Source organism: Gopherus evgoodei, chromosome 4 (assembly GCF_007399415.2).
Source record: "Gopherus evgoodei ecotype Sinaloan lineage chromosome 4, rGopEvg1_v1.p, whole genome shotgun sequence".
NCBI classification, from domain to species: domain Eukaryota; kingdom Metazoa; phylum Chordata; order Testudines; family Testudinidae; genus Gopherus; species Gopherus evgoodei.
The window spans coordinates 128,086,208-128,229,282 of NC_044325.1; the positions used below are offsets into that span (position 1 = coordinate 128,086,208).

Below are 143,075 nucleotides of genomic sequence, written 5' to 3' on the forward strand. Positions count from 1 at the left end.
TTGCTGCAGGGGTCAGAGCACCAGGGGCATCAGAGAGAGACCATGGCTTCTCCCACCAACACCACCACGAACCCCTGTCCCCAGGACCCTAGGCCCTGCCCTCAGCTCCCTACCGGGGACTCGCCCTCCCCTCGCCACTCCAGCCGGTTGGGGAACAGGTAGAAGTATCGCCGCTGCCATGGCGTCAGGAAGGGGTTGCCCATCTTGGACATGTAGCCGTGCATGATGCAGTCCTTGCCCAGGGCGTAGTCTGTGCCAAGGAGAGACAGAGAGAGAGTCAGATATCAGCACCAGCCAGCTGTCAACACACAGGGAAGTGCCTGCAGGGGGCGCTGTGGGAAGCAGGGCAGGAATGCTGGCTGTGGGGGCACTTCCAGCTACTCCACCCTCAGCCTCCCCCAGTGGGGCACACTATAGGGAGGAGGGTTGGCTGTAGGGAAGGTGGGGAGCGGTAGTGAGTGCGGCTGGCCATGTGGGAAAGCTCCCAGCAGCCAGGGGACACTGTAGGGAGCAGGGTAGGCCCTGCTGGAGGATGGATCTCCCAGCAGGGGGCACCGTGGGGAGTGAGCTCCCCCACTCACCCTCCTCGTGGCCCAGCTGCTTGTTCTTGGCCTTCTTGCGGGTCTCCAGCTTGTCGGTCTCCGCATTGACGGCGTCGAAGACAGTCTCCGTCACCTCCTGCTGCCAGCGCTCCGAGATGGTGAGCGGAAAGTTGCGGTACAGCTCTTGGTCGCTGTCCAACAGCTGGGGACAGACAGAAAGACAGTAGGTGGGCAGGTAGCTGGGGGCTCCCCAAACCTGGGTGGCTGGGTATCCCCCACACCCTCTCCTAGCATCAAGCTCTCTGGGGGAAAGGCTTGTGGGGGGGGGGCAGTTTGTGGGAAGGTGAAGGGGCCTCCTCTCCCTCCACAATAGGTAACTGAGGCTCAGAGAGAGAGTGAAGGGCCAGGTGGGAGGCAATGTTCCCCCTCTAATTTTTCCCACGCATGTGCAGAATGAATATTGGTGCACATAACAAAATTCATGTGGTGGGGCTGGGGCAGCGGATTGAGGTGCGAGGGAGGGGAGGAGAGGGCTCGGGATGAGGGGCCAGGACTGGGGCAGAGGGTTGGGGTGCAGAAAGGCTCCGGCTGGGGGTACACACTCTAGGGTGGGGTCAAGGATGAGAGGTTTGGGGTGCAGGTTGCCCGTGGCTACGGCAGGGAGAGATGACTCTCCTCAGCTCTCTCTTCCTGCAGCAGCATCTAGGCTGTGTGGGGAGAGGTGCCTCTCCCCCAGCCGCAGCAGGTCTGGGCTCGTGCTGGGAGAGGGGATGGGAGCCCGCATGGCCCGGCCCCACCCTTTCCAGCCGGGGGAGCTGTGATAATCTGCGTGAGGTCCCTCTGGTACCTTAATGCCTTTTGTGTCCTCTTCATCGAAAGATCCGATGTCGAAGGCGTCGGCCGCGTTCACCTCCCCACGTGGCGGGATCAGGGGTGGTGGGTACTGCGGGGTCAGGAGAGGCATTAGAGAACTTGGGGGGACAGGACAGCAGCACCCGCCATATGCCCTTGTCCCTCTCCTTTCCCAGCCGCTCTCCCTACCCACCCCACTTACCTTCTGTAGGAAAACCATCTGCCAGTCCAGGCTCTGGAAGAAGGGATCTTCCTTCACCTCTTGTGCCCTGGGGAGGAAGACCAGGGACGAGGTGGGTCAGCAGAGCTGCCTGAGGGTCCCTCTGGCCCCCCATATGAGGGGCAAAGGATGCTGCAACCTATGCTGGAGCCAAGGGGTCCAATTCTAGCAGGGGAAGGACTGGAACATGGGGGTAGAGGCAGGGAGAGATGGGGCTTCCACGCCAGCAGGGGGAGCTCTGGAGCTACCTGTTCTAATAACACAGTGACTGTATTTCTGTAGGTCCTATGCAAACAGCGCCACTCAGGCTGAGGGATGGGTCTCTTCCATTTGGGGGATGGTAGACCAATGCACCCATCCTTCCTGGGCTGGCTCCTGCCACATGCCTGCTGGGTCCCCAGGATGTGGCAAAGCACCCCTGCTCCCCAGTCATGGACTCACCCATGCCCCATGCAGCCCAGCCTCCGGTTGACGTCTCTTTGAAGCAGTCCTTCCAGCAGGGAGCGCAGCTGAGGTGAGAAGGAGTCAGGCAACTCTACAGGCTGTGGGGGAGGGGAGAGGAGAGGATTATCTTATGGAGTGGGGCCAATCTAATGGGGACAGACCCTTCCTGGGGCTGGAGGGACACCGCAGTTCCAAAACCAGCCAGCAGGGGGCAGCTGTGTGCACACGTGTGCACACACACACACAAAATCCAAGCCAGCAGGGGGCAGTCTCATCCACACAGCCACACTGGAGCTCCACTTTGCTCAGGGGCTGAAGGGCGGGGCCGGGCTCGGGTCCCTGGAGTGGGGTGTGTATGGTTGGGCTAGGCAGGGCACTGGCTGACGACCAGAGGGATGAGCGGCAGGTACAAGAGGCTCAGAGCTGAAGAGCAGAGCTGTTCCTGGCCCGGAGCGACAGAACACTGGCTTGTGCAGATGGGTCAGGGCCCTTTCTCCATGCAGCCCTGAGGAGGGCAGAGATCCTGTCTGCATCTTATCCTCTCGCCAGAGCTTCCCCACTCACCATGGTCAGGGTCATGCGGTCAATCTCATGCTTGTCCTTGGTCTTGTGCTGCCGGAAGGGGCTGTGCCTGCGATGGGAGGGGAGAGGGTGGTCAGATGCTGCCCAGCCACACCCCTGCCCCACGGGTGCCTCTGTCCCACATGCACCTCCTCCTTCCCCCAAGATCGCTTGCTCACTCACCCCCTCAGCAGCTTGAAGAGCATGCAGCCCAGGGAGAACCAGTCAGCACTGCTGTCATACGCCACACCCTTCTGCAGCACCTCTGGTGCCATGTACCCATGTGTGCCACTGTGGGAGCATGAGGGGGCAGAGACAGACAGACAGACAGACAGAGAAGGGGGTCAGAGTGCAACAGAGTCATGGCCAGCCCAAGAACTGCAGTGCCATACTCTCCCTGCAGGAGGCGCCAAAGAGCCATCACTGAACCACTACAAACCCAACCTCTCCCAGCAGGAGGCGCTGCAGGGGGCAGGGCAGGAGCACTGGCTGTGAAGCAAGCTCCAAGCTACTCCAGCCCCAGCCTCTCCCAGCTTGGGGCACTATAGGGAGTGGGCAGGGGGCACTAACTATGAAGGGAGCTCCTGGACACTCACACACTGGCATGAGGCTTCTTCTTGGAGAAATCACAGGCCAGTCCCAGGTCCGAGATCCTGACGTGACCGAACTCATCCAGCAGGATGTTTGCGGGCTGCAGAGAGAGGAGACCAGCCCCATGAGCTGGGGTGATGGGACGGGGAGACCCAGGTTGGGGATGGAGGGGAAATGCAGCATCTGAAATGCTCTGCAAATGGAAGGGAAGCCAGCAGGTGGGAGCTGGGCAAAGCCAGTCCCTCACTCCTGCCATTCTTCCCTTAACTTCACCAACCATGGAGGTGGGGTCCTGGAATGGGGGCTCTGCTCTCACCCTGAGATCTCCAAGCACCACCCCCCATAGGGGCTGAGCAGGTAGGAAACCCAGGAGGGAGCAGGCAAGGTTACCCTGAGGCCCTAGCATGGAGGAACCCCCGTGGTGGAAGGGGTGGGACTCCGGGACAGGGCAGGTTTACCTTAAGGTCCAGGTGTGGGAGAATGGGAGGTACCAGTGGTGGGAGGAGGAGGGTGTGATGCTGGCAAACCAGGTGCCGGCTCTTGCCAAAGCTTTAGGCCTCAGCCGAGCACAGATATATTCATTGTTGGAAATCTGTCCAGCTCACCTGTGTGTCAGTATGGGTCAGACAGGTGCCGGGCTTATAAAAATGTATTTAGACTTCATGAAATGCTTGTATGTTGCTACATGTATTAATCCTGCTTATAACGTCTGTATCCCACGTTGTCAGGTGAAACGTAAGTGTTTGCTGTAGAGCTATAAAATTTTTGCTCTGAACCATGTAACTCACCAGACAAGAACAAAACTTTGTGTAGTGCAAAATGCTAAATCACTATGAAAGGCCCATCAGGAAGGGCTATCAAAACTAAATGGCTCACTTTGGGACATCACAATACAAAGACTGCTACTTGCCCCTGTACAAGCTATGTGCAAAAGGCTCATCCTATCAGCCTGAATTCTGGAAGAAGAAAATAAAGATAGCAGACATGAACATTTTTGATCTCTTTGCTGTTTGGCCTTTCACAGGACTGGAGCTAGGAAACAGAAGCAGAGATCCCCAGGGTCAATCTGGGTTAGCCCGATGTGATGAACTGGGAATGTTCTTAATGTTTTCTCTGAATACTGTGTTGGTGCCTCAGTGTCCCCATGGCAGTTCTTAAGTATCTGGCAGAGCAAAGGGCCAGTGCACCTAAATGCCTGACACTCTTGTCTCCTAGCAACTGGTGGCCTGGGCCCCTCCTCTGCAAAGGTGCCAGCTGAAGGTGTTGGAGACAAAGGGATCAGGTGACCTCCTGGCCCGGGAAAGGAGCTGAGCAGAGAGGAGGGGCTGAGGGAGGGGTTGTTAGTCTGGAGCTGGCTGGGGTCAAGGGTGGAGGGCAGACCTGGGGGTCTGGCTCACTGCCCCCCAGAATGGACCCAGCCGAGGGGTCCGGTTCTCTGTACCTACAAGCTCTGTTTTAGACCCTGTTCCTGTCATCGAATAAACCTCTGTTTTACTGGCTGGCTGAGAGTCACGTCTGACTGCAAAGTGGGGGTGCAGAACCCGGTGGCTTCCCCAGGACCCCGTTGGGGTGGACTCGCTGTGGGAAGTGCACGGAGGGGCAGAGGATGCTGAATGCTCCAAGGAGAGACCCAGAAGGTGAAGCTGTGTGAGCGTTTTGCCCTGAACAAGTCTGCTCCAAGGGAGAGGAGGCTCCCCAAAGTCCTGACTGGCTTGGTGGGGAGCAGTTCCAGAGCATCGCCCGGTGACTCCGTGACACCCTAAAAGACATTCAGAGCTCACAGATTACTACATCTCTGTTAGCTTTTGGAACCACAGACTGCAACTCATTGATGTATACATGTCTGCCTGCTTTAATCTGTAAGTAACTTGCTCATTTCTTTTTCCTAGTTAATAAATCCTTAGTTCATTTACTATAGGACTGGCTACAGGTGGTGTCTTTGGTGTGAGATCTGAGGTACAGATTGACTTGGGGGAAGTGTCTGATCTCTCGGGACTAGAAGCAACCTGAATATTTTGTGAGCTTTGGTGTATAGCAATGAACCATCACTAAGTCCAGCTGGCATGGAGGCAACATAGACTGGGATGCCCAAAGGGACTGGCTGTGACTCTATGGTAAGACTGGTATAGTGCTTTAGGAGTTCACAGTTGTTTACGGGATTGGTGAAACGTAATTATAGAACATCCCCACCCCCCATGGGTCTCTGCCCTGAGATCGTGAACTCTGTCAGTGTGACAGAGGTCCTGGTGTAGGAGGATGGACAACCAAGGTGGGAGGAGGAAGGGTTACCTTGAGATCCCAGTGTGGGAAGAGGGGACACCCATGGTGGGATGGGGCAGGGCTCCAGGAAGGGATGGGATTACCTTGAGGTCCTGGTGTGGGAGGGTGGGAGACACCCCTCCATGGTGGAGGGGGGGGGCTACCTTGAGGTCCCGGTACACCACAAAACGGTTGTGCATGTGCTCCAGGCCCAGGATGATCTCGGCAGCGTAGAAGCGCATCTCGGCCTCGGAAAAGACCCCGTGCTGAGACAGGTGGTAATGCAAATCGCCCCCTGCATGAGAGACAGCCAACATCCTGGTCAACACAAGGCCCTGCCCCACAGGAAAGACAGTGTGGGCCATGCAGGGGATGGCAGTGTTGCCTAGTGGCTAGAACACCAGGCTACGAGCTATAACTCCTGGGTTCAATCCCCAGCCCTACCACAAGCTCCTTGGGCAAATCACATCCCCGCTTCATGCCCCGGTTCCCCTCCCACTCTTTGCCTGTGTGGTCAGCAAGCCCTTTGGGCATGCACTATCTCACTAAGCGAGTGCAGCACCAGACAGTGGCGCCTAGCTTGAGACTGGGCGTATTATTAATTGTAAGGGGAGGCAGTGTGGAGGCTGGGGGGTTCCCCAAAAATAGCAGAGGGTTCTCACCATTCATCAGGTCCAGAATGAAGCTGAGTTTGTCAGGGGTATGGAAGGCGTAGGACATACACACGATGAAGGGGCAGTCCTGGTGTGAAAGGGCGAGATGAGTCACCCACCAAAAGAGGGAACCCCAGAATCTGCACCACCACAGGCTCCCCTCCCCCACAATGTGATCCACCCCCCCACATGCTCCATCCCTCCTCCACACTTCTCCCTACATGCTGCCCCCTACATGCCCCCTTGCACCGCCCTCCCATAGATTCCCCCTCCCTCCACATTACCCCACGTGCTGCCCCCACCCCTCTTCAATCCTCTCTGTGTGTGCTCCCACCCCTTACGTGTTGCCCTCTCAAACTCTCTGTCCCCCCCATGTGCTTCCGACCACTCACCTGCACCTTCCTTGCTCTGAGCACACTCACTCCTGCCCTCCCCTGTGCTAACTTCCTCCACTGCTGTCCCCAGACCCAGGTCCCTCCTTTACCTTAGATCAGGCTTGCCCTGTTCTGACGCACCCCCCACCCCGTGTATGCCCTGTGGCAAGGCTGGCATGGTCAGGCAGGCCCCATGGCTGCAGTGCCTGGAATGTGGAGAGCTGTTCTCACCCCGGTGCTGACGAGAGACAGCATGATGCGCTCATTTAGGGCCAGAGTCTCCCCCTGCTTCATCTTAATGCGCTTCTTGTCCAGACATTTCATGGCATACCTGCCCCAAGAGAGAGAAAATAATCCCTGCTGCTATCCCCAAAGCAAATCTCCATACTCCTCATCCGTCCGCCCCTGCCTCCCACAGCAAATTCCCTCACCCCAGTATCCTTCCGCCTCCCATGGCAAATCTCCATGCCTGTTGCCCCTGGTATCCCTCCACCTCCCACAGCAAATCCCAACATCCTTCACCCTGGTATCCCTCCACCTCCTGTGACTATGGCAATCCCTTCCCCCCCCCCCACCCCAAATAAAACAACAACCCTGCCTTTCCCATGGTCATGGCAACTTCAGTAATGACAAGTATTTTTTCATCTCTCCTACTTCCACAGTACCTGCCTTCTCATTGAAGGTATTCCTCAGCCTGTCATGGGCAGGGCAACACCAGCACCACTGGTATCCTCCCTTGCCCCCAGAACCACCACAACTCTCCCTCGCTCTCACAGCTCCAGCCCCCTCAGCTCCAGCATTCCCCATCCCAGCAGATATTACTCTCCCGAAACCCAACCGATATCCCTCCAGCTCCTGACTATAATACCCCTCCCCATCAGAGATCCCTGTCTCCCCTGGCTATAATACACACGCACTCCCCAGATTCCCAGCAGATAACCCTCTGCCTCCTGGCTATAATATCCCCAACCCCAATGCCTAGACAATCCTAGCAGATATCCTTCCACCTCCCAAGTATAATACCACTCCTGCCCCGCCCCCACCAATTCCTAGCAGATATCCCTCCACCTCCCAGCTATAATACTCCACCCCCAGGGGAATCCCAGAAGATATCCTGCGCAGTTCATCTCCCCAGGGGCCTCACCCCCGGTGTTGGCTAATTACATTTTGCCCGTGTCCGCTTTCCGGCAACCGTACACCTCTCCGAAGCCGCCGCGGCCGATGATCCGGTGCACGCTGAAGTCATTCATGGTCAGCTGGACCCACGGCAAGGGGAGAGCGGGGAGGAATCCAGACATTAATTGTATTGTACTGTCACAAATTCATGGCACATCACACAGTGCAGCATGGGCTCTCAGAGCACCCCATGCCTAGGCAGGGAGCGAGAGGCTGGGCTTGGCATTAAGGTCTCAGACTTAGAACTCCTTGATTCAGTTCCCATTTCTGCCACTGACTCCCTGGGTGATGTGGAGCAAGTCACTCTCTCCCCCACACCCCATTTGTGCCTCAGTTTCCCCAGATACAAAGCAGGGAGAATAATCCGTCCTATGTCTGGATTGTATATTTGGGGGGGGGGGAGCGGGGGGCAGGCCCAGGTTTTCTCTGTGTGTGCATGTATGCAGAGCACCCAGCACAATGACAACTATTCATCAGAACAATAGCACCTGTTCCCTGGCCATTCCCACCGATGCAAGCACTTTCATTGTAGAATTGAGGGGAAACCTTCCCTCTGCCTGTCATGGGCAGGGCAACACCAGCACCACTAGTATCCTCCCTTGCCCCCGGAACCACCACAACTCTCCCTCGCTGTCACAGCTCCAGCCCCCTCAGCTCCAGCACTCCCCATCCCAGCAGATATTACCCCCCCCCGAAACCCAACCAATATCCCTCCAGCTCCTGACTATGATACCCCTCCCCATCAGAGATCCCTGTCTCTCCGTAAGCCCTGGGGGAGGGGAAGGGGCACCTTGGATTTCAACCTGCATCTGAATTTTGGGGCTCACACAAGACAAACCACGGAGCCCCAGCTCGCAGTGTGGCAGGGCTGAGGAGACCCCTTGCCCTCAGGGCCAGGCAGAGAATAGGAGGGTGTGGGACAGATCCCAGGGTGGGGTGATGTTAAAGGAGGGCACTGGGAATAGTCTTAAAGGTGACACCCCCCAAACTCATCCCTTCACCCTGGGACACCTTCCTCTCCTATGTGTTTAAGGCCCCTGCCCCACAGCTACTGCTCCCCCCCAGTCTCCCCCACAATGAGCATAGCCCCAGGGGGTAGGATGATTTGATAGCAGTAGGGTTAGGTTGGGACCCCAGGGCTCCATAGGGAGCTGGGCAGTGGGGATCGCTGTGCCGGGCAAGGGGATGCAGTTCCAGACAAGCCTACCTCCCAAATACAAACCGCCAACCCTCCCAGGCCAAGCCTCCCAAGATGGACTACAGCCCCCTCCCTTGCTCAGGCCAGGCTCCCCCAGATAGAACCTGCCACTCTATAAATACATGGTGTGCCCACACTCAATACTGAGTGCAGTTCTGGTCACCCCAACCCAAAAATTGTAAGTTAGAACCGGAAAAAGCTCAAAGAAGGGCAACAAAAATGATGAGAGGTCTGGAAGAGCTTCCATAAGAGGAGAAATTAAAATGACTGGGACTGTTCAGCTTAGAAAAGATACGACTAAGAAGGGACATGCTGGTGGCCTATTAAATCATGACTGGTGTGGAGAAAGCAAATAAGGAAGTGTTATTTACCCCTTCATATAAGACAAGAACCAGTGGTCACCCAGTGAAATTACTAGGCAGCAGGTTTTAAAAAACATAAGGAAGTGCTTCACACAACGCACAGCCTGTGGAACTCTTTGCCAGGATCCCCTGCTCTGGGTGTCCCTGAACCTCTGTTTGCCAGAACCTGGGACTGGATGACAGAGGATGGCTCACTGGAAAACTGCCCTGTTCTGTTAATTCTCTCTGAAGTACCTGGCACTGGCCACTGTCTGCAGACATAATAATGGGCTAGATGACCACTTGTCTGACCCAGTGTGGCCGTTCTTATGCCCTGGGAGACACTCACATGGATGTTCAGCTCCACGTTCTTCCACTGGCAGAAGCGGGTGAATTTGTCGCTACAACAAAACAGAAAGAGGTGAAAAAACTATAGAGGCCCCCACAGAGAGACCTACCCATGGGCCTGCAGAGACCCCATCACCCCAGCCACACAGAGACTGCCCCCACATAGCCCTGCAGCAAGACCACCCATCCCTCTCACCCAGAGAGACCCCCATAGGCCTACAGAAAGACACGCCATACCTCCTCCCAGAGAGACCCCTGCAGAGAGAGGTTGCTCATCCCCCCAACCAGAGAAACTCCCTCAGTCCTATGCAGAGACCTTCCCATTCCCCGCCTGCCTGGTCCCTGCAGAAAGAGAACCTCCAGACCCCAACAGAGATGCCCCCAGCCAGCCCCCACAGCACGCGGCTCCTCTTACCTCTCGATGAATTTCTGGAAGATGGCCCCATGCAGGTTCTGGCAGATCTCCTCAATGTACGGCTGGGGAGACATGGGGGTCAGGCAGGGAAGAAAGGAATCAGCAGGGAACACCACCCACCCCCACCGGGATGGGCCATGCCAGGAAATTCCTTTCCCCTATCCTACCCGTACTGGGGCCTGCTCCCCCAGGGGAAGTGGGATGGGCCACTCTTTTCTTGGGGACTGTCAACCCCCCTGCTCTCCCCTGCATCAGAGCTTTTTAGTATCTCTCCCTCCCCCAGCCGCCAGGGCAGCCCCACCCCCCTTACCCATCCCCAACAGCAACCCCCTCCCACACAGCATAAGGAAAGGGTAGGAGACCAGGCTAGAGGGGCTCACTGCTTTGATCTGGTGCAGCTGGGGAGGAAATATTGCGCTAGGTGGACCCATGGGACTGATTGATGCAGTGCTATCCTAGAGGGGCCCAAAGGGCTGACTCGGCACCGAAGGGGGGAATCCAGTGCCAGAGCGGCCTGTGGGCCTGCTCCAGCACTGTAGGGGGGATCTGGAGATAGAAGGGCCCATGGGGCTGGCTCAGCACCAAAGGGGCCCTGGGGCTAGAGGGGCTGGCCTGGCACCTCAGGGGCCTGTGGGGCTGTCCCTGTGGGGTTGGTAGGGAGATGGGGGGTGGGGACACACACCTGGAATAGGTCTGGTGGCACCTGCTTCTTGCTGAGCCGGCTCTGCACATGCTCTGTGGCACTCTTGGAGAAGGGCTGTGGAGAAAGCAGTGGAGAAATGAAAACCTGTATGGCCCTCACAACCCCTCTTGGGTGGTCAGGGCAGGTCTGTGGGCTGGATTACCCCCACCCCCACCCCACGGTAGCCCACAGGGCAGGGCTAGGGCACCAGGGGAGACCCTGGACTGTATGAACAAGGAGAAATCCAACTCTCATGCCAGGATGGGAGGGCTGGGGGAGCAATGTAGGGTCCCTATCCGGGACAGGGTCTGTGACTGCTTCAGGATGACCTGTGAGGCAGAGTTCCTGAAGGTCTTGGGAGTCCCTTCTGGAGATTTCTGGGGTCCCCCTGGGCAGGGTCTGTATTCTCCCTCAGGCAAGGTCTGTGGTGGTTTTTGTGGTGTCCCCACCGGGCAAGGTCTATGGCAGTTTCTGGGTCCCCCCTGGGGTGGCGCACTCACATGGGAGCAGGACAGCAGCTCCTTCATGATGTACTGGTCAAAAATCTGGCGGCTCTTGGCGGCTCGATCCTCCTCCGAGTCCAGCTTCTCATATTTCTTAATCTGGGAGGCAGGGGGCGCAGTGTCACCGTGGGGCAGGCTGCAAAGCCATGGCTTGGAGCCTCCAACACCCCAGAGGGCAGGGGAGCCTTCCAGCAGCCACCCTAACACCCCACAGGATGGGAATTTACCCCTTCCCTTCCCTACTATGTGGGGACAGGGAAACCCCAAGGCCTCACCTCTTCATAGAACTCCACGAGTGGCTTGGCCTCCTCCACCTGATTCAGGCAGAAATCCCGGAACAGCAGGTACCCTGGGAAACAGGGAGAGAGTCAGGGCCCCAGAGCCCTGAACCTAGCCCCTAATCTCCAGAGCCAGCCAGCCAGCCCCACATCCTGGGGCTGGATAGTAGCCAGCGCCCTCTAGAGGCAAAGGCCCCAAGTCCCATTCCCTGCACTCCTGAGTCATGTAATCCCTCCTGATTCCCTCAGATCCAGCTCCTGTCTATACCAGTGGTAGCAACAGTGGGCTATTTTCTGCCCAGCACCCCTAGCGTGGTCACCACCAGAGAGGGCTGATTCCCCACAATGGGACAGTAGCATCAGGCCTCTCCCCAGAGCCAGGCTGGGCCACAAGGCTCTCCAGGTGGCTCCATCCTAGCCCTGGGGGCCCTGCGGTTAAACGGCTCCAGGTGCTGCCAGCTCCCACCCCGCTGGGTAGGCTGCAGTTCACAGGGTTAGTTGGGCAAGAGGCCAGGCAGTGTGGAGCAGGCAGGGGAGCGCAGGGGAGGAGGCAGGGGAGCGTGTGGCGTATTGGCGCGGAAACCACAAACGCCAGCGTGGGCGGGGAAGGAAGTGACAGGGGCTTCCTGCTGGAGGCCGTTAGCTACCAATGGCAGAAAGGGGAAGTGTCCCACCACGCCAGCCAGGAGGCCCGGGGAGAAAAACCACTGGGGACCCCCAGCCGCTTAGAAGCCCCTGCCTGACTAGTGGATCCTGACCCCTATCTCCAAGCCCCCTGGCAATCTCCATTTTTGACCTTCCCCCATGGATCCCCACCCACCAGAGACCCAATCCCCCTCACAAACCCAGCCCACTGGGGACTCCTCCCCCCTCCCAATCCTGACGCCACCACCCAAGAGATCGCAACCCACCACGTACTCTCCACTCCCAGGAAGCCCCAACTGACTAGGAGGACTCTGGATTCCAAACCCCCATCCAACCCCACTCCAGCCCCCAACACCAACTCCAAACCCAAACCCACTGGGGAACACCAGCCTCCTCTCAGCCCCCACCAAAACATGACATCCTCAACCCCCACCCCGTCACACAGCTCTACCCATCCAACAAACCCACCCCCCGATCCCAAACCCACCCTTCTCCCGGCTCACTACCTGATTGGGGTCACCACCTGACCCTTCCCTCCAACCCCCACCCTGGGATTCTCCCCCCCAACTGGAAAATTTCACCAAGTGCCCCCCCTTTTCCAGTCCATGCCTCCTGCACCAGCCAGAGACCCAGGAGAGGGATCTGGGCCTGGGCCTGGGCGATGGGAACTGCCCAAGCCACACAAAGAGGAAGGAGAATTTCCTCTTGCGCTTCAGCACTCTCCATCCGTGTTCACAGCCTGCCTCTTGCCTTCTCCCGAGCTGGAGCTGTGGAGCAAGGAGCACGGCCAGCCTTGGGGATAGGTGTGAGCACAGTGCCTCCACAGCTCTAGTGGTGCCCTTCAGTCCCAAGCCGCAGCCCCCATTAGTCCAGTGCTGGGCTCTCTCCAACAGTTCTGCTGTTGTCCCTCAATCCTAACCCTCCCAGACACACAGTTACACCAAGGGCCTGCCTGGGGAGAGGGGGATGTGCATGGGTGTATCTGTATGCGTGTCTGTGCATCCTCTGCAGCACTTCACCCCCACTCCCTCCACTCACCGATCTTCTGAAAAAAGATCTTGTCAAAGGTCACTTCGCCCCGGTCCTCCAGGTATTTCTGCATGACGCTGCGGATGCTGGCAAGAGACGCAGCACACAGGAGATTAATTGGGATACTCACCCCTCACTCCTGTTCCCTCCCCCAGCAGAAACCACCTGAGCCCATTTGGATTTTGGATCTACATGCCTGGGGGTGTCAGAACAGGCATCTCCTCACCGCAGCCTCACGCTTTCCCATGTTGGGGTTCTTAATATATGCTTTCCCCCCTGAACTGAACCTTCTTTGATGTTCCAATATTTATTAGTTTGTTAAATTCCAGCTCCCTTTAAGACTCTTCCCTCCCTTCAGTAGCTGCCTCCAGCTATAGTTTCACCAAGTTTTTTAGGTGAAAATTTCCTTGTTTGTTTAAACAACAGCCACATGGCACCATCAGTCACTCACTAGCACATCCATTAAGTAGTCATCAAAGGCCCTAGTTGAGACCAGAGCCCCATCGTGCCAGGCACAGTACACTCTTGAAATAAATGCCCTCCACCCTTAGGATCTCCCAATTCAGCTACATAGGACAAAGGCCAGGAACAGAAACTGAGTCACAGAGACAGGAAGGGACTCGCCCAAGGTCACCCAGCCCCACCCACCAGCCCCCGCTGCCTCTTGATGCTGACATGTGAACTGGCTGCATCACGGTTTGTTTTTGAGCAGTGCCGGAACTGGGTCCAGATCTCCAGCATAACTCCATTGTTTTCCATCTGTCTCGTGCTCATCTGGCCCCCATCACTGCTCCAGGTGAGAGCCTCATGATCTTTAATGGATTTAGTGTCCCAATGCCCGTGGGAGGGAGGGAAGTGCTGGTAGCCTCATGTTCCAGATGGGGACACTAAAGCAGAGAGCAGCTGAGTGACGTGCCCAAGATCACACAGGGAGGAGGAAGGAATTGAAAGCAGGTCTCCTGCCTCGCAGCTTAACACCTGAGCCACTCTCTCTTTTAGCGGCATGGCCACTGAGTCAGGCCAGGTTCCTTGAGTTCAACATGAGGCCCAGCCCAGCCAAGCCAGAGCTGCAGGCTGTGTAATGTCCTTTAATCCAGCTGGTCCCTGCAGGGCTTGGGCCAGAGACCTCTGCCATGGCTGGGTGAGAGTGGCCGGAGTCCTGTGGGGCTCAGCAGCTCTGCCCTGAAGTCTTAAAGCCCACCAGGATCCAGCTGGTGCTTCTACGATGCTTGACCAGGCCACCAAAATCTCATCTTAGAGAACATCCCACCTGCCCAGCGTATCCATGGGCAGCTCCCCAAGGGGCATGAACGCCATTGCAAGACAGCAGCTGGCACCCGGCAGACCTGAGCAGGAAGACACCAGGCCTTGTGGCACAAGGAACATCTCAGACCACAAGAAAAGTCAAGTCTGGTGTCTTGGAGATGGAGGGAGGCTGCTGCCTCCATTCCCACCCACAGGACGGGGTGGAGGTTTGCAACATCCTCCTCCTGGATCTGCACAAATAGGGCCTGACAGTGCTCAGGGCAAACAGAAGAACTTAAGCTGTGCAGGACTCCTGGGTTCTCTGGGAGGGGTGTGGGGTCCAGTCATTAGAGCTGGGGAGGGGGGGCTCAGAGCAGGACTACTTTATTCCCTTCAACCTCTGGGAGGAGAGTGGGGTCTAGTGGTTAGAGTACAGTGGGCTGGGATTCTATTCCTGGCTCTGTGGCAGACACTCTGTGAGACTGTCATCTCTTGGTGCCTGAATTCTCCATTGGTACAGCAGGGATGACTACCCTGGCATGGTCTGCCAGGTCTATGCAGACTGAGCTCTTTAGAGCAGGGGCTCTCTCACCAAATGTCCATGCAGCGCCTGGCACAGCATGGCCCTGGCTGCAGCTGAGGCCTCCTAATGGCTACTGAAAGGGAGATAAAAGTGAAAGCTCTGGTGCAGAACTGCCCACTAGGAGGCTCCTTGCACCTCCCCACGAAGCAGCCAGACGTGAGCATTGTTGGAGATGGGATACTGGGCTAGATGGACCCCTGCTCTGGACATGCCCGTATGGCTACAGGCCTTTCTGAAGGTCCCTGCTGACCTGTGAATCCCTGCCCGTGAAGGTGCCATCCTCCCCTGGCCCTGCCAAGGGCAGCAGCACTCTGACCTTTTAACAGACCATGGGCCAAAGAACTAAGGCCAGGTGCTTGCACTGGCCAGGCCTTTTGTGCTGGGGCAGCCAAGGGCTCCTTTGGCCTGGGGTGGCGGGTGGTGTGAGGTGGCGTGTATCTCTGCTGGGTTTTTGAGGGTGTGGCCAGAGCTGGTGTCAAGGCCCTGTGAGGTACTGGAGCAGCCCTGAGGCTACTGTTGATGACACCAAAGAGAATGGAAACCTGGTCCCAACACTGATCAGCCCCAATCAACTGCACTGCTGCCCTCTGGCCTCGTCCCCTTACTGGACATCCAAGGGGACTCGGCCCCTCATCTTTCCAGCTTCCCAGGTCTCAGGGTCTTGGGAAAATTCACCAAACCCTGGAACTGAAAACTCTCCCCTATCCTGCAGGCTAATGGGAAGATGGGAGGAACCTTCCCCAAGGCTGGGCCAGGGGGCAGAGGTTCCCTCGATGATAGAGGAGGACCTCAGCCTTGGCACAATGGGGGGGGCGTCCCTGGGAGCCACATTTCAGTTCTGGCCCCAGTCTGATCCTTAAAGACTCGCTCTGTCAAGACATTTCAATACCTCCCTGCAGCAGGAGCTCCGGGCTTGATGTGTCATTCACAGTTATTGCCAATCTCCCAGCAGATCTCCCCTCAATCCCAACCCAGAAACCTGGGAGAGACCAGCCCAGCCCTGGCCTCTCCCGCATAGCTCTGCCGCTGCCCCTCCATCCCACCTCGCAGCCCCTCTGCTATCCCAGCTTTGGGCTCCTCCCTGAGCTCCGTCAATGTCCTTCAGTCCCAGCCTACTGCCCCCTGCTACCCTTGCCCTGGGCTCCCCGCCCAGACGCACCAGGCAGTGCCCTGCTGCATGCCCGTGGCTGCTGTGAGCAATGCCAGCATGGCGCAGGGTTCTGTTTCCCTGATTGGCTGTGGCTCCAGGATTTTCGTCTCTAGCCTCTCCAAATCAATCTGGAGGGGCAGGCAAAAAAGAGGAACCTCTCTGGCAGGGTCCTATGGGGGGGAGGAGTGTCTGGGGGGCAGGAGGCTCGACTCTCCCCCCACCCCACCCAGCACCTCTGTGGCCAGTGTGAGCCCAAACCTAAAGGGGGTGAGGGAGCAGGGTAGGGTAACTGGGCAGGTGTAGATGTGTGGGGGGATGTCACACAGAAGCCCCTGCACCCCCTTCTCCACTCCACAGCCAGATTGGACGTGAGGCAGCACAGCCCTCTCAACCAAATTCCTGGTCCCCATGGGGTCACAGCTGGTTCGGCATGGTGGGACCCATCATGCCCCTCCCCCTCACACCCCTGCTAGTCCCTGGCCCCTGTGCCATCCCCTAAGAGTCCAGGCACGAGGCAGCAGCTGGCAGTGACTTTCCCACAGGCCTGGCTGGTGGGATGCAGGGGAAGGAGGGCTGGGCTGGCCTGGCCCGGCCCAGGTGTGAGCCACCAGAGGCTTCCAGGGAAAACACAAGAGGAGGGCACTGTGGGGATCAAAGGGAAGGGGCCCCTAGCCCCTAATTCACCCCTCATTCACCCAGCCCCCCCATCCACTTTACAAATCCAAAGTTACCTCCACATAGAAGACACCCCCCCCCCGCACATCTCCCCCAGAGATCCATTCCCCACCCCACCCCTTAAAGCTCCCCGGTGCACAAAGATGGTCAGCCCCCAACACCTCCCCAGGTCCATTCCCCACAGTAAGGGCACTATGCATCACTGGGACTGCCGTCCCATGTAGGGGTAGGGCAGCGCAGGGAGCCAGCGCCCTGCAGTGCCAAGACTCAGCAGCAGTCTCTGCCCACAGCCCTCCCCAGAGGGGGCATCTGGGTAAAGCCTAGCTGTAACTCCTCTCCAGGACAGGGGGGGCCCTAGGCTACCATCCCAGACATCTTATCACAGCTACGGAAAACGCCTCTGCTCCCCACACCCCCCAGCACACAGGCCTGGCCCCTCCCCACCCCCACTGCACCCCGGGACACAGGCCTGGCCCCTCCCTGCCCCTACTGCACCCCAGCACAGAGGCCCAGTCCTCACAAGGCCTACCCTGCTCCCACACAGTAACATGGGGCAGCGTAGTTGGGGTGGGGGAATCTTCAGCTAAGTAAGGGTCTGGGGTCAGACAGGACTGGCTTTAGGGAGCAGGGCAGGGGGCCCCATCCAGCCGCAGCCCCCCATGGGCCCAGCACAGAGAAATCTAGAGTCCAGGCAGCCTCTGGTGCTTCTAGGGACTCCTAGCTAAAAAGGGTCTCCCTACCATCCCCATGGGCACCTGCCCACTTTGGAGAAGCTGGAGACAGGGGACTGGAGCTTGGCTAGCCCTAGGGCCTGCTCCCCCCAGGCCATGGGAGCAGAGGGAGCTCAGCAGGCGGGGGATGGATGCTCTCACACATGTGCTCATGAGGGTGGAAACTCACAGCTTCACACCAGTAGCCTAGGCCTGTGTGACTGCCAGGCAGTACCAGGCCCCTGCCCGCCACACAGACCAAGCCCCGTGCTGCCCCAGCTTCCCCTCTGCTCCCAAGTGTCACTTCTGGCCAAGTCAACCCCCCACCCAACCTGGGCCTTAACTGTCATTGCTCTGTGCTCAGTGAGGAGCCCTGACTCTGAGCTCCCCTCTGCCTCGCCCTGCAGCCCCAGACAGGCAGCGCAAGGCCAGGGTCTTTGCTGGAAGGGAAGGGGGTGAAGAGTAGGGACTGGTGGGGATGGGGGCCTCCATGGGTCCTGCTTTGTGCTGGGGCAGAGGGCTGTCCTATCTACAGCCCATGAGAACAGGAAATCAGCCGAAGAGGGGCTCAGCCCTAGGCTCTTCACTCTGCAGCTCTCCCCTCCCACCCCAGAGCCAGCTGCATTTCGATGACTTTCTCTGCCCCATTCTCCCTGAAGCCAGGTTGATGCCTGGCATTGGCAAAGGCCAAAAAAGGTGCCACACATGCTATCGTACGTCTGTTGCGCCACAGGCTACCCTGATCCCCAAGCACTTGTTAAGTGCCACTAGCTCGTTAAATAGCATGGATATTGCACATGGGGTTGGAAGTAGGGTGCTGGGCACAGATGATCCTTAGCACAGATTGCATCTCGAACCCTGCTGCGTGTCTCTCACAACCATTAGACAGGCGCTAGTGCAGCCCTGCTGCACCGTTGTGTCTAATGCATGCCCGCATGTAGTCAGCTGTGCGGATCAGCCCATGGCAGATACAGTGCATCCGATCTGCCAGGATCATGTTGGGCACACAGGGGCTGTTCTTCAGAGCCTCCCAAGCACAGGGAGATCACAGCCCTGGTGCTGGGAACCGACAGATACAAAGGGGAGGGAGTGGTGGTGTTGGGAAGGGTCTCTGGATTTTAAAGGGGGTGGGGAGGGTGTCAACTCAGACCCTCCTCTCCCATCTCCCAGGTGTTGGACAGCAAGACATAGGAGCCTGGAAGAAAACAGAATAATGGAAAACTATCCAGGCTACAGGGGGGAAAACAATCAGGAAGACACAACCTGGACAGGGCAGAGTGTGCCAGTCTCCCCCAGTAACACACAGCTCCCCCCAACACACACTCACAGAACCATGCCACTTCGCTGCCCCCATGCCCAACCCGGGGCACCCACTCTGCTCGGGTCAAGACACCTTGCAGGGAGCTATGGGGGTGGGGGTCCATTTCCAACCAAAGGGCCAGCAAGGCCCAGCCGGGCTGCCCCACACCTGCCCCCAGCTCACCTGGGCTCAGGTAACAGGATCTTCTTGCTGGCCCGGGCTGCAGGGGTGGATTTGCTTTTCTCCATAGCCATCAAGTAGCTCACATCCGCTAGCACCGCTTCCAAGTCGGCCATCTTGCCAGGCAATCTTCTCTCTTCTCCTCCCCTGCCCCTTGTTTTTTAAATACCTTAAGAGATTATTAATTTTTTGAGTCTCCGTCCTCAACGGCCGACCGAGCTCCCTCTCTGCCCCTCTAGATGCCGGAGGGGTTGGGGTGGGAAAAAGAGGGGGGGGGTGTTGTTCCCCCACCCCTTTCACCAACAGATCCACATGATGCCTTTCAGCTACAGCCCCTTCCACTTCTTCCTTATTTCAGATCGGCTTCACCTCCTCTGCTAGCGGCTCCCCTTCCTCTCTGAGGCGCTGTGCGTGTTTGCAGGAGAGGCGGGCCTGCCTTGCAGTGGATGCGGCTAAGGGTTTATTTGTCTCCGACTCCCTTGACAACTGCTTCGGTTTTTGAGTTGTGTGTCTGTGTGTGGATCTGCTGGTGCAAGCAACGGGCAGGGCCAGCCGAGGGGAGTGCCAGGAAAGGGGCACGAGCGTTGGAGGGGAAGAAAAAAAACCTGTGCCAAAGCCACCGCAAAAATAACAATCCGATAAAATGTCAGGTTACTAGGTCATTAAAAGAGAGAGAGGCAGGATCGACAGGTTCCGCAATGCTTCCTCCTGCCCTGCCTGGTCGCCACACTGGCTACAGCACAGGCTAGCTTAGGTCTCTCTCCGGCTGCAGCTTAAAGCAACAGTGCCCTGAAAAAGGGAGGCAAAAGATTGAACGCTGCCCTCTGGAGGTTTTGTGTTAGCCCTTCGCCCACCCACACTGCGTTTTAGGCTCGGGTGATCGCAGTGCGTGCAATGGGGGCAGGTTGGCTGAAGCAAGGTTCCAGCATGCCTGTGTGTCAGGTGTCACCCATGCACAACCGAAGTGCCTCTCCGGTCCCCTGCATGCACCTGGCGCCAATCGGCCTGCACACCTGCGGGATAGTAGGAGGGAGCTTACAGTAGCATCTAAAGGCCCTCAAGAAAGCAACAGGGACCCGTCCTTTTTGGGGAGGAGTGCCTCATAAAAACCTGCAAAGCCCATATACTCTGTCCTCCTTTGAGTCCCCCTTGGCTGTGATGCCTGCAACAAACAAACAAACAAACAAATTGGCAAGTGAGCAGCTGTCAGCCCATGAGCCCCCTTTCTTGAGCACCTGCCCTTGTTATCTCAGCTCATACCCTGAAATTGTAAGTGCATTGGGGTAGGGAGTGAGAGTCATTGTGTGAATGTACAGTGCCCAGAATCACTGCTCTGTTTGAGAGGCCAGAGTTACTCACCCAGGGACACGGTAGATTCCTCCATTGCTTGGGGTCTTTAAACTGAGATTGGTCCTCTTTCCAAAAGATCTAGCTCAAGCACCAGTTCTGGTATTGATGCATGAAGCAGTGCGGGGAGTGCTCTGGCCTGGGTTATGCAGGACGTGAAACTAGATGATCTCAGTGGTCTTTTCTGGCTTTAAAAATCTATGAATCTATAATATATACAACTGCCACCACTATGCTATAAACGTAAATAGTTCTAGGCATTGTACTCATGTGAAATGGAAAGCTGGAATCTACCCGTCAAATTGCTACAATCTAAGGATAAAGGCACAGCTGGTCAACCTTCTATTTGGAAACATCAAGCTTTTAAACCATATACATTTTATTCTTACATACAAAATGTGTCTGGTCATTGAATTAAAACATGTAGATTATATAAACTGATCTCAGTTCAAACAGGTTCTCAGGTAGGTGAGACAAAAGATTTGGACTGTGTTTGTTAATACTAAGTTTTATCCCTTAACAAAAAAATTAATTAAAATTCCTGGCTTTGATTTCACCTCTCCATGGCATGTGTTTAAAAGCGGGAGCAGCCCGAAGTGAAATTGACTAGGGTAATAATGAAATTGACCAGCCTAGTTGCACAGGCTAAGCTGCAAAGAACAAACAGGGTGCATGATGAAAAGCATCCCATCACTTGGCAGAATGGTGACACTTCTCTCCAAAGACATCAGTCAGACTAGCGCACAGCCCATTGGTTAGGGCATGCTGCTGCCAGGTGGGCAACCGAAGTGCAGAGCCCTTCTCCACATCAGGAAGAAGCAGGAATTGAACCTGTATCTCCCATATCCTGGAGAGGGTGTACTAAATACTGGGCTAAAAAGTGTCCAAGGAGACCTCTGGTGCCTTTGCCTACACTGTCTAGGAGTTGGAGCTAGACAAATCCAGACAGGAAAGTAAGGTGTAAATGTTTAACAGTGAGGGTAATGAACCATTGGAAAAACGCATGGAGGGCTGTGGTGGATTGTCCATCACCAGCATTTTTAATATCAAGATGGAATGTTTTTCTTTGCTTTAGTTCAAACAGGAATTACTTCCAGAAAGTTCTCTGGCCTATGTTATGCAAGGGGTCAGACTAGGTGATCACCATGTCCCTTTCTGACATCAGGCCTGGTCAGCATTAAGAAGTTAGATCGGTGTAACTATGTCACTCAGGGGTGTGCGAAATCCACCCCCCTGTATGACGCAGTTAAACCGACCTCGCCCCTGGTGTAGACAGCACTAGGTCGACAGGAGAATTGTCCTGGTGACCTAGTTCCCATCTTTGGTGGGTGTGGAGTACCGATGCTAGCCAGAGGACCCCTCCCATCAATGTAGGTAGCATCATCACTGAAGCACTGCAGTGATGCAGTTGCAGCATTTTAGGTGTAGACAAGCTCTTAGTAGCTCTGCTTTGTAAAGATAAGTGTTTTAACATCATCCATGATGTTAACCACAAGTGTTCAAAACTCATGAGTCAGTCTTTGTAAAACCATGATTGTTAAAACTAACAAAACTTGGGTTCTAATTTGCCTGCTAGCTAGGCTGCACTTGGGTCACATTTTCCAGCTTTTCTACACAGCCATCTGGGTCAGAAACTTTCAGGGATGGCAGAACCAGGGACAGGGGTGCAGGGTGTGTGTGTCAGGGTTAGTGCCCCCAGGATGGAAATATTGGGCACGGGAAATCTATGTTTCAACCCTCACAACATCTCACTAGGGTGAGAGCAAAGTAGGACCCATCTATGTTCCACACACTCACAAGAGGGCAGAGATGAGAGTGGGAGCTGGAGGAGAGGCTGCTGGAGCAGCTGCTGGCCCCCCTTCCAGTGCATAAGATCAGGTAGAGGCATCTGGCCTGGGGGAGGTGCAGGAAACATGTGCACCAGTTGCTAGGGTGCAGGACAGGACAAGGCTTTAGTAACTGAGTGAGGAACAGGGGGCATTGACCCATTGGGTGCTAGCCACCAAAGAATTGCCATGGGAACTGCAGCAGGAACTACTGGATGCCCCTTCCCAGTCTGGAGCCAGCTGCCCCTCCACCAATCCACTCTCCAGTCTCTATAGCCCCCGTCATTCTCCCTGCTACCCCTTAGCACCCCCAGTCACAGGGAGTTTCCACCCCACTCCTGAAACTTCCATTTGAACAAAGCTGGGGTTGTCAGGTAAATCCCATGACTCCCAGAGCTGGGGTTGTAGGGAAAACACCAGATACTGCAAGAATTGGCAATGCCCTCTCATCCTCCATTTTGCAGCTTGAACAAAAATCTCACGCAGCCAAGCATAAAGGTTTGTGTCAAATCGGAGAATTTCACTGGGGCTGGTTGAAAGTTTTCCATCAAAAATATTTTTCAGTGGCAAATTGAATTTTCAAGTAAATGACGCTTTTAGTGAAATGTGTAATCTAATTTTTCTGTGGAAAGCAGCATTTTCATCCAAAAACCCAGTGCCTGAAAAGGGAAATATTTTGATTTTGAAAGGCCACTGTGATGCCTCATGGGAGGTGTAGTTTGCTTTTCTCATGTCCTCATTTTCCTCTATGGTATGAGATCCCTAGGCAGGGATCCCTGGGCAAACAACATGTCCCAGGATGCACCATGGCTAAAGACTCCCATGATACACCACAGTCCCCTCTCCAAGCAGGCAGGACTGTGGTGCATCATGGGAGATGTAGTCCAACCACACAATCTGGCTCAGAAAAATGGGAGCACAAGGCACTCAAACTGTAACTCCCACAAGGCCCAGGGACAGTATTTCCTAATTGATTTTTATTTTTTAGTTTGTCACAATTATCCAAAGTAAAAAAATAAAAATCAAAACCCAAAACAGGGTGTGTGCCTGCCTTGTAGTGCCCACTGCCAGCCAAGTGTGGTGCTGCCTCCCTCAGTTTCCTCTTCCATGGTGTTTTCTGTCTCTCCTGGAGTGTCACATGGCTCAGCCTTGTAAAAGTCAGGACCAGCTCATGATTGGTGGGGGTAGTTGATCCAGCTACCCAGCAGAATCCAGCTGCCTGTGACACCCACATTTTTTGACCAGCTCACACTGTGAGGACTTTTATTTTCAAACTGAGTCTCCACTTGTACAAGTGCCACACACTCTCCTGGCAAAAACAGAGGGTTCCTTCTTGGCTTTGGCAAGTTGCTGCTGGCGCTGGAAGCTTGGGTCTGTTGGGCAGCTACCCCTGATCACCCGTGGGCTGAGCTGGAATCAAACTGGCGGCCAAGAGGGGATCGTTGCATTTTCCCCACAGACTGCATATTTCCTGAAGCTTTAAAAGGCTGGATCAGCTTTGCCTGCACTCATTCAGTAGCATTTGCCCTCGTGTCTGCAATGCCACAGGAATGGAGCAATGATCAACTGGGTCCTAAGAGTTTATGCCACCCATGACTGCCACCTCAGGAACAGAAGCACCTTCATTTCTGCCGCCTCTTCTGCAGTCTCCCAGGAGCCACCTCCAAGCACCAGCTGGGTGTTCTACTCCCAGATCAGATGTGGAAGATGCTGCAGGTTTCTTAAGCCATTAGCCCTTCAGCTGGAAGAGGATGAAGTTAGAAACCTTACAGTGAAAATGCTGGTAAGAGAGCTCTTTGGTGCAGCCCCCAGAGCCCTAAGCATAGTGGGGCATCTAGGCAAGATGCCATACAGACTGAATCTCATTGAATCAAAAGGGAGCATTAGGAACCAATGAAAACTCCTCAAATCTACTGCTCTCGGCAGTGCAAAAGAAGAATCTACCAGTTTTATCCCTTGCCCTCCAAAGGCTCATTGCAAAAGTTTGAACTACACGGGACTAATTAGGCTGGTCTATTTTAAAGGTTTGCAGCCAACTCTGTGTTAGCCCCACCCAGCAGTCGAACAATTTGCAGAAGCTTGTACAGGTGAAGATGGCTGCTAAAAGCTTCCAGTGAAAATTGTCCTCTTAAAACAACTAGCTCAGACTTTCTCCTGTTGCGTTTCAATCCAGCCACTGCTGCACCAAGATTGTGTGATCGATGTCGACTAAGATACATTTCTAGGCTCCAGCCCGAGCTGAGAGAAAAATAAAAAAGGAAACATATATCACAGGTGAGATGAAATGCTCAACTGGACGTCTGCAGATGCTGCAAGTTTTATTCATTGTAAATGGGACTGGGAGGAGAAGCGATGGCTTTGTTTAAAGGATCTTTTCATCAACAGCCTCTGGCTGTTGGTTCCATGGATGGAGAATCCGAGGCCCATAGGAGAAGGGTTGATAAAAACTCCTAGAGCGCTGTGAGCTCAGATCCTGGGTGATACCTGCTGGCTAGACATAAGAAAAGGAACTCTGGCAGCTGGCTGGCTTTCTACCAGGTGATATGATCTTCCTTAAAGGATGTTGCCACTGGCAGTGAAGTGGGACAGGCCTGGGAACTAGGCTAGGGAGACAGATCTTGAAGGCAGATGAGAAATTCCAGGAGAGCTCTTGTGCCGGCCCACAGCTGTGACTTTACCAACAATTGCCCTCAGGGATTTTATGCGCTGGGGCAGTTGTGTGCCACGGGGGGCACTGCACCACAGCCTGCCACCCTGCTTGAGCTTGAGCTTCTGTCTGAGCATGGCCTTGGGGAAATGAAAGAATTGAGGGGCAGGGGCCAAAATCCACCTATCTAAATCTGGCCGTCCCTCCATGCTCCCATCCAGACACCCAAATTCCAGCTCTCCCCCTCCACAAAAGTCTATAGATCCAGGCCACCCGGGCTGCTCAAAGCAATCTGCTACTCTTGGTAAAACTTCAGCCTGCTGCCCCCTTTGGCATTCATGGCAGACACCCAGCGCCTCCCCCTGCTGCCACCTCCACCCTGGAACGCTATGCAACTGGGGCTGTAGGGGGCCACAGGGCCGAGAGATGGACCCTGCAGGATGGGAACCCCAGGCACTGGCAGGGGTAGCTCCCAGACCACAGGGTTCTGGTTAACAGGCAGCATGGCTCCCCCACCACAAAACCACCTGGGTTGGGGGTGCTGATCCCCCTCGCATGGGGGCAATAGGCTACTACCCACTGGATGGGGGGGTCTGGGCATCTCATCCCCCCACTCCCTGAGCCCAGCCCCCACCCATGGGTCTCCTGGCCTAGCCTGCCCCCCTTAACACCTTACACACCCAGCCCAGCCCCACTGCATTCAGTACTGCCTGCCAAGTCTCAATCCCAGTTCCTCTCGCACCTTCATCCCAGCTCCTGCATTCTGTGCCCTCAGTCCAGCCTAGCCCCCACACTCTGCATCCCTAGCCCAGACCCCCACACACACACTGCACCTCCTAGCCCAGCCCCATGCAACTCCCACTCAGTCCTCGACACCACTATCCCATCCCTCTGCACTGTGAATACCCAAGCCCCCTTCCTGACACCCACACTCCATTTGCCTAGTCTAACCACCCTACACCTTTAGCCCCCACTCACCCAGCCCATCCCCACACCTGGTCTCCCACATGTTGCACTCCCAGTTCATCCCAGCCTGCCCTCCCCCACCCACTCCCCGCATGCTTTACACTTTCACCTCACACCTGGCTCCCCCTACTCACACCCTGAGCCCACACCCCCTGCCTGGCATCCTGCCATTGGATGAACTCTCGCTGCCAGGCTCCTTGGGTGCATGGGTAATTGATGTAGTGGTGGCCAGGGCAGGGGACTGCCCACCCAGCAGGGTGTGCAGTGGAGTGGCAGGCCAAGTGCCTACATGGGGACAGATGGGCCACTGTGCTTGTGGCCAAAGCCCAGGCAGCGGTTACGGTGGCACTAGGCACAGCCCCGGCCATGATCCTACCCCTGCTAATGGTGGTGGTCGTAGGGTGTGGAAAATGCTGACCAATTTTCGAGTTCAGGCCCCAGGTGTTTCAGGGAAAGAGGTCCTTTGCCACCAATTGTGCTGCGTTTCTTCTTTCAGACAGTGGCCTTTCTGCACAGACACATGTGAGATTGCAGCCCCAATGAGTGTCAGATACTTTTTGAATGCCCCCGCCTGCCACCGAGCTGTAAGAGCTGGGGTGTTAAGAGGTTCCCCAACCACCTTGGTTCTTTCTGCTGAATGCTGGAGATCCAAAGACATCAGGAACCCCAGGAAGGTCCTGACATTGGGGTGAAAACAGAACAGGGCTCTGGGGAGCACTGACCAAAGCACATAAAGCCCAGAGCCTCAAAAAAGGTTTAGGTGCCCATCTCTGGCTGATTTCCCATCAATGGGAGTTAGGTGTCTAACCACATTTGAGTATCTTGGCTTAAGTGACCTAGAAACTTAAGTCCTTGTCAAAGTCAGGCTGCTAAGTGATGCCGGTGCATTGGCCAATGTCCCTTTGAGGCTGAATCTAAGGCATTTTAGCAAGTGGGGGCAGCAGAGTTATTCCCCTCCACCCCCTGCTGACCTCCCAATGCTACCAGACAAGGACCCTCCTGAAGACCATGATCTTCCTTTGCCCTTTGCATACACAGCCTCACCTCCCCCATACAAGCCCCAGGGTTTGCAATGGCAGATGAGGGAGCTGGTGCAGATGGAGCCCATTTCTGGAGGATGGTGCTGAACAAGTTTATATATGTATGGCACCCATGCATTCCCTGGCAGCAGTAGGATGCTGTCACTGCTACTAGGCACCTGTGGAACACACATGGTACTGCAGAGATACCACCATGAGCTGGGATCACTGGTGGATGGAAAGAAGGGTGTTTTGGGTGAGTGAGTGAATGCAAGCAAAAATCTGTGTCTTTTAGGATGAGGAATCCAGAATCAGAATGTGGAACCTTGCAAGTTCAGGGGTTTGCTCAAGAACACACTCTGGCTCCACTGGAAGTTACTGCTCTGGAGGCAGGATCCCTGCAAGATGGTGTCTGGCCTGGCTTGAAAATCTGGGGAGGTGCAAATGGCACCTACTGAGGGGAAGGCATCTCTCTCAGGAGCAGCTTTCCCCTCTGTGCTGCTGGCATCTCCTCTCCAGCACTGACCCTGAATGAGGAACCCAGTTCTGCTCTGAGCAGGGTGGGGGGAAGGTTCCCCAAGAAATGGCAGGCAAGAGGGCAGGGGACATATCTGGATCATGTTTCCAGACTGAACTCGATAGTCTGTGGAGGCCCCACACGTCAAGGAAACAGACCAGAGAACTTCCAAAAAGGAGATGAAGGACAGGGATTGCAGACTGGGACGGTGGTCCTGGACAACCTGTCAGATCGAAGGATGGGCCAGCAGGAGAACCAGGAGGCCAGAGCATCTCCCCTCTGTCTCCTCTACAGTTGGTGCAGCAAACAAGGCTGGAGGGGGCTGACTCAAGGTGCAAAGGAGCCAGAATTAGGGTTTTATTTCTGGAACCAAGAAGATTGCCAGGAGGGTTCCTTCTCTTCCAGCTGGAGAGCAGGCAGTGGATCTGGGTAACTCTTACTGAAATCAATGGGAGTTTTGCCTTAGACTTCAATGGGGTCCTACCCTCTTCTACCTTCTTCAGAACATCATCAGCTCTGCCCCCATGCAAACCTTCACCGAAGGGAGATAGGCCAACTGGCCCACTCCCTGGGTACAGCAGGAGGCTTCGAGTGGTGCAGCATAGTGCCAGACACCACATCTCTGCATGTGTGTATGCTGCAAGATCCAGAACTTGGTGGGCAAATGTGCACCCATCCACAGCCCTTGGGGTGGTGAATAACACCCCTGGGCAGAAGATCTGTTTGATAGATGGTGCAATTCCCTCAAAGGCAATAAGGTTGCACCCTCAAGAGTCTGATGGGTGCCGAGCATTTGCTAGGACGATGCATGAACCAGGCTGATGACCTGGGGCAGGATCTCAAAGCCTGATGGCTGGAGTCCAATCTTCCATCTAAGGGCAACTGTGTTTGTTGTATGCCCAGCACAGCCAGAGGTCTCTGGCTTTCCTTAGAAGCAACTGTGGGCGATTTTCCCCTGAACTAAACCACCTCAGCCCTTATGACCCCAATCCAACAAGGCATTTAAGCACGTCCTTAACTTTAAGGACATTGGAACCCCATTGCTTTAAAGTTAAGCATGTTATCTGCATTGTGGTAGCACTTAGGAGACCCAGCAATGGAGCAGGATCCCACTATGCTAGGTGCTGCACAAACCCACACACATGCACACAACTCGTTTGTATGCTTCAACTTTTGGCAGGCTGGAGAAATGGTGTCGTTTGGAAAGGAAAAGTAAAGATTCCCACAAAGACCATTGGCAGATGTCTGTGCCTTTGCATGGTGTAGATCAGAATGATAAACACAAATATGTGTGATGACATGGCTCATCAATGTGGGATTATTTTTGCCAACCCCACCCCCAATAGTAGCGTTTTATCCAGTGCCGAGGAAACAAAACTCTACATGAGGATGTTTCCATTGAGAAAGACAGACTATGTATCCAACCAGACAAACTGGGGATGAGCTAGCTGGAGGGCTATGCCTGCCACTGGAGCTGAAGCAAGGCCCATGCTCAGGCTGTGCTGGATGTCACCAGGAGCTTTTCGGGGAAAGCAGTTCTTTTCAGTGTAAGTGTACGTCTACACTACCTGCCGATCTGGCAGGTAGTGATCAATCTATCAGGGATCGATTTATCATGTCTAGTGTAGTGTGATAAAATCGATCCCCGATCACTCTGCCATCGACTCCAGAACTTCACCGTGGTGAGAGGCGGAAGCAGAGTCAACGGGGGAGTGGCAGCGGCTGACTTGTCGCTGTCCTCACAGCCAGGGTAAATAGACCTAAGATACGCCGACTTCAGCTACTCTTGTAGCTGAAGTCGGGTATCTTAGGTCGATCCCCCCTAAGAGTGGCTTATTGGAGATTAGTTTAAACTGGTTCCTTATTGACTTAAACTAACCTGATTGGAGCCTGGTTAAGCCAAAGGGAAAGCCTCTCCCTGCAGGAATTAGCCCTGGTTTAAATTGACACCATATGTTAAAAGTCTGCAATTTTCTTCTGAAACCAAGTTCTAACTCTCAGGGGAGAGGGATTCCCAAGGCGCTAAAAGCCTGTTCAGTTTTAAGGCTTCCACCAGGTCCCAATTACCTCTACGCAGAGGACTCAGTGCCCTCAAGGAATCCTGTCACCCTTCTAACATTTCCTCTCCTAGTCTCAGATTCCAAGGCCAGAAGGGACCATTAGATCTTTCAGTGTGACACCCTGCAAAGTACAGGTCAGAGACAATCACCCAGTTACTCCTGTAATGACCCCAATAACTCGGGCTTGACTCCAGTGGAATTCACCATCATGTTCATTGTTGCAGTCATCTCCAGGTTGCTTTTTAAGCTGTAGCATTGCTCAGTCACCTGGGAATTTGGGCAGTCCAGTCCCGTTGGGAACCGTCAGTACCAGACATGTTGCTGTCTGGCATCCAGAGATTTTGATTCTTTAGATCACTTCTAGGATGGGGCTTTTACTCTTCATAATCACCTGTCTGATATGGCCAACTCACCTTCGCCACTTTTTGAGACATGACTCCTGAGTGGCAGGGGACAGCTGGGCAGCACATTGAATGACCTCATCTGCCTTTGGAGTCCTTCGCTCTTTCTTCTGAGGTCAGTGCACATTTCAAAGGGTCTCCAGAAGTTGGGGAGGTCTCCAGGGCCCAGCTTCTTAAAGGTATTTAGGAACTTAACTCCTATTCATTGCAGCAGAAGTTAGCAGCCTAAATTCCCTCCAAGATCTGGGCTTAAATGGCTCAGCTCCATTAAAGGCAAAGCAAGGAGCAAAGGAAAGAGCAGTGCATGCTGTGGATAGAATGGCAGGTCGTGACATCTCCTGCTAGGCCTGCCAAGACCCCATTGCTAGAGTTGGGTTGATAGCCAAAGGTTTGAAGGTGGTTTGGGGTGATCTACTTGACACACTTTATAGGGACCGGAATTAATTCCAAGCCCCTCAGCTGAACATCCACAAATCAGGCTTCTTTAAAAGGGCACCCAGAAGAGTCACTTGGGCAAATCTCAGCCAGAAGGTAGGTGATAGGAGAATCCTGTGGCAGATAGAGACCCCAGGAATAAGGGCAGGGGAAAGGAACGTGTCAGGAACTGGGTTGTGGGGCAAACTAGGGAAGGTGGAGGAGAAATTAAAGGCAGCCTTGACTTTACAGGGCAGAGAAAGTGAAAGGAAAAACTTTCCCTCCCTGCCCTTCCCCACTCTGCAGTGGGAGGGATCTAAAGGAGGAACCAGGGCTAGAGCCTGGCAGAATGTGAAGCTGAGGAGGTTGCATGAGTGAAGAATACCAGGGGAGCAGCTCCTGCAGGGCATAGGCCACATGAAAGGGTGCGGGCAGCAAGACATGGCAGGGAGCGGGGAGGAGGAACATGGCCTGGGTTTCTGAGACAGTCACTTTGAGCAGGGAAAAGCAGGAGCATGAGGGGCTGTGGCAGAGCTGCTGTGGGACAGGGAAGAGTCTGCACTCCTCCAAAGGGACCATGTAGGAGGGGTGGGGAGATGGCATCCAAGAGGAAACTGGCAACCCCATAGGTGAATCTCCAATGGCCTGAAATTGTGCTGCATCGTGTGCAATTAGGCCACTAGCAGAAGCCGGAAGCCCAGCAGGGGTGGCCTGTTCCTGTCTGGCTGCCCCTGGGTTTAACTCCTTCACCTGCTGTTAGCTAGGTGGAAGAAGTTTCCCCCATTCACCAGTGAGTGGAGTTGTGAGAGTTCTCAAATGGGATTATGCACCCAGCCCCTTTTCTCATTGCCAGAGTTACACTGCCATCACCTGGCCATTTTTTGAAAGAGCAGCACCCATGCAGGAACCCTGTCAATTTCACTCTGATCAATTTCCTTATACCTATACCTTACCTATAAAGTGGAAAAAGGGCTACCCCCATTGATAGAGCAAATGTCTCTGCAGGGAAAGGTCTGAGTGATATCAGTTTCATCAAGTGGATCCACTTTCAGTGGAGAGGTGGCTAGTTGTTTACAGCTGTCTCCTCTCTTCAAATTGATGCACATCTTATCTGTGTTTCTAGCAAGATGTCTCTATACTCCTGACGTGCTGAGAATCTTATTTCCCCGCTGGTTTGCACAGGGCCAGGAAGGACAGCTCCATTTCTGTCATTCAGATAGCTTCACAGAATTCCCAATAGGTCTTTTACTCCCCAGCTTCTATTCCCAGGTTGCAATCAGCAGTCAAATAGTCAACGAGAGTTTGCATTTAGCACACTTGATTCTAAGGGGGGTGATCTGGAGCCCACACCAGGTGGCAGGGAAATACGATGAGTCACCATGATCGAGGCACAGACAACAACTTCCCCTGCAAAAGAATAAGGAGCAAGACGCTGAGTTCAAGTTACTGAGAGAGCGAGAGAGCAGATGACCCCTTGGATTGGCACTGGATACTGCCCTAGTGGATGACACTGACCAAAGGCAATGTTTTCAGAAGTGGCAAGTGACTGAGGACCCTGTCTCCTTTTCCAAGGTGATTTAGACACCTCATACTCTAAAATACCATTGACTTTAAAAAGCATTCATTTGTCACTTGTCATCGCTGGGCCCAGGGCTGCCCAGAGGGGGAGCAAGTGGGGCAATTTTCCCCAGGTCCCGTGTTCTGCAGGGGCCCCCACGAGAATGCTCCAGCCCCACCTTCCCCCATCCCCCAGCGCGCCGCATCCGGGAGTGGCCCTGGACAGAACTAAAGCAGCATGGCTCCAGTGGGGCCTGAGCTCCTCCCTGCTCAGAGCCACATGGTAAGGGGGTGGGGCTGCGAGCTCCTGGCCGACCTGTGGGAGCTCAGGCCCCGCTGGAGCCATGCCGCTGCAGTGCTGTCCAGGGCTGCTCCTGGATACAGTGCACTGAGGCTCTGGGAGGGTAAGCAGCATGGCGGGGGGGGGGGATTGGATAAGGGGCAGGGAATCCCAGGGACAGTCAGAGGACAGGGAGGGGGCAGAGGTTGGGGGGGTGGTCAGGGGAGGGGAACAGGGGGTTGTATCATGGGCATTCCAGGGGTCTGTCAGGACTCAGTGGGTGGGGGGGGGGGGGTTGGATAGGGGTCAGGGCAGTCAGGGAATGGGGGAGGTCGATGGGGGGGTCCTGGGGTGGTGGTTGGAGAGGGAGCCTCAGGGGGCAGTGAGGGGACAAGGAGTAGGATGGGCAGGGAATTCTGAGGGGGGCAGGAAGTGGATGGGGGTCAGATAAGGGGAAGGGCCAGGCTGTTTGGGGCAGCACAGCCTTCCCTACCCTAAAGCTCATTCAGCAGTTTGAGGCTTGCAGACAGCTATTTAACACAAAGAACCAAGCTGTTATCTTTTCAGTGGGGGAGGGATCCCATGAAAGAGCAATATCCTACACCACCTACCTCCTTCCCAACCCTAGCAAGGAGACCCCCCTTCCCCTGCATTCCATGAGGCTCCAGAGGGGTTAATTCAGTGGTTCTCAAACTTTTGTACTGGTGACCCTTTTCACATAGCAAACCTGAGTGTGACCCCCCCCCCTTTATAAATTAAAAACACTTTTAAAATATATATTTAAGACTATTATAAATGCTGGAGGCAAAGCGGGGTTTGAGGTGGAGGCTGACACCTCGTGCCCCCTGCAGGGTCCTGACCCCCCGTTTGAGAACCCCTGGGTTAATTTAATTTTAGCACCCTGTATCCATTCACATGCATGTGCTATTTTGAGCATTTCAGTTTTCACAACATAAGCTCAGCCCAGATTCTGGAACAAGCTCGAATGCTCAGTTCGTGGAGTATGTACATACACTATACTAAAGACAAAGCCACAGTAACCGTCTCCAGTTTATGAGGGACCCCGTGGAGCCAGTCTCTAGGAAACAGATACCTTTATGGAGGTTAAGTCCATTAATGGTTATTAGCCAGGATGGATAAGGAATGTTGTCCCTAGCCTCTGTTTGTCAGAGGGTGGAGATGGATGGCAGGAGAGAGATCACTTGATCATTACCTGTTAGGTTCACTCCCTCTGGGGCACTTGGCATTGGCCACTGCTGGTAGACAGGATACGGGGGTGAATGGACCTTTGGTCTGACCCAGTATGGCCATTCTTATGTTCTAACCTAAATGAACCCAAAGTTATGGAGATAGATACAAGTCAAGGAAGCCAGCAGAGTATCAGAAACCTGGAAAAATCTCTGACTGGATGGGCTCAGGCATTTGGACACAAGCTGAGGTGGTTCAAAAGTTTTGGATTTTTTTTATTTTTAAGTAGAATTTTTTATTGTTTCTTTAAACAAACACAGCAAGCAGCAAATAATTGGCCACACACTTCTGAAACCCCAAACCATGTTCAGGTTTTGGCAGACTAATTTCAGCTTTTCAAGTAAAAAATCCACAACAAATTTTGAAGGAAAATGGACATTGTCCGTGATTTTTTTCTGCTTTTTAAAACCCCTAGTTTTCAATCTAAAAAAAGTTGACGGAAAAATATTTGTCCAACCCTTTTAATGAGCTTTAGTGCCTTTTAGCACTAGCTGATGCTGAGAACAAGTGACACCTTGTAAAGAAGTTCTCTCAAAACTGGGTTTGTGCCAAGATGCGGAAGGTTTGTGTATGTTTATTTTTCCCAGGGCGGCCTGGGGGGGGCACAAGTGGGGCAATTTGCCTTGGACCCCATAGGAGCCCGCATGAGAATATAATATTCTATAGTATTGCAACTTTTTTTATGGAAGGAGCCCCTGAAATTGCTTTGCCCCAGGCCCCCTGAATCCTCGGGGCGGCCCTGGCTGGGCCTGCTTGCTCCTTTCTCGGCTTTGCCTATTCCAACTGAGCTCTTTGGGGAGGGACTGTCACAGCGTGTATCTGCAGTGCATCATGCAACCGGGCCCCTCCAGGCACTACTGTCATACAACCAACATGCGCTTGCTTTGGCATTCAGAACAGGGAACTGGCTGCTTCCGAAGAGAAGAGACTTCTGGCCAAGGGCTCCCTGAAGCAAAACCTATGTCTGGAAAAGCACATACAGCTAGATATTCACTATCCAGAACTATGACATTAAAACAGATATTAAAAGGGGAGAGGGAGGAAGACGACTAAAATCATCCCCTGTACATTGGTGTGAGTGATGATTTAGACTGTTTACACTGGGGCAAGGACCATCTTTTTGTTCGGTTAGTACAGCACCGAGCTCCCTGGGTCCTCATCCATGACTGGGGCTTGTAAGTGCCAACCCAATAAATGATCCTAAAGTGAATGGGATGGGTTGGTGAATTCTCATTTTTCAATCCTTCATTGTTTCCACCATCCCCTTCAGAGGGAATCTAGGCCTGTACCATCACTAACATATTTTGGTCCGCTGTGCTGTTAGACAAGTCATTCTTAACATACAGATAGGTGCATTGGGAGTGAGATTTCAAGCTAGCTTTCAAGTTAGCTCTGGCTAAGCCCGGGCAAGAACAATTTTAATGCAAAAAAGCTTGTTTTTCAGGATGTCAGGAGCATGGGGAGACAAAGGACTGGAAGGAAAGTTTGGACCTGATCTTAGCCAGAAAGCTAGAATGAAATAGATGTTAAGAGGAAGGAAATAAATCTGTGAAGAGCTCACGGAACCAAGCAGCAGCAGTCAGACATTGCGTCAGTTACTTTTTTGCTTTTTCTATCCAACCTCAAAGTGACTGGATGAAAGGAGCAGATGGGAAAGGTTGGGTTTCAGTTAAGTGTAGGACATAGGAGTGGAAGGGCCACCTTAGGTCATCAATTCTGGTTCCATGCAATCACAGGCAGCCCTGTCATATAATCCATAAATCCATCAAGCTCCATTTTAAAAATGAGTCAAGTTGTTCCCCCACTTCCCAATCCATGCTACTGGGACGCCATCCCAGAATCTCACTGCTCTGATGGTTACAAAGCTACTAATTTCCAGCCTAACTTTATTCATGGCCAATTTATCCCTATTTGTTTTTGTGCCATTAACTTCAACAGCTCTTCTCCCTCACTTGTGTTTACAACCCTGCTGTATTCAGAGACAGCAATCAGATCCCCCTCCCCCTGCCTTTATCAGGCGAAATAGCCAAGATCTTCAGTCTCCTCTTGTAAGCCACACCCCTAATCATGCTAGCAGCCACTCTCTGCACCTGGTCCAGTTTGCATTCATCAGTCTTGAATCTAGATGACCACATCTAGGTGCAGTATTCCAGAGTGGTTTTACCCCTGCCTCCTAAAAAGTGGTATTAATACTTCCTTCTCTCTACTGGAAATACCTCTCCTGATTCATCCTACAATTTTCCTTTTTCACAGCCACATCATAGTCATCCCACAATCAACTATACACCTAGGCCTTTCTCCTTCAGCCATTTCCAGCTGAAGTCCTGAGCTTATAGCAATTTTATTAGTGCCTAAGTGCATTATCTTGAACTTCGTACTATTCCATTTCATCCCATTTCTATTACTCCAGTCCTCAAGGTCATCCACTTCTTCTTGTGTAATATTCCAGTCTTCTTGTATTGACAAGGCCTTCCAAACGTCTCATCAGCATACTCCCAACTTTTTATTCCAAGGTCATTATTTGAAAGCCATTCCAAATACTTGGGTATTAGCATGATTGTATGGCCACACAGTTAGGCCTGGTTTAAGTCCAGTCACAGATCTTAACGGCAGAAGGGACCATTGTTATCTAGTCTCAACTCCTGTGTAACAGAGCCCAAAGAACTGCCCCAAAATAATTCCTGTTTGAACTAGAGCAAAGAAAAACCTCCAATCTCAATTTTAAAATGACCAGTCATGGAGGATCCACCACAGCCCTTGGTATGTTGTTAATAGTTAATTATACTCACTATTAAAAATTCAAAAGGCACCTGATGCTAAGTTGGTGCAATATACCAGATAGGAAAGGCAGAGTTGAGGGGGATATTATCAGCTAATAGCCCACTCTCCAATGAGATGGAGAAATGAGGGCAACAGCACTTCTGAATGATGCTCAGGGGTGTAAGCAGAGAATTTAAATGGAGTTTGCAATATTGCATAGTAGCAGAGTTCAGTGCAGGATACACAGAGGCACCCTACCTGATTCCAGAATAACTTCTGCATGCAGAGCTATTAAGACCAGAATGCACCACCCATATCATATAGTCTGACCTCCTGTACAACACAGACTAAATAAATATCACAATGCAGCCCAACAATCAGAATTAGACTTAAGTATTACAGCCATCAGAAAACTACACTATTGTGTGCCACAGGCAGAGAACAGGATGGAAGCCCTAAATTACAAACGCCTAGGGAACCTAATGCCCACAAAGAACATAAAGGGTGCAAGCAAAGTGGAGAGAAATTGAGTTGGTCAAGCAGGCATAACAAGGAGATATAGAAGGGAAGGGCTGGGACACATCCTGCCGTGAAGAGACACAGCGGCTGAGAGATCTTTCAGCTCGTGAACCCAGACTGGAAGGTGATGAAGGCTTTAAATCTGATAGCAGTAGCGTTTGGTTCTCTAGTTCCTTCCACCTGAGCCTCTCAAAGCACTTCCCTGCTTCAATGGCTGTTTATATATAGTGATTGCAGCTGGTCTGAAAAGCTTTTGCTTCTCTGCTAAAAACCCCATCAAGTTTCAGAAGGCTTTTCTTCAGTAAAACCCAAAGCTATGAACGAGCCTGTGAAAGGACGCAGTGTACTGAGCCTCCCACCAGACTTAACGGCATTAGATGTGCCTACATGAGTCAAAAGATGACATCCAACAGAACATGCATAACGGGTGCTTCATCTTTTACTTTACAACAGCCTGAAGAGTGGCAGGATCTCTAGACTATTTTTTCCCAACAGAAATATTGGTCTGAAGACTGTCTAATCAGAGAACCAGCAGAAGTCTGACAAGGAAACCACCATTAACGGAAATAGGAAAAGCTAAATATACACAATAAAACATCTGGTAGGACTGTTATACTCTTCTGATCACCTGATGGGTGGCAGGATGATGGCAGTGAAACTAGGAATCTGAGTGGTACCATCAACTTAAATTCACCTTCCCCTCTTGGGATGTCCAAACACCCACACAAACAACGTGCAGACCCGGCAGTGTTTTCTTTAAACTTTTATTCCAAAAATCCACCCCCAAGAAACAAAATATTTCCCTTCAGAGGCTGGTATCTTCCCCTCCCTCCCCCACAAATGTCTCTCCTGTTCATGTGGTAATAGGTTATGAGTAAAGATTCTCTCTAAAACCAGTACTGCAGAATGCTTAGAAGAGAAAATAAAAACAAAAAAATTCCAACTAGCTCCCCATCCCTTTGCCCCCAAATAATAACCCCCAACCCAAACAGCATAAGACTTGTTTTCTTTTACCCTTAATGCTTACATTTAATTTTAAAGCACAAATGTTGGAGATGGACTCTAAATCGCCAACAAAAATATATATTTACAATATTTCTCTGGGGGAAAACAAAACAAAACACAAAAACACAACCAAAACCCTTTAAACCAATAGTGACTTTCTTCAGGGAGTTTTATTTAGGGAGCAGGGCTTTTTTTTAAATCACTAAGTGATTTCATATATATATATATATATTTTTATTTATTTCTTCTTTCCTTTGTGGAGTTTCATCCCTTGCCCTCCAAGGTGGTGGCCAGTTACAGGAACAAGTATCACACCTTTATTTGTTTTTTTTTTAAGTCTCTGAAGCCACAGACTTATTGGAAGGCTGCGTCTGAGAAGGCTGTGGGACAGCGAACTTAAAGACTGACCATTTCCTTCACCCATCAATCAGCTTCACTCCTCCTCCTGCCTACCGTGGACACCCCTGGCACACTGATCCACTGTTGCTCAGCGCTGAATGCATATGTGACAGTAGCTAAGATGCTTTTATTTTTCAAACTGAAAAACCAGCCCAGAAATCCTCTGGGCTGGAGTGTCCCCCAGGTTGGATGCACTTATATATCCTGTTTATAGCTTCCCCTGCCTTCCTTTAAAACAAATAAAAATAAGTAGTTTGATTCTTCTGTTTTCCACAGGAGTTACCAAAAACAAAATGGCAGAAAGCTTCCACTCCTAGGTCAGTGATGATAAAGTGAGCTCCCCCCCCCCCCCAAAAAAAAACTCTTAACGATCCATTGTAGCAAAACTCCCATGTACTGAGGCACTGTGGAATTCATCACACTTGCACGTTCCAGTCAGCAAGCAAGCAGGCTCATGATATGGAGGCCAGAGGAGGGGAGGGGAAGCACAGGACCTGAGCCCCCGCCACTGGAGGTTCAGTGGATCTAAACAAAGACATTCCCCACCCCCAGCCAACACTGCAGCAGCAGAAGACATTGGTGCCAGAGAATTCAGAGCCAGCAGGCAATGGGGAGAGCTGGAGGGGTGACAGCTGCTTCTGCCTCCCTTATTGCTTTTGAAGCAGTGAGGGTGCATCTGGTTGATTCTCCTTTGAGATTTCACAACCACTTGTCCCTCCCTCTTTTCCCTGCTGCTTAGAGAGTTCCTTTCTCCCCTGTAAGGCTGGAGAGGGGCTGGGGGAACACGTGGCAGGCTGGTTTTGTGCTATCAGTATGCTTAGAAGGAGAGGATTTGAGGGGCAGGAGGAGGGGAGGGAGAGAGCAGAGTGCAAACTGTGCATTAAACATCAACAAGCTCAGACAGTCAAGGGAGCGTCCAGTCACTTGGGGGAGGGAGGAGGGGAGGGAGAGGAATAATGACCCAAAATAAGATTCCAACCTTTCTTTTTAAAGTGCAAAAAGCTCTCTGCTGCCCAAGAGAGAGGGTTCTTTGGACCGACCATTCATTGCAAAGGAAAAGTGGCAGCTAAAGGGGTAGGGGGATGGGGACTTTTACACTCCCTTCCACATCTCCCAGTTCGAGAGCTGACAGCTACACGCTGGGTGACAGGATGGAGAAGCATCCTCTCCTCTGGCCGCAGCATCCCAAGAGTGCTTAATTATACTAGCCTGCCCGAGAGGGTGGGGAGAGCATGTAGCCCACCCTGTGCAGAATCTAGAAACCCCTCTGGATGCCTTCTGAGTCCTCCCTGAGCTCTGATGGACCTGGCCACCTGCAGACACCCACCCCCAGCCCTTCCAGAAGGGCTGGACACACTCATCCTCATGGGGGTGTGGATATATGATGCTGTGAGCAGTCTAGTGCTGCTCTGGAGTGGAAGCTTGGCTAGCCAAGGGAGACACCTAGCCTTGAGAACCCACTGCCATAGGGCTCTCACCCTCCACATACAAGCTGCAGGAGGCAAACCCTGGCCGCTTCAGTGAGGCAAGGCCAACAGGAGGAAAAGCTCAGGGGGCAAAGATGTGGCATGTGTGCCAAGTATGACAAGCCACAGGGCCAACAGCCACCCCTGTGGCAGTGGTACTGGAGAGACCAGGCATGCTTGCTTCATACCATCCAGCTCCAATCCCTTTTCCAGGGCACTCCCCTTGCTCATGCTGTGTAGGAAGTGAAATCTGCTTGGGGTGCCAAGGCGGGGAGAAAAGAGGGGCACATTTCCCTGCGAAGACACCTCTGTACAACCTCACACTAAGAGCAGCCAGGCTCCAGAACGAGCTCCCCCGGCCACGGCCCATTCCTCCTCAGCTATGGGTCAGCCTGGCAGGACCCCTTCTGCTGCTGAACTCCCAGGAAGAGGAGGAGGAGGAGACCTAGGGGAGTGGGGCTGGCTACTGCCCTGCCTGTGGAGGTGGGTGATGGAGGAGTGCAGGATGCTGGCCTCACAGCAGGACAGGGCTGGGGAGGAAGAGCGCCTCTTCAAGAGGGGTGGGATGGGATCTTTCCTTCTCAGTCTGCCTGGGGTTGGTCTCTAGCTGATTTTCTGGATCAGCTTCTCGTCGGACAGGCAGTAGAGGCTGCTGATGGACAGGTCTGAGATGAAGTGCTCGCAGGCTTTACGGGTAATCTGCTTGCAGCCTCGCAGGTCGATCAGGGTGAGGTTGGAGATGCGCCGCAGGTACAGCAGGGACTGGTCTGTCAGCTTATTGCAACCTGCGCAGAAGAGGAAGAAGGGGTTTCAGCAGAACATGCACTACCCCCCACACGCCACGCATGGCCCTGCACACCCCACAGGAAGCTGGGACAAGTTTGGCAGGGGGCTGGAGTAGCCAGCTGGGAACGTTGGGTAGATTAGAGAAAAGGAAAAATACACTGAAGTTTCTACTGAATATGAAACATCCCAGTCAGAATATCCCCTTAAATATCCCAGTCAGCACAGCACCTCCCACCCCCCAATCTAACATCTGCCCCTGCCTCTCAGTCCCATGAATACCTCAGCCAGCACCTCCTGGGGAATTTAATCTGATGTCAAACTCAGACTAAGCAGCCCTTAGATTTTAAACTTTTCTGCCTGCCATAGACTGGGTCTCTACCATTCACCCTGCAATTGACAAGAGGGAGATGGTGAGTTCTGGTAGCTGGAACATAGAGCTGGCTGGAAATTGTCAATGTTTGTCAGAAAAGATTGATTTCACAAAATCAAAATGTTCCATTGGGATGTGTTCACTTCATCCACTCTTCCAGTTGTGCTCTGAAAGCCTGCCTGGTTCCCAGCCACCTCCCTGGTTCCCTGCACCTGCTAGGTCAGCTGCCAGAGAACTGGGAGCCCGGCATAGCCCTGGCTCAAGCTGGGGGTCCTGGCTGTATGCCAGAGAGCCTGGAAGCAGGGCTGACAGGTGTCTGGGCAGCTTGGAGAGTCTCAGTCAGGAAAAAGATCTTGGAGTCATCGTGGATAGTTCTCTGAAGATGTACATGCAGTGTGCAGAGGTGGTCAAAAAAGCAAACAGGATGTTAGGAATCATTAAAAAGGGGACAGAGAATAAGACTGAGAATATATTATTGCCCTTATATAAAATGGATGGTATGCCCACATCTCGAATACTGCGTACAGATGTGGTCTCTTCATCTCAAAAAAGATATACTGGCACTAGAAAAGGTTCAGGAAAAGGGCTACTAAAATGATTAGGGGTTTGGAATGGGTCCCATATGAGAAGAGATTAAAAAGGCTAGGACTCTTCAGCTTGGAAAAGAGGAGACTAAGGGGGAATATGATGGAGGTATATAAAATCATGAGTGATGTGGAGAAAGTGGATAAGGAAAAGTTATTTACTTATTCCCATAATACAAGAACTAGGGGTCACCAAATGAAATTAAATAGGCAGCAGGTTTAAAACAAATAAAAGGAAGTTCTTCTTCACGCAGTGCACAGTCAACTTGGGAACTCTTTACCTGAGGAAGTTGTGAAGGCTAAGACTATAACAGCGTTTAAAAGAGAACTGGATAAATTCATGGTGATTAAGTCCATAAATGGCTATTAGCCAGGATGGGCAAGGAATGTGTCTCTAGCCTGTTTGTCAGAGGATGGAGATGGATGGCAGGAGAGAGATCACTTGATCATTGCCTGTTAGGTCCACTCCCTCTGGGGCACCTGGCATTGGCCACTGTCAGTAGACAGGACACTGGGCTAGATGGACCTTTGGTCTAACCCAATACGGCTGTTCTTATGTTCTTATGAACAGTTTTGATCTCACTCTCACGTGGAATGAAGATTTTCATCCATCTGAGCATTTCTCCACAGGATGGGAGTTGTGGGTTCCAATCAGCCCTACTGGCCATAAGGGCTATCAACAATGTGTTTAAAAGGAAAAAGAGTACTGATTTCAGAGCACAACCCTGCAGCAGATGCTGAGGAACATCTGGGGCACTGGAGACAATGCCATATGAGCCCACCCTCTTCATTCAGCCTTGAGAGCAGATTCCAAGCTGCCTGTTATTGTCGAAGATTCACAGTTAACTCATCCCTCAGGAGCAAGACTGTGCTGAAGGCCACAACTGAGCCAACATGGAAACTAACCCCCACCCTGCCACTGTCCCCCAGCAGCACGGAACCCTTCCAAAGCAAGGATAAATGAAGGCGGAGCAGTGGCCCTGTCTGGCACCACGCAAGGTGCCAGTGGAGGGGTGCAGGCACCTGCCATGTTGATCTCAGTGAGTGAGTTGCGCGTGGAAGACCCCACGGCCGTTAGGAGGTTGGCCGACTGGTCCGTAAGGTGGCTGCAGTGACTAAGGTCAAGTCGTGAGAGCAGGGGCATATGGCGGATGATGAGCCGGAGCGTGGCATCGGTGATGTCCAGACCAGCTAGCCGGAAGTCTGTCATGTTGCGGAGTTTGCTGCGATTGTCTTGACCTGCAGAGGTACGTGGGAAACAACCATGTCATGGCCACCCCCAGCTGTATTCCCACCTGCTGCATGCCAGCACCTCCCACTTCATCACCTGCACCAAGAGATGAACTTCTACTAAGTCAAGTATCAGAGGGTGGATTTGAAGAAGCGAGGTTTTTTACCCACAAAAGCTTATGCCCAAATAAATCTGTTAGTCTTTAAGGTGCCACTGACTCATTGTTTTTCTAATAAGTCAGTGCAGCCCAACCACCCTGCAATACTACCTGGAGAATACAGTCCCCATCTCGCTCCCAGAAATATGGATCCCTGAGGAAATACCTCATCCCATGGCAACCAGAGCTCCCACCACATTCCCTGAACACTGCCCCCTGGAGATCCTTCTTGGTAACCAAAACCCCATCCCACCAGAACACACCTTCCTCATGCAACCACGCCGCCCACCCTCATATTACCCAGGAACCAACATACTGGGTTTGTCTGTGGGAGGTGTGAGCAAGTCCCGGATCTGAGGGTCCTTGATTCCTACTGCCCACCGAAGATCGAGGGTCCTGAGAAGGGGACAGCTGGAGGTACTGAGTGCACAGACTGCAGACCAGGAACAGCCTGCTAAGATGAGGTCTTTCAGGCCTGCCGGGAAGAGGGGGAACCAGTGAGTCAAGAGAGCCCTGAACTCCAAGACACCCCCACAGCCTCCTTTCTGATCTGAGACCAACTGGACCCTTTGTCCACACCCCTGCCAACACATTCTAGTGACTTCACCTCTTGCCCACCCCTGGGAGAGAGGAGGCCATGATGGGGATGTACACAGAACCCAAATTTCCACCTCATCCTGGCAGGATAGAAGTGGGGAGGTCTCTTCAGTGATGGGGAGACTGGGGCACACAGGGAACTTACTGCAAGAGCCGACTTCCCCATGTGACTCAGGAAGATCCACAAGGACTCCTGGGAATGGGTGGTACCATGAGATACCCTGAAGATACATGAACATGGCAACAATCCTAGGTTACCTCTGACATCCACAAGGGCACAGGGTTATGGCACCCACAGGCTGGCTGGCTATTCAAAGTGGTGGTGGGGCTACCAGACAAACAGCAGTTCTGCTTTGCCCTCGGCATTACAATCCATACGCTGAATAGACAAGCCCTTCCCACCCAAAGCACAAGTCCCACTGACCTGGCAGCCTGTTGACAAGCCAGGTGAGCTGTTTTTTGGAGATATTGGTCCAGCTAAGGTCGAGGCTGACTGGCTGCCTCTTGATGATGCCGCTCAGGGCCTGGGGAGTGATGGACTTGCACCTGCTCAAATCAATCTTCGTCCACAATCTCTTGTCGCAGCACCTGATGCACAGACACACACAGGTTGGATAGGAAGAGCCCACAGCCCCACCCGATACAGACAGCTGGATGCCAAGGGAGTGAAGGAGCTCCAGTGGTAACATGCTCCAAAGGACCAAGCGGCTTGCTGTGCTAATCAACTAGTGCAGGCTTTTCAGCACCAGTCTGTCTCTAGACACATTCCAGCTTGTGCTGGAGGAGCCATCTCTGATGCCAGTCATGCAGCTCATGCCCCAGAACATGGGTTAGGCTGTCCCGGGAACCAGCAGCAGGGCAGTCAGTTATCTCAGCACTGCTGGTTACAATAAGGACCAGTGAACGCCTGGAAGAGAAAACATGCTGGGCCAGCAGCTAACAGGTCTTGCAAGACTTTACGCTCTAGTGTGCTTGTGCCTTCATGGGCACTGAAGTTGCTAAGGCTGAGGGATTAGGGAAAGATGGGTCTCTGCTTCCCACCTCACTAGCTAGGAGGCTGCATGTTCTGCCTGAGGGGCCAGCTCTCCTCACACAAGCTACAGGTAACTCCATTGCCTTGATGAGAGCCACCAGGTAGCCTGAAGTGAGAGTAAAAAGGCCCCTGGGTGGAACAGGTAATCACCACATGCCCATCACGACTGGGGACTAGAGAGGGTAAGAGATATTTAGGACCCCATGGGAGACATCACCGCAACAGTGCAGAGCCCAGAGACAGTCCCCAGTCCTCAGTGCCCTTGTACAGCACCCTCCACAGAGAGTTAGTTTGTACAGCCTGGAGACAGCTCTGCAAAGCCACCAGGAGAGGGCTGGTGGACACATGACACCATGTCAACCACAGGAAAGGTAAGAAGAGTGCAGGATTAGTCACTGTGGGCACTAGCAAGGATGGAAGGCAGGGACTGGAAATCAGGAAATGCTCTGTGATGGAGAAGACAACCCACTGGTCATGGCCCAACAGAGCCATGCAAAGAAGGTTATTTCTTGAGCTGGAAGAGCAGATACGGCACAAATAGCATGACAAGCTTTAGCACCAACATACCTAACCCAAGAGCCAGAGGGACATGGCACCTTTGCCAGGGCCCCAATATGCACCAGTTGCGATGAGGCTGCAACTGACCCTGAAACAACCCTCCCAGCTCTAATCTTCTCCTATTTGGTACTGACCAGCTGGCAGGGGTCCACTGCCTTTGATGAGCGCGGGGATGCCACCATGTTCCACTTACCATTTGTACCAGGTCTTGCACACCCGCATACACTCGCAGAGCTCTCTGCGGCTGAGGTAGCGGAACACAGACATCCACACCTCACGCTGCATCCAGCTCTCCTCGCCGTCCTGCGCTCGGCCGCCTCTGCCATTCAGCCGGGCCGTCCCGCCCTCCTCCGCGCTTTCCTCCCCCTCCTCCTCCTCGTCTGCCGCCTCCTCCTCGTCTGCCGCCTCCTCCTCCCCGGCCCGCTGGGGCGTCCTGGCTGGGCAGTGGCGCACGACCACGCGGGGAGAGTGCCGCAGATTAGTGGAGGCGGCGGTGATGGCCTGCAGCTTGGGCACAATAGAGGTGCCATGCAGGTCTTTGGCGGGCCTCTGCAGCGTGACCGTAAGGTAGGAGCCATGCAGCTTGGCCTTCTCCACCTCTGACAGCTCCTTCTTGCCACTGGGGTTGTTCTCCTTCTCCCGCACCATGGTGCGCTCTGTGACCTGGAGCCGCTGCAGCTGCCGCCGCTTGAAGCGCTCGTCCCGGCTGGCGCTGTGGTGGTCACTGGGGCCAGCCCCCGGGGATGAGCGCGTCACCACACCCCGTGGTGATGCAGGGTCGTGGATCAGCTGCAGCATGGAGGTGGGCGAGTGCGGCGGGGGTGTCAGGGGCTCCTCGCAGCTCCGCAGCGGTCGCAGGACTTTGGCCTGCACTATGTCCTCGTCACTCTCCTCCATCTTTCGCTTCTGCAAAGGAGCCAGAGGAGAGGGGAGTTAACACCTCACCTATCAACAGCACCCCACGATGGCACAGCAGGCAAAACCCCAGCAGAACACATGGCCAATACGCTGGTGCAGGGCTCCACTCACCTGGGCAAGACCACCACCTCTGGGCACTGAATAGCGGGGTCCGCACCAGCAGTGCCCAGTATGTGGAGGAGGGGCTAAGAAGAGCTTGCCCAGCACTGTCCATATGGCAAGTCTGCTTTCCCAACACTGACCTGTAGTAACCAGGGTAGGGAGTGCAGTGTGTTACAACATAAAAGGCAGAGGGGCTCGAGCCAACCATCCAGGCTGTGGGCATCTTCTTTACAGTAACCTCGCACCCAGGCCATGGCAAGTTCACCAGGCCTCACTCACAACTCGTTTCCAGGGAGGGGCCATTGGCCCCTCCACCATTTGCAAACCCACCTGCATAGAAGACTCAGTCAAACTGTTGGGAGTCACAGTGATGGAAGGGGCAGAGATTTGGAGGCTGGATGGGAACAGCACCAGCTTTTAGGAGTTATGTGATCAGAGCTCAGCTCCTAAATCCACACCTGGCCACCTGAACAAGCAGCCTGACTTTCAGGATGGCTAAGTACCCATTGAGGTCCTTTGCCTAAGGGAGTGGTGGTGGAAGGATTAAGCCACAAGGCTTTGCTATGTCTTTGAGGCCGATGGGAAACCTGCCCCCTTCCCACTGCTGAACTCTGCACCCAGGCTGGCCACATTCATCTCCTCCCAAGTTGCAGGCCCACTCCCTGCAAGAGGGTCCCCCACCTTGCTCGCCTCTGCTGGGACACTGCTCTCTGGGGCAACAGGCACAGTTCTATGTATGAGCTGGTAACCGTAGTTCTGCTGCCTAGGCAGCGCTGCCAGCCTCCACTTGGCCAGCCGGCGCCGCACATAGTCTGTTCGCTGCTTGGTGGCAGGGTCTGGGCGCCAGTGCCCTTTGAGGAGTCGTTTCTTCTGCAGGATGCTGGAGTTCGCTTGTTGACGGGCTTTCTGTGAACGTCGTGGGGGGTGGACACGGAAGAGCTATGAACCAGCTCCACTGAAAGTTAGCAACGCGCAGCTTCACCAGTGCCCGCAAGCCACCTGGCCACACCGAGGTGCCACAGCTCCACCAGTGCCCACCTGCCTGAAGTGGCACTCACTGCCCGCTAGAGCATCAGTTCCTGTTGACCCCATGTGGCCATGCACATACACGCACATGTGCCTGGCTCCATGGCATGGTGACCTCAGACCCTGCTCAATTCTCCCTGCAGTGTCCAGAGTGAGTAGCATCCCACAACCAGCTGGGCTCCCTGCTTCCCCACATACTTCCCCCACCTGAGAAGAACTGAGTGGAGCGTGCATTTAGAGGGCAATCCAAGTGCTCCCATTCTCCCCACACTGGTGCTGTCCAGGCAAGTGGGTCTCCTCTTACCTGGCCCTTCTCCGAGTCATCACCCTGGTAGCACTTTGGACACTCCCAGCAATTGGGCAATTCATCATTCAGCAGCCCTTCCCCGTTCATCTGCAGATGGGACATACCAAGTGGTTAGGCACCATCCTTCAGCCATTTGCCCCCACCCCCTACACGGGTGTGGACCCAAAACCCATGTCCCTAGGCCCACCTCACCTGCAGGCAACCAGGGTGAACTATCTCATTACAGATGCAGCATTCCATGAGCTTCTTCTCAAAGTCCTGCGAATCCTCATTCTGATCCACCTCCCCGCAAAGTGCGCACGTGACCGAGTGAGGCAGCCTGGGCTACAAAGGAAGCCAAGAGTGAAACTAGGGAGACAGGCAGCCCAAAGGAAGTACCCTCAAGCTTGGGGGATGGGTAGTTCCAGGTGCTCCCTTGTGTTGCCCCAAATTCTGCTCTGTCAAATTCAGATTTGGAGTGGAAGGCTCAAGCAAATTCCCCTCCACCCTTGGCCCCAAGTGGCCAGTCACCACTCCCTCTGCTCCCAATGTAACTTGCTGCAGAACTCACCGCTAAGCACTGCCGGAGGACGCAGGACTGCTTCATGCGACCAGGCCCCCCAAACTTCTTCATGTCCCTGCAGTAGTGGCACATGCCACACTCGCCTTGCATGCAGGCCTTGCATTTACGGCACCGCACTCGCCTCCGTCGTGCTCCTGAAACTATTGGAGACACTGTGGGCCTTACAGGCGCCAGGCGTGGGGCTGGCTTCATGGTGTGAGGCTTGGTGATGGGGATGGTGGGCAGGCGCACCTTCGGTCGGGCCTGGAGCTTTAGCTGGCGAAAGAAACACAAAGGAGAGGTCGAAGATTGGGAGGCTCATGGCTCACTGCTTTCTGTCATGTTCTGGCAGCAGGAGCATCTCAGCAAGCCCCTGTTTTGCACCTTTCATTTGGATCTCAAAGGACAGCACAGATCAGCCCAGTCAGCATTTTCCCCATTTTACACAGCTGGGAATTGATGTATTCAAGGGAAGATAGGATTAGATCCCTAGCCACTAGACTGCTACACTGCAGAGTCGAGCTGGAAGTCAGCACTTTCATACCATGAGCCAAGGAAGGGAAATGACTGTTTGCAGCACTTATCTCCTTTCCCAATCCATACCCCAATCTTTTCTTCCAGTCCAGTCAGGGCTGCAAATGGGCCCCTACATCTCACTATGATCTTAAGACAGTGGCTCGCTCCCTTCCAAACTTCCCCTGGTGAGACTTGTTTCTGACCCAGGGCCTGGGAAAGTATGCCAAATCTGAAATTGTTTATAAACTGGCCCAGCTGCTAAGCACCTTCGCAACAAGTCTCCTCCACACAACTGCAGCAAATTCTCCAACTGCCAGTGCTTTATACCACTGGGAAGCTGGGATCCAAGCTCAGCCTGTTAAGGCTGGTCAACGGTCTCCTCATCTAGGAAGGCTTTTTGGTCCAGGCCTGAATATTGATGCATTGCCCCTTGAAGCTGTACAGTTCCCAAATTCTCCTCCAAGAGACATCCTATTCTGACATTTCTAAGAGCAACACCCATGGTGAGAGCAGCCAGAACAAGAGGGACAGACTATCAACCCTTACAGAGCTATGGGGCATAAACTAATCTCCAGCTGGGGTAAGCTGCAGACCCACCTGGCCAAAGGGCCTGGGTGGGGGGCTTATTGTATCTCCCTTTCTCCAAGTCAAGAGGTAGGAAGGCAGAAAAACTCCTTGGCCAACTGCCAACATAATAATTTCTGTTAGAGGGAGCCCATTATCCAGCACGCTCACTCCCTATTGGGGAACAAATTCTGACTTATGAATGTACCATTTTGTTTTATTTTTTAAGGTATTTAGGTACCTTTTAAAATCTAGGCCTTACTGCTCATTCCTATATATTCGCCGAATAGGTTAGGCAAACATTTCAGCGTAGGGACCTTTCACTAAGTTTTCTCTGTGACTATTCACCACTAGTAGCAAGTGACTGAACAAATAAATCACACGGCATTACTTCGGCTCCATGACTGGATGGCAAACTATGGATGGAACTGGCGGAGAGTGGTGACTCCCGTTTGCATGTGAATGGTATTCAGACCAACACACTTAGATTCAAGGATAGTATGTGAGGGCAGAGTCTGAAGGACTCACTCTGGATTGCTAGCTAGCTGCCACCTTTGGGAAGCATTTCTTTGCAGGACAGCTGGAGCATAGCTGGGACTGATCCCCATGAGGGTGGGGAAGCTACCTGCTTCGCCCTGCTGTGGGCTTGTTAAGACAGCAGACACTAGATAAAGGGCATATCTGCAGGAAGCCCAAACTCTGCTCCAAGACAGCCACTTATGGAAAGTTCACTGGCTTAGAGGTGCTTGCTGCTCGGTGCCAACTCTTGTACACAGAAGCGCACTTGGGTTTATGTTTATCTTTCACTTCTGCACTCTGCATTTCACCTGAAGTGGCGAATGTGACAGCACCACTTTCTCTAATCCTGCATCTTGCTGCCTCCTCCCATCCACATTCCTGCATTTAAGTGACTCTGGGAAGGGCTGCTGGGAACATGACTGAACTCGACTCCCCTCCCCTATGGAGGGTCACGGGGCAATTAGGCTCCAGGACTCTGCTCTCCACTTCCACCACTGGAATCTCTGCAGAAGAAGCAATAAGGAGGAGAGAGACCAGATGAAACCCAAACCACCAGCAGTTGTCTGGGCCATGGTACAGCCTCATCTCTTACCTTGTCTCTCTTGGGCCACTGGATGATAGGGACTCCTGTAAGTGCCAGTTTGGGATCGCTGTTTGCGTGTTCTTCCAGCAGCAGCTATTGGAGAGTCAGGAAAAGAAAAGGAAGGAGACAAACAGAAGCACGGATATGTAAGCAAGAAAACAAATAACTGCTGCCAGCCTGGATCTGTCCAGATGCAAGGGAGAGAACATTCCTTTCACACACTGCTGCAGTAGCTGGGGAAGAGATGTCCTCCACTCCACCCCCAGCTGCTCCACTCCACTCCCAGCAGAGACACCTGTTCATCATTAGCAGAGCTGAGCTACACAAGTGATAGTTATCTAGCCATTTCAGCCCAGAAGTCCCTGGCAGACCATGCTGAGAGGAGTGTGCACATGTATGGGGACTAGTTCTTTTGAAAGAGTGTAGGGTAGAGGAGAGGAAACCCAGCCCGTTTCCCTGAGGAGCCGAGTTGGGGCATGATGCATCCCTGCAATTCAAATGCTTGAAGCAGCAGACAGAGTGCAGGACAGCCAGCCCCTGCTCTGGTGTCAATCTCATAGGGAAACCGCACAGCCCTGTGTTGGGTGCCAGGCAGCTAGAAGTGTCTTCCTATTCTGCCTTCTGGTTTGGATTTCACAGTAATGAACAGTTCCAAAAGGTGGCAGGGCTTTGAGGCTTCTGGGAACGTTCCCAGGGCTGGCCTTCCTGCCTTTAACTCAAGGACAACATCCTACAGCCAGGTGTTAGCGACAGGTACCTGCATCCCCAGGAGGGCTCTTGGGCTACCAGTGCCAAGTCTCCTGCCTCCGCTTTCCACCCCACCCAACACCCAGATTGCCGTTACAGATGTGCTTTATTTACTTGGCTGTTGCTATGGCTACGTTTTCAGGAGCCTCCTGCTGGCACTCCCATGTGCCAGGCGAGTGCAGTGCTTCCTGCTGCCAGGAGGAAACAGGGCATGGGCTGGGCTCACTCTCGCAACCCAGGGGATGCACGTCCCCCCAAAGGAAGCCTCTGCCGGGGAGGGCTGCTTTCCAGTTACTCCCCGCCTTTCTGAGAAGGCTGTGGGCGGGCGGAAGTGGCTGCCTCCACTCCCAGAGCAGCACAGTGTGCTGCCCACAACCAGACTTTCCTCCCTCAGCCAGCCTTCCCATGAGCACACACTGAAAGGAAAGGTCAGGGTCTGGGGGTATTTAGACACACATGCCTCAATGCCTATCAGAGCAGGGAGGGGGAATGCACACTCCCCCTACCCCCGGCACTCCAGGGGGTGGCTGACTGTTCAGAGACACACATCCTGCTCTGAGTGGGAGGAAGCACACCCTGATCCACCATCTAATCAAACAAGGCAGTTTGGAGTGGGGGACCCTAAATGTGTCTCCTCTGCTCTCATTTCAGGAGGGAGAATGCCAACTCCCAGCCTTGAAACACCCCACTGCGATGACCACAAGCACAAGTGGAAAATGCTCCCAAAGAGGAAACGGGTGACTAGATTCCCAATCCAGAAAGACCCCCAGAAAAAGGTGCAGGGACCCGACGTAAGCAAGCCAACTCCAGTCAGATGAGAGAGGACAGCCCGAGCCCCAGCAGGGAGCTGTTTTGAGAGGGCGGGATCTCACAGAACAGCGCCAACAGCATTGTTCTGCAGAAACGTGGATGGCAGTTGAGTGCCTCCCCCACGCGGGTTCCCATCCACTCCCCCGCCAAGGAAGCTCTGCTAGCTGCCTGACCTTGTGTGCCACGTCCCTCTGGAGCTGCCGAGGCTGTGGGGGGTGAAGTTTCCGAGCCCCTTTGTTTCGCTGCCTGCACTGCGAGCTGCAGGGCTCTCCTTGGCTCCACTCCTTCCGATTTACAGTGGGTAAATCAGCAACCCCCCAGCTCTTCAGGAAACATGTTCTCAAGAGCCGCCCCCCGAACCCAGCTCGCTCCTTTCCAGACCCGGTCCGCAGCTTCCTGTGCCTGCAGACAATGCTGCTGCGTCACCCACATGCGGCTCCCAGCAATGCTTTGCAGCGGAAGATGGCAGAAGAGAAAGAGCCAGCGAGGGAGGCAACGCGCAGAGGGCAGCTCCGTTCTGCTGCAGAGTCAGAGGAGGCTGGGACAAGCGGCTGGCGGCTTGCTGATTGGCAGACAGGGCTGCCCAAAGAGCCGCCCTCCTCTGTCCCCTCCCCTCACCACTGCAATCGGAGAACCCAGGGCCAGACCCCCCGAAGGCTCCGGCAGTGTGGCAGACTTTAGAGAGCAACAGAAAAGCATTAACCCCTTGTGTGCGCTGCGGCTGGCCTGCATTTGTCCTCATCTTACACGCCCTGGCTAGCCACCTTCCCATTGTCTTAATCAGGCTGTTTTACGGGCACAGCATGGGGCGGGGTGGAATTTTCAGATGAGAAAGGAGGTGGTCGGGGATAATTGCAGACTCTACGGAACACAAACCGAGTTTGCAAGCATTGATCCCAGGGAACCTCGGGATCTAAAACATGAACCCCCACTACTTCAGCTAAGAGACCACATCCACTAACTTTTGGAGGCAGTTGCAGCCTCGAATCAATGTGTGTGTCCCCCCCTCTAGTGGTTACGTCAAAGAGTCATACTGGGTTTACCTGAGTTACACAAGATATCCCAGTGCACCCATCCAGTTCCCATCACTGGTGAATCTCAACATAGCACACTGTGGGACAACTTCAGCTAAAAATGGAGGATGTTATGTAAGTATGAAATATATAAGGAAAATTGTACTAATTAAGGTCTATTAAATTGTGTTATGCTGCCATAACTCATAACTTACTCATCTTGTGCTGTAGGAAGCTACCTCCTCTCATCACCAGGGCCAGCTCCAGGCACCAGCACAGCAAGCAGGTGCTTGGGGCAGCCCATGGAAGGGGGCAGCACAACTGGGTTTTCGGCGACAATTCAGCAGCGGGTCCCTCAGTCCCTCTTGGAGGGAAGGACCTGCCGCTGAATTGCCACCGAAGAATGAAGCGGCAATGTTTGAGTTGCTGCTGATCGTGGCTTCCCCCCCCACGGCAAAAAACACTGGAGCTGTCCCTGCTCATCACACCCTGATATATCAAGGTTGAGAGTTTGGGCAGCTGTCTACTGCATTTTACAGGTGAATAGGGAAGGTTTAACCCTCCCTTTCACAGCAAGAGAGATGAGAAGTGGCTGCTTTCTCAGAACAACCCCCTCTTTCAAGCTACACCCTTCTCAGATTTCATTGTAGGTTTCATTCTATCCTGTGACATGAGAACAACTTCCCATGTAGCCAGTGACCTCTCTGCAGAGGGTGCCTATTTCATGCTTCTGGGCAGCCTCTAGAACTAAGCAATGGCCAGCTCCCTCCAGCCATGGTTCCTCTCTGTCCTAACCTTGTCTCCAGCCACGGCTTTCCTTGTTCCAGTATCAAAAAGGGAGAATGTAATGACCAGAGGTCTAGTTTGGCAATTTTGCGAGATGTGGGCTTCAGCGACAGAGACAGGAGATAGCAGCTCTAGACACTCAGAACCTAGAGGGAGTATAGTGAGGCAGGAACCTAAATGATCCTGATTTATTGCAGGGGGGGAAGATTGGGGTACAGGAGAGCTATCCTGCTTTGAATGAACGGTGACTACCCTTGCATGGCTGACAGATGGAGTGGGCTACTGGCCCTGCAGGCAAGGGAAGGCCATAACAGCTCATCATGCAACGAAGGAGGATTTAATTAGTGACTGCATAGGTAACAGAAAATAGATTGGTGAAGAGATATAGAGCAGTTCTGGGAAGCAGTCAGACTCTGCCATGAACAGTTAGCTAAGCTACACCCTTGCGGCAGCCAGACCAGAGAGATCTTGGATATGGGAACTTCAGATAGATTCCCTACCCTGAAGGGTGAACAATTTTTACTGCACCCAGGTCAATGGGGTCCCAGTCCCAGTTGGGCCTCCAGGCACTACCAGAATATAAAAATTTACTACTGAAATTACTAAGAGGTCAAGACTTGGGCTTATGAACAATCTAATTCCAATGAGCAGGTAGTAGATAACACAGATTTCTCTGATGGCCCACTGAACAGCTATACCACTAAGAAACCAGGTCCCCACTAAGACTTTGGGGAGCACTGGGTGTGGGAAGACCGAGGGACAAGGGTGACTGGAAAAAATGGGTGTGTAAGAAGCAGGTTAAGACCATAAAGCAGGGAGAGGGAGGGGAAGGAACCTCATATATTGAGACCAGATGAGGCATAAACTAATGGCTGCCCTGTTGTTAACCCACAACTGCCAGCTTAGGTACCTCAAGAGGAACCAGATACACCTCTACCCCAATATAACGCCACCTGATATAACACAAATTTGGATATAACACAGTAAAGCAGCGCTCCAGGGGGGCGGGGCTGCGCACTCCAGCGGATCAAATCAAGTTCAATATAACGCGGTTTCACCTATAACGTAGTAAGATTTTTTGACTCCTGAGGACAGCATTATATCGAGGTAGAGGTGTATTAGCTATGCACCAGTAAGTGTTGCTCAGTTGCACAAGGCTTTGCATGATGGTCAGGAGGTAAGAGTGCTGCTGGATAAAGGGAGTTCTAAGAAGTTTGTTCTTTGCAAGAGATCTGGACCAAACTGCCATGTTCAGGTTGTATGTACGAGGACTGAGGGATTTATATAGCTCCTGAAGAACACATCACTGTTTTATGATGCAGGTTAAAGTAGGAACGCTCCCTTCCAATAGGGTATGAGGACAAGGTTTTCCAGTTCTCACAGGCCTTCTTAGTGAAACCATTACAGTTTGCGTAGTGATTCAATCATGGGACAAGAAAGGAAAGACCTGGAATCACACCAAGAGGTTGTTGAGGAGCCAGGAAAAGCTAAAAAGCAAAGTCTTGGAGAAGAAGGTAAGGCATGATGAGATGAGGTTAAGAGAAAGATGAAGGTGGATGTAGTACAACCCTCTCAGTATTTATGTTCTACAGTCAGATCTCACTCTTCAGCCTCTATACTCTAAGTGGTGTAGAAGTCAGGGGTATACCAGTGAAGGTATAAACTATGTCCAAGTCTGGGACCACAGATGAGTACGTATCAGAATTGTCCACAAAAGGAAGAAGCCAGTAATCCCTAAAGTTTGTAGAGGAATGGTCCTAATGGTTTGACACACAATTCCATAGGCAGGACCCCTCTGTGTATCAACAAGTAGAGGAATGGATTCAAGCCTGGCCTGAAATTCCAGAAAGTTGCCTTCACTAAGAAAAAAAGGTGATTACACATCTTGTGATATTTCCAGTTGTAGGTGGTGTCACCTTCCCCCACGTAATGATGGATGCTACAAGACCCCTAGAATGCAGTTATTTGGATAACCAGTATCTAATGGTTGTTAATGACTACGTACCCAGAAGCTTTTCCCAAAGATGATATTAAAAAGCCAGCCAGCAGGTGATGAGTGCATTTGTTCAACTGTTATCCAGGACATACCACAAACACCAGAAATGTCTGTACAGTGGCTACATAACCTTGGAAATGACAATTGGAAATAAAAGGGATTCAAATGCAGCCCTAGAGAAAGGTTTAAAAGATGCAGTGGGAATCTGTAAGTGCTACATGGGCAGTTTGGGATAGATGACCGCTCATGTGCAAATACCTCAGGTATCTATAGCTTTTACTTTGTTCTATTATGTCTGACAGATGTGAGTACTGCTACACATTCTTAAAGAAACCTGGGAACCACAGCTAAGCCTGGAAAGCACAGCTAGTCAAGAGCTTCAGGTGAGTGACGGACTCTTCCAAATGAGCAAGCTGGCACAAGAACATTTTAAGGAAGCCCCCAGTTAGAGCGTAATGAGGAAGCAAAACCTACTAATACCAGGACAGACGGTTTTATTTATTAGACTTAGTCTACACTGCAGGAGGTGGGGAGAAATCGATCTAAGTTACGCTCCCCCGTTGACTCTGCCTGCGGCTCTTGCCGAGCTGGAGTACGGGAATCTACGGGAGAGCGCTTGGGGATCGATTTATCCCTGCTGGATCAATTGCTGCCCGCAGATCCGGCCAGTACTGAAGACATACCCTTTGTGTTGCAACAGAATAAGTTACTTGCAGAATGGGAAGGACAATATGTAAGTTTGAAGAAAGCAAGGCTGTTATCAGACACAGCTATCCCAGACAAATGCCAAGTGTGGTGAGAATATATCTTAACTCTCTCGGAGCAAAGCAATGAGCCAGACAAGGGTGGAGGATGAAGAAGATGTAAGATCTAGACAGGCTACCGTTACACCAGGAAGAACCTCATTTGAGCCACATCTCAGAGAACAAAAAACTGCAAAGGAAGACTGAGCACTACTAGAAGAAAGATCAGTCAGAAGAATATATCACCACTGTAGGACTCCACTCAGATACAGCAACAGTATCATTGTATTTCTGAAAAGATGGCTGCAGTTCTGCAGGAAGAAATACAAACCATGATGAATATGGGAGTTACTGAACCAACCAACAGCAAACAGGTAAGACTCACAGTACTGGTACCATAGAGGTGGGAAGGTCTTCAGGGATATTTGCAAATTAAACACAGTATCTAAGTCTCATTCATCCTTTATGCCATGTATTGAATTATGGAGGCATCAACAGCAACTCCAAAGATAAGGTTTGGTTCAATTTTGCTACATAAAGCAAAACCCCTTTGTTTTCCCTAAGTAATGGAGCGTATCTCATCCAAGTTCTCAGCACATAATCTGACAGTGAAGATTTAATGTTGAGGATTTTACCAAATTGATCAAGAAATTTAATTATAATTTGTTTTAAATGGTCCCTTTAACTTTATTCATGTCTCAAACTTTTGGTAAAAAATTACTCATTTAAGATTAAAAGACGATTACCTTGTAGATTTTAAGGGCATTTAAGGGAAAGCTGACATTAAAGTTTTAGTCTGTTATTTTGATTTAACAATATTCACCTGAGCTGTTTTTTCCTCCATCATGTTTGTTGACTAGTATTTCTGATGACAAGTAGTTGCTCCAGAATCAAAGCTTTCATCTGAATAAGTTTCTAGCCCTCATGGCTGTGGAGAAAAAGTCTTGAAAATATGGACTGAGTTAATATAGGCAAGCTTCAAAGAGGTTTTTTCACAAGAGATAGGATCTCTGTGGAAGTTCACAATTGGCTTAGGAGTTCTACTGCATGTTCTGGTCAGTCTGTACTCCTTTTCACCCAAAGTCCTTTCTGTTGATCTGCAAGGCATGATCCACCAGGTTTGTGGACTACAAAACCTAGGAAAGTGGCCAAGAAGTTCCTATACTCCTTCTGGAGCATCCATTAACTGATGTTTAGAATGTGCCTCATATGCCATGTAATTCACAAGATACGACATCAATTGTTGCAAGCTGTGAGGGGATCTAAAGGCAATACACCTAATATTCAGATGGTAAGGATACACAGCAATATCCCTTATTCAGGTCAAGAGTGCAGACACACCACTTTCACAACACTGTACTGTGTATCGGTTAAGGCTGTGACAACATACATGACAAAGCCGCAAAAGCAAAAAAAAAGTTTAAACCATCCAATAGTACACTCCTCTATGCAGACACACCTCTCCACACACGTAACTACTATAAACCACAGCCGTGGCTCACTTCCCCAAAATGGAAGGAGCATGTTTTTCCTAAATTTTATACAGAAGGAATGGGTGGGAATCTGGTCTACTTGTGCTGATGGCAGGAGTATGGGCAAAGCTTGGCTAGAAGGCTGGCAGTGCTACCTGTGCAGAGGTAAGGCTAAGTTTGCCTCTTCATCCGCTTCAGAAGGGACAGAGAGCATAACATAGGACTGGACAATGAGGAAGGGTGGGACAGGAGCCCAGCCTTCTAACCTTGGTTTTAGGATCCAAAGCTGATATTTTGGGAAAAGAGTGGGCTGGAATTCCCTTCTTCCTTCAGTAATGCAAGGGTTAGAGACTTGACTCATGGTGACCATCTTCATAGGCCTGCCTATTGCAAAGCATGGTGGGATACAGGGTGAACATGAGAAACATGCATATAACAATGCACCTAGCAAATTCTGCAAGATATCATATATCCTGGGCAAATAACCAAACAAAAATACAACCAAGTAAATCTGTACTGGGCAATGAGGAACAGAAGTGATTGTTCTGCTGACCACTAACAGCGGATTAAGGCTAGTATGGAAAATACATTGTGCCATGAACAATCTTGCAGTGGCACCTGAAAATGGACCAAATGGGTCCTAAGATGATTTTTAGAACTTGTGTCCATGACGGCACCAGAAAAAACTGCCTTGGTAGAGACTGTTAGTCAGACTAGCATCTCTACACCCCTAAAGGAATCAAAATTAGGTTGGGTTCTGTTTTCCCTTTTGGGCCCAGAGACCCTCTAAACATCATTTGGTAGGTTGAATACCTACATTTTATCTCTGAAATATGAGTAAAGACCATCAGTCTCCACTGGAAAAGGGGGGAGACCAAGTTAGAGGGTAGCACCTGTAGAATTAAATGAGCCGGAGGGGGGGTATAGCAGACTTTTGGGGCACCTCTCACAGAAAGTCACCAAGACAGAGTGGACTCAGTAATGGAAGGTGTAGTTTTATAACCATTGATAACTATGTGCCAGCTTAGATCATGTAGCCAGACCTCATGGTTTCAGGCACAAGCTGGTCAGCTGCAGGGGGAATTCCTCCCTAAGCCTCTCCTGCACTGCCCCCAACAAGCCAGGAGCATATTGGCATTCCTTGCTTTTGTATACAGACAATGGCAGGCAGTGAGATTGGGACTCCATGAAACAGAGTTTCTCAGCTCCTACATACCTTAACGTCAGCAATGAGGGCGTCTTCATCCTCTATGCCTGTGGGGACACATTTCTTGTGCAGAGGCAGTGATTCCAGCTTGTCCACCAGGCAGCGCAGACCTTCCAGTTCGAACTGGGTCAGATGCACCTTCCTGTACTTGAAAGGACAGCTGCCATGGGGATCCCAGGCCTGACCGTTGTGGGAGCCCCGGCTGGAGTCAGAGGAGTCCATAGACAGAGTTCTCTTAAGGCCTGGCAGGCTCCTGCAGCTTCTGCTTAGTTCATCATAGTCTAGGTTGGCACCATTAGCCACAGGGCTTGTGAGGATTGATCGTCTGGTGACTGGGCGCCTGAGCTCTCTCCCTGCCGCATCGTCCTCTTCATCCATGTTCCCCGGCTCCAAGCTGCTCAACTCCATATCTGCCAGGAGGGTGAGGGCAAAGAGTAGAGAGTGAGAGGAGCAGAATCACAGGCCTGCCAAGCCGACTGCTTACAGGAGATTGAGGGTTTTCACGTTAATCATCTGAAGGAGACAGGAAGGGATCTCCCTCAACCACCAGAGAATGGCATGTAAAGCCAGGAAAACAAGCAGCTGGACAGAGCAAGACACTGAATGGATACACCAGTGGGGCTGATCTAGAGTGACCACTGTGCAGAAGTGGCAGAAGAGTAACCTGATTTCCAATGAGTGCCAAATATAAAGCATCCCTCCCCACCAAAGCCAAGAGAGGAGAAGGGCTGCGGATGCTGCTGGTCCTATAGCTGTCCCATTAACGTCACCTCTCTGTTCATTATTTCACCACACTCCACTGCTGCGGGAAGCTGATCAAATGGACAGAGTCACTCTGTAGAAGAGCAGGAATTTCAGAGCAGCAGGCTGCCATGAACTGACCATCTTATGCTTCTAAAGAAAATACTCTGAAATCTGCAGGAGGAGCCGCCGCCACAGGACTTTTGCCTTTGTTGGAGCCCTTTGGGTAGAAGTTCGACCCCTGGAAATGCTACAGCTGTGATGAGAAGCATCCTGCAAATGATTTTCAGATCCCTATTGAGAGCAAGGTCTCATACATCACCTTTTATTGGATTCCTAGCTCCAGCTATGTTGCGAGAGGCCCCTGCAACCATCAACATGAAAAACCTCACAGACACAGCAACTTAATCTAGCACGCCATAAGGTTCTAGGCCACCGGAAATATTTTCCCCACCATCAGATGGAGCTGGCCCTTGAACACAGCTGCAGGGACTGAATCGCACCTTCCCATTCACTAGAGGCTGCACACCACTACACTGGGCACGTACACGGTGACAATGTGGGCCAGATTATCTGCAGCTCTTTTGAGCAGAGACGGCGGGCCTAGCACTTCATGGGGTAAAGGAAAGCTCCAGGACAAACTGCTGCTTTTGACTCATTGATAAAACCATACCTCCTCCATCCTGTTTGCCCTCTCCCCACGGATTCCATTAAACACATCTAACAGGAAATATAGGAAGTGTGAAATTTAAGGAAGTGAACCTCCTGAATGCCCACCCCACTTTGCTGTATTGGCAGTGAGGGAAGTGGAAGAAATTCCTCCAGTATGACAAGGAAGACACGGGGGCCAACCAGCTGCTCTTACCCATGCTGAGTGATTCCTTCTGGAAGTCCTTGGTCAGGTGGGAGTGGCTGGTGATGCAGTAAACGTAGCGTTCCAGCACATACCAACACATCTCATAGTAGAAAGGGTAGCGAAACTTATTTGGGACCTGTCATGGGGTGAAAGAGACAAGACAGAGCCAAGGGAAGAGATCAGTTACACTCAACAGAAAAGCACAGTGATGGCACTCCAAGCACAGCTATCTTGGTCCCAGAATAAGCCTCCTGTGGGAGGTGGGAATTGCAGGTACATGCAACAGCATATACAGGGAGTGCTTCCAGCATCCTGACATTTCGTCTCATGGTCAGAAGCTGCCCAAAGGCAGTGGAGGCATAGCTCACTCCCAGGCCATTCACATTCTATTCTTGTTTAGGGTCTTAGATCTGTGCTACATTTAACATCAAACAAAACCCTCCCACATTGTTGCAGGGATAGTAGCAAGGCAAGCACACTACACAACATCTTAGCTGTGAGTACCACACTTTGACCTCAAGCTAAAATCTAATTAAGTTACATGTTCTGAAGGATGCTTAAGAGAAGAGAAGGCTATTGTCAATAACAGTCTGCGTAGTGCTTTTGCAGCTTCATGTTAAGAGCTGCGCGCTATGCCTGGCAAGTCCTGAACCTAATTCACAGCAGTTAACTGGTGGGGATGTATCAGCCTGCAGATCCCCAAGCACTCTCACTCAAGGTCACAAGAGGCCTTTGGCCTCATTAATCATCTCCGCCTGGTCAAAACTTAGCATAAAACTCCAAAGCAGCAGAGGAAGGAAAATGAAAATGCAGAAGCATCACATTTGAGTGACTCCAGTGACAAGTAATCTTCCTTTTCCTACAAAGAAGGGCTTGGAGAGCCCCACTCAGGTTCACTGTACTCAATTCCCTGCTCCCCCTGGTTCACCCCAACATAGAGCTGGATTGGAACCAGTGCCCTAGAAGTTAATAACCCATATCCCATCCTGCCCTGGTCCCAAACCAGTCAGTCCTCCCATTTTCTTAGACATGATAAGCTGGAGAACTTATCTTGATAAGTTCATGATAAGCTGGAGAACTTTTGGAAGCTTGGTAACCTGTATTTTTTGCCTTGCGTTGAGGTAGAGTCTCTGATTCAGAGGTCACCTTCAGGGCCTCCTGATGGTCCTTACCCGTGTGCGGTCTTCAATGTTGTAGATTCGTAGTTGCATGGGGATGTTGAAGCTGTGCAGGAAGTTGCCCCCAAAAACCAAAGTGTCAGTGGGAGTGTACACAGCATGGATCCAACCTGTCAGAGTAAGACAGTAAGCAATGATCTTAAATTGCAGTGGGGGAGGTCTAGGTTGGATATTAGAAAAACTATTTCACTAGAAGAGTGGCAAAGCACTGGAATGAGTCACCTAGGGTTTTGTTTTTTTGTTTTTTTAAAAGGCCTGGCTTGACAAAGCCCTGGCTGGGATGATTTAGTTGGGTTGGTCCTGCTTTAAGCAGGGGGTTGGACTAGACCTCCTGAAGTCTCTTCCAACCCTAATCTTCTATGATTCTGTGAAATGGAGAGTTCATAGACTAGCTCTGTCTAACAAATGCATGGTTGAAGCATCCTCACACACCATATTAATTTAAAATACCCCTCTAACTCTGAATCCAGCTGGCTGATCCCAACCCCTGGAAGGATGCGGACAGTGTGTGCCTGGCGGTGCTAATCCCAATCTTAGCTGCTACAGCCACCCCCACTCATGTATGTCTAAAATTTCTCATGTGTCACTCCCTTCCTTACCTCCAGCAGCACCTTCTCTCCCCTTTTCTACTTCTTCCTTGCATGTTAGTAAGATTAAACTCTTTGGGGCAGAGCCTGTCTGTATCTGCATGTCACCTAGCACACACATGGTCTCAAAGAAACAGCAGGCAGTCTACCTCATGCATATAGAAATTAAAGTGTTTCTGATCACATCCTACTGCAGAATCTAGTGTGATCTTGGTCATGGGTTTCCTCGGCTTGGATAGCTCGATAGATGCCTTTAACCAATCTGTTCCAGTGAAAGTTTCCAGTTCTCTGTTTTGCATGCAGGCCAGCTATAATAGACCCTAAGTCAAACAGGTCAGTGCCTTGAGAAAAAGCAGAGATGGGATATGCACTGTTTACTAAACCAGAAGATCTAGAATGTACAGATATGATCAGCAGCGATGCCTTCTAAACAGTGGTCTAATTCCTGATCCTTCCATCTTTTCCAAAAGTGCATGTAATTCTCATGCTTTCATACCATTAGTACTCTTCACTCTCACAGCTCTCCCCTTGCTAAAGGCCTTCCCACAACCAGCAGGGAGGAATTTACTTCCTTCCAAGTTGTGGCAGCCATGGTTCAGGGAAATATTTATCTCCTCCTTTCCCCCTACCTTCCTATCATCCAATCTCTTAGGAAAGCCACCTCTGCAACATTTGTCCCCAACACTCCATATTCCTGCCACTCAGCTCTTTTATTCAGGTACACCTCTACCCCGATATAATGCTGTCCTTGGGAGCCAAAAAATCTTACAGCGTTATAGGTGAAGCCATGTTATATTGAACTTGCTTTGATCTGCCGGAGCGTGCAGCCCCCACTTCCCCTGCTTTACCGCATTATATCCGAATTTGTGTTATATCAGGTCACATTATATCGGGGTAGAGGTGTATCTTTAAGATCTGTTCTCTCCTTTAAAAAGCCTCTCACTTACTATTTATTTGTAATCTTTGCTTTCATGAAAGCAGTGTTAGCTTTCCTCATCTCTCCAATCACCTCTTACAAACCATGCCCTTGACAAATTTCAGCGTGGGATTCACTGCAACAAGAGCCCTCTGAGAACTTAGATGCTAGGCATTATGAGCACAGTTGAAGAAACCTGACATTTGGTACTGTCCATTCCTTGCCCCAGGAGGAAGTTGCATATGGTAATTTATGTGCTTTTATTAGTGTAGGCAGGCTAAAGTGTGCCTGGCATTTGGGACAAAGTAGTGACCCCCTGATCCTGCAGGCATTCCATAGCCTTGGACCAGCTCTTGAGAAAGCTCTCTTGCTCAAACAAGCTTTGCCTTGCAGTAGACCATTCCATTTGCCAGCACAACCCAGCTGACTTAATTTTCAAGACATACCAGACTCAAATAATTAAGAGAGTCTTAAGATAAGTGTTCAGATCTATAGATTTCCACAAGGATCAATGCCTATCTTTCTGCTTTATCTACCTTTTCTCTGAGTTCTCTTCACCTTCTTTAACACTTACTTGGATCATATTCAGCGGTATGTTTAAGAACTCAACACTTTTCTGTTTATCCTCTGCCTGCCTTGGCAAAGAGTCTGAAGCTTTGTTTCAGCTCCCTTTAGCTGAATATCCCAATGTCTCAAAAGACAGAAGGGTTCCTCTTGGACACATGGAACAACCTCAAAACCTGCTTCTCATTTATCTTCTCATCTGTTTAGAGCTCCCAAGTGCTTCCACAGTTCTTAGCCCTGGAACCATCCTTGGCTATGAACTCTCTTTTGCCACATGTTTGTTCTACAAGTCACTACACAGTTAGCCCTCGAAGTCTCAAGATCCTCTGACCTTCACTCCTGCAACTCCCATCTCAATATTTCCAGCTCTCCAGATTCCAGCATCTGCCGGATGCTGCTGCCACCTTCTCACACATATAAAGCAAAGCAGTCACATTACTCGTTTCCTAAATACATGCACTCTCCTCCCCACACCTTTCATTACAGGACACAGGTCAAAAACTGTCCTCATTTTAGAAATGTCCACGGAGTTATTATAGCCAACCACACACCCTCCACTCTACTCCCCTACCTTGCTTCCTCTATCAGGACTAGCTTCCATTTTGCACCTCCAATAGTTCCCACCAAGCACCTTCTCTTCAGCTTCTGCAATCTGGAAGAGCCTCTCTTTGTCCAGCTCATTTCAAATATTCAGCTGAACATATCTTTCTACTCTGCCTATTACTAAATCTAAATAACAAAGCAGGGGTCAGTATCTAGTTAACCTGGTGATCTATTATGGGAGTTTGTATGAAAGATGCTAGAGAAAATAGAGGTGTATCATATTTTCCTCTCTCACAGAGACTTGCTATCCAGGAAGTTCAGAGAGAAATCACCCTGCTCTGAACTACCCTAATTTTATGGGTGTCCCCCCCAGAGATTCTTTCCCCACTGCCTCAGACTTCCTGACCCCTAGAACAGATCATATTCCCTTCAAAGACAAGGACAAATGCACACTTCCAGGGTTCTCCCCCCAGCCCCTTATACCTGAGGGGATGACGAACGTGTAGCCCTGCTTGAGCTCAATTCGTTGACAGTCTGACACTTTGTCACCAAGAAAGATGTCCCCCTGTTTCCCTGACAGCAGCCAATTCTCGTAGAGCTCCAGGTTCTGGGGTGTTGGCGGGATCAGCCAGAAGATCTGCAAGGTTCATTGGGTAGAGATCCTTTAACGGTTGTGGACAAAACTCCCTTTACTCCTTTTCTATTATTTCTTTCAAGCACCAAACATCCAGCTCTTTCCACGCACAACAGGAGCCACACAAAGGATGGTTCTAACAGAAGCATCAATAGTTATTCCCTTAGAGATACCAGCAACTAACAAGATACTTCATATCAGAATGACGTGAGGAGTACTGCAAGCATCCAAGGTATGTGGAAATTCATCACCTTACAGGCAAACCACCGAGACAAGAATACAAAACCCACTGGAAATTCTAGATCCTTAGACACACACAAGATGTATAGCAATGTTTTCTGAAGTGCAGTTCTACTACTGAAAACCCCTATTAGCCTCTGTGTAGCCCTACAGTATACAAAGACAGTAGTAACTCCTCGCTTAACGTTGTAGTTCTCTTCCCAAAAAATGCTACTTTATGCAAAACAATGTTTAGTGAATCCAATTTCCCCATAAGAACTAATGTAAACAGGGGTGGGGGGGTGAGGATGTTAGGTTCCAGGGAAATTTTTCCAAAATGGCTCATTTTTGTGCACCTATAATAAACAGTAAGTTGCCTGTTACTACTGAACACCTTGGGATGACTTTCAAAGGCAAAGATGAGAATTGTGTACCTTTCTGTGGCAGACAGATGCCTTAGTTTCCTTGGGTGTTAGAAGATCTCCCTCTTCCTGTACATGTCAAACTCCATAAAGTGTTGTGCATAATTAAAATAGTTTTTACAAAAAGCTGTCACAGATCTTTGGCATCCATGACACTGAGGCCTAGCCTATACTAGACAGGGTTAAAACCTCCCAGATGAAATAGCTTATGCCAGCAAAAAAGGTTTTTTTGCTCATAGAGCCTATACTAGGGGTTGACAAACTATGGCCCACAGGCTGGAGCCGTTTTAAGCCAGCCCGCAAGCCTCACCATGAGGCTCGGCCCCGCTCTGGCCGGGGGCCATATCACACAGCTCCTGGAAGCCATGGCATGGCCCCACTCTGGCTCCTACGCACTCCAATGGCCCCCTCCAGTGCTCCAATGGGAGCTGCAGGGGCGGTGTCTGTAGATGGGGCAGCATGCAGAGCCGCATGCCAGCGCCTCTGCATAGGAGCTAGAGAAGTGACATGCCACTGCTTCTGGGAGCCGCTTGAGGTGAGTGCCACTCCGAGCCTGCACCCCTGAGCCTCTTCCCTCCGCCCCAGCCTTGATCCCCCTCCTGCTCTCCAAACCCCTCGATCCCAGCCTCCTACACCCCAAACTCCTCATCCCCATCCCCTCCCCAGAGCACTCACCTCCTCCTGCACCCCAACCCCAATTTTGTAAACATTCATGTCCAGCCATACAATTTCTATTCCCCGATGTGGCCCTCGGGCCAAGAAGTTTGCCCACCCCTGGCCTGTACCAAATTCCCTGAATGAAGTAAGCTATACTGTCAAAAGAACTTTGTCAGAATAATTGCATCTACTTTTCGGCTTTTATTAGCATAGTTGTTTCAGTTAGGGGTGTGATTTTTCCCCATATGTCCTTAACTCACATAGCTATGTCTGCAAAACTTTATAGCTTAGACCTGATCTGAGCCTCTCTTAAGCTGAAATATTGGCATTTTTTTGCACTGGTTTAAACTCAAACAGTGCAAATTTGTGTGTCAACAATTCTTCAGCACTGTCTACGCTAGGGAAAATGGTGCGTTATTAAAACATGATAGCTATCGTACATCCCAGAATGAAAAAAGTTAACATCATTCTTGGAAGAGTTGTAAACAAGACACAAGGAGCAATTCTTCCACTATTCCACACTGGTAAGGTCTCAACTGGAACAATGTGTCCAGTTCTGGACACCACATTTCAGGAAAGATGGATAAATTGGAGCAAGTCCCAAGGAGAGCAATAAAAATGGTTAAAGATCTAGTAAACATGAGGAAAGATTGAAAAACTTGGGTTTGTTTAGTTTGGTGAAGAGAAGATGGAGAGGGGACATCATAACAGTTTTCAAGTACATAAAAGTTTGTTACAAGGCGGAGGGTGAAAAATTGTTCTCATTAACCTCAGAGAATGGGCTTAAATTGTAGCACAGGAGGTTTAGGTTTCCCATTAGAAAATACTTCCTGTCAGGATAGTTAAGCACTGGACAAAACTGCCTAGGAATCTTCTGGAAGCTCCATCACTTGAGGTTTTTAAGAACAGATTTGACAAACAGCTATCTAATTATTACTTAGTCCTGCCTTGAGTGCCAAAGTTTGGACTAGATGACCTATCAAGGTCCTTTCCAGTCATACTTCTGTGATTCCACATTTTAAGTCCTAGTGTAGACAGGGTAAGATGGTACTTAACACATATCAGGCAGAGTGCTGGCCCAGACGGATCTTGGGTCACATTGGGGCAGACAATTCCTACAGGAACCCAGAAGGGTTCAGCACAAGAAGCTAATATACGTTAAGTTTTAAGACCAGGCCTGAATCAAGCCAAAGACAAAGTATAGTTTCAGGACCAAAAACCCCCCAAACATTTAACCACTTTCTATGAAAGATGAGTAGGCAGGGAGATCGATCATGCTAGGAAGATGCAGCAGCCACAGATTTGCTACAACACATTATGTAAGAGACTGCAGGAGCTGGGGGGATCCAGCTCTCTTTCAGGTGTGTCTGATTTCAGATGATATCTTAAGTCTGTGGTTCCAGACCTACAATTCCTTTAGTCAGAGCTCTGTGGGCTTCTCTGTGCATTTTACCAAGGACTAGATCCTCTGTGACAGAGTATAGACCAGGGATGAGACACAATGATGTTTGTACAGGGAAGAAAACCTGGATTATTCAGAGCAATTTTATATGCAGGAGTCCATCTAATGGATATGTCTTTCAGATATCAATAGCCCAGGAAAGATTTTCAACACTGAGTTTATGCATATAAAATTTTATGTATTGAAGTTTGTTTATGCTTTATAATTATGCTTGGGTAGTTCTTTATTATCGTGTTGCCTTGTACCTTTAAGTGTTACAAAAAACTAACATTCTTGTTAATAAAGACAGCACAGTAGAACCTCAGAGTTATGAACTGACCAGTCAACCATATATCTCATCTGGAACCAAAAGTATGCAATCAGGCAGCAGCACAGAAAAGAAAAAGCAAATACAGTACTGTGTTAAATGTAAACTACTAAAAAAAATAAAGGGAAAGTTAAAAAAAATATGACAAGGTAAGGAAACCGTTTCTGTGCTTGTTTTATTGAAATTAAGATGGTTAAAAGCAGCATTCTTCTTTTGCATAGTAAAATTTCAAAGCTGTACTAAGTCAATGTTCAGTTGTAAACTTTTGAAAGAACCACCATAATGTTTTGTACAGAGTTACAAACACTTCAGAGTTATGAATAATCTTCATTCCCGAGGTGTTTGTAACTTCTGTGCAGTTCATGTGTGTTGTTTTATTACAGTAGAACCTCAGAAGTCTAAACCAGTGGAAAGTCACATTAGGCTTTCAAAGACATCCCACAACCTTAATTGTAAATCATCAGAAATCTATTATGCAAAGTTGAGAGACTTAATGCTAACCAATCAGAGATGAGCCAGAGAAATTTGCATCCAAATCCATCCAAGCCTTGATGAAGTTTGACAGAGTTGGGTTCAGTTATAAGAAATGGACTAAAGCTGAGAAGCTCAGAGTTGGACAGGAGTTTCATATTCAAACCCATCACCACCCATCCTGAGCTCTGATCCTTATACTTTTAACCCATGTGTCACTTTAAGGGTACCTGTTTGCAATTTAAGATCTTTAGATAGCTGCACTTTTGAAAGCACTCCAGTTAGTCTTTAGGAACTCCAGATAGTCTCTACCGCTGGTCCCACAATGCTGATAGTTATGTCACACCCACCATGGAACAGCATCCCAGTTTAGAGGTCAGATCTCTCCTGAAGCACACGGCTTTGTAAATTTAGCTCTACTTTGGTTGCACTCTAAAAACCAACATAAAACATTTTTAGCAGTCCTCACAGGGGCTGCCCTCATACCTTTCCCCCTCGGTGAATGTGGTACCATACGGAGGTGCCGCCAAAGTCCACATGGAAATCTGTGTAGCAGCCCTTAACACTCATCAGACAGTACCTAGCCAGAGACAGGAAGACGAGATGAGCAGGATGAAGGTGAGTAGCACATACCTCTGTTTATAAGCTGTCACTTGTGAAACCCCCAACAGCTGCAGCATACTCAAGGGAGGTGGAGAGGCAAGATGGGGGTGGGTGGGTGCAGGGACAAATAGTGTTAGGCTCCAGGGAAATGCAGACTGAGCAGCATGTGAGTCTAAATACTACAGTGATAGATTGATGGCAATGGCAGGAGAGTTTATTTACATCAAGAAATCAAATACACAGGAGGAGCCGTAGCCCAGGCAGGAGAAGGAAGAGCTTCCCTCATCTTCCTCAAAGCTCTGGGATTCTAAAAGATCACTGAAGTCTGTCATTGCCTAGTCTTGCTTGCTATGGCAGGACAGTAAACACCTGGCAACTTGTCCAATTCAACATGCTGTATTAGAATGACAAGCCAAGCAAGTTTTTACCAAATGCAACAAAGACAAATTTGTGCAACTGTCCAGAGGCTGGAGGAGTTAACAGCTCTGCTGTTTTAATGTATATACAAACAGTACCTGGGGGCAGCTACAGAGGGGAACAGACTCCCGCATCTCTCCTCAAAACCAGGCTGCCTGTGACATTCAGTTTTACTTGTGTGATTGCCTCACCCCTTAGATCCATCAGAAGGAGGAGGAGCTGGGTACATGTGCTTCATGAGGTCACTTACTTTTGCACCTTGGGATACTGCATCTCCAGAATGGCATTTGTAGACTCCGTTTGACTCTCCTTTAGGTGTCTTGGCCACATGTTGTCAACCCAGTCAATCAAATCCACCTGCAACCAGAAAGGAATTAGGCCCAAGTCTTGGCAAGATGGTCCATGGCTCTTTTTGCATGCTTGAGTATTTCTAGGAGGTCCTGTGGCCAATCTGACATCTGCAATGGCCAGGTAACAAAAATACAGGACTACTAAAGTAGAAATACTATTTATGGCTGTAGTGAGACTGCCTCCCAGGCATGATCACAGTCACAAGGATGACCAGGTGTCAGTTCCTAACCACTTTGCCACACTGCTACTTCAGGCTTGGGACTGGAATCCAGGATTTCATGCATTCCACAGCTGTGCAGAATCCAGCGTGCAGATCACCCTTGCCACAGAACTGTGCTCTGAAATCTAACTTATTTAAAACAAACTGTTTTAATTCTTATAGTTGCGTAGGAAATCTTCCAAATATGAATGACGAGTACGTAATACACCAGTGTCAGAGTCTGCAGAGAATCTGACACAATAGCTAAGGTATGAACCGCTCTGCATTTATCTCAATGGGACCCTGTCCTTAGGTTTATGAGTTAATTTAGTTGTCAGCATTCACTACTCCATCATATTAACATCATCCTGCTTGTGTGCTTCTCTTACATTCCCAACTGTTTTTTATATATTCTCAAGACCCCTCCCCGCACTGCCTTTACCCAAGCTCCCCCCGCCCCCCACTTCAACCTCTACATAGTAATGGGCATTTGTAACACAAGATTCTGAAGCGCATGGAAGGTTTAAGAACAGCATAAATAATCTGATGGGATGCTGCCCTGACTGGGTTATTTTCATATGTCACGCAACAGAAGTATTACTTTGTAGCTTTGCTGGTAATCCCACCTTTTACTTGACTGCCTGTGCTTCCCCCAAGATGCAGGAAGGGGTTCTACCAAACTTCACAGCAGTTCGGTGCACGCAACTGAATGCGTAAGCAGGCACTGGTTGGAAGAGAGCCACAGTCTTGTCAGGCAGTGGAACCAGCTTAACAGGATGAGGTTGGGAGTCAGTGACCCAGTCCAGGGACTAAAACTTGGACTAGCTCAAATGTATCCTTTATTCAGACTTGGATGTGCTCTACTGTGTATCTGTTCTTGAACTCCTTCCAGCAGAGCAAGTTATTCCACTGCCTAGTTAACCGTCCTCATTAGGAACGGCTTACATTCTCTCACCTGCAGGCTGTCACTCCGCAATGCAGCTTTGCCCCCCAACCTACCTCATTAACTACAAATAATTCTGCCTCCACAATGACTGTCTTGACGATTTAGATAGGATTACTGTGGCCTCCTCTGACAGAACAGCCTACCCATTCCTTTCTGCACTTCTCACCAGTTTAGCAAGGTCTGCAATGGGCAGGTGCTCAAAACTTACATAGCGCTCCAGCTGCTCTTTGGGGTTGGAGAAGCAGCAGCAACCCTGTCTGACCCCATAAGTATTGCAGGGAGGCCTCTGGTTGCTCTCTTCTTCAGTACAGAGGGACCAGGCTCAGTGCTCTACCTTTACCAAAATGAAAGGAAAGAGGGGAGAAGACAACAACTTTACTGACCGTAGCAGGTCTCTGCACCAGGTTCTCCAGCCTTGTATGACTGAACTCCAAGCTGATGACATTATACAATTTCTCCCGCTCCTCCTCTGGGGTCTCATAGTAGCGTGCCCACTGTGCCATGGACATCTCAATGTCCCTTTGTGTGTTCACATCCATGACATCCACCATCCGCCGGCTCCCTGCCAGAGCAAAACAGATATCACTGCTGTGCACAAGGGGCTACTAAGAACAGACAAGCCAGGACACAAGAGGACAGGCCCTTTCAGAGGAATGAACTTGTAAGCCCCATCCATCTATGTGCAAGGCCAATCCCTCTCCTGCAGGAGTGTACCAAGGCCCTCGTCCTCATCCACACCAGGGCAACCAGGAACTGTTTAGAGTTTTCTGAACAAAGCCCATGGTTCAGCTACTCCTGTCACAGACTAGATTTCTTCTCAGGCAGTAAAAATCCTTGATTATTTGGACTGGAGGAGCTGTTAGAACCCAGCCAGCAATGTGTTGAGGGAGTCATAAAGACTGTTGTAGTTCATGGATTCAACAGTCTGAACTAGTCCCCTCCACCCCTTCTGAAAATCACCGTGGCCAGTTACTAATATGCCACAAGGCAGCAGGAGAGACACTTACCTACATACAGTCGCACGTCATTCACACTGAAGTCAGGATCTGGCATCCTGCAAGACAGACACTTAACTAAAACAAACCAGGGTCTCCACCACAGGCCTCTCTCCCTCCTGTAGCCCTTGGCTTCATATAGGCATTTCAAAGGCTCCATCCCTCCACATTTGCCTTCCTCTCCCCTATAGAACGCTACATGCTTGCCCCTCCACCTTTGAGGGCAGCCAGGAGAGCCATGATAGTAGCACACAAACCAATGTGTGCAAACAGATTCTTCTGTAAGCTATAAATCCACTCAGGTGCCTCAACAGGCAAATGCTGGGCACAATTGTCACAAGGGGAGTAGTGGTAGTTTAGGAATAGGATAAATTGTCACCAGCAAGTTCACGCATTGTATGGAGGCTGTAGGAAAAGGTCAGCCTATACTTGAGAATCACTGGGCACGTCTACACTATGGACACTATAGCCACACAGCTTCCCCTATGCCACCGTAGCACAGACACTTCCTATAGCAGCCCAAGGGGTTTTCCAGGCGATGTACGAAAGGCAGCAGCTAGATCAACAGAAGAATTCTGCCGTTAACCTAGGGATTAGGTTGGCTCAACTACAGTGCTTAGCGGTGTAATTTTTTTCACACCCCTGAGCAATATAACTAGGTCAAACTAAATTTTAAAGTAAAATAAGCCTCAGATTTCATTTAAAAAAAGTTGAAGTAATGGCCTGTCTATACTGGCGATGGGTATCGGTGCACCTACAGCAGTACAAGCCGCATCACACCAACACAGCACGTCTACCTTTGTGTTTGTACCGATGTAGCTACAGTGGCATAAATATCTCCACTGCATGCAGGGACTAAGTCTCTAGCCTTCATGGTTAAAGAAAACCTTTCAAAGTGTGAACTGAATAATGCAGCAATATATGATACACCAGTCATGGTGTTTTATCTACACTGATCCAGTTAAAGTGGTAGAACCCCCACTAAGGTGGACTGTTATACTAGTACTAACAGGCTTTCATTGATATAACTTGTTTCCAGCTTATTCCCAACAGGTAAAAAAAATGTCATCCCCATAACTAGCAGACTCATACCAGTACTAAAAACTTTGAAGACTAGGCCTAAATTTGCAGGGAGTCTGAAACAATAGCTCTGAAGGGTGAACTGTCCCATTCATCTAAAAAAGGGGTTAATTTGAATGCCATCAGCGTTAGCTGATCACAGCATATAAGGAAGGAGGGATGAGCATGTTAAGCAGATCTGCACAGTTGTAAGTGACATCTCACTTGGCACCATGAAAGCACAGCACTTGGGAGAGTATTAGTTAATTCCCTCCACTCAAGTCAGGAAAGAGACATGCCTAAGGAACCTACCAGATCTCAGAGCAGGGCATTTAAGCCCCACTAAGGGAGAGCCAAACCCAAAACCTATATAATGTGTTCATTATCATATTCTGAATGGTGCTAACCTATTGACTAGCTTCTCCCTTTAGCAAATCAGGCAGGCAAAAGCATCTTCACTTCACTGATTGACCCATTCTTGTAACTGTTGCCCAACTCATACTCTCTCAGACAGGGCTCATAAACCAAGCAACTGTCTTTGTTCTACATGCATCTGATGAAGTGGGTATTCACCCACGAAAGCTCATGCTCCAATACATCTGTTAGTCTTGCCACAGGACTCTGCTGCTTTTACAGATCCAGACTAACACGGCTATCCCTCTGATACTTGTCTTTGTTCTGTGCTGATACAGCACCTCGCACAATGTGGTCTGGCCCACTGCTGGGGATCCTAGGTGCTGCAATGATACAAATACAACCACCACCCCAGATGGGCACCCAGTTAGAATAAGCATATATGTCAAAAGCACAGGAAAAACAAGTTGGACACCGCACTGGGGCAGTTACCAGAATCTGCTTTCCCACAGTTGAACTAGATTCTGAACTGGGAACTCTTAGGAGAGCATCCACGGATACAACTTGGGATAGAAAGACCACCCTCAGGTGGAAAGGCCCTGACAAACTGCTAGGTTATTTCTGTAGTACTGCCAGTGGCCAGCTAGGCTAGAGTCACCCACCCTTCCATATCCTCAATACTTACTTTATTCCGAGCCCATCAGAGTTCTTGAAAATCAAAGGGTCTCTCAGGCCACCCCGCTGGATGTACTCAACATTGAAGTCTGTCATGAGTGAGAGAGAAAAGGGGATCTATTAAGGGGAGGTTGCCAGCCACAGAGATATTGGGGACATTAACCAGGGAAGGGGCAGGTAGCATGAAGAATGGAAAGAAGAACTGGGCTCAACCACCCTCTCCTACAGAATTTCATCTCCAAGTACTGTCCTAATCAACTGCAGGCAGCCTGCCATAACCATGGGCCAGAGAGGCACAAGCAGGGCAGGGTATGTGGACCCCTATAGCTGAGTCAGACAAACAGGGAAAGAGAGTTGATCATTTCCCAAACAAACTCAATCAAGCAAAAGAGGCCTTAAAGCAACCAGTTAAGACTTCCTCCTCTCTGAGAGCTCTGCATCTAGAGTCTAGCTCACGTCAGCTGTGAGAGCATCAGGAATCCTAGTTTTCCATGATTTAAAAAAATTTAAAAAAATAAAAAAACCCACCAAAATTCTCTGATAAAACACACAAAACTCCATGTTTTCCCACGATTAAAATGAAACACTGAACTTAGTTTCCTTAGCCACAATATATTTAGGTATCAGTTGAACACAAGGTTTTATTGATATATTTACAATTTTTAAGCTGACAGCCTGAGTCCCGCCCATTCTCCTGATTATCTGAATTTGATTATCCGATCTGGGACTTGGGCAAGTTAGATGGGATAACCGAGGTTCCACTATATGTTTTTATTTTTTTCACAGAATATAAAAACTAAAGATTCTCTGTAAAAATGCAAATTCCATGTTTTCTCATGGCAAATGGATTTCTAGGATCCCCAGTGATTATAAGTAAGGCTAAAATTTTGTCATGGTTATTTTTAGTCACGGACAGGTGAGGGGCAATAAACAAACATTTGTGGAAGCCATGACTTGTCTGTGACTTTTGCCACTGCAGCTCCATGGTTTCCCCTGCCACTGGGTGGCTGGGAGCTGCGGGGTTCTCTCCCCTCACCTCCCTGCAAGGCTGTCCCCAGTCGCTGGAACCCTGCAGGGGGACCCTGAAGAGGCTGTCACCTGTTGCTGGAACCCTGCCGGGGCCCCACTGACTGCTAGCTCCAGTCCCGCAGACCCAGGGGCTGAAGCAGAAAATGTAAGGGCAGTCTCTGGAAGTCATGGCTTCCGTGACTTTTTGACAATAATGTAGCCTTAATTATAGCTGTCACATGCAAGCTTACATTTGCCCCTCTAATTCTCTTTACCCCACCCCGCCTGGGTATGCAAAATTAGGGACCTAGCTCCTCTCTTACTCAGTATGTTTCAGGTGGAGGTTTGCTAGGGAGCAGCTTCAAAAGCTATTCTTAGGACTCAATTCCCAGCTGCTGGCTCATTGGCCAGAGAGCTGTGTGGGGTAGAGCTGAGACTTCACTTAGCATGTTCCACTCCATCTCCAAGCCACTTAACAGTGGCTACAGCAAGGTTTTTTTGGGGAGGTGGGGTTGAAAGGCCACAGTTACTCTGCTGCATGTGCTAGGAAAGCAGAGCAGCTCAGAGAAGAGAAAGAATCAAGACAGACAGCAAAGGGTAAGAAGGCCCAAAATATCAGGGGGGCCAGGGGCGAAGGAAGGAGATAGAAAATAAAGGAAGAGGCGAATCTCTGGATTTAGATACCAGTACTTGTGTCACCACTGATCCAATTGGCAGCTAAAGAACTTAGCAGTGAGTTTTGTCCTCTAAGGCCCTGAGCACTGGGGAAGAGCTCCTCTCCTCCCACACACACACACACACCCACCCACCCACCCCCCACTAGGTAAGTAGTTCACAGTCCTCACTCCTGTGGTAGGGAGGACTGTGAAGGACACACACTGATCAGACAGTTTGTTCACAGGGGCACTTTTCCTACAGTGTTTCTCTCTAGAAACTTTGCAGTAGAGTGGGTGTGGGCAGTGGAGGGGGCACAGACCTTTGCCTTCCATAAAGAGGACGAAGTTGGCATTGAATTTGTTGGTGGAGAGTTTCTCCTCCAAGTCAAATGTCCTCTTTCCTTCAATTTCATCATCAGATATGCCATCATCTTCATAGCGCCGCCTCATTGTGCCACGCTGCGGAGAGAACAAAGAGGAGGATGAGAACAGCTGTAGACAGTGCGAAGTAGCCAGCCAACTTCCTTTTCCAACCGTCACAATAACCCCAAATTAGATACCTGGATGCATTCCAGCTTCACAAAAACATCTAACCTGTGTTTTCAGAGGGCCTCACATTGCCTGACTGGTATTACATTGGAAAGGAGCACCCCACCCTCGCAGAAAGGAGGAACAGCCATGTTAGCATGTCAACATGTTGTCCCGGTACTTTTCTGGGACATCTAACCACTGGATAACTGGTGCACTCATTTATTCCCCAGTCCCTTTTGCTCAGGGAAAATCATCAACTATTGTGGTCAGTTCCCTGGATGCAGGCCATGCAACAGAAAGAACAGCTAAGCAACCTCTGCCCCCACTACCAGAAACCATGTAGCTGTAACTCCATATTTGTTCCCCTCGCTGCCTATAAGCGCACTTTAGGCAAGATGGGGGACAGATGGGATTAGAATCACTAGCCCCATGTGTTGACCACATCTCAACTCACAAGGAAGGGAAGGGGTAGTGGTTCATGTGAAGTGAGGCCAGTGCCCCCGTCTCTGTCAATTTTCACCAAGAACATTAGCTGGGCTTTACAAACTCATCAGTATTTTGTCTTGAGGTGGGAAACAATTGTGTCTTTTGTACATTTAGATTCCAGCAGGCCTACCACATTATTGATTACACTGGGCATACAGAATGCAGGCACATTTTCATCTTCGGCCTTGTTGGCACAAAAGAGTAGTAACAGACAGAGAATAGGGGATACCAGTATAAAGATGCTTCTGAAACCACAGTGCTCTGCAAACAGGTTTACAGCACCTGGAGCAAAGGAAGTGGGATAGGTGGTAGGTGTTGAGGCTCATCCATGGGCACCTCTCCACAGGTTCAGATCTGACTTTCCATCCCAGCCACGTGAGCTGGGAAATAAGGGAGTAAAAGCAGTAACTCGCATGGGAAGAGCAAACCCCAGGAGATGCAAATCCCCCAGCAGGAGGCACTATCATCTCTTTGTCCAGAAGTGGTAATCAGAACAACTAGCTTAGATCCTGGACTCAATTTGCCATTTTACTTGACCTCCTTCCCCATCCCTCACACTCTCTTTGCTGCCAGCTTCACTCTCCCCAGCTTTTCCAGTCTCCCCAGACCACATGATGCATTATAAAGCCAGATCATAAACATAAAACCAGAATATTAAGCAGCTACAATTAACTTGCCAACCATCACCCTTATCATTGTAGGTTGTATCTTTCACCCTTGTCCTTCAGCCTTGTCTAATTAGACTAGAGGTGGGCAAACTATGGCCCATGGGCCACATCCGGCATGCAGGACCCTCCTGCCCAGCCCCTGAGCTCCTGGCCTGGGAGGCTAGCCCCCTGCCCCATCCCTGCTGTTCCCCCTCCCCCGCAGCCTCAGCTCACTGTGCCGCCAGTGCAATGCTCTGGGTGGTGGGGCCCTGAGCTCCTGAGGCAGCACAGTTGCAGAGCCTGGCCTGATCCAGTGCTCTGTGCTGTGCAGTGGTGTGGCTGGCTCCAGCCGGGTAGCGCGGCTGTAGCACCGCCAGCCACCGCTGCTCCAGGCAGCACGGTAAGGGGGCGGGGTGGTCAGAGGGCAGAGGAGTTCAGGGGGAGGGAGTTGTCAGGGGGTGGGGAGGTGGATGAGGTCAGGACAGTCAGAGGGCAGGAAATAGGGGGGTTGTAACTCAAAAATTCCGGTTAACTAAAAGGGAGGGAGTTTGGGTGCGGGAGGAAGCTTTGGGCAGAGGGTTGGGGGGCAGGAGGGGTTTCAGGGTGCCAGATCCAAGCGGCGCTCACCTCGGGCAGGTCCCTGAAAGCGGTGACATGTCTCTGCTGCTCTTAGGCAGAGGCACAGCCAGGCAGCTCTGCATGCTGCCTCCACCTGCAAGCACCGCCTCCCGTTCCCAGCCAATGGGAGCTGCGGAGCCAGCACTTGGGGCAGTGCATGGAGCCCTCGTCGCTGTTCCTCTGCCTAGGAGCAGCAGGGATATGTTGTCATTTCCATGGAGCCATGCAGAATGGTTGGTGTGGGGCCAGCAGGCAGACTTTTAATGGCTGGTTGAAAACTGGACTCCTGGCAATCCTACTGAAGATCAGAAATGCTGGTTTATAGAGCTTTCTGCTTGGTAAACTGCCAGAAAGCACTGCTTTTACTGTATTTTGACTACCTCAACTTGCAAGTAATTTACAAGTTTGATCTAACAGCATCCTCAAAATCACTGATCAATTTATAAGGTATTTTCTACCATCCAGCCAGAGAAAAATTTACTCACTGATAACACCTCATTAACTTAGCTTGGCTTTCATGAAAGCCAACACATTAGTATAAGCAATAGGAGTGTAGCCACCTTATCGGCAAGACACGCAACAACACGCAAATTATGAATGATTGTTTTAAAAATTACCTAGCTAAATATTCTACAACAAATTTTGTTCTCAAACTTGTTTGCATAGTTTGTAGATGGTTAAGCGTTCCACTCCAGTGAAAGATAATGTCGGTCTTAGAAGCCACATTTCAAGAACAGATTACAAACATGAACATTATTCTTAATTCAACAAAAGTCTGATTTTTTTTTTTTAATAAAATACTGTAAGATAAAGTCAGTTTACATGTAAGGCCATTTTTGGACAAATTAAGACTTTAGGAAGTCTATTTTTATTATATAGTTAGCAGTGTACAAACATGGCCAAATTAGGGTCTCAATACTAACCGTTATAAATGAAGATGTCATATTGAATAATTTTAATATTGCAGTTTCAAAGCCATATTTTGCTCACCAGCCACTGGGAATAGCACTTACTATTATTAGCCCCAGTGAGAATACTCATAGTAGTTCCGCTACTGTTTTTAATAACAATTCACCTAGATGTATTTGTAGGACAAGACCAATAGACTGAATTCTCAACTTCATTGCTGGATTCTTGTTCACTTGAAATCTTTAAAAGGCCAGGTATCTTTCTAAGAGATATGCTACAGGTCAAACAGAAGCTATGAGCTTAATGCACATGTTACTGGGTGCACTTCTAAAGCTTATGTTATACAGATCAGACTAGATGATCATAATTGCCCCTTCTGGCCTTAAATTTTTTTTTTTTTTGGATCATGGCAGAATCCACACATACCTAACAGTTAAACACAGCAATTAAGAGTCCTATTCTATGCAACTTTGGCCCAAGATTTTGAGCTATAACGGTACAACATCTGTGGTCGTAAGCTCAAGGTTTGGTAACAAAGAGTATTTCAGGAGGCAAGAAACAGTGCCTGTATGCTGATTCAGGAAAGGTTTGCTTCAAGCCTAAATTTTCTGACCACACTAGCAGTTAATGTACTTTAGGAAGCTGTGCACCAGTGCAGCTGTACCACAGCTGAAAAAACAGGTAAGAAGCTCCTTAGAGAAGACAAGGCCAGAGCTACACTACTGCACAGCAAAGTGCTGTGCTTTTTGCACAAGTCTTAAAATGTTTAGAAATGCAACTCCCCTGTAAATGACAAGCCTTGTAATCCCACCTCCCATCAGGAGTCTCCCATCAGGAGGGAATGCTAGGATTTGACAGTAGTCAGAAGAAGCAATAGTGACTGGCTTACCACATTGTGTTCATTGCAAGATGCACACTTGCAGCGTGCCACCTCCTGCAAGATGGAAGTGAAAGAGACCAGCTCCTTTTAACCCCTTGGGATCTGGCTCTTGTCCCCTGGGAGGGTCAAAAAGAGGAAAGCCCCAGATCAAGAAGTGAAGCGTTATCCTAGTCTGTAACCGTATCACTGGAAAACAAGTTCTGAGACTATTATACACCCTCCCCACCACCAACGCAAATATAACGATACATCTCTACAATGGAAGTCTGAACCAGGACTGGCACAGCATCTCATTTTCCCTGCCCCCCAAGGATTTATTTTACAGTTCTCTCCCTACCCCTGCCCTTTGCACAAGCTAAGGGAGGGAATGATTTGCCAGGATCCTTACAAAAATGGGACTTTCCTGAAAAACCAGAATGTTAATCACTCTACATAGCAGGGGTGAAGCAGGCCAAGGGAAGTATCTATAGCAGGGGTCGACAACCTTTCAGAAGTGGTGTGCTGAGTCTTCATTTATTCAATCTAATTTAAGGTTCCGCATGCCAGTAATACATTTTAACATTTTTAGGTGGTCTCTTTCTATAAATCTATAATATATAACTAAACTATTGTTGTATGTAAAGTAAATAAGGTTTTTTAAATGTTTAAGAAGCTTAATTTAAAATTAAATTAAAATGCAGAGCCTCCCGGACCGGTGGCCAGGACCCAGGCATTGTGAGTGCCACTGGAAAAATCAGCTCGCGTGCTGCCTTCGGCACCTGTGCCATAGGCTGCCTACCCCCGATCTATAGGCTGGCAGTCACACAGAATCAAAACCCAGTCCAGACACGAAGTTTCATTTCTGCTCACTTGCTGGGAAAGCTGCATAGCTGTAGATTTTAAGGATACTGACCGGGCACACCCAGCCCAAAACTGAAAGTGAAAAAATTGGGACAGCTTTATTTGTCAGACAACCACACTGGAGATCTGGAGTGCTATTTTAAAATAATTCCTAGGCTGAAGAGAAAGTGTAATGGTGTTCAAGATGTCTTTCACAGTTATGTTTAAAGATTCTGTATGTCAGCAGCCAAGTCAGTTCGGCTTGATGCTTTCCCCTTCTTTATGATATTAAAGAAAACTCAAACGTTCTCTTCGGTTTGTTACATTAGAAATCGAGGTCCTATCTATAGTAGGAAATTTTAGAAATAGCATCCTGTGGCAGTCACAACAGTTCAGCTGCACCAGTGGAAACAGAGCAAACTTCAGCGGCTTCTGATAATTTTACCACTGTGTTGGAATGAACCTGCTTGTGAGAGGGTTTAACTAAGGGTATTTTTTGTGTTAGTGGTTTCCCCCTTATTAACAGACTACAGGGAAGCTGACTACTCAAAGTATTGTCAAATGGCCTACCAGAAAACAAAGCCTTCCTCCTAGCATTACTTTTTACTTACATGTAACACGTAGGGTTACTATATCAGTAGTTGACAGTATCCCTTTAAATACAAAAACTGAAGAGACACCAGTTCCCATAATGCAATGCTCTATCTGAATAGAAGATGTGCATACTGAAGCAGACTATCGAGCCTCGCATGCTGTATATTGGCCACACCCACATATAGAACAGGAGGGTCGAGGCAAACTGCAGCGTCAGATTGTGGGTTGCATTGGGCTTGCACTCTGCCCAACTCCAGATACATCACTAGTCCCAGATTACTGAAATGCCCACTTCAAATGCTTTGGAAAGATCTCATTTCTACAATGCAGTTACTGGCACAAACTGATACACATTAAAATGGCACAGGGGCATCTGTGTTGGGAAAAACAGGCTTCTTGCAAACTAATCCTAACAGAAGGAAAATCTGGTTGCCATGCCAGAAACAAGAAGGGTGTTTCAGGGCTTCCAAGATAAAGCTATACAAGGGGTCAGTCAGCAACCTTTCAGAAGTGGTGTGCCGAGTCTTCATTTATTCACTCTAAATTAAGGCTTCGCGTGCCGGTAATACATTTTAATGTTTTTATACGGTCTCTTTCTATAAAAGTCTATATTATATAACTAAACTATTGTATGTAAAGTAAACAAGGTTTTCAAAATGTTTAAGAAGCATCATTTAAAATTAAATTAAAATGCTGACCTTACACAGCCAGCCTGCTCAGCTTGCTGCCAGTCTGGGGTTCTGTTCACCTAGGCCGGTGGCGGGCTGCACAGGGCCTGCGGCCAGGACCCGGGGACCCCAGACTGGGAGGGAGGGGGGGTGGTGAGGTTCAGGGGTCAGGGCTGTGGTGGGGGGGTGCAGGGCAGAAGGCTGGGTGTGTGGCAGGGGTGCAGGGCAGAGGGATGGGTGTGTGTTGGGGTGGGCGGAGTTCAGGGCAGAGGGCTGGGGGGCGTGCAGGGCAGAAGGCTGAGTGTGTGTGGGGGGCTGTCAGGGCAAAATGACTGGGGTGCTCAGCTCGTAGAGGTGCTCCCAGCCTCCTGCCCTGAGCAGCTCATGGCTGGTGACTGGAAGGGATGTGCTCTGTTACACCCCCTTCCCAAAGGCTCCATCCCTACCCCTCTCTGCCTCCTCTACGGAGCTGTGTACACGCTGCCACTCTTCCCTCTCCCACACGCAAGGGCCATCAACTGATTGGCGCAGGGAAGGAGAGGGTACGGGGCAGAAAAGCACCACGCTCAGGGAAGAAGTGGGGGAGGAGGAAGCATGGCTGCCGCAGAACCAAGCTTCTGCCTCCAGCCCCCGCAGGGGAGACCGGTGCGGCTGAGTTAGGCTGGGAACCGGGACCACAGCAGGCAGCGAAATAAGAAGCGATGGAATGGATAAGACAGTCTGTCTGGGCGAAAATCACACTGGGTAAAAAAGCAACTAGAGCTTCCCCTGAGATAGTGCTTGGAGTGTGCTACAGACCGCCAGGATCGGATTGGGATATGGATAGAGACCTCTTTAATGTCTTTAATGAAGTAAACACAAAGGGGAAATGTCTGATTATGGGGGACTTCAACTTCCCGGATATAGACTGGAGGACGAGTACTTGCAAGAATAATAGGGGTCAGATTTTTCTGGATGTGATAGCGGATGGATTTCTTCATCAAGTAGTTGAAGTACCTACGAGAGGAGATGCCATTTTAGATTTGGTGTTGGTGAGCAGTGAGGACCTCGTAGAAGAAATGGTGGTAGGGGACAACCTTGGTTCGAGTGATCATGAGCTGATTCAGTTCAAACTAGATGGAAGGATAAACAAATGTAGATCTGGGATTAGGGTTTTTGACTTCTCGAGGGCTAATTTTAAAGAGTTAAGGAAATTAGTTAGGGAAGTGGATTGGACTGAGGAATTAGTGGATTTAAATGCGGAGGAGGCCTGGAATTACTTTAAGTCGCAGCTGCGGAGACTGTCGGAAGCCTGCATCCCGAGAAAGGGGAAAAAAAACCATGGACAAGAGTTGTAGGCCAAACTGGATGAGCAAGCAACTCAGAGAGGGGATTAGACAAAAGCAGAAAGCTTACAGGGAGTGAAAAAAAGGCAGGATCAGTAAGGAAAGCTACCTTGGTGAGGTCAGAACATGTAGGGATAAAGTGAGGAAGGGTAAAAGCCGCATTGAACTGGACCTTGCGAAGGGAATCAAAACCAATAGTAAAAGGTTCTACAGCCACATAAATAAGAAGAAAACAAAGAAAGAAGAAGTGGGGCCGCTATACACTGAGGATGGAATGGAGGTTAAGGATAACCTAGGCATGGCCCAACATCTAAACAAGTACTTTGCTTCAGTTTTTAATAAGACTAGTGAGGAACCTTGCGATGATGGAGGGATGATAAACGGGAATGTGGATATGGAAGTGGATATTACCGCAACTGAGGTAGAGGCTGTACTTGAATAGCTCGATGGGACGAAGTCGGAGGGCCCAGACAATCTCCATCCGAGGATATTAAAGGAACTGGCGCGTGAAATTGCGAGCCCGTTAGCGAGAATTTTTAAGCAATCGATAAACTCGGGGGTTGTGCCGTATGACTGGAGGATTGCTAATGTAGTTCCTATTTTTAAGAAAGGGAATAAAAGTGATCCGGGTAATTATAGGCCTGATAGCTTGACGTCTGTAGTATGCAAGGTCTTGGAAAAAATTTTAAGGGAGAAAGTAGTTAAGGACATAGAGGTCAATGGTAATTGGGACGAATTGCAACACGGATTTAGTAAAGGTAGATCGTGTCAAACCAATCTGATCTCCTTCTTTGAGAAGGTGACGGATTACTTAGATAAAGGAAATGCGGTAGATATAATTTACCTAGATTTCAGTAAGGCGTTCGACACGGTTCCGCACAGGGAACTGTTAGTCAAATTGGAAAAGATGGGAATGAATATGAAAGTTGTAAGGTGGATAAGGAACTGGTTAAAGGGGAGACTCCAGAGGGTCGTATTGAAAGGTGAATTGTCAGGCTGGAAGGAGGTCACTAGTGGAGTCCCTCAAGGATCGGTTTTGAGACCGATCTTATTTAACCTTTTTATTACTGACCTTGGCACAAAGAGTGGGAATGTGCTAATAAAGTTTGCGGATGACACGAAGCTGGGGGGTATTGCTAACACGGAGAAGGACAGGGATACTATTCAGGAAGATCTGAACCACCTTGTAAACTGGAGTAATAGAAATAGGATGAAATACAATAGTGAAAAGTGCAAGGTTATGCATTTAGGAATTAATAATAAGAATTTTGGATATACGTTGGGGGCGCATCAGTTGGAAGCGACGGAGGAGGAGAAGGACCTTGGGGTACTGGTTGATAGCAGGATGACTATGAGTCGCCAATGTGATACGGCTGTTAAAAAAGCAAATGCGATTTTGGGATGCATCAGGCGGGGTATTTCCTGCAAGGATAAGGAGGTGTTAGTACCGTTATACAAGGCGTTGGTGAGACCACATCTGGAATACTGTGTACAGTTCTGGTGTCCCATGTTCAAGAAGGATGAATTCAAACTGGAACAGGTTCAGAGACGGGCTACAAGGATGATCCGAGGAATGGAAAAACTGCCTTATGAAAGGAGACAAAGAGCTTGGCTTGTTTAGCCTGGCCAAAAGAAGGCTGCGGGGGGATATGCTTGCTCTATATAAATGTATCAGGGGGGTTAACGTTAGGGAGGGAGAGGAATTATTTAAGTTTAGTACTAATGTAGGCACGAGGACGAATGGATATAAACTGGATATTAGGAAGTTTAGACTTGAAATTAGATGAAGGTTTCTAACCATTAGGGGAGTGAAGTTCTGGAACAGCCTTCCGAGGGAAGTAGTGGGGGCAAAAGACTTTCCTGGCTTTAAGACAAAGCTTGATAAGTATATGGAGGGGATGTTATGATAGGATCGTTAATTTGGGCAATTGATCTTGGATTACCACCAGATAGGTCTGCTCAATGGTCTGCGGGGAGATGTTGGATGGAATGGGAACTGAGTTACTGCAGAGAATTCCTTCTTGGGTGCTGGCTGGTGACTCTTGCCCACATGCTCAGGGTTTAGCTGATCACCATATTTGGGGTCGGGAAGGAATTTTCCTCCAGGGCGGATTGGCAGGGGCCCTGGAGGTTTTTCGCCTTCCCCTGCAGCGTGGGGCACAGGTCGCTTGCTGGTGGTTTCTCTGCAGCTTGAGGTCTTCAAACCAATTTTGAGGATTTCAATAACTCGGTCCTGGGATAGGGGTTGTTATAAAATTGGACAGGTGGGTTTCTGTGGCCTGCCTTGTGCAGGAGGTCAGACTAGATGATCAGATTGGTCCCTTCTGACCTATGAGTCTATGAGCTGCGTGCTGCTCAAAACTGGCTCATGTGCCATGTTTGGCACGCGTGCCATAGGTTGCCAACCCCTGAGCTATACAAATGTAGGTAATAAAATGGACTTGATCTGAGGCATATCAAGTCAAATCTGAGCCTTCTGCTTCAAGAGGCTGAGGCTGAAATTCAACTTTGGTCGCAAGTGACATGATTAGCTACAGGAGCTTAGTTTCTGAAGCAGTCTGCAGCAACAAGCACAGCTATTTAGGATAACTAGCAACCATTACTCAAGGACGGCAAAGGACTGGAATAGCAGGGAGTGCTGCAGTAAAACAGGAGACCTGCATGTGAGTAAATAATTGAAAAGTTACTTGTAATGGGAAGTTCTTTGACATTTGTGACCCCTACCTGTGGGTATGCAAGCGCATCACATGCCTGAGACCAGAAAAAACTAGCAAATAGTGTCTGTTGGTTCACACCTGTGTCCTGGATCTCCTCATGCCCAGCACTGAGAGCACAGAGGGAGGTGCAGACCCACCACCTCTCCAGGTCCTTCTCTACCATGAATCCAGTCATGGTCTGAAGCAGAGGGGCAGGAGAATGGGTAGCAGAATACAAAGAGAGACCACACACCCCAAAGAATTTCCAGTTACAGGCACGTAACCTCCATTTCTTCTTCGAGTGCTGGTCCCTCTAGTTATTCCATGTATGGGTGGCTGGAAAGCAGTATTCAAATAGGAGGAGGGGAGTGCAAGGATGCCAGCCATATAGATGTTTGTAATATTGCCATTCCAAAGGCTGTATCAGGAGAAGAGACTTGAACCAAAGTGAAATGCTTAGTGAAAGCATGAATGGAATTCCAGGTTGCTGCTGTACAAATGTCCTGCATAGGCACTTCCTAAAGAGTTGCTACTGAGGTTGCCTGTGCTCTAGTTGGGTTCTGCAGAACATGTCTAAGATTTCCAAAGTGGTCCACACCTCCATTCAAAAAAATTTTTAGGGGTCCACAAATGAAAAGAGGTTGAAAACTACTGCTATAGTGGAAAGGTCCCTCACCTGGTCCAAGAGGAGGGAGATGACCCAACCGATAGCAAGGAACTTAAGTCAGAAACCAACTTAGTCTCTGAGCAGACATTACTTGTCCCACTGCTTGCTCTCCCATAGCAAAAATTATTCACGTGATTTTCTAAATAGCTTTGTTCTTTGCAGGTAGAAAGTGAATGCTCATCTGATGCTGAATGAAGTCTCTTCTCCTCACTTGAGGTATGAGGCTTCAGGGAAGATAAACCAGTCAACTCACTGGTTTATGTGGAACTTGGAAGTTACCTTCAGGATGAATTTCAGGTGGAGGCAAATGGATTCCTTCTCTTTATGAAATGCAGTGTATGTCGGGTCAGCCACGAGGGCATCCAGCTCACCCACCCTCCTGGCTGATGTAAATATTGACCAAGAAGGTGACCTTCAAAGACAAGTGGAGCATGAAGCACATGGGCAATGGTTTGAAAGGACAAGATGGAGGTTCCATTGTGGTAGTGGCTTCACTACTGGTGGGAAGTCAGTCCTACTCTTTAGGAATCTGGCTGTTACTGGATGAGTAAAAAGTAGAATAGCCATCTAGTGGAGGAGGGAATACACTGATTGTTGCTAGGTGAAGCTGCAGTGACCTAATAAAAAGACCCAACATTTTGAGAGGGAGGAGGTAGTATAAAATAGCAGGAATACCTGCTGCCCTTGATAACTGGCTCTGTTGCAACAGGTAAAGAAACACCTCAATTTGGCTAGATAACATTTTCTGGCAGAGAGAAAAGGTAGGTGAAGTAATATATTCTATTGGACCTACTTCTGTTGGTAAAAGAGGCAGGCTTTTCAACTACATAGAGCTCTTCTTCAGGTCCAGGAAACTCAAATATCTTTCTCCAACCTGAAGAATAGCTCCATGCAGCTCAAAAGCTTGCCTCTTTCAACAGCAGAAGTTGGTCCAACAGAATATATCACCTCACCCACCTTGTTTTTTTAACACCCTATGACCAACAAGGCTACAACATTGCAAACAACATTTTCTGGTAGTCTTTCCTGCTGTAATTAAGAAGAGTTTGAATGGCCACTGAACATGAACACACTCAATATTAGGATGGGCTTCAGACCTAGCTGTGAGTGAAGTGAGTTGGGTTGGGATGTCTGATTCCATGACTCTTGAGTTAGCAGGTCTCATAAGGATTGAATGCAGATGGGTTAACAAGTTGACATTTGTAGAATGTCTGGAAATCAGCATTGTCTGTGCCAATAGAGTGCATTGAGAATGACTCATGCTTCATGGTGACAAATCTTCCATAGAACCTGGGGTCATAGTGGGATGGAAGGGAAAGCATACTTCAAGTGGTCTGTCCAGTATGGTAGAAGAGCATTGCCCCTGGAGTCCTGACTCCATGTTTCTCTGAAATAATACAAGATAATTTATTGTTCATAAACAGGTCCAAGATGATGTACTACACTGAGTGAATACATTGTTCAACACTGAATTCTCCAACTCCCACTTGTTATCCATGGCAAAATGCCTGATGAGGTAGTCTGCCAATCAGTTCTGAGTGCCTGGGAGGTATGTCAAAGAAATTGAGGTGGCTCTGGATACACCTGTGCCATAAGTTGCTCATCTCTATGCACACTGGGAGGGATTTTCCCCTTTTGTTTACATAGAAGATGAAAGATCATGTTCCTTATATTTTCCTGACATGACAGGATCATGTGAATGGGAGGAATGCATTGTAGGTCTGTCTGACTGCTCTTAGTTTCAGGAGACTGATATGCATCATGGCCTCCAAAGGTATCCAAGTACCTTGTGCTAGCACAACAGGCAGCTTGAGATGCATAAGATGCCCCCAGACCTAAGACACTCTATACATATATATTGTAGAAACCATACACCAAAGAGCTTTCAATGACTAGGGAGCAAGAGAACTTCACTAGTTAGGCATGTTGCCTATAGCTGCCACATTACCTTGACATTTAACAGAGCTCAGCACCAAGTGAGGATAGGTGTAAAAGTATTTCAGTTATGTTAGCACAATAGTATCTGAGTGTTCTTCATACTAATGAGAGCTCATGTAATGAGGGTCTGGACTGAAGCCCAACAAAGCAGCTCTCACTGCAGCAGAGTCCAAGCTTGAATCCGTCAGAGGAGGATAAATAATGACAATTGCACATTATTCTCCATTCATCCCAACACTCAGATGCCAGTGGTCACCTCTTCGATATCTTTTACATGTCCCTTCCCCATTTATTCCTAGGAGGTAATATACTCCAAGGAAATGGAAAGCATACTTCTACACAGATAACAGAACGGTAGCTCTTCCTACTCATGCTGATCCTTCCACCTCCCATCTAATCTCCTTAAGGATGGCATGGCTGAGGCTTACACCTGTCTGCACAATGGAATTCTTCAGACACTACTTCCTTTGATACCCACATCACCCCTCTGCAGGCTACTTCTGTCTTCCAAGTGTTAGACCCATCTCTAACATGGAAGAGAATTGAAAATCCAGATTTCAAAACAAACTATGAATTGTGTTTTTAAATACAAAGTCACATTTAAAAACAGATCAAGCTTGCTCAACCCACCTCATGTTTCAGGAACGAAGCCAGTGAACACCACGGTGCTTTAGTCACTTCCTGCCTTATTTGTTGCAATTTCCTCCATGGTCTTCCTAAATCTCTGCTCTTGAAACTTCAGGAGGCCCAGAATGCTGCTCCCAAGTTCTCTCCATCATAGGAAGCAAGCACTCAACATGCATCTCTTTTCCCCCCCATGTTACCTTCCCTAGCTTATCTTTTGCTTTCAGTTGAGAACAGCTCTCCTGGTTTGAAACTCTACACAAACTTATTCCATGAACTTCCCTACTACTCTCTTCCTTCCCCATACATCCAGACAGTCTGCATTTCTCTAATCTTCATATCTCCTTTCCACAAAATTTTTAATTAATTTGTGCATACTTTTCTGAACTCTCTCCTGCAAAACTAACTTACACATATATACCACACACCTCTACCTATACATCACACCTCTACCTTCACATGATGTTTACAGGTAAGCATGCATGAGAACTAGTAGCTGTTGCTTTGCTCATAAGCAACATCCTCATTAGCCACATACACACACACTCCTATTCACTTCTTCATTTTCACCCCATTCTGACTAAATTTGGATCTTTTTACAGTACTTTAAATCTACATATATTTGGGGGGGGAAAGTAGTATTATCTATAAAAATAGGAAACTGAGGCAGAGTTTAAAGCAACTTATTCAAGGTTGCACAAAAATTGTGGCATTTCAAGAATTAAATCCAGATCTCCCAAGTCTTAGTTAACCTTAACCATAAGACCATTTTCCCTCATCTCTAACCCTTCCCTCAGCTCCTCCACAATTTACCTGCACCCACCATTCTTTGATCAGAATTACCTGCCTTCTAGAGTCCAATCAACACCACATCTTGTGTTGCCAGCTTTGGAGGGGGACAGTATAGTTGTCCAAGCTCTCTTTATCCTTTCCAGCACTAGAGCTTTTATTGTTTCAGCTCTGCTTTTCCTGAAATTCATCTCTATTCTTCTTCTCCCTCCTTAGCTGTAAGAACAGTTGCACACAATTCCGCAAGGCATGTGCTACTATGTCTCTCGCTGCAAAAGGGTGTGTGAAGGACCTTATATAGCTGAACTTTGTGTTGTAAGATTAATAATATTCTGATTTCCCATGGCAATTTGGCTCAACCAAAACAGCTGGACCCTTGAGTGAATTTATTAATACAGTAGTGTTGTGCTACCTCTGTCCAACTTCAAAGTTTCAAACCTTACCATAATAAATCATGCAACCCTCCATACAAGTGACCCTAGATACACTCTGCCAACTACTGCATAGATCTGAATGCTGACCTTAATCTCGAGTGCAGCTTGACACTGGGAAAGACAGGTGGCTAATTTTAGTAGTACTGCACAACCCATGCTCCAAAGAAGGGTTTCTGGAAAGAAAGCTGTATTAAATTAACAGTGACTGGCTGGTTTCACATGAAGAACCCTAGAACTAATCTAGTAGATTTTTCACAAAGTCTAATACTACTACTTATTGCTTTATGCTTTCAAAGCCCTATACAAGCTAACTGATATTTCATACATTAGGTGTTTATCCAGAATAGGACAGACTCAAAAGCCAGGCTCATGATTTAGCAGGAATCTAGTCAAAATCTGGAGACCTTCCAGGGTTTAAAGTTCCAGGAGGGCTTCCTATCATAAGCAGAGCTGGCACAGTTTCAGAGCAAGTGGGGAGGAGAGTATATGGTTTGTATGTTTTCTGGGGGAGTTATAGCTGATAGTGCCAAGGAATAGCTGGACAATTCAGGGGGAGGGGCATCCAGTCAGGCTCTTCAGTACTCACAGGCTGAAGAAGACTTCAGCAGCTGTTTACACAATGTGTACTGATGGGCAACACTGTTTAACTCTAGGACCCATGGTGGGCTTTTGGCCAGGTCAAAGACAGGTTCTTGGCTGCTGCCTCTGACACGGGAATGCTGTTCCCAACAAGCAACGTGGCAGTGCCATCCTCTGCACAAGCTGCTGGTTGCATTGTACTTTTTCCCCCTCTTCCATAATGTCGCCCATGTTCCTGACTGGCTTATCACTTCAGAAACAATATTCTGCCTATGGAAATAAGAACAGTCACTCACTCACGGAAACCTACTCCCTTTACTGTGAAGCTTTTTTTTGGCCTTTGCTTACATTTGACAGCTTAAGTTTAAGTAAACTATGAAAGACTGCCCTGGAGATGATGTCCTCTAGTAACAGGACAGGTAACACAACCTTTTAATACCCCACCTGTGTGCTTCAGCCTAGTCTAGTAGTTAAATATTCATTGGCAGTGCTACCATACAAGGGCTGAGAAACCAGACTGTCAAACAAGAATGTCTATGAGTGACAGCATATTGGAGTTAAGATATAGCATCCATGCTGAATTTCTCAGACTTAGACGAGGACTCACTGAAGCTTTGCATCACTACGGTCCCCGAGTGCCCCCAGTATATGCACTACCCACTAGACCCAATCAACAGCATGTATCTTTGTTGGCTCTTATTCTGTACTGGTGACAAAGCACCTTAACAGTGATCAGACAGACTTCTCCAAATAAACCAGAAGGGAAGTACAAATGTGTAAGCTTAAATTACTCTCTGCCTGTCCTCTCTCATGACACTTTGATAACTAAGTTGCAATGCTCTCAAATCTCACAAGCTAGACAAGGCTGGACCAGGACAGTACTTGGACAGCAGATGTTGAAAGATGTCAACAGTATGGGAAAATTTGGGTGGCCGTTCCCTCCAAATCAATGCCATCCATTAGATAAGACATCCCAAGGCCCTTACCACATCTGCTTACAGGGCCCATCCATGGTGCTTTTTAACTGAAGTAGGGGAACTAACCTCAGTGTCCTTGTCAAATTCAAATTCAATGAACATGGCTAGTTACACTCATGAAGTTGGAGCCCTTCAGCTTCTTCCCATGTAGAATGAGAATCTCACACACATTGCCTTATGAGTAGTGTTACTGTGTAGTTGTCATGTTCCATCACAGAAGTAGTTGCATTTTATCTTTAGGTGAAGCATTCACTATACATCTCTTTGTTACTTCACAAGGGTATTAAGCAGATTAGCGAGCATTTATAAAGCACTTGGAAACACTCAGGTGAAACATGCTAGAGAAGTTAGGGTAGTTGAATACTCAAGCTACACACTTCTCAGCCCTCTCCTCTCTACTTACAGCTGCTAAAACTTTCCAATGCTAGCTCCTGCACTTGACTCCCAGAAGCACATACATCAGAAGCTAGCTGCAGGGAGGAAGGATTGCATGAGACTGCGTGAGAATAAAGGAAAGTGGGGCATGATGATGATTCATTCTAGTCAAACAGTTAAATTCAGCAGCTTCCAAATCTGTTGCTTAGGACCTTGTACTTCTCCTCTTCTCCCAAACCCTCAGGAGGCTGGCTGTTGAGTAAAAACAGTACAATTTCTCCAGTCTGTACCCAGTCTTTAGGATCAGCAGCAGTAAAAACCACAGGCATTTATCACACTGTGCATGTCTATACAGCAATTAAACACCTGTGGCTGGCCCAGGTCAGCTGACTCGGGCTCATGGAAGTTGGGCTATGGGGCTGTAAAACTGCAGTGTAGATGCTTAGGCTTGAGCCCAAGCCCTGGGACCCTCTCCCCTCTCACGGGGCCCCAGAGCCCAGGCTCAGGACCAAGCCTAGACAGCTACTCTGCAATTTTACAGCCTCAAAAGCCCAAGTCTGCTGACCTGGGCCAGCTGCAGGTGTTTAATTGCACTGCAGACATACCCACTGTGAGGCTGCCTCTTCACCATCAAAAAAAAAAAAAGGGTGTAAGCTACTCTGCTGCAAAATCCTAGTGGGGATAAGGCACAGATAGCTTTTATTGTGATACAGCTGGGTGAAGTATTAGTACTGGCCTTGCTTAGCTATGTCACAGTAAAACCTGCCTGCATCTCTCTCCATTAGGATTTTATAGTGGGATAGCTAACATGCATTCGTTTTTTAACAGCATGATAACTACCTATTTTGGCAGTGAAGAGAGCCTGAATTCTGCATCCTCCCTGATGCACAACTTGTGCAGATGTGTAACAAAGACAGACATCTCTCCTTAAAACTTCTATTCAGTTTAAAGAACCTGTGTCTGACAGAACTGTTATTTAGAATCATAGAATATCAGCGTTGGAAGGGACCTCAGGAGGTCATCTAGTCCAACCTTCTGCTCAAAGCAGGACCAATTCCCAACTAAATCATCCCAGCCAGGGCTTTACCAAGCCTGACCTTAAGGAGATTCCACCACCTCCCTAGGTAACCCATTCCAATGCTTCACCGCTCTGAGTGAAAACATTTTTCCTAATATCCAACTTAAACCTCCCCCACTGCAACTTCAGACCATTACTCCTTGTTCTGTCATCTACTACCACTGAGAATAGTCTAGATCCATCCTCTTTGGAACCCCTTTGAAAGCAGCTATCAAATCACCCTCATTCTTCTCTTCTGCAAATTAAACAATCCCTGTTCCCTCAGCCTCTCCTCCTAAGTCATGTGCTCCAGGCCCCCTAATCATTTTTGTTGCCCTCCGCTGGACTCTTTCCAATTTTTCCACATCCTTCTTGTAGGGTGGGGCCCAAAACTGGATACAGTACTCCAGATGAGGCCTCACCAATGTCAAATAGAGGGGAATGATCACATCCCTCGATCTGCTGGCAATGCCCCTACTTATACAGCCCAAAATGCCATTAGCCATCTTGGCAACAAGGGCACACTGACTCATATCCAGCTTCTCGTCCACTGTAACCCCTAGGTCCTTTTCTGCAGAACTGCTTCCTAGCCATTCGGTCCCTAGTCTGTAACAGTGAATGGGATTCTTCTGTCCTAAATGCAGGACTCTGCAATTGTCCTTGTTGAACCTCATCAGATTTCTTTGGGACCAGTCCTCTAATTTGTCTAGGTCCCTCTGTACCCTATCCCTACCCTCCAGCATATCTATCACTCCTCCAAGTTTAGTGCTGTCTGCAAACTCGCTGAGAATGCAGTCCACGCCATCCTCCAGATCATTAGTGAAGATACTGAACAAAACCGGCCCCAGGACCGACCCTTGGGGCACTTAGCTTGAAACCAGTTAACAACTAGACATGGAGCCGTTAATCACTACCCGTTGAGCCCGATGATCTAGCCAGCTTTCTATCCACCTTATAGTCCATTCATCCAGCCCATACTACTTTAACTTGCTGGCAAGAATACTGTGGGAGACCATATCAAAAGCTTTGCTACAGTCAAGGAATAGCACGTCCACTGCTTTCCCCTCATCCACAGACCCAGTTATCTCCTCATAGAAGGCAATTAGGTTAGTCAGGCATGACTTGCCCTTGATGAATCCATGCTGACTGTTCCTGATCACTTTCCTCTCCTCTAAGTGCTTCAGAATTGATTCCTTGAGGACCTGCTCCATGATTTTTCCAGGGACTGAGGTGAGGTTACTACCAAACCTTTGCCATACTGTAACCTGTAGCACATTTCATATCACCATACTTCAGTCCAGTTTGTTTTAGTTAAGCTCCTGGAGCCTCCACTGAGATTCAGAGTCCCTGCACAGAGCGCTCACACTGTTTACTGCCTGTACTGTTTCTACAGTAACAGAGACAAGCAGAGCATAAAGACACAAACGCTGCCCTTATTCAGTTCTCTTTTTAGGGAACACCTGCACAGAAGTTGAACAGGTATAGTCCTCTCTAAGGGCAGGTCCAGACTAGAGCTTTAAATCGATTTAAACAGCTTTAAATCGATTTAAAGCTGTAACCGTCCACACTACAGAGTGCATAAAATCGATTTTAAGGGTCCCTAAAATCGATTTTGGAACTCCATCTAAACGAGAGGAGTAAACCCAAAATCGATTTCTTAAAATCGATTTTATGATAGTGTGGACGGCCATCGAAGTTAATGGCCTCCGGGACGTATCCCACAGTGCTCTAGTGGCCGCTCTACACAGGTAAAGGTACTCTACTGCTGGCCAGGTAAACAGGAAAAGCCCCGGGAACTTTGAAATTCCATTTCCTGCTTGCACAGCGTGGAGCTCTCAGCAGCAGAGAGAAGAATGCAGTCTCCTGAAAATAGGAAAAGAGCTCCAGCATGGAGCACACAGGAGTTACAGGATCTGATAGCTGTATGGGAAGAAGAGTCGGTGCTTTCAGAACTGCGCTCAAGCAGACGAAATGAGAAAACCTTTGAAAAAATTTCTAATGCCATGCGGGAGAGGGGACATACCAGGGACTCGTTACAGTGCCGAGTGAAAGTGAAAGAGCTCAGACAGGCGTATCAGAAGACCAAAGCAGCAAAGGGCAGGTCAGGCTCTGCCCCCAAAACATGCCGGTTCTACGACGAGCTTAACGCAATATTGGGGAACAGCGCAATGACGAACCCCCCCCTTGTCTGTGGATTCAGAGGTGGGCGTCGTGATTCCTGCCACTACGGAAGATTTATTTGATGGCGATGATCAGTATGATGAGGACCAAGAGGAGGAGGCTCCAGCAGAGAGCACAGAGCATTTTATCCCCTCAAACAGCCAGAATCTTTTCCTCACCCTTACTGAGGTTCCCTGCCAGCCATCTCAAGGCAGTATTCCAGAAAATGAAGCTGAGGGACTCTGGTGAGTGTAATTTTTTTTAATAAAAGTTTCGGTTTAATGTAAGCCTTTTTTACTGGGTGCTTCAAATCACTACCTGTACTTAGAGTCACTGACCAAGCAGATTAAAAACCTTTTCTAAAACAGTGACCCATGAGGTGGTTTTTGGAAAAGTCTCCATTGTAACAGGGCGGATTCATCCTGCTTGTTCGGGGAACGGAGAGCAAACCGGGAAAGGAGACCAGCTTCGCCGCGGTTTGCTCTCGCGTTCCCCGAACCACCCAGCAAACCGCAGGGAAGGAGACCTGCTTGCTCGGGGAACGCGAGATCAAACCGGGAAAGGAGACCAACTTGATTACCAGTACAATCTACTACAGGGATTACTAGCCATTATTAACTTACCATTTTCTCGGGACACGGTCTGTGTGCTCCCCTGACCTGCGTCTGAGCAGAAATCTTTGTCCTCAGCGACAAGCAATAAGTATTAAAGGAATCCTAAGGCGACCTTGTGGTAAAGTAACATGTTCAAGGTTCGATAACAGGCACAGGTCAGTGAGGAGAAAGACTGTATGCATTGCTGTGTGAAATGTGTCTCTTATGATTCTTTTATCACTCTTTCCAATCCCCCCCCCGCACACACACACAGCTGCACATTTCTCCAGCCTCCCTCTCGCTTCTCCTCTACGTGGGGGGGGTATCATAAGAAGACTGAGGAAAAGGAGGACGCGTGAGGACATGTTCACCGAAATTATGGCAGTAACCCGTACAGAGAGAGCTCAGCAGGGGGACTGGAAACAATTGGTCGCAAAGTACAGGGAGGCTGCCAGTCAACGCGAAGACAGGAGGGACCAACGCGAAGACAGGAGGGACGCCAAAAATGATGTTAGGTGGCAGGAAGATCAGCGCTGGCGAGCAGCAACTGTGGATCTTCTTTGTGATCAGACTGACATCCTCCGCGATATGCTGCAAGAGCTCCGTGGTTTCAGAATGCCCCTACAGCCCGTGTATAACCTCCCTCAGTACTCACCCTGTCCCACACCTTCCAGAACCAGGCGTGTAAGAACGCGTGGGGGAAGGCTCTCTGCACCAGCCCCCTCCACCGCTGCGGACACTCCAACCAGAAGGCTTTCATTAAATTAAAAAGGCCTTTGTGTCCTGTTTTTTCCCTCCTTTAATGATCCAAACTTCTCCCATGGCACCTTTGCCTCTTTTTACTCTCAGGTCATGCTATTAAGGCAGTGTGACAGTAGCTTGGTAATGAAGTAAAGCAAGCAGCTTTGGAAAGCTGCACGGAAGCTAGTTATCAGCATCAGGATTTGACAATTGGGGATATGGGTAATAAAGGGAAAACAAAGAAAGCAGCCATACCGTACCCTGGTCCATGAGAATTCCTGTTCTGTCTTCTCTGATGCACTTTCTTCTTTCCAACCTCCCTTGCCCTTCCTCCAAACCTCCCTCGCTCCGTCCCCCATGGAACGCTGGGTTATGAAATTTCATGCACAGTATTGTAACAACAAGCATGATGCTTGATTGATGAAAGGGTCTGATTTTAAATAAAGAGCACAATTCTTTTAACAAATAATAGTGACTTTATTTTTCAATAAAAAAGCAGTTAAGGGAGGTTGCAGGTACAGTGCCAGCAGCAGACGGAAGCAGCTAATGGTGGAGGTAGGTAATAATTGGGAAATATAGAATTATATGTTTTCCAATGGACAGCTCTCGCAAGTAACCTAAGCACGCAATTGAGTAATGCTGCAGGGAAAGTATCTTGCAGCAGCAACACCGCATAGACGGGGAGGGCAGCAATCAATTGAAAGGAAAATCAGCATTCAAACTGTACCCTGGCCCATGAGGAAGCTACTTTTTAGTGCTTCTCTGATGCGCACAGCATCCTGGTGTGATCTTCTAATTGCCCTGGTGTCTGGCTGTGCATAATCAGGGACCAGGTGGTTTACCTCAGTCTCCCACCCCACTATAAAGGCCTCCCCCTTGCTCTCACAGAGATTGTGGAGCACACAGCAAGCAGCAATAACAAAGGGGATATTGGTTTGGCTAAGATCTGAGCGAGTAAGAAGCGTTCGCCATCTCGCCTTAAGCCTGCCAAATGCACATTCTACCACCATTCTGCACTTGCTCAGCCTGTAATTAAACAACTCCTGAGCACTGTCAAGGCTGCCTGTGTATGGCTTCATTAGCCAGGGCATCAAGGGGTAGGCTAGGTCCCCAAGGATAACTATAGGCATTTGGACATCTCCAACTGTTATTCTCTGGTCAGGGAAGTAGGTCCCTTGCTGCAGCCGTTTAAACAGTGTAGTGCTCCTGAAGACACGTGCGTCGTGAACCCTTCCTGGCCATCCCACGTGGATGTTGGTGAAACGTCCCTTGTGATCCACCAGGGCTTGCAGAACCATCGAGAAGTACCCCTTGCGGTTTATGTACTGGGCACCCTGGTGTTCCGGTGCCAAAATAGGGATATGGGTTCCATCTATGGCCCCCCCACAGTTAGGGAATCCCATTGCAGCAAAGCCATCCACAATGGCCTGCACGTTTCCCAGAGTCACAACCTTTCGAAGCAGCAGCTTAATGATTGCTTTGGATACTTCCAGCACAGCAGCCCCCACAGTAGATTTGCCCACTCCAAATTGATTCCCGACTGACCGGTAGCTGTCTGGCGTTGCAAGCTTCCATATGGCTATTGCCACTCGCTTTTCCACTGTGAGGGCTGGTCTCATCCTGGTATTATGCCGCTTCAGGACAGGAGAAAGCGAGTCACAAAGTTCAAAGAAAGTGCTCTTACGCATGCGAAAGTTCCGCAGCCACAGCGAATCGTCCCACACCTGCAGGACTATGCGGTCCCACCAGTCAGTGCTTGTTTCCCGTGCCCAAAAGCGGCGCGGAACGGGTAGAATCTCACCCATAACCGTCAGGATCTCCAACGTGCAGGGGCCCGGGGTGTCAGAAAACTCGTTCTCCAGTTCGTCATCGCTGTCGTCCCCGCATTCAAGCATTCTCTCTTGCATTTCTGCATCATGGGTCAGCAGTGATAGAGCGACAATGCGTGAAGTATTTACAGTATTCGCGATCAAGGACAAGAGCAGACCTGGATCCATGCTTGCTACAAAATGGCGTTTCCCTCACTGCAGCCAGTAAAAACAGCGCGAACTGACTGTGTGCCGTTTACAGGAAGGGGGGGGGAGGCTGTACCCAGAACCACCCAGGACGGGGACTTTGATCCCATCATGCACTGGGGTAGTAACCCATAATTCCAAAGGCCAGGGACCCGTGCAGGAACTGTGGGATAGGTACCCAGAGTGCAACGCTCAGGGAAAAGATGGACGCCAGGGAACATGGACGCTCAACATCGATGTAAGTAGCCCTAGTGTGGACGCGCAAAATCGATTTTATAAAGCCTGCTTTATAAAATCGATTTTAATAACATCGATTTTACACTGTAGTGTGGACGTGGGCTTAGAGAGGCCTTCAGAGCTGAAGGTGACAGAAATCCAATGAAGTGGATTCAGCATCTTTTCCTGCTGCCTATATACATTACTCCCTCTCTCCTGATGTTCAAGTCACAAGCTAGGTTTCATCCCCAAGTTTCTCAGAACCATTTGAGGTATTGACAGAAGTGCTATGAGCAGCTGTGGGCTGCTATGAAGTCTATCCCTTTTTCACCACTGCTTTCAAAGGTCTCCTTGTTCATAGTTACAGGGGTAGGGCTAAAAGGGAGATATGGAGTATACACCAACCTAAAGGAATTTCTATGGGTACGTCTACACTACCTGCTGGATCAGGGGGATAGCGATCGATCTATCAGGGATCGATTTATCGTGTGTAGTGTAGATGCAATAAATCGATCCCCAATCGCTCTCTCGTCGACTGCTGAGCTCCAGCAGTGCGAGAGGTGGAAGTAAAGTCGACGGGGGAGCTGCGTCTATTGATCCAGCGCCGTGAGGACGTGAAGTAATTTTAATTTGATCTAAGATAAGTCAGCTTCAGCTATGCTATTCTCATAGCCGAAGTTGCGAATCTTAGATCGATCCCCCCACAAGTGTAGACCAGGCCTATGAGCCTAACTCTTCCCCTTATGTATGCCCTGGATTAAGCCACATATCTAGGATGAAGGGAGCTCTCAGTTCCTAAGCACCATCTAGATCTTGGCATCTCTCCTGAGATGGAACCCAATTGTGGTAGTAGTTTTAGGTTTCATTTATAGACTGACACTCATTGTGCGAATGCCTCATATAGAGGTGTTTAGGACAAATCCATTAGTATTCCCATTTTGCAGATGGTAAGATTGAGGTACAAAGAAATTCAGAAACTTGCCTATAGTCAAGCAAGACGTCTCTAGCAGAAGTTATCAACAGAACTAGATCTCCAGTGTTGCAGACCAGTGCCTTAACCAGCCATCTTTCCTCTCGATGTAACTATTGCTTCATTAGGAACTGGACTAAGACTGACTCATGTCTCAGACCATTGAACAGTTGTGGGAAGTAAGCACTTTCATCTTTCAGTTCCAGTATGGCCCAACTTGGTAGTGTCTGAGAGAAAAAAATTCCATATCCCATTTCCAAATCCTTGCGCCTTTCCCTGAATGCTCCCCTCAAAGGCAGATAACAATTCACACTTGTTCATTATGTACATCACCTTTCCACTCCAGCTGATTCTCTTGATCCATTCTAATTCATTCTCCCTCAAACCTATTTAGCATTAGGGTGCTTGCCTCCTATTCCTGTCTTCCTTCTCTGAAGTATTGAGAATGGGCAAATATCAGAGGCTGGAGAGACTCCAGTCAGCAGGGGCAGAAGCCGGCAAAGCAGCGACCTTTGGACTTTCAGAGAACTGTCTACAGTTTTGACTGGACTTTCTCTGCCCCGTGCTGATTGGCTGTTTGCTCCAACTTTCCCACTCCACCTGCCTCACAGAGTCTTCCCCTCAGCTTCACCTCTACAGTGTCCTCTTATCCTCTTCTCTCTTGCCCTGTCCCCCTCGGCCCTTTTTGTTTTCTTTAGCCCCAGAGTTAGTTTTTTAGGCATATCTCTAATAGAGCCTCATATCAATTGAAATGATCCCCTTCTAGTTAAATCCACGCCCAAAATAATCACAAGACTAACCTGTCACTTGCTGCCATTATATGGCACGCTCTGTTTGTGCATTATACTCCTTCTCCCATCATGTGAGTGAATCATCTATTTAGATTGTAAGCTTTCAGTGCAGGGGCCATCTACTACTTTCTATGCACAATACCTAGCACACTAATCAGGAACTGGTTAATAGTGCTATATTAATATACTAGAGACCTGGCAATACTGAGCTCTGCTCTTATTTGTGTAGTGGGCAAACTATGGCCCGTGGGCCAAATCTGGACCACAGGATTGCCTCTCCCCTGGTGCTGCAGGCCCTGTACCGCTCCCGGAAGCAGCTGGCACCACATCCCTGCCACCCCTCGCAGCTCCTATTGTCCGGGAACGGGGAACCCACAGCCAATGGGAGCTTTGAGGGAGGTACCCACAGGCAAGGGCTGTGCATGGAGTCATCTACTCACCCCATCCCCTCCAGGAGGCAGGGACGTGGCGCCAGCTGCTTCCGGGAGCAGCACGGAGCCAGGGCAGGCAGGGAGACTGCCCTGGCCCCACTGCATGCTGCTGCCACCCTGGAGCCATTCCAGATAAGCAGCCCTGGGCCGGAGCCTGCACCTTGAACGCCTCTTGCACCCCGCAGCGCAACTCCCTGCCTTGAACCCCTTGCCGCACCCCTCCTGTGCCCAACCCCCTGTCCTGAGCCCCTTCCTGCACACTGCACCCCCTCCTGCACCCCAACTCTCTTCCCTGAGCCCCCCTTACACTCCACACCACTCCTCTGCCCCAACCCCTTGCTCTGAGCTCCTTCCTGCACACTGTACCCCCTCCCACACCCTGCACCTCAACCTCCTGCCCTACATTCATGGCCCTGCATGCAATTTCCCTACGCAGATGTGGCCCTCAGGCCAAGAAGTTTGCTCACCCCTGTTATTGCACATACACAACACTGATTATGGCAGGTCTCTCAGATCCTTAACTTTCTTCTCTTTCACAGTGATGAGTTATCTCTGGGCATCGTCATATGATCACAGGATTTAACTACAAATCCAAACAAAACAATGACTGCATAATTCCGAAAGCCAATGAACTGAAAGGTCAACAACAGCCACTGAATTAACTTTCAGAGTTCATACTAGCCATTTAGAGCCCTCCACTAAGCTTATCCATGTCCTCTCCTTCACTGGAATCAGCAAATCTGGTCTGTGCATCAGGAGTACTAACAGCTTTCCCCAATGGCAGCGAGCAATTGCCCCAAATGTTTGCACAGACAATAACCTAATTCAGTCTGAGGTAAGACTTTTTGTTTTTCCTCTAAACACGGTGCCACTGCCCCATCACATGGAGTACTGTCCCAAAGGAGCACCTGTTGAACTGCAGACCCAGAGTTGGGACTAACAAAAAAGGATTAGTGAACAAAAAGCCAGTGGGGAAGAATAGGTATCCTAAGGAGTTAGCAACATCTCCAGCAGTGATAACCCCATAAAAATATTCATGCTCATTAAGAGGAAATATCGATGCTACTTGCAAATTTTGTTTAGTATCCGACAGGCAACTGAAAGTGCTTATCTGCTGTACTACTAGTCTCTTCAGCACCATCAGCACTGCAGCTTACAAATCATGTTAAAGGGATAGTCAGCTTTTAAAAACAGCTGTGTTAAATAATTAAGAGCAAATCAGCCTTTTAAATGTTTGTTTTAAAGGCATTTATCTCCTGCATATCTCAGCTGAGAGAAAATGAACACACCTGAGTCACATTTTAGTCTTTTTCCTTCAAATTCTCTCATGTGGTAGCACAAGGCTGCTATGTTTAGGATGTAAATGCTGCAGGGAAGTGCTTTTTTAACATAACTGTTCCACTGACATTTCAGAGCATTCCAAGTAACCGTTTCTACTGATGATAGGTTCCATTAAAAATATGCCCAAAAACTAAGTTTGGGGCTAAACATGAGCAGTCTCTACAAGACAAGATAGTTTGCTGCTCACACATTGTTAGCAAAGTGAGCCTGAAACCCATTTTTTGAGGCCAACGGGAGGAGTGAGTTGATTGAAGTGATTAGTCTCACAAGTTCTGTCCAGACTAGGAAAGTAAGGTGTGTTTAGCAGCTGTGATCACATTAGAGCTGAAGAGCATTCAGACACACAAGGTTTCACCTAGTTTGCTGGAGAACCACTTTAGTTGGTCCTCTTAGGTAATTTAGCAAAGCACAGCCTGTCAAGAAAGGCGCTCACAGAGCATCTGTTCCCAAACTGGGAGGCAGTCCTAGAATATGAATATGGGGTGAATGCAACCCTTCCAGATTCACAGGCAAGTATATTTGGCACCTCTCACCCCCAAGCACCCACAGCTGCATGCACTCAGCAATCAAAGCCACCCTCCACCCCAACAGCCATAGCTGCAAGCACTTGAATAACTGGGATCAGGACTTGAAGTGCTACTATCCATGACACTGATCTCTTTTGTAAAGCACTTTGAAATCTGAAGTTAATTGCTAGCTATTAATACTTGGTACAGGCCAATACAAGAGACCCTTAGGCTAACAGAAGCCCTAGAAATTATTCTGAAGGATCACCCCAACATCCCTCACTGCTAGGAAGCCACGGGCTACTTGGCTTCCTACCCATTGGGGCTTATATTTTGATGCTAGCCTATATATGATCAATTTAGAACCTTCAAATGACAGAAGCCTGGTCTAAGGAGGAGGAGAGATTGATCTAAGTTACGTAATTTCAGCTACACCACTAACGTAGCTGAAGTCGACGTACTTAGATCAACTTAGTATGATGCCTTCACTGCAGTGAGTTGACTGCTGCCGCTCCCCCATCGACTCCACCTGTGCCTCTCACAGTGGAGGAGTACAGGAGTTGACAGGAGAGTGCTCAGGGTTGATTTATCACATCTAGTCCAGATGTGATAAATTGACCCCCCCCGCCCCACACCCAATCTGTTAGGTAGCATAGACATACCCTTAGAGCGACAGGCCCTGCCCACCCTTAATTCCCTATATCTATGATTGCTGTAGAGCAGTGGTTCTCAAAGGGTCCAGGACCACTTGGGGGCTGCAAGCAGGTTTCAGGGAGTCCACCAAACAGGACCAGTGTTGGCTTTGCTGGGGTCCAGGGCAGAAAACTGAAGTCTCACTGTATGGGGCTGAAGCCTGGGGCCCTGATCCCCACCACCTGGGGCGGAAGCAGAAGCTGAGCAGCTTAGCTTTGCAGTGCCCTCTGTGGCATGGCACCCTGGGAAACTGCCCTGCTTGCTACCCATTAATGCCAGCTCTGGCTTTTATATGCAGAAAACCAGTTATTGTGGCACAGGTGGGCCGTGGAGTTTTTAATAGCATGTTTCAGGAGCCTCAGAAAGAAAAAAAGTTGGGGTTGTGCCCACTCTTCCATTTCTGTTGCCTCTCCCCACCCCACCATGCAGTGCTTTGGGGTGCAGTAAGATTTTGCTGTTTTTCCTGCTCCCAACTCCCAGCACAGCATTCTGAGTTACAGCGGTCTAGCCAGCTTCACTGCTACTCAAAACCAGGAAGTATAAAACTTACTATACTCGTACGTTTTACTCTGCTGCAAATGGCATTTTCCTAGAGAAAAGTCTGTCTCTCACGTGCCTTGAGTGCTTCCCCAAAACACAGACTATGATCCTTCCTACACCATGATGGAGGTCAGTGTCAGGAATTGTGGTTAAGCACCTTCCCTTATCCTATGACTCCACACACTGTAAAGCATATCAACTAGTGCCTGGAGGGATACTGCGGCCACACACAGTTTCTCTCATGCAGAGCATATGCAGATTTCACATGTGGATCTAGTCAGAGGCCAGGCCAAGGCAGTAATGAAATGGGAGACCTCCAAGAACACCTAGGGTCAGTAGGAGAAGAGAAGGTGGGAAGCAGTATCAGTGATTCAATAGGAGGCATTTCTACTATGACAAAACAGCCAGTATGGGATGTGTACAATGTACAAAAGGAAATGCAGCCTTTCAGATTACAGGTATTGCGGTAGGGTCCAGAGGTCCCAATCAGCAATCAAGGCACTCATCGTGTTACACTATGTACAAACACAAAGAGATAGTCTGCGACAAAGACCCTTGGCCCTGATTACTTGACAATATAAAAGATCCAGTGACATGCAAAATTTCCAGTTAAGGTAATGACAGTTCATTGCTCTACATTCTAGTCAAACTGCTTTGACTAGATACAATGTTATTGCTCTTCATTTCCTAACTTAAACTTCATTAATGAATGGCTGTAAAACAGTTTCAGTGGTGGGTGAAATAATCCCTAATTTCTCTCTCAAGGGTCTTGCAAGTCTTAATTTGTGTGTATATGGATAACGTTTTGAATTCCACTGACTAATGAGAGGGTGAGACTTCTTATTCCTGTGATTCAAATATTCACCCCCTACCCCGCATCCCTAGATTGCTGAAAGGATTAAGAATATGCAGTCTTTCACACATTGGTTCTAATCCACCCTTCTAGTACCAACTGCATATAGCTCCCACCAATGACTATTTGGTTCTGACAGTATACATAAAACAATGCTTGTGTTTCCAGTGGAACATTTTTACACTATTAAAACTACAATTACCATCCCATGCTCTTACCGACATCAGAGAAGACAAGATCTGAGTAGGCCTTGGAGACTGAATTCCCCTTTCACTGCTATAAATTATTAGCCAGCACAGAAATTCTTTTTATACCAATGCTATTTAAAAGTATAGTTGAATCTAACCAAACTGATGTGGGAAGCTGGGATTAGTTTGCTCTTGTGCATTGAAACCAATGATGCTCCACTGATGGGAAAAGAATCTCCAGAACTAACAATACCTTGGTTCCATACCACAAGAGTAAGGGTCAGTAGCTTTTCAAACTAGATCCATTTTTCTCCAGGACAGACTGTAGAACTCACTATCAGAAGGGACCATGGAGACAAGTAGAGCATTGGGAGAGCACAACATGATAACTAAACACATTTGTGGTTCTGTGAACTCAGATAGTGATGCAAGGGTAATAAAGTCTCATGTTTCAGCCAGTAAAATGATCACAGAGGAATCTTCCTCTTGTAAAGCACTCTACAAGTGGCCAAGTGCAATATGGAAAGGGTTTTAATTTCCATCTGAAGCATCAGATACTGGTTGCTGCTGAAGACATGATCCTTGACTAGTTGGACCAATATCCTGATGCAATATGACAAATCAGACTCTTCAAAATGGCCAGACAACTAACTGGAAAGCCTTAACTCATGCACTCCCTACAATGTCCATCTGTACATGTCTGCATGAAAACGGAACTAAGTGGTGTCTTTGACTATGAAAAGTATTGGATTGACAGCCGCAGGAGAATGAGTTTTTCAGTTCATTCTTCATAAGTAGAGCCTAAACATCTGCAGTTCATGCTTCCTACTCACACTGCTATTCCTGCCGGCATGGCCATGCAGGTGCCAAGTGGGAAGTTCAGTCTCCACGGTGGTCAAATGCCTGACCCGTAGACTTGACTTCCACTTGGTGTCGCTCACTCCAATACATTCAGGCCTGGTCTACACCTAAAAATTAGAGGGACTCACCTACACGGCTCAGCATTTGTGAAAAATTGAGCTCCCTGTGCGCTATAGTTACATCAACCTACCCCCACCACTCAGGGCTGTGAAAAATTGTGTGTCCTGTGCAATGTAGTTAGGTCAACCTGTCCAAACTGTAGACACAACTAGGTTAAAGAAGCATTCTTCCATCGACCTAGGTACTACTTCCCAGAGAAGCGGATTAACTAGAGCAATGGAAAACCCCCTTCCATCAATGTAGAAAGCATTTATACTATGGTGCTCTAGCATTGTAGCTGTGCTGCTGTAGCACAGATATGCTCTCGGACTCTTCAGAATCAAAGCTTGCATTTAGAAGAGTTTCTAGACTTCTTTGCAGCCATGATCACATTCTGGTTTTATCTGTAAAGTTAACTGATGAAGTTCAGTCTTCTTGAGTCTGTTACAGCCCGAAACATTAGCTAGAACAGTGGCTCTCAAACTCTGTTTTTGCTAGGATACCCTCTGAAAATATTTCAGACTGTGATGATTGGCCCAAAAAAGTGACTCCTCCTCCCCTCCATACCATGCCACCTTTACTGCTGCTGGGGGCAGCGCTGCCTATAGAGCCGGGTGCATGGCCACGTAGCTCTGAAGGGCTAGGACTGTCAGCCCTGCACATGACTCACAGCCAAAACCCTGGCACGCATGGGGGCTGACTCCTCGTGAGCCCCTGAAGGGTCACGACCCCCAGTTTGAGAACCCCTAGGCTAGGAGAATTACTTTTCCAGCCCATTCATCTCAAGATGTTAAATAGTTGATGCTGGCACTTAAGAGTAGACCCCAACAGATCTTCAACCACTGATCATTTTTAGCAGAGGAGATTATTTGAGCTTCATTGCCACCCCATTCCTAAGGTGGTAGCGTGGTAAATTGGAAGTTGCTACAGAGAAGAAAGCAGCAGACATTTACAAAACGTTAATAAATTAAACATCATGACCCTTATGTGACAGATCTCCCTGTAGAGCTACACAAGCCACCCCCTCCAGTGGAGGCAGCTTATGCCAGCAAAATAACTCGTTTTGCTTAAGTCAGTTAACGCTATCAGAATAAGCCATAGTGGTAAAATAAGCCATAGGGACTTTTTGCTGGTATAGCTGCATCTACACTAGGGTTTTTGCTCACCTAGCTATGTTGGTTGTGGGTGTGATTTTTTTGGCAAAACTTTCACTGAGGTTTCTGCTACACTTAACTTACCCCAAGGCCACAGGAAGACCAACAAAACCAGGTATAGAACAAGCTTATGACTCGGTCCTCTGCTCTAATCCCCAACCATACCCTTTCTCCTGTGGTCTGAACTTCGTTCAACACTGCTGTTTATTCAGCTCATAACATTTTGTTGGAGCTAAACCACCAATACTACTACAGCTATAGGTAAAAGAGCCCATAGTTCATGGTAATTTTAAGTTTGATGACTACAGCCATTTTTAACAGGTATGGCTGGCAAACAATGACAACTGTACAGCCTGTAGCAGTTACTTCAGTTTCCCACAGAAGCCATAATGGGCTGGAAGTATGAAGAACGTGCGTCTTTCACTAAGATGTTTTCTGCACCAGATGTTTATCCTGAAGATTATATCCACAAAATTTAAGATGCAGACACTATCCCCTGCCATACACAGTCCCCAAACTAGAGATTTATCATTAAGTCAAGATGAAACATGGCACTACTAACTTCTCCTTCCTTTTAGGAACAAATTCTTTAGTTGGAGTGAAACCAGTTACTCTAGAGATTACAACTGCTACCTCACCTTTACAAGGTGAGAACTAGTTACAACTCTCCAGCATGCTCTCTGTAGGCTGTTAAGGCACAGAAGTAGCAATTGATTAGATGACAAGGAAAGTGACTGCTCCCCCTCTCTGGGAAACCTAATCCTAGAGATCAGTGCACCACTTCATTAGACTTCATGCCAACTGATTTTATTTCAAAGCATTAAAGGATAAAGATTTAATTGCAGTAGTCACAAGCCTGAGGGTTAGGGCAGAGAGACCAAGCTGACCATGCAGCTTAACATGACTTCTCCAAGAAGTGGGAATGAAAGAAAACACCAGCTTTTTTTCTTTTCTCTTGATGGGAACTCTGTCCCAGACACAGACACCATTAATAAAATCTCAGACTCTCTAAGGGAAGATCTAGACTTAAAATGCTGCAGCTGTGCTGCTGTGGCACTACAGAGAAGATGCTACCTATGCCAATGGAAGGGATTTGCCTCTCAGTGCAGATACTCCACCTGTACAGGAGATGAGAGCTATGTTGATGGGAGAATTCTCCCATTAATTCAGCACTCTCCACACTAGAGGTTAGGTCAATTTATCCGTGTCACTCAGGGGTGTTGTGTTTTCACATCTCTGAGCAACGTAGTTATAGCGACCTACTTTCCTAGTGTAGATCTGGCCTCTGGAGCATGAATACTAAAATAAGACAACCACACACCACCAGTTCCAACTAACTTCAGTGTAAAGCCTATTTCCTTCAGGCTGGTCTACACTGAAAAAGTACATTGGCATAGCTATGTCTCTCAGGGCTGCAGCTATGCCAACCTAAGCCTGGTGTAGATAGTGCTAAGTTGACAGAAGAATTCTTCTGTCGACTCAAGGAGGTGGATGACTAAGTGAAAGGAGAAGCACCTCCTGTTGTTGTAGTACAGCCTCTATAATGAAGCTCTATAATGGTGCAGCTGTGCTGCTGTAGTGTTTTAAATGTTGACAGTTGCAGGTTGAAAGTATACTCAAGTCAGATCTGGGCCAATGGAATGCCAACAGAAAACCACCCCAGTTTAACGTACACAGCATCCCAACTCCTCCTCTCCCTATCTGCCCCAAATACTAAGAGATGCCTGTTTTGTCACAAGTAACAATTATACCAGTTTCTTTTGTCTGAAAGCATATTCTTTGACCTGTGACTTCTCCATTTTTGAAGCCTAAATAGCCATGTATTGGGCTGGTAACAACCATAGTTATGTTCCCCCATAATAAGACATACTTGTATGATGTGAACTGGAGGCATCAAATGATCTGATTGACTGCCCGCCTAAGTTATTATACACTTCATTGTATAAGCTGGAGATGCTAGTCTCATTGCTACATGGGATGGTGACAAGCCTGCTCCGACTATAAAGCCAGGGAGTTTTTTGGGTGTTGAAAGGCAAATAAAGAGACTAATAGTGAGAATTTGATGGGTAAAAGTGAATACTGACCAATCTTTGGCTGTAACGAATCCTCTCTTCCTCAGGCTCCATCTCTGACTCTTCTGAAGAGAGTGAGAAGGATACGCCGGGGCTACTGTCTTCCTCCTCTTCCTCCTTAGTAACCAGAATGAAACAGTGAAAGATTGCACACAGATATTAGAAACACTCCTTTAAGCCTTCATTTATTCATTCGTACGTGAATGATACTGTAACATTGTGAAATACTATGTACAGAGGCCACAGAACAGCAACAGGCTAGCTCCTGCAAATAGTTACAAAGGGATCTCACTGAACTGGGCAACTGGATAACAAAATGGGAAGTGAAATTCAATGCTGATAAGTGCAAAGTAATGAACGTTGGAAAATAATCCCAACTATACATGCAGAATGATGGGGTATAAATTAGCTATTACTACTTTAGAAAGATCTTAGAGTCATCATAGATAGTTCTCTGAAAACAACCACTCAATATGCAGCAGCAATCAAAAAAGCTAACATGTTAGGAACTATTATTATATATCCCTTTCGTAAAACAGAAGATATAATGCCACTATATAAACCCATGGTATGCCCACACCTTGAATACTGCATGCAGTTCTGGTCACCGCATCTCAAAAAACTGTATTAGAACTGGAAAAAAACATACAGAGAAGGGCAACAACAATCATTAGGTGTATGGAACAGCTTCCATATGAGGAAACATTAAAAAGACTGGCACAGCTCATCTTAGAAAAGAGATGACAAAGTGAGGATATACTCATGGTCTATAAAATCATGGTGAGAGAAAGCTAATATTTACTCCTTTACAAAGCAAAAACTAGGGGGTCACCTGATGAAATTAATAGGCAGCAGGTTCAAAACAAAAGGAAGTATTTTTTCACAAAACACACAGTCAACCTGAGGAACTCACTGCAAGGGGATGTTGTGAAAGCAAAAAGTATAACTGGGTTCAGAAAATAATTAGAAAAGTTCATGTAGGTTAGGTCCAATCAATGGTTATTAGTCAAGATGGTCAGGGACACAACCCCACGCTCTGAGTATCCATAAACCTTCAACTTCCAGAAGCCGGAACTGGATGACAGAGGACGGATCACTTGAAATTGCCTAGCATAGCCATTCTTATGTTCTCCTTTCTCCATTAACTCCTTGGGGTTCTAGCTTGGCCCCAGGTGACTAGCACTCTGGAGTCACTATCATTTTCTGGTCTATGTGAAGTGAGTTCATATTCTCAGTTCAGGGAGATGCCTCCTCATTAGAGTCATCATTAAGCCATTCCACTTTGGGATCAGAACCATACTGGCTTCAAATGTATACGTAAACATATTTGGTGGCAGCAGGATTTTAGCATGGTTTTCCCCGAGAAGCATGTCTCCTAAATCATGCTGTAGACTCCTCCTCTTGATAGTTTGTAATGTGGTTCTCTGCAGCTGCCCCCTACCCTTCAACAACAAATCCACATGGACTCTTGTCAGGGAAAACACGCAGAAACTCTTTTAACAGTATTTCAACATACTTGTGGATAACATGACTGACTCCAGTGTGGACGATTCCACAGCTCAGAATTCGCCTTAGTGTAGCGCTATCACATGGAGGTGCTCTGATACAATACTGTTTGATCTTTTTTATATGGACAAGATAATGCTGTATTATAACTACGTTAAAACACCCGATCTTTATGGCCTTGTCTTCCCTAGGCTGTTTGGGGAAATCTCCCATGGTTGGTAGCAATAGGAGTGATAGCATAAAAAGAGCTCAAGCAGCAACTGATGTTTTCACCACCAAGTCATATCTACCCATAATGAGCAAGATCAGACAACATAGTAGTTAAAGTGCCACTGCTCTGTTTATACTAGCTCTTCTGCCACTGCTACCACCAGTTACTTAAAGTTTATTATAGACCAGGAGTTCTCAAACTTCATTGCACCGCGATCCCCTTCTGACAACAAAAATTACTAAAAGACCAGGAGTGGGGACCAAAGCCTAAGTCCGCCCACGCCCCACCACCCCGGTAGGCCAAAGCCCAAGCCCCATCGACCCGAGCAGGGGGGCCAAAGCTGAAGCCCAGGGAGCCTGTAACCTGAGCCCTGCTGCCCAGGGTGAAAGCCCTCGGACTTTCGCTTCAACCCTGGGCAATAGGGCTCAAACATTGGCTTTGGCCCTGGGCCCCAACAAGTCTAAGGCAGCACTGGTGACCCCATTAAAATGAGGTTGTGGTCCACTTTGGGGTCCCAACCCACAGTTTGAGAATCACTGTTATAGACAGTTTACATGGATTGAGCATGGTCTAATAACATAGTCAAACAGGTTTTTTTCTCATGTACACAGACAAGCTATGGTATAATAACCAGTACATCATAACACAGTGCCACAACACATGGTAAATTACATAGCGTAGTTGTGGTCTAACAGGCCCCCAACCCTAGCAGTCTCATCAGAGAAGGCCAGTTCAGATATTGGCCTACAGACTTAACTCTCCACTCCTCTTAGAAGTGATCTTGGGCCTGGGCAGAGAGTCAGCTGGTTGGGTTAGTGAAAGGAGATAGCATGGCTGCTGCTGTGGTTTGGCTGTACTGAGAAGACATTCAGTCAGTCTCTAGGGAGCTGTCAATCCAGCATCCTTCAGTAACACAGAACTCACTTTAAATTGCACAAATTATTAAAACAGAAGTCTGACGGATGTCAGATGACTTGCTAAGAACAAGAAGTCTTAACCTAACCTCCCTCTTCAGGAGTCAGGGAAAAACCCCTTACAAAGTTTTGTATTTAAGAGTAGTAAAACACAAGAAGGAAAGAAATCCCATCAACTCTTTCTTCCTACCTCAGGGATAAAACCAACCTCTTCCCTCACCCCACCAGTGCCCTGCTCTCTCTCTTCAAAAATATTTTTAAAAAACATGAAATAAATGAGAACAGTGCAATATAGCAAAGAGATCAAACAATGGCCACATACAAATCCCAGCTCATCTCTGAGGAGAAAGGCAAAGGAGAATGCCAGTGACTGGCTGCTGCTAAGAAGCCACAATAAAATGTGTGGTTCACTGAGTTACATAAAGTTAGAGGGACCGAGGAGGAGGGAGACTCTGGACACTGGAGAGGTCACTAGATTTAGCAAAAGCAAGGGGATATGAAGAAAATCAAGTCTCTCACCAGGTCTCTTCTTCTCCTTTGTCCTTTTCTAGGGATGAAAAAAGATTCAAAAAAATAAAGAGAGGAGAAATTAAATCCCACGCATGGCTGTCTTCGTCTTGGGTGCTCAGAAGATCCTAGTATCCAGAAGGGATGGCAAGTCCCAGGAAAACAGCTCTGCTCGTAGAAGGGGGTCAGGACACTCTCAGGGTGTCTGCAACTCTCACCCTTTTAACTCCCCAATAAAATCCTCACACACCCAGTGAGCAGACTCACAGCCAGTTACAGGCAATGCCCCGGGGGAGTCACCCCACTCCCAAATCAACCCCCACTAAGCCCCACCTCACCAAGCCCCAACTCACCCCAGCCCCCCACCTCCTATATCAACCCACCTCCAATCTCCACCCACCCCCTAACTCACCCCAGCCCCCGGCCCCAAATCCCCTACCCCACCCCGTCACCCTACCTCCAATCTCCACCCACCTCACCCTCTAACTCACCCCATACCTATCTCAAATCCCCTGCCCCATCCCCTCAAATCCACCCCACCTCAAATATCCCCCTAAACTCACCCCAAGGGAGGTTACACTAGGGGTGCCCTAGTGTATGAGGGAGTCACTCTGAGGGTACCCCTCCCCTAACTCGCCCCTAATCCCTCCCCCCGCTCCCCAACTTGCCCCCGGCCGCCGCCGCCGCCGCTTCCCCGCCCAGACCCGGCACCCCAAAGCCGAGCGTCCCCAGCGCCCCGTTGCCCTGCCCAGCTCTGCCTCAGCGCCGGCGTGCTCGGCACCCCGCTGCCATCCCCACCCCCCCGAACTCGCTTCCCCTCCTCACACAGGAGCAGTCGCCGCCATTTTGAACCCGTCAGACTCACATACACACAGGAGCAACCCGGCCGCTACACTGCGCCTGCGCGACCGCGACCTCCTCCCAAGCGGCTTCCTCCCTCCCTCCTGTTCCGCGCACGCCGTTCCCCTGGCCGCGCACGCGCAGCGACCTCCCTCCCTCGGCAACAAGAGCGCTACGGGCATTCCCACGCGGCGCACGCGCACGAAGCTCACGTCCTCCTGCCGAGAACGCCGGCGCAGGGGCTTTGGCTCCATCTCGCAGCCGTATTTTGGCGCAGGCGCAAAAGGTACGCCACGAGTCCGGGTCTGGTCTTGGGTCTCAACTTAATCTGCCCGGGAACCCGTGCGCATGCGTAGTAGTAATAGCTGTCTAATTTGAAAGGGCTCAGAAAACGCACAGCGGGTGACAGCGGAGGGAGAGTGGACTAGAGCTAGAGGCACTGTTAGTGTGACCGCCCACGCCTCCTCTCACAGCCACAGGGCACCCTCAGTGTGACCCCCCCCAGCCACAAGGCTCTCTAGTGTGACCCCCTCATCTTCCCCGCACAGACTTGGGGCACCCCGGAGTGAAATCCAGCACGCCTCTCCACATAGTTATGGGATTTCCCCAGTGCTCCCCAAATAGCCATGTGACTCCCCTAGGTCTCCCCACACAGCTTGAGTACTCCCCCAGTGTGACCCACACACAGCTCTGGGGACACACTCTATAATTCTTCAGACACCTATTTGTACAGATCCCTGAGGGTGAATGGGATATACCCATCCCAAAGACCCATTCCCACAGAACACTGGGTGGCCCTGAGACCCCTCCCTACAAAGCCTTGGGGGCATACAGCATATCACCCCCAAGACTCCTCTCTAAACAACCATGGAAGTGCCTACAGTATAATTCCCACTAAAGAAATTTCCCCACAGAGCCTTAAGAATGTCCACAGAATAATCCCCCAAAGACCATTCCCCACAAAGCCCTAGGGTGTCCACAGTATAATCCCTGCAGACCCTGCTCCCCGCACAGTTGTGGGGGCACACACAGTAGAACACCTCTGAGACCCTTCCCTCTAGAGCTCTGGAGATAAACACAGTATCACTCCCCCTTCCTAGATGCTGGCATGGAGGTCACGCTGTATCATCCCGTCTGCCCTCTCAGATTCCAACCCCACACCCCGAAGGCACCCATGTAGGAATAGTTTTCCCATCTCACTCCTTGCCTAGGGCTAGTTGGAGCTGGGACAGGAAACCAGTAAGTCTCCCAATCTGCTTTCTTGTTCATCAGAATCTCAGCTCTCATGAGAAAATAACAGAACTAGAGTTACTAGTTGTTGCAAATAAACCTTGAAAATGTGACCATGTGTAACTGGTGCAGAGAGGCCATGAGCAGAGCACTGATCTGGTGCCTGGGTTTTATTCCCAGCTCATAGACTCATAGACTTTAATTAAGGTCAGAAAGGACCATTATGATCATCTAATCTGACCTCCTGCACAATGCAGGCCATAGAATCTCACCCACCCACTCCTGTAACAAACCTCTAACCTATGTCTGAGTTATTGAAGTCCTCAAATTGCGGTTTGAAGACCTCAAGCTGCAGAGAATCCTCCAGCAAGTGACCCGTGCCCCATGCTGCAGAGGAAGGCGAAAAACCTCCAGGGCCTCTGCCAATCTGCGTTGGAGGAATTCCTTCCCGACCCCAAATATGGTAATCAGTTAAACCAGTGGTCCCCAACCTTTCTGTGGCCAGTAGCACATTCAAGTTTTCAGAAGAGTGTGGCGGGTGCCAACAGTTTTTCAAGGCTTATTTTGTATTTGTACATTAAATAATATGAAAAACATCATATTTAATATAACATAATATATGAATCCAGAGAGAAGAGAGAGGCCGGAGAGAAGTCTCAAGCACAGAGAACACTGACGTCTGCAGCCCCAGAGATCTCTGTCCCCGGCAGGCGCGGGGCCATGGCTTCTCTCTGGCTTAAGCCATGGCCTCACACCTACCAGGGACCGAGAACACCGGCACTCACAGCCTGCAGCCCTGGAGTTCTCTGTCCCCGGCAGGCACAGGGCCGCGGCTTCTCTCCCCTGCTGGACACTAGGCGGGCGCACATATATGCCCCGGCGGGCACCACGTTGGGGACCACTGAGTTAAACTCTGAGCATGTGGGCAAGACCCACCAGCCAGAACCCAGGAAAGAATTTTCTGTAGTAACTCAGATCCCACTCCATCTAACATCCCATCACAGACCACTGGGCATACTTACCTGCTGATAATCAAAGATCAGTTGCTAAATTAATTGCCAAAATTAGGCTATCCCATCATACCATCCCCTCCATAAATTTATCAAGTTTAGTTTTAAAGCCAGATATGTCTTTTGCCCCCACTACTCCCCTTGGAAGACTGTTCCAGAATTTCACTACTCTAATGGTTAGAAACCTTCGTCTAATTTCAAGTCTAAACTTCCTAGGGTCCAGTTTATATCCATTTGTTCTTGTGTCCCCATTGGTACTAAGCTTAAATATTTCCTCTCCCTCCCTAATATTTATCCCTCTGATATATTTATAAAGAGCAATCATATCCCCCCTCAACCTTCTTTTGGTTAGGCTAAACAAGCCAAGCTCTTTGAGTCTCCTTTCATAAGATAGGGTTTCCATTCCTCAGATCATCCTAGTAGCCCTTCTCTGTACCTCTTCCAGTTTGAATTCATCCTTCTTAAACATGGGAGACTAGAACTGCACACAGTATTCCAGATGAGGTCTCACCAGTGCCTTGTATAATGGTACTAACTCCTCCTTATCTCTACTGGAAATACCTCGCCTGATGCATCCTAAAACCACATTAGCTTTTTTAATGGCCATATCACATTGGCAGCTCATAGTCATCCTGTGATCAACCAAACTCCGAGGTCCTTCTCCTCCTCTGTTACTTCCAACTGATGTGTCTCCAATTTATAACTAAAATTCTTGTTATTACTCCCTAAATGCATGACCTTGAACTTTTCACTATTAAATTTCATCCTGTTACTATTACTCCAGTTTACAAGGTCATCCAGATCTTCCTGTATGATAGCAATACCTCCCAGCTTTGTGTCATCCACAAACTTTATTATCACATTCCCACTTTTTGTGCCGTCAGTAATAAAAAGATTAAATAACATTGGTCCCAAAACTGATCCCTGAGGAACTCCACTAGTAACCTCCTTCCAGCCTGACAGTTCACCTTTCAGTACGACCCGTTGTAGTCTCCCCTTTAACCAGTTCCTTATCCGCCTTTCAATTTTCATATTGATCCCCATCTTTTCCAATTTAACTAATAATTCCCCATCTGGAACCATATCAAATGCCTTACTGAAACTGAGGTAAATTAGATCCACTGTGTTTCCTTTGTCTAAAAAATCTATTACCTTTTCAAAGAAGGAGATCAGGTTGGTTTGGCATGATCTGCCTTTTGTAAAACCATGTTGTATTTTGTCCCAATTACCATTGACCTCAATGTCCTTAACTACTTTCTCCTTCAACATTTTTTCCAAGACCTTACATACTACAGATGTCAAACTAACAGGCCTATAGTTACTCGGATCACTTTTTTCCCCTTTCTTAAAAATAGGAACTATGTTAGCAATTCTCCAGTCGTACGGTACAACCGCTGAGTTTACTGATTCATTAAAAATTCTTGCTAATGGGCTTGCAAATTCATGTGCCAGTTCCTTTAATATTCTTGGATGAAGATTATCTGGGCCCTCCGATTTAGTCCCATTAAGCTGTTCGAATTTGGCTTCTACCTCGGATGTGGTAATATCTACCTCCATAGCCTCATTTCCATTTGTCATCCTACCATTATCTCTAAGCTCCTCATTAAAGACTGAGGGAAAGTATTTGTTTAGATATTGGGCCATGCCTAGATTATCCTTAACCTCCATTCCATCCTCAGTGTTTAGCGGTCTCACTTGTTCTTTGTTTTCTTCTTATTTATATGGCTATAAATTTATAAATTTATATTGGTTTTAATTCCCTTTGCAAGGTCCAACTCTACATTGCTTTTGGCCTTTCTCACTTTATCCTTACATGTTCTGACTTCAGTAAGGTACCTTTCCTTGCTAATCCCTCCCATCTTCCACTCCTTGTAGGCTTTCTGCTTTTTCTTAATCACCTCTCTGAGATGCTTGCTAATCCAGCTTGTTCTACAACTCCTGCCTATTATTTTTTCCCCTTTCTTGGGATGCAGGCTTCTGATAGTTTCTGCAACTTTGACTTGAAGTAATTCCAGGTCTCCTCTGCCTTTAGATCCACAAGTTCTTCAGTCCAATCCACTTCCCTAACTAATTTCCTTAATTCTTTAAAGTTAGCCCTTTTGAAATAAAAAACCCTAGTCCCAGATCTATTTTTGTTTATCCTTCCATCTAGTTTGAACTGAATTAGCTCATGATCACTCGAACCAATGTTGTCCCCTACAACCATTTCTTCTATGAGGTTCTCACTACTCACCAAAACCAAATCTAAAATGGCATCCCCTCTTGTTGGTTCTTCAACTACTTGGTGAAGAAATCCATCAGCTATCACATCCAGAAAAATCTGAGCCCTATTATTATTACTAGCACTTGTCCTACAGTCTATATCTGGGAAGTTAATGTCTCCCATGATTCCCATTAGCGTTTACTTCATTAAAAATATTAAAGAGGTCTCTATCCATATCCAGATCAGATCCCGGCAGTCTGTAGCACACCCCAAGCACTATCTCAGGGGAAGCTCTAGTAGCTTTCTTTCCCAATGTGATTTTTGCCCAGACAGATTCTGTCTTATCCATTCCATCACTTCCTATTTCTTTACAGTTTATCTCATCATTGATATACAATGCTATTCCACCACCTTTGCCTTTATTTCTGTCTTTCCTAAACAGCACATAGCCTTCAATACCTGTACTCCAGTCATAACTACTATTCCACCATATTTCTGTTGTCCCTATAATATCCGGTTTCACTTCCTGCACCAGTAGCTCTAGTTCCTCCATTTTGTTACGCAGGCTCCTCGCATTAGTGTACAAACATCTTAATTTTTGCCATTTGGTTTCACTGACATTCTTTACTCTGTTAGGCACAGACATTCTACCACCAGTATCACCAATTAGACTGGTATCTATACCACCCTTCTTCCTTTTGTCGTTCTCCTGCCCATGGCTGTATCCTCTCTTAGTATGTTTTCTTCCCTCTCAATGTTGAATTCCAGCATGGAGATTACCTGGACATCTCCCAACCATCTCCCCCAAATTCCTAGTTTAAAGCTCTCTTAATCAGTTGTGCCAGCCTCCATCCTAGAAGTCTATTTCCCTCCTTACTCAGGTGAAGTCAGTCCCGAGAGAACAGTCCTCTGTCCATGAATGCTATACCCCAGTGGCCATACATCCCAAAGCCCTCCTTATAGCACCACTGCCTGACCATGCCATCTGTTGACCGCCATAATCTTATCACACCTTTGTTGCCCTTCTCTAGGAACACACAGAATCCCACTGAAGATCACCTGAGCCTCGATTTCCTTAAGTGTCTTTCCCAGTCTGGCATAGTCTCCCTTTATACGTTCCAGCGAGAATCTAGCCGTATCATTTGTTCCCACATGAAGGACAATCAGCAGATTCTTTCCCGCTCCCATTAGGATCCTTTTCAGCCTTAGGTCCACATCGCGTATCTTAGCACTCGGCGGACAGCTCACCCTTCTGTTCTCTGGATCAGCTCTAGTTACAGGCCTGTCTATTCTTCTCAGTAAAGAGTCCCCAGTCACGTAGACCTTCCTTTTCCTGGTGACAGTGCGATTCTCCGGTCTATCCCCTGTCCCTCTGGCTGCAAGTCCCCTCGATTTCTATTGTCCCTGTCACTGCCCTGCTGGATGATGTTGGGCAAGTTGTGCTGTTTCTCTGGGCCTCAGTTTCCCCATCTGTGAAAGAGGGCTAATGATGATAACCTCCTTTGTAAAGTGCTTTGAGATGTATGGATGAAAAGTGATATAGAAGAGCCAGGGATCCTGAGGATTTCTTTAAGATAACAGAGCAACTGCTCTGCTTTAGCTAAAGCTGAGACTCACTGTTTAACAGATGATTTTTCAAAGTGCCCTCACATCCACGGGTTTGCTCAGATTGTCTTGAAAATGCCTGTGCCTCATGGGGCTCCAGAGTCAGCTAAGTGATCCAAATTTGGGGTTATTACATAACAGGATCCCTGAGATACAGTGCCCCTAAAATATGTGCCATCAACATTTTCCAGCCCTTGCAACATTTTGTTTGCACCTAGGTCAAGCTGTATCAGGGAACTGATTTGGAAGGAAGGAGCAGGTGGTTGAGCCCCAAAGCCGCCTGGATTCCCTGATGGTTATGCAGACCCCAAGCCAAGGAGTCTGCTAGGGATGTGGAACAGCACAGACTGTTGTCCCTGAGATCCACCCATACAGGAGGGACCACAATACTGACGCTGTAGTGGTTCCCACAGGGTGTCCCCAGCAGCCAGCCCCTTTCCTGTGCACTAATTCTTGGCCACCAGCCAGCCCCTTGCAAAGAGAGTGGATGGTGCAATACAAATGTCAGAGCCCCCTTTGTGTGGAAAGATGTAAATCCCCATTAAGAGGTGGGCTGATCCTGGGGCGTTCCACAGGCTTCAGTGTTGGAGATTGGAAGGCAAGAGCTGAGCTTATACTAGGCTGGTCAGGCAGGCTGGACTGTATATCTCTTATTGCCAATGTGACTCCCCCACTGGCATGCTGGCTTTTGTGGATTGCTTTCTAAGGCACTTATTTCTCCCCATTCATCATGCAGGGAGCCTAGGTGCCTCACTTGGGCTTTGTGGATCACAGCATTGTTCTGTGACTTTCTAAGCATCTGTCCACACTTCAAAGTTAGGTCGACATAACTACAGTGCTCAGGGGTGTGAAAAATCTGCACCCCTGAGTACTGTAGCTTTGTCGAACTCACCCCCAATGTATACACAGCTACTGGACAGAAGAATGTTTCCAGCCTCCTAGCTCCTGTCTCCCAGGGAGATGGAATTCCTACAGGAATAGAAAAACCCCTTCTGTTAATGTAGGAAGTATCTACGCTACGGCACTACAGCACCCACAGTGTAGATATGACCTGAGTCCCTTTGTAAATCTGGGCCTACGCTCCCCATTCACATTAATTTCAACAGAAGGTAGGACGGTAAATGCCTCTGATGATCTGAGTCTGACCATCTGTAGCCTGGAACAAAAGAATGGAGAGTGTTAACACTAGCAGCTACAAATGGGCTAAGTACTTTTAGTTAATTGGCAATTAAGTTACAAAAATCCAGTGAAGACAGACCCATATGAAAAGCAACAGGGGTATTTCTTCCAATCTATGGATTGTGAGATCTACTTTTCTGGATATTTCTGCTCTCCTTCTCCCCTGGCCTGCAAGGAGAGTGAATCATCCTCTGCTGTCTTTATGAATGGCAAGAATGGGGGTGCATGGGGTCTGGCAGCAGTAACAACTTCCTGTCCGAACACACTGATCACAGTGAAAGATTTCCCACTTCCAAACTGCAACCTTGTTCTGAGCTCCATCCTGCCAAACCATAGCATTGTATCTACCTGAATTCACGGAGTCATGGAGTTTAGTGCCATAATGGACCATTAGATCATCTGCATAACACAAGACCCTAAATCTTCCTTCCAATCCGCATGTATAGCTAGTGCCCTTTCACTGTATCTTGTCGCTCCCCTGATAATGAGTTTTTTCCTTTTTAGATGCAGTTCTCTCTATCAGTCTGGGAACAACTGGTTTCCATTCTGATCAGGGAGGACAGGGCTATCTGCTATGATGCACCAAGTTATTATTAATTAATGAGCAATGTCTGTTTAATTTTCAAACTGCAGGAATGGGAGTCAGGACTCCTGAGTTTGTTGTTTTATTTTTACAAGCTTTGGGTGGGAGTAAGGTCTAGTCGGGTTAGAGCTGGAGGCTGGTCTTCTGGGTTCTAGCCCTGGCTCTGGGAGAGGAGATGAGTCTAGTGGTCAGAGCAATGGAGCCCAAATGTTAGGGGTCTGTCCAGTGCCTGGCACAATGGGCCCAGATATCAGTCAGGGGTCTGTACAGTGCCTGGCACAATGGGTCCAGATGTCAGTCAGGGGTCTGTGCAGTACATGGCACAATGAGCCCAGATGTCAGGGGACTGTGTAGTGCCTGTCACAATGGGCCCAGATGTCAGGGGTCTGCAGTGCCTGGCACAATGGGCCCAGATGTCAGTTAGGGGTCTGTGCAGTACCTGGCACAATGGGCCTAGGAGTCAGTCACGGGTCTGTGCAGTGCTTGGCACAATGGGCCCAGATGCCAGTCAAGGGTCTATGCAGCACCTCGCACAATGGGCCCAGTTCTTGGTCAGGAGCCTTTAGGCACCGCTGCAGTCACATATAATAACTGCTCTAGAAGAAGGAAGCAAGTACAGTCACAGTGTGTAGGTAGCGATGACCCCTTGTTCCTCCCTCAACCTGTACCCCGTGGGTACTGGAGCTAGAGCCAGTTACAGCCAGGTTTGACTGCTTTCCTGCTGCTGTCCCTGCAGAGCCAGCACAGCAACAGGAGAGAGAGCTGGATTGCTGTCTGCCTTGAGCATTGCTAGCAGAACCATGAACCTGCTGCTGCCCACTGCAAACTCTTCATTCTGGCTGCTGCTTGGGAGGGAAGGAGCCTCCTGGACCCCAGGTGGTGACTGCAGGGCTGGTCCATGGTTAGGGAAAGCAGCTTCATTTTGCTTCTAAAATGGGCATGTAGTTTGTCTCTGAGCTGGTGAGCTGCGATAAATGAAGCCCACGAGGCTACGGTGTCCCCAGTTCTCATCTGAGCACTAAAATGGGAGGGAAGGGGGCAGTCTGGGCCATGGGAAGCAGAGAATAGCTGGAATATTGGAGCTCCCCCTGGGCTGAGATGCTAGAGGAGAACAGAGGAATCAATATCAAGACCTTGTGCTGGCTCTGTGCTGCTCAGGGAGGCCCTCTGCCTGTGGGTTATTCCCTGGGGGCTGTCTCCATTCGCTTTCACCATGTCCCCTGTCATACAGGGGCTGGATCACAACAGAGAATAAGGCTGTAGAGCAGAACAGCGCTTTAAGGCTAGATCTCGGGCGGCAGCAGAGGGGGTGGGAGTGGCAAGAGCCCTGAAAGCACCATGGGGAGTCAACTCCCAGCCACATGAAGCTCTTGCTGCCAGCTGCCCTGGAATGTCCCATGGGGCTGATGTTCCGTCACCCAAGGTGATTGACTCCCCACAGTGTCCTGCTGCCCATTGGAGCAGCGGCTGTGAGGGGTAGAGCATCCATCACCCTGCTGAATGGAACAGCCTGGCTGTCTGGCTAACAGAAAGGAGCAGCCTGGTTAACAGACTGGCTGTCTTCTGAACCCCAGCTGGAGAAGAGTCTCAGAGAGGAGGAAAAGATATAAAAATGAGTAACAGAGGCCCCAAATCACCTTTCCTCTCATCTGTACTCATGGCATCAACAATGTTTGAAAGACAAAAGACGCATCATTGAACTGGGGGAGGGGTCCTGACTGAAAAATCCAGCCAGACTGCTGTAAGCTTATAGTGAGAAACTCTTTTGCTTTAAATTCACTTAGCTTGTTAAGTTAGGTATTAGTTTGCCTCTTACCTTTTATTTCTTTGTAACCAGTTCTGACTTTTATGCCTCATCACTTGTAATCACTTAAAATCTACCTTTCTTTAGTTAATAAATTCATTTTAACTGAACCAGTGTGTGTTTGGATTGAAACGTTTGGGAACCTCCACTTGAGATAATGGAGTTTGTGCATATCATTTTCTATTACTGAAATGACAGACTTTCTATGAGCGTGTATTGTCCAGGCGGGTGCTGGGCAGCACCAAATGCACATTTGTGGGGACAAGTCTGGAACTAGTAATTTTCTGGAGTCACTCTGCAATATAATTCAGGAGCAGCTGGCTTAGAGCTATCATATAACTCAGCTGGGAGTAATTTACAAACTCGAGGCTGTGGGTGAACAGTCCAGGAGTGGCTGCTCTTACAGCAAAGCAGTGTAAAAGGCACCCCAGATTGGAGAAATGAGGGGACGCAGCTGTTCAACAGGCCAAATTGTACCCTGGGAAACATCACAACCCCATTGTTTAGTCTTTGTCTCTGTTCATCTGACCTCCTTGGTCTATTCCCAAGTGAGAGCCCCAGACTTTCTCCAGCAGCCAACCCTCAACACCCTCACCTCCACAGTTTTGTCTTTTGTTCTTCAACCCAGGTTTTTGCTTAGCTTCCCTGCTGAGAGGTGGGGAAACCCTTCTCCCCCTGGGTCCTTGGTTGCTAGGTGTCAATGTGCTGGTGACTAGGTTTTCCATTGTCTTTTTGGACTTCCCATTGATATGGGACTGGCTTCGGCCACTCTTTTTTAAAATGACCCTATAATGGAGTGTATGTACCCCATGCCAGCCCAGCAACTAAAGGGTTAACACAGCCCTCATTGCCTGCCCTCATTGATTGGCTGCCTCAGTGCAACTGGGAATATAAAAGGACTGGGAGAGGGTGATGTGTTTCCCCAAGGAGTAAGCAGGCCTGGAGGAGGGCACTCTTTCCAGCAAGCTGCTGAAGAGCTGTTCAGGGAGAACACTTTAGGAGGAGACAGCCCCCAGCACCTGGGGGAGGTAAGCAGGAGCTTAGGGCACAGCTGGAGGTGATGAATACTGATCTGGCTTATATAGCTTGAGGGCCCTGAGTTGGAACCTCCTTGAGTGGGTGGGTCTGGGTTCCTCTACTAAACCACTGATCATAGGTGTGGAAACTAGAGGTGTGGGGGGTGCTGCAGCATCCCCAGGTTTTGTGCAGGCCCACTGGCCCTGCACCCAGGCCTCCACTCTACAGCCTGGGGCTTGGGTCCTGGCTGCTGGTCTGTGCTTGGGGCTCTTGCCTCAGGGCCCCACTCCTAGCCCTGGGGCCCTGTGCCTGGGACTCCACTCTCTGGCTCTGTGTTTGTGGCTTGCACCTCAGCTGTTGGACCCATGCCTGGGGCCCTGCTACTGGCCCTGTGCTCACTCCCAGCCTTTGCCCCCTTACCCCTGTCTGGGTCCTCCTTCCCAGAGACATAGCACTGCTCCTGGCTTCAGCTAGGGGAGGGGTGTGGACAGGGGTAAAGGGGCTGGCTTTCAGCATCCCCCCTGTTAAAAGGGTTCCAGCACCACTGTGTGCCAGGCCAACTTCAGCTGTTATGCCCTATCTGGCCAGAGGGGGCACCATTGCACTGACACCAACTCACAAACCCATACAGGCTCAGACAGGTGACATTCATACTTGTGTGTCTCAGCCTGCCCTGTGAGCCAACAGTCCTTCCCCCCTCCTACCCCCTCCATGGCTAACAATGCAACATGAGGAAACTGAGGCTCATAAAAATATTATAGAAAATCCCCACTTTGTCACATACTGAAACAGTCTTTTGTCCTGTCATAGATAGGGTGGCCCCTTGTCTTTTTTATCTCTGTTTTCAGGTATTTGCAGTGGTTTCTGGTAGTTTTCTATTGATAATCTTGGGATGGAGCAAGGTTAGATAATTGAGCCTTGCATTACATCACCACTAATGAGGGACGCATGACAACTCCTGCTTGAATGGGTTTTCACCAGACATATTCCTGGGAGACCATCTTCGACTGAGTCCATAAAGCATACTTTCAATGTAGTTATGTTTCTTAAATTATTACCTGTAACAACTACTTGCAATGATTAGGAGTCTTGATAGCTACAGAAAGCTTGTGACTTATCTTCCATATTACCCTTCATGGATAAATGCTGGGCAAGACATGTTTGATGTAGTGAGTTTATCAGGTCTGAAATAAGAGTTGCTTGTGCAGAACAGGGGACCCTTTGCCAAAGGTCCTTTGTGTCACTCTTGTGGCTAACTTAGTTAATTCCCAATGGGGTGGGTCATCCCATTCCCTATAACTAGTATGTATGCCAGCCTCCTCCAGCCCCATGGGGCTGATCAGCATCACTCCATTGGAATCAAGGAGGCTAGGTACCCAGTGGGTGTAAACTGGTTGTAGCTCTGGAGTTAGGAGAGCCAGATCCCCAAATGGTGTAAATCAACCCTATTTCCATTGGAATCAATGGGCCAGATCCCCAGCTGGAGCTGCAAGGGGGCTAAATCCCTAGCCAGTGTAAATTTGGCATTACTCCATTGGCATCTGGCCCAGATCCCCAGCTGGTGTAAATTGGTGCAGCCCTATTGGAGTCAATGGAATGATGCCAATTTACTCCAGTCAGGTTCTGTCCTGTTGTGCTGAGCTCTGGGTACCACATTACCAGAGTGAAATCAACACACTGGTAGCTGCTCAGAGAAGAGCTCAGGTGACTGATTTAGGAGGATCCAGCTGATTTAGGGGTGCAGCAGTGAAGGGGGGTTGTGACACAGGATCTCTGATGGGTTAAACCCCCAGGAAGGAGGATCTTAATTTGACAGACAGGGGAATAACTCAAGTCATAGGATGGAACCTGAGTGAGTGAAAAGAGAAGCGAGGAGATATTCTGGGAGATGTAGGGCTGCCCAGAAAGGGGGGAGTAGGCAAGTGGGGCAATTTGCTCCAGGCCCCGTAGGGGCCCCCCTGAGAGTTTTTGGGGGCCCATGGAGCAGGGTCCTTCACTCGCTCCGGGGGGCCTGGGCCTCGCGAGAGTTTTCCAGGGCCCCCGGAGCTGCTTCTGCTCCAGGTCTCCAGCAGCGGGGGAGGGGTCCTTCCACTCCAGGACCCTCTGCTGAAGTGCTGGGTCTTTGGCAGCAATTTGGCAGTGGGGGGCCCTTGCTGCTGAAGACCCAAGCCCCCTGAATCCTCTGGGCAGCCCTGGGAAGATGAGATGGCTTAGGCCATGGGATCTGCCTCCAGGGGAGGTGATGGGAGCCCCAATGGCACTGAACATGACTGGTCAAGACCATAGGAAATGTCCTGTTGGGAGATCAGTCCTGCCCTGGCTTTGTGGTGATAAGCTGGGTGGTCTAGTTGGTCCTTCCCATCTCTCACACCAAGGGGTCTTTGGGCATTTCCTCACTTGGATCTCCCTGATGGGAGAGGGAGCCTCACCCTCAGCCCTTTGCTCAGCCTTATCTGTTACTCCCAGTTAGTATTTATTATGTGTATTATTGCAGCATCCAGGAGCCCCAGCCATGGGCCAGGACCTCACTTTGTGAGGTGCTGTACAAACATACAACAAAGACAACACCACAGTCCCTCCTTGGGCTTATTCACTGCAGAGACTTGTGGCTGTGGAGTCTTGTGGATGGATTTGGGGAACTGGTCATGAATGGGGCCCCTGTGGATCAGTGCTGGGAGTTTGTGCGGGAGCCCCACCAAGCCAAGCCTGGTTACGGTGATGGGAGCAGTGCTGAGCTGAGCTGTGCTATTAGAAGCCATGTGGGCTGGTAGCTGCCAAATGGAGCAAGGTGAAGCTCGGAGGAGTTAGGCTATTGGACATGTACTTATGTTCTGTTACAGAGCTGAGGGAGTGAATCCTGCGAGCTGGAACCAGCTGGAATGAGACCAGAGTGGAGAAGGAGCCATGTCAGACTATGGGGGAGGCACTCGACCTTCCTGTGGCATCATTCACCTCCTGGTGATGCCTGCTGCAAGGAGGGCGAGATCTGCCATCGGTCCTGGCTGTGTGGGAGCCAATGCCCATGGAGATGCTGGAGGGAAGTGCTGGCCCTGGGATGGGTGCAGGGCATTGGGGCGTCCCCAGGAGGAGTGTGGAGCTGGCTAGGAGAGCAGGCAGCTCCTCTTGAGTTTCCATTTGCGCTGGCTCTTCTGCATGGCACTGGAGGCCTCTGTGAAGATGTTGGTGATGTTCTCCTGGTACTTGGCTGAGCACTCGAAGTAGGTGACAGCATGTACCTCCTGGGCCATGGCCTCCGCCTACAACCGGGGAGTGGTGTGAGACCTGCAGTTGGTAGAGGGTGGTGACCCTGCTGAAGGCATGGCATGCCCATTGTACAGCCTGGGGCCTCCAGGATCCATTCCCATTGAGCATCACCTCCCCTACCACCATCCCTGGGCTTCCCCATGTCTTTGGCAGGGCCCAGTACATGCCCTACTTTGGCTGATGTAACTGCTGCCTTGTCACAACCTCATCCCAACATGGAGTCTAGGAGCTTGGCTGACCCCTGGCCCATTATCTCTGGGAGGGACTATTTTTCTTTCCTGAGGATTCAGGATGGTGCGTGCTGGCCAAGTGGGCCGGGAGGATGGGGAAGGGGCTGCATCACCTTGTGGTAGGTGATGGGCTCCAGCTGGTCCTCGTGGAGCCACCTCAGAAGGACCTTGTCCTTCCTCAGGTCAGTCTTGCAGCCCACCAGCACAATGGGGACACCCTTGCAGAAGTGATTCACCTCCGGGTACCACTGTGCAGGGAAAAAGATAGAGACGGGGGGCTGAGCACTGGGGCAGGAGACCTCGCATGTCTTCAGAGGCTTTAGGGGAGGGTCTGAGCCCCATGTTCACCTTCATTAAATCGGAGAATGGGATGTACACCTAAGGAATACAATAGAGGCCAGCGGAACAGAGCTTGAGCAGGGGTGGGCCAACTTTTTGGCCTGAGGGCCATGTCTGGGTATGGAAATTGTATGGCCCACCATACATGCTCATGAAATTGGGGGTTGGCTGTAGGGGAGCTCCTGGCTACTCCAGTCCCAGCCTCTCCCAGCTGGGGGCACTGCAGAGAGAGGGGTGGAGTGCTGGCTGTGGGGTCAGGGGGAAGCTTCCAACTACTCCAGTCCTTGCCACTCCCAGCAGGGGGTGCTGCAGGGAGCAGGGCAGCAGCACTGGCTGTGTGGGGAGCTTCCAGCTACTCCAGTCCCAGCCTCCCCCCTTTGATCTATAGACCATTTTGTTACCTTTGTGAGAATGTTGTCAAAGCTGTTGGGGCTGGTGACATCGAAGCACACGAGAATCACATGGGCTCCTGTGTAGGAGAGGGGACGGAGCCTGTCGTAATCTTCCTGCCCTATGAGGAGGAAATGGCAGTCACTAAGTACCCCTCCCCTTCAAGTGCAGGGTCCCCAACCTCCCTCCCCATCCTCTGTATGTAAGAGGGAATCTAGCCCTCAGGAACAGCTAACAATGTGTATTCAGCCACCCACTGGTGCACTCACACATACACATGTCTACTGACACACACTAACGTGCTGATACATATGTGCATGCATACTCACAGATGCATGTACGTGTGTACGCATGTACACTCTAGCACATGCATGAACTCCCACAAACTTACACTCTCTGACACTCCAAATAGGCCCTGAAGAAAGCCCCCCAATAGCTGGCAGAGATTCAAGAAGTGGTGATCCATAGCTCTTCTAAGTGCCAGGGGAATCCCCTCTTGGCTTTTTTCTCCTTGGCCTGCCTGGCATTGTCCTGGCTGGTCTGGGTTCAAATTCCTGCTCTGCCATAGAGTTCATGTGCAACCTGGGGTGAGTCTCTTAGCTGTGCCATGCCTCAGTTTTCCCATCTGTACAATGGGGATTATAGCAGTGCCCTAACTCACAGGGGCATTGCAAGGATAAATTTTCTAGAGATTGCAAGGAGATCAGATACTGTGAAGATGGGAGCTAGAAAAGTATCTTAGATAGACAGCCTTCTGCCCATTCACCCATGCCCAGAGTTTCCATCACTCCACACACCCATTATCTGAACGATAGCCCTGCTTTTGCAATGTAGGTATGAGTCTCATGGTTTTATCACGACAGCTGGTATTTCTCCAGAAGCTCCAGCTCCTGGAGTCATTTGATTAGGGGTGACTGTCCTCTACATTTAAATAAAGAGGAAGGTTGTAGCTCTTATGGAGTGGAGGAAAGTCTAACAAGGTAAGGGCTCAGAAACCAGAAAGAAAAGAAAGTTCTCCCAGTTTATTACAGATCTCATGAATTTTTTTGAAGCTGATCTTATGAATTTCTGAGGCCTGGCCCCTGCTGTTGGAAGGAATGGGGGGCCAGCAGACCTGGGCCATGTCACTTGAAGCTTAGGGTACGGGACAGAGCTCAGGATGCCAACAGCAGAACCCAGAAAGAACTTTGATCCCACAGTGCTGAGGTGGGCCTGTGGGAAAGGGGCCTTTCTGTTTGCAGGAAAATGTTTTAAGAAAGTTTGCATGCTAATAAAAGCCACCCATTGATTTGCATAGTACACCACACCCGAACACACACACATAGTGTACACAATCTTAGATCGAACTATGATTTGCATAGCAAGTCATGCCCCAAGCCTTACTCCTGTGACTCTCAACTGTTCCTGACTACTGTACTCCTTTTAGGAGGCTGATTACTCTTGCCTACCCCAAGTTTCACCTCACTTAAAATTATGTGCTTACAAGATCAGACATAAACATACAAGTGTCACAGCACACTATTAGTGGAAAATTGCTTACTTTCTCATTTTTACTATATGATAAAATAAATCAATTGGAATACAACTATTGTACTTGTATGTCACTGTATTGTATACAGAGCAGTATAAAGAAGTCATTGTCAGTATGATATTTTAGTTTGTACTGACTTTGCTAGTGAACATAACGGCCATACTCGGTCAGACCAAAGGTCCATCTAGCCCAGTATCCTGTCTTCCAACAGTGGCCAAGGCCAGGTGCCCCAGAGGGTGTGACCAGAACAGGTAATCATCAACTGATCCATTCCCTGTCACTCATTCCTAGCTTCTGGAAAACAGGCTAGAGACACCATCCCTGCCCATCCTGGCTAATAGCCATTGATGGACCTATCCTCCATGAATTTATCTAGTTCTTTTTGAACCCTGTTATAGTTTTGGCCTTCACAACCAGGGGCGGCTCTACCTTTTTAGCTGCCCCAAGCACGGCAGGTAGGCTGCCTTTGGTAGCTTGCCTGCAGGAGGTCCACCAATCCTGCGCCTTTAGCATACCCCCTGTTGAACTAGCACTGAAGCCGCAGGACTGGCAGACCTCCCACAGGCAAGCTGCCGAAGGCTGCCTGACTTCTGCCCTCACAGGGACCGGCAGGGTGCTCCCAGTGGCTTGCCACCCCAGGCACACGCTTGGAGCACTGGTGCCTGGAGCCACCACTGTTCACAACATCTTCTGGCAAAGAGTTCCACAGGATGATGGTGCATTGTGTGAAGAAATACCTCCTTTTGTTGTTTTAAACCTGCTGCCTAGTAATTTCATTTGGTGACCCCTAGTTCTTGTGCTATGAGAAGGCCCAGGACTTCCTTATTTACTTTCTCAACACTAGTCATGATTTTATAGACGTCTATCTCATGTCTCCCCCCCCCTTAGTCATCTCTTTTCCAAGCTGAAAAGTCCCAGTCTTATTAACGTCTCCTCATACGGCACCAGTTCCATACCCCTAATCATTGTTGTTGCCCTTGTCTGAACTTTTTCCAATTCCAATATATCTTTTTTGAGATGGGGCAACCACATCTGCATGCACTATTCAAGATGTGGATGTCCCATGGATTTATGTAGAGGCAATATATTTTCTCTTATTATCTATCCCTTCCTTAATGATTCCCAACATTGTTTGCTTTTTTTTTGACCGCCACTGCACACTAAGTGGTTGTTTTCAGAGAACTATCCACAATGACTCCAAGATCTTTCTTGAGAGAGTGCTTTTTATGTAGCCTATTGTAAAATGAGGCAAATATCTAGATGAGTTGATGTACCCCCTGGAAGACTTCTGTGTACCCCTGGTTGAGAACCACTGGCCCACACACACATTCCTAGACTCAAATAGACTGGTTAATTTTTCTCCCAGGATGTTGGCTCCCTCTACTGTTCACAGTGGGAGTATCATAGACTCATAGAAGATTAGGGTTGGAAGGGACCTCAGGAGGTCATCTAGTCCAACCCTCTGTTCAAAGCAGGACTAATCCCCAGACAGATTTTTACCCCAGTTCCCTAAATGGCCCCCTCAAGGATTGGAACTCACAACCCTGGGTTTAGCAGGCCACTGAACCACTCCTCCCCTCTCATACACCTGGATCTTCTCCCTGTACGTAAAGTAACTCTTCACTTAAAAGTTCTTCCGGTTAACCTTTCACTGTTAGTTGCTGATCAGTTAGGGAACATGCTTGTTTAAAGTTGTGCAATGATCCCTTCTAAGGCATTTGGCAGCTGCCTGCTTTATCCGCTGCTTGCAGGAAGAGCAGCCCATTGCAGCTAGCTGGTGGGGGCTTGTAACCAGGGTGGATGGGCAGCCCCCCTATCAGATCCCTGCTCCTCCAAGTTCCCTGTGCTGCAGCTGCCCCTCCCCTCACTGCCACGGAGCTGCTCCCAGAGACTCCTGTTTGCCGTAGGGGGGAGGGTAAAAGTGGGGGGCTAATGTCAGGGGTCTTGCTCCCCCTGCTCCTGCACCCTGATTACCTCATTTCCATAGAGCAGGGGGTACGCACAACAGGGTTCAGGACAGAGGGAGCTTCCAGGCAGCAGCTGTGGTCTCAGCAAGCTGATCTAATAAACAAGGCAGTGTACTTAAGACTGGGGTCAGCTACTTAAAGGGGAAATGTGCATCTCTTGCTCTCACACACATGGTGTGTCTCTCTGTCTGCTATGCTCTCTTCCCTCCCTCCATGCTTGCTGTCTTGTAGAGTGAGGCTACATTAACAGCGAGTTAACCCTTGAGGGCTCAAACAAATTGTAGTTCATCATTTAGCAGTAAGGCATTCCCTGCGAAATATCCCACCCTCTGACTTCACCACCTCAACCCAGCTTCACAATCATCATCACTGTGTATCAGTATTAAATTGTTTGTTTAAAACTTATACTGCATGTGTGTATATATACACAGTGTGTGTGTATATATATATATATATATATATATATATATATATATATATATATATATAGTCTTTTGTCTGTGAAAAAAATTTCCCTGGAACTAACCCCCTCATTTACATTACATCTTATGGGGAAATTGGATTCACTTAGCATCATTTTGCTTAAAGTCACATATTTCAGGAATAAACTACAGCATTAAATGAGGAGTTACTGTACCTGCTGTGTCCCACAGATTGATTTGCACCGGCTTGCCATCAATCTGGAAGGAGGCAGAGTACTTCTCAAACACAGTGGGGACATAGACCTAGGAGGAGAAAGAAGGGGAGAGTCACTGTGCTGAAAGGAAAGACAGCCAGCCATCATTACTGCTCAGCAGGCTGGCCCATGGGGAGCTAGTGTTCATTCCTCCTTAGATGCTTGTCTGTCAGTCTATCTAAAGTACTCACATGACCTCCATCGCTGTAATAACTAAGTGCCTCACAATCTAATGTATTTATCCTCGCAACACCTTTGTGAGGTAAGGAAATAATACCGCCATTGTAGAGATGGGAAACTGAGGCACTGAGCGGAGCAGGATCACATAGGAAGCGCTTTGGAAGAGCAGAGACTTGAATGGAGGTCCCAAGGATGGCCCCTAACCACGGTCCATTCACTGCAACAGTGTGTTTTCCCTCCCCACCCACCCAATGTGATGTGTTAGGGGCCAGGGTGCTTGTGCTGTGTGTCTCCCTGTTTTTTTTTTAATAATTATTGCTTTATTTACATGTAGAGATGAACCAATATTGATTTTTTTCAGTTCAGGGGCTGAACTGAAAGGAAAAAAAATCAGTTTGAACCAAAATGGATTTTTGGGGGGCTTTTCTTTTTGAAACACAAACCAAAACCAAACAAAACCACCCACAACCGCAAGCCTTCTCCCCCAAAACCCCAGAAACCAAACCCCTGAAATAAAATTCATCTTGGATCAAATGGAATATTTCATTTGAGCTGAGACATTTCCCTCTCAGTGTTTTGTTTCATGATGGATTGTATTGGGGTGTGTTTAACCTTTTTCATTTAAAAAAACCTGTCTACATTTCTAAATGAAACACTGTTTTGAAATGAAAAGTTGAAATGTTTAATTTTGAAATGGTGAAATACAACATTTTCATTTTTATTAAAAACCTTTTTGCCTCCAATTTTTTGGAGGGAATCTGAAACTTCACTGAATTTGACCCAAGTTGGTGAATATTTCTGGTGCTCTAAAATATGCATTTTGTGGGCAAATTAAGTATTCACTGAAAAATTGTTTCCCAGATCTATTTGCTTACGAGAGACACCACCCCATTGTGCTCAGCCCTGTACATGTATAAGAAGGAGGTGGTTCTGGCCCCAAAAGGTTTACATGCCAAGCATGAAGTCAGAGAGGATGGGTGGCTGCCACAAACACAGTGAGAGGTGAGTGGAACCCACAGTGGCCATAGCTCCCCAGTTGCTTGGTGGTTGGTGTCATTTGCAGCCCATGCAGCAGAGGTGGGTTTGAAGGAGAAGAACATGTTCGCTTTGTGTATTCTTCCAAGCTGCCTCTCCACCATGCAAGAGGTGCAGCCTGAGAGCAAGCACCAAGGTGCTAGTGGGGAGATGCAGGCAGTTCTTCAGGTGGAAGAGGCGCCAATATAGAGTGCCCCAATGCATGCTCCAAAGAAGACCTCTGTGTGAGCTTGGAAGCTTGTCTCTTTAAAAGCTATTCCCTCACCCACCTTGTTTCTCTAATACCCTGGGACCAATACAGCTATAACCAGGGCCGGTGCAAGAATGTTTCACGCCCTAGGCGAAACTTCCACCTTGCACCCTCCCCCCCATATCCTGAGGGCCCTCTCACGGCAGGTCCCCATCCCCCACCCCAGCTCACCCCTGTTCTGCGCACGAGTACGAGCACCAATCAGCTTAGGCACCACAAGCCTGGGAGGCACGAGAAGTGAAGCAGCCATGGTGTGCTTGGGGAGGAGGCAGGGCAGGGGTGAGCTGGGGCAGGGAGTTCCCCTGCATGCTGCCCCCCCCTGCTTACTTGCTGCAGGCGGCCCTCCCCGCGCTCCCCTCCCCCAGCTCCCTCTGCCTAAATGCCAGTGGCAACCTGGGCTGCCGAAGATCCAGCCGCCGCAGTCGCTGCCGAAGAAAATGGCGCCCCCCAAATCCTAGCATCCTAGGCGACCGCCTAAGTTGCCTAAATGGTTGCACTGGCCCTGGCTATAACAACATTTCATATGGTCTATTTGAATCACCCTATAGCATTAAATAGGGCATGATACCCCACTAGAGAATTCTCTAAAACCGTTCACAAAAGCCTTTAGAAAATGTTTCATTCTCCATTGCTTTTTATAGTAGGTTTGTAGAGGAATTCCTACAGAGCCCACCTGTTTCCTGCCCCACTAAATTTCATAGGATTTGCCCTGAAAGATTAAGAGAACCTTTGATTTTTCACCAGCCCAAAAAACCTGAAGTAGCTCTGTGTCCTTCTGCCTGGGCTCCATTTATGAAACCACTGCAATAGGTCTGATGGCCATACTGGTATACACATGCTACAGCAAACTGCCTGGGCTAGTTAAGTTCTAGACTAGACCAACTTTCTGTTTAAAGCTCAACTTTTCTAAATGCTAGAAAATCCTCCTAGTTACTTGGATTGCTTTGACATTTTGTGTGCCTCATGGAGGTGCGGGTACAATTAGTGAGCAAAATTTGGGGTCATTTCCCCATGGGGTTACTGAGTTTATACTAGCACAGCAGTTCTCAAACTGTGGGTCAGGACCCTGTTTTAATGGGGTCACAGGACTGGTGTTAAACTTGCTGCTATCATAAACCTAGTCCCAGATTTGGACCTTAGCGTCCAAAATATAGGGGTTAGCATGAAAACCTCCAAGCTTAGTTACCAGCTTGGACCTGGTAAAGCTGCCACCACCCAAAAAATTAGAGTGTTTTGGGGCACTCTGGTCCCCCCAAAAACCTTCCCTGGGGACCCCAAGACCCAAATCCCTTAAGTCTCACAACAAAGGGAAATAAACCTTTTCCCTTCCCCCCTCCAGGTGTTCCTGGAGAGAGACACAGAAGCAAGCTCCGTGAATCTAAACAGAGGGACTCCACCCTCCCCGTTCCCAGTCCTGGAAAACAGAATTACTTCCCTCTTCACCCAGAGGGAATGCAAAGTCAGGCTAGTAAATCTAACACACACAGATTTCCCCCTGACTTCTTCCTCCCACCAATTCCCTGGTGAACTGCAGACTCAATTCCCTGGAGTTCCCCACTAAAGAAAAACTCCAACAGGTCTTAAAATAAAGCTTTATATAAAAAGAAAGAAAAATACATAAAAATGGTCTCTCTGTATTAAGGTGACAAATACAGGGTCAATTGCTTAAAAGAAATATGAATAAACAGCCTTATTCAAAAAGAATACAATTCAAAGCACTCCAGCAACTATATCCATGTAAATACAAAAGAAAAACAATAGAAACCTTACTGCCTTACTATATTTGTACTCACAACTTGGAAACAGAAGATTAGAAAGCAGGAAACAGAAATCACTTCTCATAGCCGAGAGAGAGTCAGACAGAAGACCCAAGAACAAAGGACTCACACACAAAAAACCCTCCACCCAGATTTGAAAAAGTCTTGTTTCCTGATTGGTCCTCTGGTCAGGTGTTTCAGATTACTTCTTTCCAGGTGTAAGAGACATTAACCCTTAGCTATCTGTTTATGACAACTGCGTGCCCCACTTCCAGGGTAGTGGGACTCGGGTGAGCTCAGGCTTCATTTCCCTCCTCCATGCCTGGGGTTGTGTTTTAGTAATTTTTGTTGTCAGAAGGGGGGTTGCAGTGCAATGAAGTTTGAGAACTGCTGTACTAGTATAACTGTCACCACTAGGGGGTTATACAGCATGCTCTATACCAGTACAGCCAGAGCAGCAGAGCTACAAATTGTGTGTTCAGCCAGGGCCTTACAGCAGCTCAGCATGTAGCTGGGAAGTCTGGAAATGCCCTGGTTCACTGCTGGAGGTAACCCGGCAGGCTTGGATCTCTCTAGCCACCGCCGGCTGCTAAGACAATCCTGCCTGGGTGAGCTCCTGCCAGCTCCTTGGGGAGGGTGTTTGCTGGCGGCCTTAGCAGAGCAGGTTTCCTGGGCAGGGAGAATGTCATGAGGCCAGGCCTCTCTTCAGAGCGTTCACTTTCACTTCCCTTGGCCAGCCGGGCTCCTGCAGTCTGCTGATGGGGGGAGTTTCCCTCCACCCCCAGAGGTTCCTGCCTGGCTTTGCTGCACAGAGGGCTTACTCAGAGCACCTGGCAGGGGAGACTGGGGCAGCGAGCTTGTGTCAAGAAGGAGCTACTCTATGGATCAGGGGTTTGACCCAGTGGGGGGGAGGAGGTTATCTTGGAGACAGAACAGGTGGGCCAAGCATTCCTAGTTCAGGGTCCCATGTGGGAAGCTGTATGAGGGGGTTCTCTCTGGGTTGGGTTCTCCCAGGGGAAGCGGTGCATGTCTGGATTTGGATACAGTCTGTGTCCCATGTGGGGTGGGGTGGGAGAACAGAGTGAGGGGAGGAGGGTCTAGGGCAGAGTCCCATGGAAAGCAGTGTGTATGTGTGGGTCTCTCTGGGGCAGGGATAGGGTCCCATGGAGAAGCAGTGAGAGGATGAGGGGAAGCCTCTCTGTGGTAGGGGCAGGGCCCTATGGGGATCCAGTGTGAGGGGCGAGGGGTCTCTCTGGGGCAGGGTCCCCTTGGTGGATCAGTGTGAGGGGAAAGGTATCTCAGGCAGAAACAGGGTCCAATGGGGGAGCAGTGTGAAGAGAGGAGAGGTTCTTACCCTGGGGAAATCACCCTTGGCGAAGACCATGAGCAGGGAGGTCTTTCCACAGCCCCCGTCCCTCATGATCACAGCTTTGATCTCGGTGGGCCCTGTCTCTGTTTCCCCTGCTGTCTGGCTCTGTGCCCTGTCTCCTCACTGCATCTCCAGCACTCTGTGCCTAACAGCCCATCTGGGGGGCTGTCTGTCTGTCTCTGTTACTCACCTGCCCTGAACCACCACCTGCCAGTGGGCACCATCCCAGAGCCTGAGAGCTGGACAGGGCAGGTTTCTTTTCCCCCTCAGATCACACCTGAGCCTGCCTTCTGTATGGTGAGTCAGTGACCTCCGCTCTACAGGCCTCCTCCCCCTCCCCAAGAGTCCACCCCTCGTCTGAGCTCCTCTTGGCTCTGAGACTGCAGGCAACACTGGTTTCTGCCCTACACCCAACTCTGGCAGGAGGGTGCGGCCAGGAGCCGGAGGGTGCAGCCAGGAGCCAAAGAGGTCCACACCCTGCATGTGGCCTCCCGTGGGGTAGGGAGAGCGGGGGCAGGTGTGGCCAGGAATGTGACTGAGGCCAAGGGGACAGGTTGGTACAGGAGAGAGTAAATGGTGACACACACATGCACACACGCTCATTCTATCTGACTCAGACATGGCAGATTTCAATCTTTTTTTTTTTTTTTTAATAATTTCAATGGATAGTATCAATGTTGATATTTTAACATTTTGCCCCCCGCTTTGTATAGATTTAAATTTTTACAGTTGTGGGAATCCTGGGGCCTGTGAGTCACACAATGGGGGAGGGAGCCAGGCAATCATTTATTGGCAGTAGATGCTGAGATTCAAAACAATAAAGCTTTATAACTGTTACATGAGGTTGACAGTTTGTGATTTATCAGAATATACCAACTCAAATCAGTTCTCAAGCAGTTGTTTTCTTACCTTGCCCAGTGGTACATTTTGCTTGTTATTGAAGGAGACAGTTCTTCAGAGGTATGTGTGTATGCTGAAATTGACATTTACCAACATTCATCAATAAAAATAAAATCCTATTTACACTGCAGATGGGAGTTGTGATGCCCAGTCCATGTTGACCTGGTTAACCTGTGGAACTCATTGCCAGAAGAGGTTGTAAAGGCTAAAAGTCTAAAAAAAAGATTTCAAAAAATAATTGGTTAAGTTCATAGAGGTCCAGCAATGGATGTTACCCAAGATGGTTGGGGATACAACCCATGCTCTGGGTGTCCTTAAGCATCTGACTGCCAGATGCTGGGACTGGATGATAGAGGATCAATTTCTTGATAATTGCCCTGTTCTGTTCATTCCCTGTGAAGCATTGGGCACTGTTGGAAGACAGGATATGGGGTTGGATGGACTATTGATGTGGCCATTCTTATGTTCTTGGGCAGACTCACACTAGCTCAACTCAAGTTATTGCCATAAATGTAGCACTGTGGCTGGAGTGGCCCAGATGGTGGCTTGGCTTAGCCAATGGAGCTGAGATCCAGAGGCCATGATGGGCTCTACACTGCTATTTTTGCCACACCAGCTAGAGCAGAGCTAGTGCAAGTTTGTCTATTAGGCCTGGGTATTACGGCTCCTGCTTGCAGTGCTGATGTACGCTCCTAGTCCACACATGCGTGCACTAGGTCAGCAACCCCCAAAGTTACACAGTCACGAGTCAGGCCCCTAAGAATCAGGAGAGCCACTTAGAAAGCTGGAGACTGGCCCCAACCAGGATTTTTTTTTTTTAAGATCAAAAAGTGAAAGACACAATTTAATTTTTTTGATCTCCTCCTGCCTCACTCCCACAGTACGTACGTGTGTGTGTGTGTGTGTGTTACACACATAATCACAGCATGCTGAGAACGGGGATTCTGGCCCAACTGGAGGAGCTCTCAGTGCACAGCTTCTCCTTGAGCCCCAAAAGTCTAATAGATTCATTCTGCAACCCACCTGCTAGCCACACACCTGTCCCTCCCTCAGACTTCATGTCCATGTCCCCTGCAGCTCCCAGGCCTTGGTTCTTCAACCCCCTTCTCTTAGAACTGACGGTGCAAGGATGCAGAGGGGTGTGAGGAATGAATGGGGCCAGATCCCCAGCTAGTGTGAATTGGCCATAGCTCCACTGGAGTCAATGGGGCTGGATCCTCACTGGTATGAATAGGCTGGATGGAATTGGTGGTATCTGAAGGCCCAGAGAAGGAGGAGGAATCCAGAGCGGGTGTAATAAGTCAGGAAGCTATAAAGCCTGTGTCCTGAAGTTCTACTCTAGGGAGTTCATTACTGTCATCTACTGGTGAATGGTGGGAGCCTTCCAGAGCTGCTTCATGACTTCAGATGGGCAGATGCTTCCCAGGGGAGGAGCTTTCCACTGCCTTCTATTGGTGACCCAGAGAAGTGACTGAATGAGCCAGAGCTCATTTGCATTTTGTTATCTGTATGTGTAGCTATTGCCCTTTCACTGTATCTTGTCGCTCCCCTGATAATGAGTTTTTTCCTCTTTAGATGCAGTTCTCTCTATCAGTCTGTTTGGGAACAACTGGTTTCCATTCTAATCAGGGAGGACAGGGCTATCTGCTATGATGCACCAAGTTGTTATTAATTAATGAGCAATGTCTGTTTAATTTTCAAACTGCGGGAATGGGAGTCAGGACTCCTGGGTTGTTTGTTTTATTTTTACAAGCTTTGGGTGGGAGTAAGGTCTTAGAGTGGATTGGGGAGACTATGGGGAATATTGACAAAACTAGCTTACCAGATATGGGTTAAATGGTGGAACCTCAAGACTGAACCATGTAGCCCTTTCCTTAGGGGCTGGAGACAGATCTGTCTGAACTCTAGACTATGTGACCCATGGACCGCAAACTGAGTGGAGTGCTTGGTGAGGAAGGCAGAAATGAGTGCTAAGGGTGGGGAGCTGAGCTAAAAGATTTTGACCAAAGACCTCATGGAGTGGGTGCCTTACTTAGTAGTCATATATATATAATAGTTGATTTATTGTTGCTGTGCTTTCCAGAGTGGATTCTGTGTCCCTTCCCCATCATGCCCCAGGGGTTTGAGCATTGGCCTCCTAAACCCAGCATTGTGAGCGCAATCCTTGAGGGGGCCATTTAGGGATCTGGGGCAAAAATCTGTCTGGGAATTGTCCTGCTTTGAGCAGGGGGTTGGACTAGATGATCTCCTGAGGTCCCTTTCAACCCTAATATTCTATGCTTCATACAGTTATCTTTGTTTTATACCTGATCACTGCATGTGAGTGGGATAGGGATGTCTGTTAAGGTCACCTGTGGAAGGTATTTAGTTTTTTTTCTTCATGTTTCCGAGTGGAGGCTCAAAGTGTTTGTTAAGAGGAACCCTAGATATTTGAATCTGGCCCTCTTAGCTGCCCACCACACCTGGCAGAAGACTTGGTCAGATCTCAGGACCTTGGCTGAGTGGTGGAGTTGTGACCCCAAGAGAAAGTGTGGGAGCTGGGTAGACCTGGCCACGCACTAAGTAAATGATCAATAAGTTGTTTGAGATGTGTAAACCCATATTAACTGTGGATGAGGTGCTGCCTCTCTCTGGTTGTTGGATTGTATCTATTGTTTAATAAGCTAAAGAAGCAGCTATATGAGCAAAGAGGCTGGACCATGCTTAAGTAGCAGAGGCTCCAGCTTTTTAGATCCAGAGGTTGTGGGTTTGATCCCACACGTGGCTAGAGGATTGTCACACCCACATTGGTTCCATTATCTCTATGACTTCCTTTCAGTCACCAGGGAATAGGAGGGGCATCCAAAGTCCAGGGTGCAGGCAGCTTGCCTGAGCCAGAGCCTTTAGATGGGCTTATCAGCATTGGCACAGGTTTCATGGGAGGGCAGGTCCCATAGAGTCTCACCTTGGTGCTGAATGCCACCCAGCCCCCAAATGCCCCCCAGGGTAAACCCAGCCCCGCCCCCTCCCCTGCCAGCTCTGCCAGTGCCCCTCTACCCTTCCTCACAGCCCCCTGCTGTCCCAGCCCTGAGCTATCTCCCACAGCTCTGCCCATGCCCCCAGTCCCGACTCACAGTCCCCCCTGCTATCCCAATCCCCTAGGTTCTGTATTTTTTTTCTCTTCCATTGAGGCCTAGTCTACACTAGAAAGGATTTGCTGATATAGCTATACTCGTAAAAGTCTGGTTGGTGTCACAGAGTGGGCCCAGGGCTAAGGCAGGCTCTGTGCCTGCCCTAGCTCTGCACGGCCCCCGGAAGCAGCTGCCGGGTTCCTACAGCCCCTAGGCACATGGGTGGTCAGGGAGGCTCTGCGTACTGTCCCTGCCCTGAGTGCTGGCTCTGTGGCTTCCATTGGCTGGGAACCTGCAGATGCGAGGGGAGTGTGTGGAGCCTCACTGGCCGCCCATGTGCCTAGGGGGCCAGTGAACTGGTGGCCGCTTCCTGGGAGCCGCAGTAAGTGCCACCGGGACCCCACACCTCATCCTATGCCCCAACCCCCTGCTCCAACCCTGAGTCCCCTCCTGCACCCAAACTGCCTCCCAGAGTCTGCATTCTGCACTCCCACTCCCACCCCAACCCCCTGCCCCAGCCCAGAGCTCTCTCCCACACCCCAAACTCCTCATCTCTGGCCTTTCCCCAGAACCCGCACCCCCAGCTGGAGCCCTCACTCACCCGCACCCCAGTACCCTGCCCAGTGAAAGTGAGTGAGGGTAGAGGAGAGTGAGCAACGGAGGGAGGGAGATGGAGCGAGCGGCGGGTGGGGCCTCAAGAATGGGCGAAGGTGGGTCAGAGGTGTTCAGTTTTGTGCGATTAGAAAGTTGGCAATGAAGCCAACTTCAAAACAGAGCTTTTGATGGTATAGCTCTGACCAACTCCCTGAATGCAATAAGTTATAGCAGCAAAAGCTGTTTTTGGCTTCTATGACTGCATCTGCACTAGCAGGGTTTGCCCATGCAGCTATACTGGCAAACCCTTTGTACTATAGACTAGGCCTCAGAGGAAAGGAGAAAAATCCCAAGCCTAGGATTTTTTTACACTGGGACTTTTGCTGGTATAAGTGTACTCAGTGCTTTTTTTGCCTCCATCTTCATGAACAAGGTCAGCTCCCAGCCTACGGCACTGGGCAGCACAGTATGGGGGGGAGATGACCAGCCCTTTGTGGAGAAAGAAGTGGTTCAGGACTATTTAGAAAAGCTGGACAAGCAAAAGTCTATGGGACCAGATATGCTGCATCTGAGGGTGCTAAAGGAGTTGGTGGATGTGATTGCAGAGCCATTGGCCATTATCTTTGAAAACTCATGGCGATCAGGTGAGGCCCCAGATGACTGGAAAAAGGCTAATGTAGTGGATAGAAAGCTGGCTAGATCATCAAGCTCAACGGGTAGTGACATAGGCAGCGAGTTACCTGGGCCCATGGTGCCCATGCTCCGCCAATATTCAGGAACGTGGGCCTGGCTCCACCAATGTTTGGGCTTATATTTGCAGAGCCGTCCATACAGACGTGACAGCTCTGCTTGGACCCGTTCTGGGCACCACCAAAAATTTTACAAACCTGGCGCCCATGGTAGTGATCAATGGCTCCGTGTCTAGTTGGCAGCTGGTATCAAGCGGAGTGCCCCAGGGGTCAGTCCTGGGGCCAGTTTTGTTCAATATCTTCATTAATGATCTGGAGCATGGCATAGATTGCACCCTCAGCAAGTTTTCAGATGACACTAAATTGCGAGGAGTGGTAGATACGCTGGAGGGTAGGGATAGGATACAGAGGGAACCAGACAAATGAGAGGATTATGCCAAAAGAAATCTGATGGGGTTCAATAAGGAAAATGCACTTAGGATGGAAAAATCCCATGCACTGCCACAGACTAGGGATCGGGTGGCTAGGCAGTAGTACTACAGAAAAGGACCTAGGGGTTACAGTGGCTAAGAAGCTGGATATGAGTCAACAGTTTGCCCTTGTTGCCAAGAAGGCTGTGACAATGTGGTTCTAGCGGGACCCAACTGAGAGTGCCAATTCAGGACCAATTGCTCAAACAGGGCAGTCACAGCCTAAGGCTGGGGTCTTTCCACCTCTAAGGCAAACCAAACCAGCCAGACAAAAATGACTTCGGTTTCACCCCATTGGCCAACCACAAGTCACACAAGCAATTTCCTTAGACGCTCTAGTCTCCCAGTGTCACCACCAGTCCCACTCGTCCTGGGGAAGAATGGTTATGAAAACCAACACTCTAATAAAAGAAAAAGGTTCTCTAGATCCCAAAGAATCAAGCCCCAAACCCAGGTCAATATACAAATCAGATCTTACCCACAAATCACGCTGTTGCCAATCCTTTA

At 49.1% G+C, this 143,075-nt stretch overlaps 3 protein-coding genes across 5 annotated transcripts in view; all 3 read right to left on the reverse strand.

Annotated features, from left to right (window-relative positions):
- The window catches only part of GRK2 (G protein-coupled receptor kinase 2), a 22,227-nt gene extending 2,491 nt beyond the window's left edge, over positions 1-19,736 (reverse strand). Inside the window, exons 1-20 of the mRNA XM_030561038.1 lie at positions 18,958-19,736; positions 13,121-13,197; positions 11,435-11,508; positions 11,157-11,258; positions 10,657-10,731; positions 9,975-10,036; positions 9,561-9,612; positions 7,661-7,752; positions 6,728-6,827; positions 6,132-6,210; positions 5,634-5,764; positions 3,216-3,310; positions 2,803-2,910; positions 2,623-2,689; positions 2,056-2,156; positions 1,597-1,663; positions 1,390-1,485; positions 582-744; positions 114-250; positions 1-3 (exon numbers count right to left, since the gene is read on the reverse strand). The exon at positions 1-3 is cut by the window's left edge and continues 111 nt beyond it. Coding sequence (XP_030416898.1) covers positions 1-3; positions 114-250; positions 582-744; positions 1,390-1,485; positions 1,597-1,663; positions 2,056-2,156; positions 2,623-2,689; positions 2,803-2,910; positions 3,216-3,310; positions 5,634-5,764; positions 6,132-6,210; positions 6,728-6,827; positions 7,661-7,752; positions 9,561-9,612; positions 9,975-10,036; positions 10,657-10,731; positions 11,157-11,258; positions 11,435-11,508; positions 13,121-13,197; positions 18,958-19,070 — 1,794 coding nt within the window. The 5' untranslated portion in view covers positions 19,071-19,736. The remainder of the gene's footprint in view (positions 4-113; positions 251-581; positions 745-1,389; positions 1,486-1,596; positions 1,664-2,055; positions 2,157-2,622; positions 2,690-2,802; positions 2,911-3,215; positions 3,311-5,633; positions 5,765-6,131; positions 6,211-6,727; positions 6,828-7,660; positions 7,753-9,560; positions 9,613-9,974; positions 10,037-10,656; positions 10,732-11,156; positions 11,259-11,434; positions 11,509-13,120; positions 13,198-18,957) is intronic.
- Positions 19,737-37,263: 17,527 nt separating this feature from the next.
- On the reverse strand, positions 37,264-113,247 carry KDM2A (lysine demethylase 2A). Of its 3 annotated transcripts, XM_030561039.1 has the most exons (22): positions 113,172-113,247; positions 112,359-112,386; positions 109,221-109,325; positions 75,692-75,830; positions 73,718-73,796; positions 71,632-71,678; positions 71,008-71,186; positions 69,379-69,485; positions 68,595-68,688; positions 64,420-64,573; positions 61,321-61,436; positions 60,158-60,284; positions 58,561-58,961; positions 49,787-49,870; positions 47,605-47,871; positions 47,247-47,378; positions 47,052-47,141; positions 44,895-45,607; positions 43,535-43,698; positions 42,830-42,988; positions 42,149-42,364; positions 37,264-40,170 (listed from the first exon to the last, which is right to left on the reverse strand). In XM_030561039.1, the coding sequence occupies exons 1-22, from the start codon at positions 113,189-113,191 to the stop codon at positions 39,989-39,991; spliced, it is 3,603 nt and encodes a 1,200-aa protein (XP_030416899.1). In that variant the 5' UTR covers positions 113,192-113,247; the 3' UTR covers positions 37,264-39,988. The 3 variants fall into 3 exon arrangements, with proteins under 3 accessions (XP_030416899.1, XP_030416900.1, XP_030416901.1); XM_030561040.1 differs by lacking the exons at positions 112,359-112,386; positions 113,172-113,247 and adding an exon at positions 79,452-79,558 and having other exon boundaries at positions 109,221-109,304; XM_030561041.1 differs by lacking the exons at positions 58,561-58,961; positions 60,158-60,284; positions 61,321-61,436; ... (8 more) ...; positions 112,359-112,386; positions 113,172-113,247 and adding an exon at positions 51,508-51,752.
- A 13,092-nt stretch (positions 113,248-126,339) lies between these two features.
- Positions 126,340-136,934, reverse strand: RHOD (ras homolog family member D). The gene is given in 5 exon segments (XM_030562652.1): positions 126,340-127,074; positions 127,425-127,559; positions 128,052-128,161; positions 132,176-132,263; positions 136,791-136,934. Coding segments are annotated over 5 exon segments (633 nt in total). The 3' UTR covers positions 126,340-126,918.
- Positions 136,935-143,075: the final 6,141 nt, after the last annotated feature.

What these genes read in the sequence shown, in the direction of transcription:
- KDM2A (XM_030561039.1), bottom strand. Translation starts at nt 113,191, where the DNA reads ATGGCGGCGACTGCTCCTGT. An exon ending in TGGTGCAGAGACCTGCTACG is followed by an intron (nt 69,486 to 71,007) that starts GTCAGTAAAGTT and finishes TTCTGGTTGCAG; the next exon opens with GTGGATTTGATTGACTGGGT. An exon ending in CACTGAGATCAACATGGCAG is followed by an intron (nt 40,171 to 42,148) that starts GTGCCTGCACCC and finishes TCTTCTGCGCAG; the next exon opens with GTTGCAATAAGCTGACAGAC.